Consider the following 144,179-nt stretch of genomic DNA (forward strand, 5'->3'; position numbering starts at 1 on the left):
AAAGTTCTGGCAATGTAATAAAGTTTGCCATGTTTTTGTGACAGGGTTTTCAGGAATGATGGGACACAGGGTTTTCAGGAATGATGGGTGCTTTGAGGAGGCCAAACAAACAAACAAAGAGAGGGCCTTGAACCCAGAAGATTCAGCTATGTAATGTTGCTGCTGCTCCCCAGATGAAAGGAGGGCAGTACAACACCAGCAGAGAGGGTTTTTGGGAATGATGGGACACACAGTGCTTTGAGCAGGACAAAGGCATCAGATTTTTAAAACAAAACAACCCCTTTCCCCTCCCCAAACTTCCAAACCCCCCCCCCCCACTTAATGCTTTTTCTTACATCTTTATTTTAGAAGAAACTGCGTCAGATTTTTTTAAAAGAAACAACCCCTTTTCCATCCCACCCCAAAAATGCTTTCTCTTCTTTGTGAAGAGTTGACTCCTTCTTTTTTCAATGGATGCCAGTGCCTGGTCCCCCTGCAACAACAGGCCAGGAAGGCAGGCAGCCACAAAAACCAACCAACCAACCAATCAACCAACCATCCTCCTTGCTCCAACTTCCAGGTCAGAATGACCTTGAGGCATGCAGCAGATGCTGTTAAAGGAGGATATCCAAACTCCTCTCCTTACATGAACATCCACACTGATTGGCAGGGAGGCAAGCCCAGGCTAGGCTGCTCCTTCCTGCAAAAAAAGTTTGGTTGCTTCAAAAACACTTTCTCAAATATCCAGTCTAAATTACAAGCCCATTAAATGAATGGGTTCCAACACTTCAGAATTTAGAGTTAATTCCGACGCACTAATGCGTGTCAGAACCCTGATCGAAAATCGGAACAGATTTTATTCCGATTTCCGACGATTCTGAGGAATTCGCCCATGTCTAGTGATTACCATACTGGAAGAGCCCTCAATCTACCAAGGAGACTTAGCGCTCTTCCAGACTGGTCTAAAAAAGTGTGAATTCTCTCAGTTTAGGTTCTTGGGCTTTCCCAAGCTTTGCCTGTTTGTAAATTTTATGTTTACATGTTCTATTGTTCTTTTCAAGTGAAGAGAAGAAAGAGGAGACATTTTATAATAATTTCTGGGATTTTTCCCTGTTTCTGATATTTTTAAAAGTTAGAGTGTAATTTGCTATGATGATCCTATGGTTTGAAGGGCAAGTTGCCTCCTCTTTACATTTTTTTAAATCACTTGGATTTGTTTTACAAACCAAAAATTGCTGGGGAAAGCATTTAATTTCATTGTACAATGTAAAATGACAATAAAGTTACTCTATTCTATTCTACAGCAAATTACCAAAACCTAAAGCTGTCTTCTAACTCATTTGCCTCATCCGCTAAACCTCACAGATTCAAGCCTCCATTCAACTATGAAACTTATTTAGGACTTTACCACACCTACCTGTTATTATTCTACAGTCCTATTAGCACACATAATGCATACATACTGCATTGATCACCTTTCATGTTGCATCTCTTTTACAGCACTGAAGAATGTGTGTGAGAGAGAATGCTTGGTTTTCCAACAAAAAGATATATATTGTTGGTTGCTTGACAACCATACCTGCATATCTAATCTAAGTGGCAAAACCAGGAAGCATTTTCAGTTTATAACAAATTACTCTACATTTTTGGTTGGTGCTTTGGGGTTTATGTGTCAACGATTGTGTGTCCTGCTTAAGGGCATACGTCTGAAGTGCTATGAAACATCTTGTGGGTCCAGTTCTGAAGTTGCACATTGCTTCATTGTGAAGGTAATTGCAGCTTGAACAATTGTCAACAACTCCTCAGATTCTTTGTGCCATTCAAAATTGGGATCCTTTATATACACAATATAACCTCATATACTTGATTCTAAGACGTCTTGTCTCATTTTAAATAATGTAACAAACATTTAAATGATGAAACTTAGATTTAAATCACTTTGTTTTCTTCTTCTTTATCATCTTATTATTATTGCACTAAAAATAAGTATTTAGTGGTCTGGAAAAATAGTAGAAATCTATTTCATGATGATGGACCTGTCTGATTTCTCAACAATGTCTAAAAACTGTGGAATTGCAATTATGGATACATTTACATGAAATTTCATGTGCTAACTTGTGAAATAAGAGATTATTTTATAATTTTAATAGGTTGATGGAGAAGATTTTGATGAGATGACTATTGAGTCTATTCTCTAAATACTGTGGATTAACACTCTCAAGTACTCTGATCCCTCTTTTTAAGTTTTTTTTCCAATCACATTTGCACAGGATATCCCTTTCAATAAAGGGATGTCCTTGGAAAACCTTCAAATACAGGATACCCTTCCAAATTTTGGATGTGTATTTATTGTATTTATTATTTGAACTGAAAAAAGACACCTTGGCTAGGGATGAGAAAATGTCAGTTTTACTTTATCTCTCTCATTTTTTTAAAATCTCTGTTGTTATTTCCATTCCAGATCTGACATGTTTTTGTGAAGTTTGGTAGTTTGAAATATTTTTTTATTTGCATGAAGGTTGAGGTTGGTTTGTAATACTTTTACGATGTTTTTATATCCTGCTGTTTTTAATTGTTTAAATTAGCCTGTTATATGTTATTGTGTTTGTAACTGTGTTTTAGCTGGCAAATATTATTGCATGCTCTGGGCTTGGTCCCACATGTAAGCTGCCCTGAGTTCCTTCGGGGAGATGGTGGCGGGGTATAAAAATAAAATTATTATTATAAGTTGAATTCCAAAAGTAGGTGATTTTGACCTTAAATTTCAAGGCTGAAATAATAATAACAATAATAATAAGGAAAACTGAACTATTTGTTGGAAATGAAAGCTATGGACTTGTCAACATCAGAAGAGGAATTTTCCAGGGAGATTCATTGTCCCCTCTGCTTTTCATTATTGCCATGATCCCTCTGTCAACAATCTTACAAAAAACAAATCTTGGCTACCAAACATCTAAGAATTCTCACAAAATTTCACATTTGATGTACATGGATGACCTGAAGCTATATGGGAAAACAGAAACTGAAATCCAATCTCTGACCAATACTGTCCGAATTTTTAGCACTAATATCAACATGGAGTTTGGTTTGGACAAATGTTCGACAGTGGCATTGAAGAAGGGAAAAATCATTGAAAGTGAGGGCATCAATATGCCCAATGGCCAAACAATAAGGTGTCACCAGCCAGAGGCCTATAAATAGCTGGGCATATTACAGCTGGACAACATCAAGCATGAACATGTGAAAACTGTGGTCAGCAAAGAATACACACAAAGGGTCAGAAAAATTCTCAAAAGCAAGCTCAATGGAGGCAACACCATCAAGGCCATAAACAACTGGGCCATATCTGTCATAAGATATACTGCTGGCATTATAAATTGGACACAGGCGGAACTGGACAATTTGGACAGAAAAACAAAAAAACTCATGACCATTCATCATTCACTGCACCCTCGCTGTGATGTTGACCGGCTATATCTGCCTAGAAGATCAGGGGGCAGAGGACTCTTACAAGTCAAACAAGCAGTCAAAGAAGAAGAACATGCCCTGGCAGAATATGTAAAGCAAAGTGAAGAACCTGCTTTGATTGAAGTCAAAAATCAGAAACTCCTCAAAGCACAGCAGACAAAAAACCAGTACAAGAAAACCGCACTACAAACTAGAGCTGACAGCTGGCACAACAAAACACTGCATGGAAAGTTCCTTGACAAAATTGAAGGAAAAGCTGACAAGGAGAAGACCTGGCTCTGGCTCACGAATGGGACCCTGAAGAAGGAGACAGAAGGCCTGATCCTTGCAGCCCAGGAGCAAGCCATCAGAACAAATGCAATCAAGGCCAAGATTGAAAAATCAGCTGATGACCCAAAATGCAGACTGTGCAAGGAAACCGATGAAACCATTGATCATATCCTCAGCTGCTGTAAGAAAATTGCACAGACAGACTACAAACAGAGGCACAACTATGTGGCCCAAATGATTCATTGGAACTTATGCCTCAAGTACCACCTCCCTGCAGTAAAGAACTGGTGGGATCACAAACCTGCAAAGGTTGTGGAAAATGAACACGCAAAGATACTGTGGGACTTCCGAATCCAGACTGACAAAGTTCTGGAACACAACACACCAGACATCACAGTTGTGGAAAAGAACAAGGTTTGGATCATTGATGTTGCCATCCCAGGTGACAGTCGCATTGATGAAAATCAACAGGAAAAACTCAGCTGCTATCAGGACCTCAAGATTGAACTTCAAAGACTCTGGCAGAAACCAGTGCAGGTGATCCCGGTGGTGATGGGCACACTGGGTGCCGTGCCCAAAGATTTCAGCCGGCATTTGGAAACAATAGACATTGACAAAATTACGATCTGCCAACTGCAAAAGGCCACCTTACTGGGATCTGCACGCATCATCCGAAAATACATCACACAGTCCTAGACACTTGGGAAGTGTTCGACTTGTGATTTTGTGAAACGAAATCCAGCATACCTATCTTGTTTGCTGTGTCATACAACGTCGTTGTGTCAATAATAATAATAATAATAATAATAATAATAATAATTCTAGACCACCCTCTCTCCCCATGGGGACTCAGTGCCCTTGAAGCCAATGTGCTATCTTTCCTTGTGGACTGGCACAGCACTAGCAGACCCCGGCACAGGGCACAGACAAAGTGCTGTGTGTCCAAGGACTTGGAATGATACCTGACCGTGTTCCCACACATAGAGTGAACTTGTAGTTGATCTCATAGTTGTGGCACGATTTCATCACAGGGAGCTCCGGGTGAACCATGGCTGCCTTCTTGGCATACAGGCTCCAGAACCTGCCGTTTCCATCCCAAACAATGTGGATGAGCCACATGGCTGCATGGCAGAGTTCATGGATCAACATGTCCCTCAAGCAATCTGCAGAGCCAACGACTTTCTCGGAGAGTATGATCCACGCATAGCATTGCTCCGGGGGTCCCTTCTGCTGGCCAGTAAGACAGCAGTCGGCTATAGACGTGGATGTTCTGTTGTGCTTTTGAGAAGACAATCTTCTAGATAGCTAGCCCCAGATAGAAGGCATAGAGCCTCTGTGATACTTAGATAAATATCAGTTTTGATATTTCCCACATTTATTAGGAAACAACAATCCCTCAATCCCAGAATTTGATTTTTTTTAATGTCAGTATTTTTTTCTTCAATCTGAGCTTAAAGCACATCTGTCATTTATCCTTCATCTTTACTATGCAACATTACTCCACATATTTAATAAGTTTCTATTACCACAATAGTAATTTAATCTACGTTAGAAATTTTCTGCTAACCTGCCTTGGCTAGAGCTTTAAAAAATTACTATTTATCCCACAATTTATAGAATCTTCCCCTGTAGCCGCATTGTATGTGGCCATGCTGGCGGAAGAAGTCTGAAAGATGTAGTTAATAAAGGCAACTTTTCCAAGCTCTTTTACGTTTTCTACCTAAAAATGGATAGCTAAAGCAAACCAAGTTTGCCTTTTGTGAGGTCAAAACGGCAATCATATGTGCTTCAGAATGTGACATTTTAAAAAACAATGAAAGTACAGTAGAGTCTCACTTATCCAAGCTCTGGTTATCCAAGGTTCTGTATTATCCAACGCAGTTTGCCCTTTAGTAGTCAATGTTTTTGTAGTCAATTTTTCAATAAATTGCGAAATTTTGGTGCTAAATTCATAAATACAGTAATTATTACATAACATTATTGTGTACTGAACTGCTTTTTCTATCAATTTGTTGTAAAGCATGATGTTTTGGTGCTTAATTTGTAAAATCATAACAATTTGATGTTTAATAGGCTTTCCCTTAATCCCTCCTTATTATCCAACATTTTCGCTTATCCAATGTTCTGCCGGCCCGTTTATGTTGGATAAGTGGGACTCTACTGTAACAAATTAGGGTCTTGCTTCTAAATATTTTAAAGAGAAACACTTCAGATTGTTTAGGTGCACACCCTTCGAACATAGAAAGAAACATAATATTTTGCATAGGTATATCCATTTCCATATCTATATCAGTTAGTGCATCTGTGTCCTTCCCAATGAACTTCATTTGGGGCTGAAGCCATGACCAAAAATGAAACAACTAAACTAGTACTACCTCCTCTACACACACACATACACAATATTTTGTAGCAATTATAACAAAATGATTCTTTATAATTTGGAAGGAAGGATATGTACAAACTCAGGTTCACAAAGAAACAAAAAAGGAGCATAGAAACAACAAACAAGAGAATATAAAGGCTTCAATATTTTTTTAAACCAAGAAGAAATTGATGTTTCATGTTAATTAGTATCTTTTGTACATAACAGCTATTTCTGCTGTATACTGTTCACACATGAAACATATACAAAGAGAATGATTTCACTTGGTTAATTTATTCTAGTACAGTAGAGTGATTCCCAGAAACAATATCAACTGGTGCTATCTCCAAAAGAAGAACAGCAAAATCTTGATTCTTAAAGGAAAAGGAAACTCTTTTAAAAATACTGATAAGTATAATGAAAATGGGAAATTTGACACACACATAGACACCCAAATTTTAAAATTGACTCCACAGTTGCATTTGTGAGATTCCTATGACCCTTATAAGAGGCACATTCTAACCTTCCCTTTGGATTCCTTAAAAGCGCTTATCAAGATGAATGAGAACAGTAGTATGTAATTTGAAAAATGTAATTGCTTTTCTCTCTAGCTTTCTCTAAGCATTTTCAAGGTCACCCTTATAAGGGCGAAGATAAACCTTTAAGTCCTGCCTTCTCCTGGTATTCCGTGTCAGCATATATTGTTGTTTTTACAGAGACCTTTGCTTCTTCTAGAATGATAAAGTCCACTTTTGCTTCCTTCACTATAAATTCTGGTGTTACTCAGTCTCATGTTCATTTTTTATCATTTTAGTTGCCTTTCATATATTTCATGAGGCTAAAGCAACCTTCACATTAACTGGTAACATTCATTCAAATTGGTATTAAAAATTGTGTTGATAATTGAGATTGGTATATTTGATTCTGGCTTCCCCCTCCTCTGCAATTTGTGTATTGGCAATTAATAACAGTACTGTTATATTTCAACTAACAGACCCTGAAATGCGCTATGGAGCATTTTAGAATTTTCATACTTCTCCTAATGTAATTATTTGTTCAAAACTACTAAATACTTTTATGATTCCCCTTTATAACGGGCTGAATCTAGATTTACCAAATACCCCTATACATGTCTATTGATAAGCTCACTTGTTCCTACAGTGGGGCTTATTTCCAATTAGTTTGGATAGGTTTTCTTCCTTAGGCACCCTTCATATTAGATTCACAAAAATAAATGGAACGTAATGTAAAACATTTATACACTGATAACAAGGAACACATATTACATTATTCTTTGTATATTTGAATACTTTCCAATCTTCTCAAAAGTTACTGAATTTTGTATTTTATATTTATTTCCCACATAAGGTATCAAAATGACAGAGCTTTATCACAAGAGGCAGGCAAACCAGTATTGCAACTGGTTCCTATCACACAATGCCATACACATCCCACTGTTGGTTTGCATTCTCCTGTCTCTAGCTATTGATAAGTAAATAGTTTCCAATCCTGCAACACTCTTATCACCTATCATGGTGCAATGCGTCTCCGTCACTGGCAGCAAAATGATGTCTAAGAGTGATAGTCTCTTCCTTGAACTCTTTCCCCACTTAACCCTATTAGATTTGCACTCCCCCTGCAAACTTGGAATTGCAAAATTACTCTAAAATGAAACTAACAGTAAAATTATGGAATATCAGTAGTGTGCTAAGGTGGGATTACAAGGATATGGAAGAATATGATTGTGTCATCATAAATTGGTGAATCAGCTCAATTGTGCAATTAATTATCAACAATATGTGACTGATGTCGGGCCTTTTAATTACGATTAATTTAGGATCTAAATTAAAATTTCTATTAAATTTATTACATTTTTACTAATACGCTCCTAAAATATTGTTGTATTTGCTTAGTACATTTGGCATATTTCCCTATTTGACATACTTCCCATATCCTTGTTTTGAAAGTTCATAGAAAACTTAAGTCTTTAGTGCAGAGCTTTCCAAACTGTATGTCACAACAAGTTAATGCGTTGGCTGTAAGTATGCAGGTGTGTCGCACAAAACTAATCAGACACCTCTGAGTCTATGTGAAATAAGCAATACCACTGAACAATGGAGGAGGTGGCAGAGAGGGAAGTAGCGCAGCGGCAGAGGCAGCAGCAGAGGCAGCCATGGAAGAGGAAACTCCGGTAGGCCTTTTGAGAAGTGCAGAGTGCGCTGCTAAGTGGCAACACGCCCCGCGCTTTCCTAGGCTGGGGCACCTGCCGAAGGGAGAAGTTTCCTCCCTCCGATAGGAGCCTGGGTCTTTAGAGAAACGTGGAGCATGTTGCTAAACAGCAGCACTCCCCGCGCTTCCCTAAGCCGGGGCGCTTGCCCGCAGATCCGGTTATCCGACAGATCTGGCTATCCGGGATTCGGTCTGCCCATTTAAATCAGAAAACCGGAACTCTACTGTATTACATTCTTGAGTAAGGCTTAACAATTGGAATTAATTGAATTAAAAAATAAATTGAATTTGGGGGGGGGGGGTTACTGTTTTTAGTAATTGTATTTGACTTCCTTAAATTTAAAGGCTCCAGTCTGTTGCAGCTTTTCCACAAGAGACCTGAGGATTCCATCCAGCTTTGCTGTCTCTGGACTACTTGTGAGTAGGCAAAAGCCATTGTTCATAGTCAATGGCAGCGTAGGCAACTCGAACCTCCACAGGTTCCATAAGTTTGTTCTGAAAAAACTTAAGAACTGCTGCTCTTTTGTCACTCTGCCCTGAGTTGCAAGTTGGGATGGGAACCCCAGAGTAATGTAGGTCACCTGGGGGGGAGTTCTAGCGCTACAGAAGGGGCAAGAATGAGGAACTAACGGGAGACTGGCTTGGGAGAGAGGAGGTTTTGTCTGCCATTGAGATCACTATTAAGACCTTTTCATGCCTACCGCATTACATCTAGCGACCAGACTGCCTCTAAGGACCATACTATCGTCCCCATACCTTCCCATATCTTGCTGGGAGATCTTTCTGGGGTCAAGTGTACTATTTGATCTGAGGCCTCCACCTGAGCCCAGGAAGAGATCTTTGCCGGTTGCTGGCTTGCTCCTGACACTGCTGGGATGTGGAGCTGCTGCTCCAGCTGCTGCTTCCCACTGCCAGTCCATTTCTGTTGGGCTGGAGTTGGCGGCGTGAAACCATTGCCTTGGCGGCTGTCTTTTCTGTTGTGATGCTGACCTGGACTTGGACTGAGGTCGTCCTGCCATGGTGGGTAGCAGGAGGGACCCTGTTGCGTCAGCTGACTGCCGCCATGGTCGCCACATTGGAGGGCTGGTTTGGTTGCGGGTCGGCTGCCAGTGACTGCCGTTCTGCTGCTTGTCCACCTTGCCAGGACCTAATGCCGCAGGACACCACGTTGGCTGTGGTGGTAGTGGCAGCACACCTCAAGGCTGAGCAGTGGCATGGAGGGGCCTCCCGGTGGCCGCTGTTGTGCTGGCATGGGCAGTCTGCCATTTTTGGCTGGGGGCTTCCATTACCCACTGCCCACACAAGACTGAAGGCACACTTCCATCTTTTGGTCCCTGCTGCTATGGTGAGTCAGCCCGCTAACCATCTACTGGGCCTTTGAGTTGCCTGCCTCACCCAACCTACCACTAGACTGCTCTGGCATCCTGCTCTGGAAACCAGAGGGGGATTGGCTGAGTGAGTGAAGGTGGTGGTGGTGAATGCCTCCCTTCGGGAAGGCATATTTCAAGTGAACCTGAAATTAGCTGTGATCAAACCGCTGTTGAAGAAGCCATCACTGGACCCCACTCAATTGGACAGCTATCAGCCTATTTCCAATCTCCTCTTTTTGGGCAAGGTCGTGGAATATGTGGTGGCCGCCCAACTCCAGGCATTCTTGGTAGACACTGATTTTCTAGATCCGGTACAGTCTGGCTTCAGGCCAGGGCATGGTACCGAGACAGCTTTAGTCTCCTTGGTAGATGATCTACGCCGGGAACTGGACAGGGGGAGTGTGTCCCTGCTGGTTCTGCTGGACCTCTCTGCGGCCTTTGATACCGTTGACCACAGTATCCTTCTGGGACGCCTCACTGGAATGGGACTCGGGGGTAATGTTTTACAGTGGCTCTGGTCCTTTCTGGAGTGTCGTTCCCAGATGGTGTCATTGGGGACACCAGCTCGACCCCACAAATATTGTCTTGTGGGGTCCTGTAGGATTCAATACTGTCCCTCATGTTGTTTAACATCTACATGAAGCCACTGGGAGAGATCATCCAGTGTTTCGAGGTACGGTGTCATCTGTACACAGATGATGTCCAGCTCTGTCACTCCTTCCCACCTGTTACTAAGGAGGCTGTTCAGGTTCTGAACCGGTGTCTGGCCACTATGTCAGACTGGATGAGGGCGAACAAATTGAAATTAAATCCAGACAAGACAGAGGTCCTCCTGGTCAGTTGTAGGGCCGAACAGGGGTTAGAGTTGCAGCCTGTATTGGACGGGGTTGCACTCCCACTGAAGACACAGGTTCACAGTCTGGGTGTTCTCCTGGACTCATCACTGAACCTGGAACTCCAAGTTTCAGCGGTGGCCAGGGGAACATTTGCACAACTAAAACTTGTGCGCCAGCTGCGCCCATACCTTGGGAAGTCTGACTTGACTACGGTGGTCCACGCTCTGGTTACATCCTTCCTGGATTACTGCAACACACTCTATGTGGGGCTGCCTTTGAAGACGGCCTGGAAGCTTCAATTAGTACAACAAGCAGCAGCTAGGCTTATAACTGGAGCAGCGTACAGGGAGCATACCACTCCTCTGTTGCACCAGCTCCACTGGCTGCCAATATGCTATTGAGCCCAATTCAAAGAGCTGGTCTTGGCCTACAAAGCCCTAAACAGTTCTGGTCCAACTTACCTGTCCAAACGGATCTCCTATGAGCCTATGAGAACTTTAAGATCATCTGGGGAGGCCCTGCTCTCAATCCCACCTGCCTCACAAGTGTGGCTGGTGGGGATGAGAGACAGGGCCTTCTCAGTGGTGGCTCCTCGGCTGTGGAACTCCCTCCCTGGTGACATCTGGTAGGCACCATCCCTTTTGAGTTTTAGAAAGAAAGTGAAGACCTGACTATGTGAGCAAGCGTTCAAAGAATAAGTTTTAAATAAATTAATAAATGAAGCCTACACACTAATACATTAATCATTATTAGAATAATAAATTAATTTTCTAATATTTTTAACACTTCAGCATTAATGTTTTACTAGCAATGTGTTTGCATAAATTGCAATTTTTCAGAGCTTTGAGTTTGAATTTTCTTGAATATTAATCAGGGAAGCAGCTGATTTGGGGAGTTATGAAAAGGTAACAATTTATTTATTATTAATAATAATAATATAAAACATATTAATTATTGCATTCTGACAATCACATGGAGAGATGGTTGTCAGAGAAACGGCTTTGATGTCATTGTTCTGCCTCAGGCAGCAAAATGTCTTGGGTTGAATCTATAGGTAGCAACAATAATGTGTACAAAATTCTACTGACTTGAAACTAATTAAATCCAACTTTTAAATTCATTTTTGGCATATGGGAAGCATTCTAGGCTATTTGTCTCCCTGCTGGGAAGAAGGTTTGTTTTTGTGGATTTCCAGCTGGCTCTTTCAACCTGGTGCTGAAATCAACAGGTAATTGTTTCACAAAGCAGCATTTTTGTGTCATTTCACTATTTGCCATCCTGATCCATGTAACTTCAAAGGTTACATTAATATTTTGTAATATGTGACATTCTAACTGAGTCCTTGAGGATTCCAAATTGCTCTTTCAATATATGAGATCTGAATAGTAATTTAAAGGAGGAGGGGGAACTCAGAGAAATATCTCAATTTAAGAGGGAAGACAAATCACTTTGAAAACTGCAAAAGGAAGATTTCAGATATGTAGGTAATCCCTATTGATTTGTTTAGAAATCAACTATTCTCACTGGAAGGCATGGTTTTTCTTCACCCTCTGAAGTCAATAGACAACTCTGAGGTAGAATCTCACAGTGCAAACAACTTAGTTTTAAAAATTCTCTCAGTATATTGTATGATTGATACTAAACTGATGTCCTGCTGTTTTGGTAGTAAACTGCTGAAATGAAGAGTTCTTTATTTTTAACTCTGATGGCAAACTAGATGCAAGCACAATGGAAAACACTAGAGTTGTGGTTGGAACTGTTCCTCCATTTGATCCGTTCTTTCGTAACTTGCATTACCTTGAGTAGAACGTAACGGGAAGGCTTCCTCTCCCTACAAAAATCAGCTCAACACAAAAGCAAGCGGGAGCACCACACAAATTAGGATTAATGTATAAAAGTACTCAAAATAAATGTTGGAAGTGTGGTGAACAAGAAGGCACGTTCTATCATGCCTGGTGGACATGCAAAAGGGTGGTAAAATATTGGAAAATGGTGCATATAACTTGTCAAGAGATTTTAAAAACTAAACTGCTACTGAAACCAGAGTATTTTTATTAAGTATGACCGATGAAGAAGAGCAATGGGATAGAAATAAAGATATCCTATTCGTCTTTCTGAGTATGGCTGCAAGAATGGCTTGTGCCAAATTATGGAAACAAGGACTAACACCGACAAAAGAGGAGTGGCTAGAAAAACTAACTGAAATTATGGACATGGACAGGCTCACATATCTACTGAAAAAACATACTGGAAGACACATAAAAATACAGACTGGAGACAGGTTATAGAATATATGAAAAAGTAAAAGAGAAAGAAATGATAGAAATCCAAAAACAGGCAGAAAGCAAAGGACAAAGTAAGAAAGCCCCGGAACAAAAAAGAACAAATGGGAAGGACCGAATAGAAGAAATAATAAATAACAAACAATAGAATAGAACTTTTGTAATATTCCAGATTGATTGCAAAGAAGAAGAATGGAAGTACAATCCCTTTCCCTTATCCTTGACTATCCCTCCTTCTATCCCCATTTTTTCCCCTTCCTCCCCACTCTTCTTTTCTTTCTTTCTTTCTTTTTTTTCCTCTTTCTTTCCCCACTACAGTAATCTTTTCGTCCCCTTTACCTATGATTTTATTCAACTGTTTTATTTCAATAAAACTATTTTTTTAAAAAAAGCAAGCAGGAGCCAATCCTGGCTCCTCATCTGCTTTTTGGCATCACAGTTTAATCTTTTTTTTTTTTTATTAATCCACCAAACAAAACAAAAACCCTCACTCCCTGAAAACTACTACCAGTTACCTCTCATCTTCCAGTAGGTAATTGCTCTTCCTAACCTGGAAGTGGGAAGCCTCCTTAAAATGCCTTGGAAGAGTGTGTGGCTGCTGGTGTACACACATATCTTGTAGAGTAACAAACAGCTTTAAGATTAGAACTTGCTTGCCTCCTTTAAATGCCTTGGAATGGAAAGAGTGTGTGGCTGCTGGCATGCCCACGTCTCCTCGAGAGTCAGAAACAGCTTTAAGAACTTGATTGACTCCTTTAAATGCTTTGGAAAGTGTGTGTGTGTGGTGTGCAGGCCCGAGAGAGAAAGCACATGTGCCTGCTTGCAGCCAAGTGCCTCTCCTCTAGAGTAGAACAGCTTAAATGCCTAAAATGATGGGAAGTTGAGCCTGGGAAGTCCTCCCCCTCAATGGGCCTGTTATGAACAACTTTTCAATAACTTTAAAGCATAGGTTCTTTTTATTGCAATTTCAGTCTGAGAGGTATAGCAGAATTTTTACACAAACAACAAAGAACAACATTACACATATAGGCATACAGATTCTATGCAACTGCATTGGATTCACAAACAACTTACAGTTACATTGGCTAACAAACAAAAGGGGGTTACATTTCTACTCAGCATTCACACACATCTACATACATCCATCTTCATGCATACAAAGATTACCATATCCTTTCTCCCTTTTTGGAGAAGAACCTGCTTAGGCAAGACCCAGCTTCCACTGCAGCCTGCCAAGACATACAGTGGAGTCTCACTTATCCAACATAAACGGGCCGGCAGAACGTTGGATAAGCGAATATGTTGGATAATAAGGAGGGATTAAGGAAAAGCCTATTAAACATCAAATTAGGTTATGATTTTACAAATTAAGCACCAAAACATCATGTTATACAACAAATTTGACAGAAAAAGTAGTTCAATATGCAGTAATGCTATGTAGAAGTTGCTGTATTTACGAAGTTGGCACCAAAATATCATGATGTATTGAAAATATTGACTACAATAAAAGTGTTGGATAATCCAGAACGTTGGATAAGCGAGTGTTGGATAAGTGAGACTCTACTGTAGTTCCAAAACTACAAAAAAGAACATCTCCAGACGCACTCCTTTCTCTTCCCATGAGAAAAGGAGGCCCCAAAGTGACCAGAATCCTGCTTTCCCTGCAAATTTGCCACATACACTATTTTTCTCCTTCCCAATGGAGCAGCATAGCGGGTGAACAGTATCACTGTCTGTCACACTTTCTGGATTGTCATAAGGTAACTTATATAGCAATATTTTGCTGATGTTGTCCCCAAAGTTGTAAATGAATGATAGATGTCTTCCATCCTGGAATATCCTGTTTCCTGGACCAGATCTTGATTCTTTTTGATTGGTGTTGGCGAACACAAGCAGCTCTGTGTTGACTTCCTTCTTAACAGTTGTAAAAATTTCCTTAACTTGATGTAAACATTTCTCTTATGACTGTCACAGTTCTTATCACAGTTTCAAGCAGGTCAACTATTTCAGGTCTTATTAGCAGGTTTTAATTACAATTCATCAAGCAGGTAGTTAATGGTTTGCAGGCCTTAACATTAGAATTGTGTCTCCAAAATTATTAGCTCACATTCATTCATCTTCCATTCATATCCACATATATTATATTCATATTTCATTTGATCTTGTTACAGGCCAATAAGAAACAGATCTTTTGGCACACCAGAGTGAAAACAGATATCTGCCCTCCCGATTTCAGGAGGTTCCCAAAAATGGATTGGGGCCTCCACCAAAAGCCGCTACACAAAACGGTTAAGGTTTACCCCGAATGCACAACCCTAAAAAATACTTGGCTCATGTTGGAAATTGTTGTACGTCACCACTGGTTCACTTTGCTCCAACACACAAACTCCACCACAGCAGGCTTAAGTCTTTTCAGTTTATTGAAGAGAAACAGCAAAACTTATTAAAAAGCAGAAAAATAAGTAAAAATCAATTGCAAGTGCAATCCTTAAACATAGTTAAATGATTTCATAGATATTAGTCCAAAAAACCCAAAATAGCACAGTAAATCCAGGGTAACATGAATATATGAGCTTCAAAAGTTATCCAAACACAGATTCTAGGCATGAGACGAGGCAAAAGTTGATTCTCCAAAAGCGAGGTTGGACTGGAATCTTTCCCAAATTACATCTCTTTTAACCCTCTTTACAAAACATAAACACATTCTTGTGCACTCTTGTTTCTCCATGTCTGCCTGCAATTCTAACACTACGATGGAGGACTGACCTCAACTTTAATCTGGAATCTCTATCTAACAAGCATTCATCCCCCTCACTCCCATCCAAGCTCTGTTGACAATTTTCAGACTCCTGTAGAAGGTCATCCTTATCTTTGCTCAACTGAGAACTTTCCACATTCCCTTCAGTCTGTCTTCCCAAGCTATCCTCAGCTCCCGAATCCACCTGAATCAACAACATTCCCTGGGACAAACTGCGGCTCCACATTTCCTGGAAAAAAACTGCTCTTCCCAAAATCTCCTTTCATCATCATCAGACTGAACCACAACAGAAATGGCAGATAGTCACTGAGATCCGATTGTTCCCATGTCAGTCAAGTTGTGAACCATTGCTAATTTGGGTGCAAACATTAAAGGATATATTTAAGGGGCTGTGCCCAAATTTCAGATAATTTCAGTATCTTGGATAGCTCATTTTAAATTTGAGGCATTCACCATCCCATGAACATGGAAATTACCAATCTCTGCTAATGACAACTATACATTTAGCTCCTCTGGCTGCTTTGCAATATATAAATCTTTTCATTTTGTCATGTCTTCAGTGTTTACCCAATTCTATTCAGTCTCAATGCCTGACAGTGCAATATGCTTTACCGATGCTTTAAAATCAAACTCCAGAGGACTTCTAAAAAGAGAAAACTAGTCACATGGCTAAAAGCTGAGAAAGACCCAAGAACTATCTCAATTTTCCCCAAGCCTTTTGCGTATATGGGCTGATATATATCTCAATTAATAAATATTTACCAACAATCTTAACAGGACATGTCTTAATAGCAATTTCCTGATCTAAAATGAGTATTTAGGGAGGGGGAGGGACAGGCAAACAGCTTCTAATGGCAAATGATCAGGACGGTGAGTTACAATAGCATCTGCCACCAAATATAGCTTCACTATAACTTTTATCAGATTTAGTGGTCTGTGATACTATAAAATATTAAAACCACTGGGCTTTTCCAGCCTGTGCAAAGTTAAATACTTTCAATGATCAGGAATTGAATATAAATCACTATGTAGGCATGCATGAAAAAATAACAATTTGCCTATCACAATACAAAACCAAATTTATATTTTTAATTTCTCTCTGACTTTGGGATCTGAATTAATAATCACAGAAAAGAGAGATTAACTCAATGAGTGCCTGAAGTGAACTGTATTAGTATATCCCACATACTAAAAGCCATGCCAGCCTCAGAAGTAACAGTGAGTTATTACCTTATTTTGAAAGGTGCATCTTTGAGTTCCAGTTTACATAGGCTGTTTCTGTGTCATGATAATATGGTCCCTTGCCTCACCTCATCTAGAATAGCAAATCTTGGGGGAAGGCATGTCTATTCTTCCAGAAGTAGAGTGAGAGATAATTAACATTATCAGTGTTTTGCATTGAGGCATGAGATGGGAGAGGGGATGGAGTGAGAGAAGATGTAAATCACTATTCCATCTCACTTCTTCTATCTTTCAATGTTTTTTGTACTTGATTGGCTTTCTCCTTTTTGGGTTGGGACTAAAGGGTTTTAGTTTATCCCCACATTGTGTGTGTGTGTGTGTGTGTGTGACTTTATTCAAATAGACAGCTTGCTGCAGTGGTTTGAGTGTTAGGACTGTGATGCTGGAGACTAGAGTTGTGCACAGATCCGTTTTTAGCCATTTCCTTCAGCCAATCTGGCTCCTTCGGTTCCTTTGGGTGCACGAAACGGCAAGGACCCAGCCGTTATAGATTCCCCTCCATAACAGGACCACCTGGCACCCAATCTTGGCTCTTCCTCCTCTATCCAGCATCACAGTTTAATTTTTTTTATTAATCCCACAGCAAACGAAAAGAAAACCCTAATTCCCTGAAAACTATTACCAGTTACTTCTCATCTAGAGTAGAAAGTGGAAACAGCTGTAAGGAAGTATTAAACCCAAAGCAGAAAGGAGATTGAAGTGTGCCAGGAAAAAAGAGGGTTTTTTTAAAGGAAGCCTAGGGAGGATAGCTCCAGGAAGTCATCACTCTTGCTTACCTGGAAATGGGAAGCCTCCTTAAAATGTTTTGGAAAAAGTATGTTGCAGGTGCAGGAGAGAAAGCATGCATGTGCCTGCCTAAAGCCCTTAGAAACAGCTTTAATAACAAGAAGCCCCCTTAAAGCGCATGCACCTGCCTGCAGTTGAGCACATCTCCTCTAGAGTAGAAACAGGTAAGAAGCCTTCTTAAAGCACATGGGCCTGCCTGCAGCCAAGCATCTCTCCTCTAGAGTAGAAAAAAGCTTTAAGAACAAGAAGCCTCCTTAAAGCGTGCATGCTTGTCTGCAGCCAAATGCCTCTCCTCTAGAGTGGAGACAGCTTAAATGCCAAAAATGATGGGCTGATAGAAAATGGATCTTTTGGCAGTCCAGAGTGAAAACAGATATCTACCCTCCTGAATTCAGGAGGCTCCCAAAAATGAATCGGGGACCCCACCGAAAGCTGGGATACTGAAACAGATTGCGGTTTACCCAGATTGAACACACCTACTGGAGACCAGGTTTCAGATTCTCACTTAGCCTCAGAGGAAAACAAAAGAAACCCTTCTGTTAAGACATCTTACCAAGAAACAAGTGGAGGAAGGCCACCAGCGATATAGAAGTATAGTAAAGGTAAAGGTTTCCCCTGACGTTAAGTCCAGTCATGTCTGACTCTGGGGGTTGGTGCTCATCTCCATTTCTAAGCCGAAGAGTCCGAGTTGTCCATAAACACCTCCAAGGTCATGTGGCCAGCATGACTGCATGGAGCGCCATGTATAGAAGTATACATGGCATATATATGTCCATGCCTTTCAAGCAATAGTGAATGGCTAGAATGGTACCTGACGGTTTGCCAAGTACAAGCTATGCCCATCTCATTGCCTCCAATAGGGTGAGAAGTCAGCAGCTGGGAAATCTGGACGGGAAAAGTCAAGTTTATATCCAATTTTCTTCCCCCTCTATGACGTTTAAAAACTCCAATGCCTTCGGTATCCCCCTTCTTTTTTGTGGAAGAAAAGGAGTGCTAGAGAACAAAATGCGTCTGGCACTAAAATAATAAAATGATAAAGTAGTGGTTCTCAACCTGTGGGTCCCCAGATGTTTTGTCCTTCAACACCCAGAAATCCTAACAGCTGGAAAACTGGCTGGCATTTCTGGAAGTTGTGGGCCAAAACACCTGGGGACCCACAGGTTGAGAACACTGTGATAAAGGCAACACACACACACAATATATATACACACATACTTACACATACATACATACAGTAGAGTCTCACTAATCCAAGCCTCGCTTATCCAAGCCTCTGGATAATCCAAGCCATTTTTGTAGTCAATGTTTTCAATATATCGTGATATTTTGGTGCTAAATTTGTAAATACAGTAATTACAGCATAACATTACTGCGTATTGAACTACTTTTTCTGTCAAATTTGTTGTATAACATGATGTTTTGGTGCTTAATTTGTAAAATCATAACCTATTTTGATGTTTAATAGGCTTTTCCTTAATCCCTCCTTGTTATCCAAGATATTTGCTTATCCAAGCTTCTACCGGCCCATTTAGCTTGGATAAGTGAGACTCTACTGTATATGGAAATGCCATAATGGAGAGATAATGAAAGAGACATCCTGATGATCCCTTTCTTAAAACCATTTATTATATGTTCTATTCTTCTGCTTCAAGACAGGCCACTATTGACCTGTTCATTAGAAGACTGACAACCCTATTCCTATATTCATCCTGATGATTTTATAATTAAACAAATTAGTCCCAGTGAATGTGTTGCATTGACTGGTATGAATTTGTACTGTACACTCTTGCTCACTCCAACACTTTGCGATTTGCACAAACAGGGTATTTCTGGTTAATTTTTCAAAACTGGGCCACCTTATTTTTTCCATTATCAGCTCTGCTGTTCCTGCCTCTTCTTTTGGTTTCACAAATATTGACATACACCTCTTTCCATTTCTCTTTTTATCCCAATGAGTACAAAATAAAATAGGAAGCAATGAACAGGATAAATTTCTATTTTGTTATTTAAACAAACCAGGGTACATTTACTCCCCACCATGCTTGACTAATGCAGAAGCGCAAGCAATTACCAACCTTAAACAGGCAATAATATGGGCAATTTATATACAGTTGATATTATCACCTAGTCAAGGTATGTGTGTTGCTGATTTCTGCTACAGGTGTAACTGCTCTGGGAAATCACTGTGGTTTAATTCTTTTCTGGTGAGGTGTCAGATCCCTTCAACTATCCTTGCCTGAATAAATAATATGCTCCTTTCCTTTTGTCAGAGTTAAAATACCAGGATCTGGAAAATAGACTGAGGAAATCCACTGTTGTCAAAAAGTTAGAGCTACTAAAGGAAGAAAAAACCTAAGCCTGTGAAAGAGGTAAGGAACAGACCTTGATTCTATCCACATTCTCCCACTCCACAGTAGGAAAATAAAGAATCCTGGCTGTCTTTGAACTAGATGCAGAGAAGTAGGCTTTATATAGTGGAGAGCATAGGTGGAATAGGAGACATTGGCCTACATCTAAAGTTGAGCTAGGAGTTTACCTTTTTCTCAGTACTACAGCTCTCACACTATCCCAAAACCAGGTGGGAGCACATGGATGCGGATGAGCTGATATTTCTATGTGGGGTAATGGCATGCCACAACTCTGACATATGTGATCATGGTGATCTTTTCCTTTTGCAGCTTTGATAGCTGGTATCACAGCAAAGCTTAAAGAGTTGGCAAATATATCCCAAATGCAATCTTGTGGCTTCTTGCTGCAGAATTCTTTGGCTTGTAGTTTACTGAGACCCAGGACCTTTCTGTCTGAGCATTTTAAAGACCCCTCTCCTAAAATACAAGCCCCAGCAGGCAGTCACAGAATTTCAGATGGGATGCATACTCTTTCAGCTCTAGTGTGATATGTCCACACACACATATTATACAGTAGAGTCTCGCTTATCCAATCTTCGCTCATCCAACATTCTGGATTATCCAATGCAGAATGCCTTTTAGTAGTCAATGTTTTTGTAGCCAATATTTGTAATACATGGCGATGTTTTGGTGCTAAATTTGTAAATACAGTAATTATTATATAATATTACCATGTATTGATCTGCTTTTTTCTGTTGATTTGTTGTAAAACATGCTATGTTGGTGCTTAATTAGTAAAATCATGACGTAATTTGACATTTAGTAGGCTTTTCCTTAACCCCTCCTTATTATCCAACATTTTCGCTTATCCAACGTTCTGCCAGCCCGTTTATGTTGGATAAGCGAGACTCTACTGTACCTGGTATCTAATTCCAAGTACTGGATAGCCCGCGAGGTCTCTTCCAACTCTACGATTCTATGATTCTGAGCTGACAAATGCTATATGTTAAAAGAATTGCCACTGTATGCTCCAAAAGTATTTTTAAAAGAAAAAGTGTGCAAGGAGAGGGGCCTTTCAAATTTAGCAATTTAAAATGCAAAGCCCCCACCCAAGGTTGAAGCATGGATATTTCAACTGGACCAGCATCCAGTTTGTGGGTGAAGGTTAAAGGTCAGCCAGGAAAGTGTCTAATGGCTGTTGTGGAGCTGAGCACATTTTCTCAGTGACATGGATACAGGAGTACAGGGATTCAAATCTACATAAATGTCATTCTTTCGAGCCGAAGAAACTATCTAACTATTTTCTCCCAGCTGTGAGAAAGTTCTGGAAGAGGTATTTTTTTCATTGACTGTTTATGGTTTGGGATTTATTTCACATGTGGGTCCTCCAGAAAACAATATATTCCCACAGAAAAAGCATCAAACTTTTAAGAATTTCCCACCCCCAGCCTGGGGGCTGGGAAGAGATTTCCTCCTTGATTGTTCACCTGGGAGGCAACGACCTTGGACTTTTGAAGGGAAAGGCACTCAGTGAGTAAGCACTGCCTGATTTCTAGAAATTGAAGGAAGCTTGGCCTCATACAAGGATGATTTGGTCTGCAATCATACCATGCCACACATGGCTTGGGGGTGGTACTAATAAGCAAATGGATGAGGCTCAAAGACAGGTTAACCGTTCAATGCTGAAGGCATTCAGCAACGGTATTGGATTGGTAATTAAACATCCCATGATCACTAGGAGTAGACATGATTTTTACTGAGCAGATGGCATTCACCTGTCAGACGCAGGCAACAATCAGTTTCTGTTTGATCTCCAAGCAGCGATTTGTGAGGTTTTAGAAGCAGAGTGGGAGATAGGGGCTAATCAGACACTTGTTCCTAATCTGTGGCGGTAAGGTGAGCCGCCTTTAAAACGAAGGCTCGCTGGTACACTTGATTGACAAATTGTCTTATCAGGTGCAACAAGTGGGTTGCATTCGAGGAGTGTGGTGTCATGCCATTGTTGGTGTATGAGTGGGCCTTGCAGGGCCAAGGCCTTCAGTTTACTGCTTATCAAAGTCAAGTATAAGTTCAAATTCAAGTTCAAGTTAATGTTCATGCCCTTATTTTGTTTGGTAGATCACACAGATATTGATTGGTAACATATAATAAATTTGCCCTTAGTAAACCCACATGTGTTGTGTTGTCTCTTGATTTCACTGGTAGGAGAGCAATTTCCTTTCCCATCCCCAGCATGGGGGCGGGGAAGAGCTTTGCTCCTTCCGAGTGAAGGGAGAGGCAAATAGTCCTGGCCTAGACTACTTGTGGGCGGGGTGAGCCAGGTGAGGCTCACCCCACCCAGCTCATTCTTTCCAGGACACTGACCCACCCAGCTGCCTCTTAAACAGTGTACTTGTGAGGGGCCCCTATGGGGGCCGGGTAGGAATTTTTTCCCCTCATGATGCTGGTTTTTTTTTTTTGCCTACCCTGCACTGTTCAGCTCATGGCAAATTGGGTGTAGGATGGGTATAATTAGGCATCACGAGTTAAAACAAGGTTGGGTACACAGCCGTGTGCACCATAGGAGGGTGGAGGTTGATGTTGAGGTCTCCACTGGGTCACTGGTACTTGACTTATCAGGCACAACAAGTGGGTTGTGTTCGAGGAGTGTGGTGTCATTCCATTGTTGGTGTATGAGTGGGCCTTGCAGGGCCAAGGCCTTCAGTTTACTGCTTATCAAAGTCAAGTGTAAGTTCAAATTCAAGTTTAAGGGCAAGTTCAAGTTAATGTTCACGCCCTTATTTTGTTTGGTAGATCACACAGATATTGCTTGGTAACATATAATAAAGTTGCCCTTAGTAAACCCACATGTGTTGTGTTGTCTCTTGATTTCATTTTAGGAGAGCAAATCTGTTTTTTTACCTGGGATTTGAATCTTATGTATGTTCTTTCCATTTCTAGCTTGGGCACAGCACTAGCCAGACTGAGGTCTTTCCTTTTCAACCTAGAAGTTTATTTGAGAAATTAAAAGATAGGTTGTTGAGAAAAAAGGGACATTTCTATCTTTTTGCCACAACCAACCTGAATATATCATATCCCTTGTGTAACTATTAGAACTGTGCAAAATTAATGTTAGTCCTCATAAGTCGATCAAATTTGTTAAATTCATACTTATGACATAATTTACATAATTACATAATTTACATAATTTACATTTACAACACATAGGCATGGTCCGTGCCAAAAACATAAGAATCAAAACTTACTCAATATCTTTTCATTTGAATTTTGTAAACCTCTGAAGCCTCCCAAAGTCAGTTTCCTTTTCAGCACAAGCAAGCAAAGCAAAGCCACAAAGGCTGTCATTGTTCTTTAAATTAGTGGCCTTTCACCATTAGGAAAAGGAAGCAGCAGGGAGAAAGCAGAGTTCTCTGGGAAAGAGACCCGAGAAAGCACAGATTTCTGGGAAATATAGTTAGGGAATGTGAGGCACCCTATGCCAGAGAATTTAAAATGCTCTGCTTTAAACTACATTTCTCAGAATTCTGCTCAGTATCAGAAAGCCCCAATCAGGATAGGGGAGAAATTTGTTCCTCTGTAGCAGCAGCCAGTCAGAGTTCCAATAAATTATTGCATCTGCAAAGAAGACTGACTGATACTTTAGTAAGTAAATCTCTGTGCTGGGCTGGGAAGAAATCTCTAAATGGAAGTTCTATTGGTTAATATGAGAGACATTCAATGAGATAGCAGTTGTGGCTTTTTAAAACTGTTTTTGTCAAAACTTTTTTAAAATCCCTAAAATCAGTAGATGTATGAATATTTCTGAAAGTTGGGGAAGAATGGTCCCCGTTATCTTATGTCATTGTGTAGAGAATTCAAGAAGATAGGTTTTGTAGTTTTTTTAAAAAAAATGTTATTTATAAAAACGTTTAAAATTCCCCAATAATCTGTGGATAAATGAAATTTTCTGAAACGTGAAGGGCTAACAGTAGTAAATGTGTTCTACCATTGTATCAAGTTTCACCCTAATAGCTGTAAAAATGAGGGAAAAAGAAGCCCCTGAAGTTTCCCCAGTTGATCAATTAGTATAATGAAAAAGTAAAGAAATTTCGTTAGTCTTGTTATAGTAACAAAATTTTCAATAATGATATTTTAGAAACACTTTAGAAACAAAATGTCAGCACTTCATAATTTTGTAATGAGTTTTGAAACATTTTTTCATTAATTGCACAACCCTAGTAGCCATACTAGGCTAGTAGCCATTCTCTGCAGCTGAGCAGAGAAGGGTGAGTAAGGGTATTTTAGAGAACAGTGGTGGAAGCCTTTCCTTCCTCCTCTTTCATTGACCCCAGGATGAAGGGCTTTTGCTAAGAAAGAAATAAGAGGTTTTTCTTGCATCTACATGTTCTCAAGGACTGTTCTCATCCTTGACTCCCTCACTAGTTTTGAATCCTTTGGGGGCTGTTTTATGTGCTCAGATCTCAAACTTCATGATAATACATCTGCTCTTTTGTATATGATTCTGACCTTGCCTGGCTGCTCCTTTTTTTTTTTTTTTTGCTTTCTTGAAGCCAACAAAATCAAACTTTTTGTAATAATCAGAAATGAGAGCAGCACAACTAAAATCAATTTTTATGCTGATTTTAAATATGTCTTTATTTTTTTCCATCATGTCAACTTTTTGAAATATGACAAATGGTGCATTACAGTGAACTATTGTAAAGTCTGCACATTTTGGATCATATTCGTGTAATACAAGCCTAAAATTATTTCTGATGAAAAATACTTGTTAACTTGTGTTATTTGATAGTTGACTGGGTAGGCTTGTACCATGGAGTTTCCAGTTGGAAAAGTCATAAATCATTTACATATTTGTGGGTGTTTATTAATACAGTAGAGTCTCACTTATCCAACATAAACCGGCCGGCAGAATGTTGGATAAGCGAATATGTTGGATAATAAGGAGGCATTAAGGAAAAGCCTATTAAACATCTATTTAGGTTATGATTTTACAAATTAAGCACCAAAACATCATGTTATACAATAAATTTGACAGAAATAGTTCGATACGCAGTAATGCTATGTAGTAATTACTATATTTACGAATTTAGCACCAAAATATCATGATGTATTGAAAACATTGACTACAAAAATGCGTTGGATAATCCAGAACATTGGATAAGCGAGTGTTGGATAAGTGAGACTCTACTGTACCTTGTTTTTTTTACATTTTGTTCATTTATTTTTTAATTTAAATATTGTCAAGCCACATTTGTTCATCATCACCTCAAATTACATATTTTGAGTGTCTTATTTCTGCCAGGTTTGCTGGGATCTCTGTCCCAAGGATAGAGTTTGCCTCAAGGGAACTCTGCTATTCAAAAGTTCTGATTTCCCCACATGTTCTTTTATTCTCCTTCCGTTTTGTATTTATGTCAATACTTTATTAGTATAAATAAGGAAACAGACTGTCCTCACCACCTTATCTATAATGTAGGATAAGCCACCAACAGCACTCTGAAACTTTCAGGGAAATATCTGCCACTCATTTGACATTCAGGAGCTATCTCCAATCCATCTCTCTGAGTAATATTTTCTTTCTTTTTTTAAAGGCTCAACCTAAGATGTTGATCTAGCATTTTGGGAATTGTCATTTGATTTTTAAATAGAGTCTTTGTGGATCCTTTATTTAGGATTTGTAGCATGGTGATGTAAAATTTATATTTTTATTCTGAGTTCTGTGGAAAATTATGAAGTTACATTTGTTCACTTATGCACAGGAAGATATTTACATAAGCTCAGAAGTGTTTTATTGTTACTTATCATGCTTAAAAATTCTTATCATTATTGCCAAGCCACAGGGTTCCTTATCTGCAATTTTTTTAACAATTTGTGAGTGTCTACAAGTCTTTATAAATTGCTTATATTAAAAGATTTCAAAAATGGCATAGAAAAATAAAAATCCTGAATAATTTAAAACAGCAGATATAATCAATAGGCAACATATTCATTTTTCAATAAAAAATAAGCTGTATGTTAAGACAAACACATAAGACAGAAAATAAACTATTTGTTAAGACTTGCAGCTGTTACTTGATGTACACACTAGAATTTGAAAGAATATCCAAAAATAATGTACAAAACATTCGTAAATACAGTAATTACTACATAGCATTACTGCATATTGAACTACTTTTTCTGTCAAATTTGTTGTATAACATGATGTTTTGGTGCTTAATTTGTAAAATCATAACCTAATTTGATGTTCAATAGGCTTTTTCTTAATCTCTCCTTATTATCCAACATATTCGCTTATCCAACATTCTGCCGGCCCATTTATGTTGGATAAGTGAGACTCTACTGTATCAGAAATTGTGATGAGATGTCTTGGACTGAGGAGAATCTTTATAGTTCAGGACTTATTTGTTGATAAATTGATGTCTGCATTTTCTGTGCAAAAAAGAATAAAATAGGAGTAGTTTTAGTAGCAGCAGCAATAGACCAAAATGTGTGAATAAATTGTGCAATGGGATCCCAATTTTAGTATTTTCTGTGCAGGAAACAGAATTTTCTGCATGATTAATAAAAGTTTATCATTTTAAATGATTGCTGGTACAAGGATTGTTAGCAGGAATGCATTGAGCTGAGTGATATTTAAAAAGACAGGGTGATAAATGTGCACCCACCTAAATGTGGTTTAGGTCCAATTCAAATTAGTAAATAACAACTGTAACTAAGGGGTCTGCCTATCAAAATGGGGGTGGAGAATCTAGCCATTGAAATGGGGCTATTTATGAAACTGTATGTTATCTTTTTAAAAAATTGCAAGTGACTTTATTGTATGCGCCATACCATACTGAGTTGCAATTAAATATGGAAAAGGATTCAGGAACATTACCAGGGAAAACGCTGGAAAGATCCCAGTGCAGAAAGGCATCAGTAGGATTTATTACTATTCTTCTAATATACAAAATGTAGCCATGTAATCCTGGTAGCATTTGTTGTTATTGTTGTTGTTGTTGTTGACTGCTCTCAAGTCAACTTTGATTTATGAAAACACTATTCATGAGAGACCTCCAAGCTACATTATCAACAACACTGCTCAGGTCTTACAAATTCATGGGTGTAGTTTCCCGATTGAAGCTTTCCACCTGTACTGTGGTCTTTTTCTTTTCTGCTGCCTTCTATCTTACCTGATAGCACAGTAGGGATGAAAAAGGCTTTTGAAGTGGAGCCAGGAGAAATGTGAAAAAGCCTCTGGCTGAAATCCTATAGAGAGGCTCACTTGGGAGTAAGTTTAACTGAATCCATTGGGGTTTACTTCTGTAAGGGATCCTCAAGCTTGTAGAAGGCATTGTATAGGAAATATGTGAACAATATTTTGGTTCATCTTTTATTTTTCTCTTTTGCAAGTAAGTATGAGGGATAAATTCTAAGCTAGTGGATGACTAGAGACATTTAATGCCAAAGCTATTTCCAGCTGCCTGTTCAAGAAAACAACTGAGTTCTTATTGCCAGTATTATATTGCACTTTTTTTTACTATTTTAGCTGTGGAACTACCTCTCCCCATTCTGAAATATTCTGCACTTTGGCCCAGATCCATGTATTAGTCTTCTGTTTTTAACATTTTATTCTGTATGTTGATTTTTATGACTGTTTTATTGATGCTGATATTTTTATTGTTGGGATATTTGTTTTATTGCCTTGTTGTTGTTGTTACATTGTTTGTGTTGGGCAAGGCCCCATGTAAGCCGCCCCGAGTCCCTTCAGGGAGATGGGGTGGGGTATAAGTATAAAGTTGTTATTATTATTATTATTATTATTATTATTATTATTATTATTCAGTAGAATTGAGCCAGTCATTTTCACATGCTGAAAAACCTGCATATTGGCAGCATGTGACATGTTTCTAGAGAAAGATAATAGGCCTGTTTCTCCCTGCACAATGATTGCCTCTCAAGGAACATCTACGCTGACACACTAATGCAGCTTCAAGGCGACTCGAAATGGTAGCGTTCACAAAGCACACGCTGCCAATGTGTGTATAGATTATAGGGTATGTAGGAGCCCCCATTGGAGTAGTGGATTAAAGCCTTGTGACTTGAAGGTTGGGTTGCTGATCTGCAAGGTGCCAGGTTCGAATCCCACCCGGGGAGAGCACGGATGAGTTCCCTCTATCAGCTCCAGCTCCATGCGGGGACATGAGAGAAACCTCCCACAAGGATGGTAAAAACATCAAAAACATCCGGGCGTCCCCTGGGCAATGTCCTTGCAGACGGCCAATTTTCTCACACCAGAAGCAACTCAGGTTGCTCCTGACACACACAAAAAAAATAGGGTATGTAGTCCATAAAAGAGAGTTGTTCGAAAGTTCAAGTTCAGTCCTTTAATGTGCTGCAGCAGAGCAAATTTGGCTTCCCAGGGTGAATTTGGCTTCAAAGAGTGCAGAGTGCATTGTAGACACCCACCCTTTCTAAAGCACTTTGTAGAATTTGGAACATGGGTTGAGGAGGCTGCCAAAAATGCCTCAGAGGCATGCCTGGCTACCAGGGGGTTAACTGTTCCTCTGGGAGGGGTAATTGATTCACTCCACCCTTACCTGTTCTTTTTGCTTTTTCCCATCTTTTATGCTTTTGAAGCGCTGGTGCACATTTCTCCCATTTCTCCCTATAGAGCAGTTTGAGATCAGGTTTTGTGGTTAGTGTAATCACTCACCTGGCCTGAAACTAGTTGCAGATCTGTCAATCTTATCACCCACCGAGCAAAACTGATTCCTTCCAAACCATTTCCATGCTGCATTAAAGTCAACGTAGATGAGGCCTCGGTAGCAGAAGCTAATCAATGTCAACTGATGAAACTCAAAGATGTTACAGAATTTACTTAGTTAAAAAATTATGCAGGTAAAATAAGGGTTTGAGATCATCATTTATAGAATCATAGAATCATAGAATAGTAGAGTTGGAAGAGACCTCATGGGCCATCTAGTCCAACCCCCCGCTAAGAAGTAGGAAATCGCATTCAAAGCACCCCCGACAGATGGCCATCCAGCCTCTGCTTAAAAGTCTCCAAAGAAGGAGCCTCCACCACAGCCCTGAGGAGAGAGTTCCATTCTCTTTATTAAATCCTTCTGCACCTATGTAATTTAAAATGTTTTAGCTTGTATTAATTTGTTAGATCATTTAATGTGTTTTAGACATCATATCATATTCAAGTGCTTTGCATTTGAAATTGTTTGAAATTGTTTAATTGTTTCTATGATATGTCATCCAAAGATCTCTGCATACAGAAAGAAATATAAATAAAGAGGTAAATAACGAGAGCAAAATAAAAAAAACAGTCATATAGATTAAAGGAAATCTTAGAAATTGCCCCATAATACTAGAACTGCTGAATGAATCAGCAGATTTTTTCCAGCAGACACAAACAAAGAGGAATCTTTTAGGACAAATATCTGGAAAATTAGGGAACTGTCTTAAAAATAATTCACTAAAGACTATAGCGGACCAGTAGGTGGCAGCATTGTCAAAGGTCTAGCTTTCCTGGCGGTACCAACAATGCTTTCTCCTTTTCACTGACGTTTACATTCTGAGTTACTTGACCTTGCATAAATCTGTCAGTAACCTTTTGCTGAATGCCATTAGCTGAGTAGTCTGGGCCATTGGAATTTTTTCCTGTGACAAAGCCTAGTGTTTGGACGGGCTATGTAGAATATAGTCCCATTTTGATTTTTGATGCCAAAATATCAATCCTAGTAAATAACATTTCCTGGGGGAAAATGTTTTGATTGCGAGAAGTCACATTTTAAAAATCTTGCTTGATGTCATAATTTTACAGCTGTGTTGGCAGTATTTCCCTTTACTACTTCTCTCTTGCTGGCTTAATTACAGAGGCAACCCAGCCAATCATGTGGATAGATACAAAGATAAGGAGCTTTGACTACCTGCTTCAGCTGATACGTCAGCTGTTCCCCTCCCTAGAATTGGAGGACCTAAGATGGTAACCTTCTGTAATCTGCTGTACATTGGGCTACTTCTGTACAGGCCTGTAGCGAAGGGGGGGGGGGTTAGGGGTTCCAAATTTTTCAGGTTAAAAAAAACCTGATTTACTCATGAATTTTAACTGGTTAACCAAATCACCATGCTTTTTTTTTCGTGTCAGGAGCAACCAGAGTTGCTTTTGGAGTAAGAAAATTGGCCGCCTGCAAGGACGTTGCCCAAGGGACGCCCGGATGTTTTGATGTTTTACCATCATTGTGGGAGGCTTCTCTCATGTTCCCGCATGGAGCTGGAGCTGATAGAGGGAGCTCATCTGCACTCTCCCCGGGTGGGATTCTAACCTGGCAGCCTTCAGGTCAGCAACCCAACCTTCAAGTCATGAGGCTTTTATCCCCTAGGCCACCAGAGGCTCCTAATCCCCATGCTAAGTCTATGAGACGCAAAACATTAAGAGTCCCTCCAGGCACTATCTCAAGCAGATATTGACAGGTCTATAGCTGGGGGAGGGGGAGCTGGGGGTTTAACCCCCCCCCCCAAATTTTCAAAACCCCTCCTGAATTTTTTTTCTGGCTACGGCCCTGCTTCTGTACCAAGTTCAGAAACTGCAGTTTGTTCAAAACATGGAAGTCAGATCTGTCATGGGAACATATAGGAATGAGCATAACAAACCTATCATGAATTCTCTCCACTAGTTGTCAATTAGTTTTCGGGTACAGTAAAAGGTGTTGGCTCTGACCTTTAAAGCTCTACATGATTTGGGTCCAAGTTACCTAAAAAATTGCCATCTCCCATACAATCCGCCCCAAACACTGAGGTCCTCTGGAGGACACTTACTCCAACTAGCCAGAACCCAACTGGCAACTGTCACCCAGTGAACCTTTTCATCAGCTGGCCCAAGACTGTGGAATTATCTTCCAAAAGAGTTCTGACAGCTAAATGAGCTGTCAAAAATTAAGACACAACTAAGGACTTATCTCTTCCTGAAGGCCTACTCAGTCAATTTTAAACTCTGAATTTTAAATGTACATTCGATTAGTATTGTGTTTTAATCTTTGTACTATGTCTTTTATTCTATATCCTCTACAGTATTATTTTTATCTGGGTATTTTAACTGTGTTGCACCCCACTTAGAGTCATGAGGAGAGGCAGATAACAAAATAACAACACCACCATGCAACATGATTTTTGTTCCTGGATTATAAATGTGATTTTCTAATTGGTTCAATCATAAAAACATGGAAAAAGCTTAAAAAACTGCAAAAACTTTGTGTTTTTTTGTGGGACATCCTGCAGCACATTTTGCTATAGTTTTTCAATTAATATCTCATAGTCTCAATCATTTCAACATAGTTTGTGGCAGCCACAAAAACAAAGCTTCTGGAGTATAACAGCTACTTTCAAAGTAAGTACCGCACAATTAAATAGGAAATACACATTCAAACCAGGAACAGATTTTTTTTCAAATTTTGTTACATGGTGTAATAAATAACATCCCTTGGGAATGGGTTAGGGTAACCAGTAACCATACAGTTAATCTGGTTCAATAATGTTAAGGTTAAACAAAGCCTATTTAGAGACAGAATACTGTAAATAAGAATTTTTTTTCCCATGCACTTACCTCCACCCTGCTCAAAAATCAAGAGAGAAGACATTTCTGCAGTTTCAGTTTATTCCTAGGCTCAATGTTTGTCATATTTTAGAATCAACTTGCTTGAGTCATTTTCTTCCTTCATTTTTAAATCTTTCCCATCTACTACAACTGATTCTTCTTTTTTACACTTCCAGCTCAAAAACAAAATGTATAAAAATCAGCAAAAAGTTCACTTCAATGTGTCTGAAACTCATAACATGTTATTTACAAATTTTGAAAGCAGATGAAATTGACATATTTCCTATGTCAATTTCTTTTGTAACTGTCTACACAAAATATCTACAGTAAAAAAATGTTGACAGTTTCTAAATAGTAATTTCCAGAGTAAATTTTGCTGCACGTCTATCAGATGCTTTATCTGAATTAAAGTGTTTTTTCCACTCAACTCTACCAGATTAAAAAGAATAACAATGAAGAATTGAATCTATTTGAAAAATCATAGCTAATGTTTTCACACTGATTTACTCCAACTACAGGGCAATTATTGCTTATCACTCTTGATTTTTCTCCCCTACTCCCTTGAATTGTACTGTGGGGATAGCCCATCAACTGCATTTTAATCCCCACACAGAAGTACAGATTTATTCCATCTCCAGTGAAGCATATTCTAGCTGTCACTAATGTGTACTAAGTAGCATTCTTATACCTTTTTCTCCCTGTGTAAATTAATAATAGTTGCTTATTTAGTTAATCCTTCTAGGAAAAGGATGACGTCCCACCACCAGCAAAATGCAGCGCCACAACTGTCATGGCATACTTGTGTATGCAAGTTCTGCTTTAAAAGGTAGCAGAGTGAAGCCCAAGGATTCATTAAACTGAGTGGTGCTTCTCATTAAATTTGTCGATTGACAGAACTGGCTGTCATTTTTCTCCTGCTCTCCACCCCCCCCCCCCGAAACAATTCACTGTTTAGAATAAAACTTTGCCACCTGATACTATAAGAAGCAGTTACCACAGGAAAAAAAAAATCAGAAAATATCTTGCATTATCTTCTTCGTGTTGAACTTGAGTCAATGTGTGCAGTTTAGGTTTCATTTTCAGCACTTGTGTAGAACTGTCCTGAATTTTTGCTCTCAAATGTCTTTGAGGCAAAATAAAGTTTGAGAGCAACTATCTAGAACTGTTCACAGCTCTTGATCTACTTCTCTGCCATTTTTCAGAGTCTGAACTTTTGTCTCCCTCCATAATTCCAGCCAATGACTGTAACAATAAGAATATTACAACCTTATTCCACCATATAGCAAAAATGGATTTCACTATAGCATAATGACTACATCTACACTGCCATATAATGTAGTTTGAAATTGCATTATATTGTCAGTATAGACTCATATAATGCAGTTTAACTGCATTGAACTGCATTATATGAGTCTACACTGACCATATTGTGCAGTTTCAATGTCACTCAGGTCAGATGAATCACATTCTTGACCCTTATTAAACTGGTGTAAGGAGACAAAATGCAACATGGTTTTTATTTGATCCATTTAAGACAATTGCACACCAATCTTCACACAATATTTTCCATAAAAATAGTGTCATAAAAACACTTAAATAAAATATTAAATAATGCACTTTTATTCCTGACTAACTGAAGCAAACAAACTGCTATGGCATCATATGTCCATCGTCTTGCCATAGAATTGCTGGCAAGACAAATCAAGCAGACAAATCACATTTAAATTCAAATCATGTATATGTGAAGCATCACGCCCCCCACAAATTTAGTTACAAAATACTTATCTCTTGAACTAACATTCACCACTTACTGACATTCTACAACCACATACCTAGGAATAAGCCTTATTGCGTTTATGACTGAATAAACATGTGGAAGTACACTCTGAGTTTACTACTGAGCTTCCCTTTTGTGTATACAAAAAAAGTCCAACCACACAGAGAGTTGATTTCAGGTCTGAGGCTTAGAAGGGAAACATCTATGTTAATTTGCAGATTTTTTTTCGTGTCAGGAGCAACCAGAGTTGCTTCTGGAGTGAGAGAATTGGCCGTCTGCAAGGACGTTGCCCAGGGGATGCCCGGATTTTTTTTGATGTTTTACCATCCTTGTGGGAGGTTTCTCTCATGCCCCGCATGGAGCTGGAGCTGATAGAGGGAGCTCATCCGCGCTCTCCCCGGGTGGGATTCGAACTTGGCAACTTTCAGGTCAGCAACCCAACCTTCAAATCACAAGGCTTTTATCCCCTAGGCCATCGGAGGCTCCTAATTTGCAGATCAGTTAAGCACTCTAATGACCTCATCAGATAGGGCTTGGGAAGCATCCTAGGACACTTCCTTGCCAGTCCAGTGATGAATAACTGCCCATCCCACAACATCACTGGACTTCTGGTGGAGGTCTTGCCCACTGGAGTGGAAGTGTCATACAATGCTTCCCTCCCAACACAGGAGCCTACCCAGCATAGATTCTCACTGCTCGGGTGAGGCTTCCCACATGTGATGGGGGAAGTATTGATGCACACGGAGTGACAGATTCATCCTGCTGCCCCTCTGTTTCATGTAAAGTCATAAAACATTTAGGGAGCTGTGATTATGTGTTTTTACCCCTGTGGCAAATAGTGTGTGTTGTGACAGTAGTAAGGTTCTAGGCATGATCCTGATTCAGCACAGATTCCAAAGGCTGATTTTATAGCCCCTAATATCCTGTATTTTCCCTTTTCTGGAAAAAAATATGATGACTTGTTAATCCTGAAAACTTCCATTTGCCATGAACCACCTTACAAATAGACCATTCCTCCACTGTCTACCATTACTTTAAAAAGCAAAAACACTTTTTTTCAAAATCAGAGGTACACTTTATTTCTTCCTTATCTAATCCCTCAACCCCTTTTCCTCTCCCCCTTTAAGGCAGTCTGTATGGTTCCTGGATGATCCCTGAGCAAAGAACTGGGCTCTGAATCTGCTAAAGTTTCAAGCCCTACTATATCTGGGATGGATATAGTGTAGCCCCCCATGATCTCCCTCAAAGCCTTATAACCCTCAAATTAAAAAAGTGGAAAATTGATACTCCTCCAAACAATGAATAAAAACCCCCAATATGTGAAAACATGTTTTTAAAATACAGTAGAGTCTCACTTATCCAACACTTGCTTATCCAACGTTCTGGATTATCCAATGCATTTTTGTAGTCAATGTTTTCAATACATCATGATATTTTGGTGCTAAATTCATAAATACAGTAATTACTACGTAGCATTACTGCATATTGAACTACTTTTTCTGTCAAATTTGTTGTATAACATGATCTTTTGGTGCTTAATTTGTAAAATCATAACCTAATTTGATGTTTAATAGGCTTCTCCTTAATCTCTCCTTATTATCCAACATATTCGCTTATCCAACGTTCTGCCGGCCCGTTTATGTTGGATAAGTGAGACTCTACTGTAGTAACAACCTAGAGCTCCATAGTAAAGGTAAAGGTTTCCTCTGACGTTAAGTCCAGTCATGTCTGACTCTGGAGGTTGGTGCTCATCTCCATTTCTAAGCCAAAGAGCCGGCATTGTCCATAGACACTTCTAAGTTCATGTGGCCAGCATGACTGCATGGAGCACCATTACCTTCCTGCCGGAGCAGTACCTATTGATCTACTCACATTGGCATGTTTTTGAACTGCTAGGTTGGCAGAAGCTGGAGCTAACAGCGGGTGCTCATTCCGCTCCCGGGATTTGAACCTGCGGCCTTTCGGTCTGCAAGTTCAGCATCTCAGTGCTTTAACACACTTCACCATTGGGGCTTCTCAGAGCCCCATACTATTACTAAATAGCTGTACTTTTCTCTCTCAAATTGGTAACAGGAAGTAATATGCCAGCTGGGTTTGATGTATTGTTCATAGGAGCAGTGCAGCCTATGGGACATGGAGTTGGTCTCTATTGTTTACACAGTTGCACACAACTGGATTATACTATCTCCAAAGTACGGAAAAAATGAGGTACATGATAACTCATTTAAAATGGTAGTATCAATCATGACATGTGCTGTTGAAAAACTGGATCCTCCTTCTGTGCAACACCAAACCATAAGTACTATAATGATTTAAAATTAAATGAAATTAAAAGTTGTTGCTACATATGGCTATTCTAATTCAGAAGTTTAATGCTATCTGTTTCTGTGATATTAATGACAATGGAATGTGCATCTGAAAGTATATTCCTGTTGAAATACTACATTGGATTTACAGCTTTTATAGTTGGAAGAGACCAACTGAATTTAGTTATGACTAATAATGACTAATGAAATCTGTCTTTGAGTTAACTCCTCTAGTGTAAGGCTATGTAACTAGGCCTAGAACTAATTCTTTGGCTTAGGGGACATCTACAATGACTATTTAGGTCAGTGAGTGTACGAATCAGCTGAACAGCAATTAAACACTGCTCGGGACTGACCTGGCTTAACGTGGGGCAAATCTGCCTTAACATAGCCTTGCCTTGGGTTAAGCTAGCTTGGATGAAAAACTAAACTCTGGAAGTTTGGGGCAGCCCAGACAGCCAGGCCAGTTCCCATCCCAAACTGGTGCCAGCTGTCTTGACTGCCATCTCATATTAGGTGTAAGTAGCCTGAGGATACAGAGTGGCAGCCCCCTGCCACCCACTCCCCCTGTGTGTGTGTGGGGGGGTGGTATTGCTGCTGTTGCCAGCCATAATACCCCCACCTACTTCTTGTGGGTTCTGGCTGATGTCAACTTGATAAGTGGGATGAGAGAGGGGGGGGGGATTCCAGTGCCAAACTGGTGTGGTTTGGCATTTGGAACTCTCTGCCTCCTCTGAAGCAGTTCAGAGAGCAACAATTGGGTCTCAATGTATGACTGATCCAATGTCTGGGATGCTGAATCAGTCCCACCTTATTGATCATTGTAGACCATGTGTAACTATGTCCACTCAGTTTTGGATAAAAGCTGTGGCCTATATGCTTGTTTGTTTTGGTGATGGTAGGTTCAACATTTGCATATTTCTAAGAGTTGAAATACCTAACTGAGTACTCTTTCACAGGATATTGTGAAGGGGAGAGTGGAATAGTGTGTGGAGGCAGTTTATCTCCATAGACAAGGGGGGATTGAGAAGATGGCACACAAAATCCAAGAATCCTCCCAAACTGTTAGGGACTGTAACAGACCACGGGATAAATTCCATCACTGAATCTGCTACACAAGCTTCTAATCCAGCGAACTCCACTCTCTTTTTTTCAGATATCTTTGAAGCAATCTGAGTTATGGGATACAAAAAAAAATTCAAATCATTGGCTTCAGCAATGCCCTATGTTCTAGTCAGCAAGTGAACTAGGTAGCTGGAGTGTAAAACTGTTGAAGGGTTAATTTAGTCCAGGGTATATGACAAGAAATATAACAGAATCATGAAACATAGCCAGTGCAAAGTCAAGAAAACATCAACATCAAGGAGTACTACTAATTGCCCAGAATGTTGTAGTCCTGTTATATGGGTGTCTTTTTTCTTGAGTAGTAAACATGAGGGAAAAGGTGAGTCCCTAGCATGGGTTGGAGAAGCACTGCCCCAATGGACATATCAGAGAAATGAGTTAGAGACCTAGTTTCTACAAAAGAGTGGGTCTTGATGTTGCAGATTTGGTTCTGATGTGAACAGTTCCTTTAATTTCTCAAAGGTTTGTTAAATAGATACTAGACCTCAGAAGAATGGAATTTTGCCACACAGGAGTTTGGTCAAGGGTGCAGTAAGCTTACCTCCTTCTTGTTGGTCATGTGAGAACCACATCCTGATCTCAGCAAACAATGTGATAATGGTCTTGGCCTAGTTGGACACCCAAGTGACAGTTCATGAGGGTTGGTTTGGTATATCTGACTGTTATAATTTTAAATAAAATTATACATTTTATTTTATAATTTTAAATATAGCTATACATTTTATTTTATAATTTTAAATAAAATTATAAACTGTTATCACAGTTGATCTGGGACCAGTCTAATGCATACTACTCTGGATGGTCCCGTATTAAGTGGCGGATGTAGACAAGTCCTCAGATATAAGATATTACAGCCAGAGTTGTACAGGACCAATTGATTGCACCTCTCAGAGAAGGGGGTATTTTATTTTTGCATGATTTGAAAGCAGGGATAAAGTGCAAGTTGGCCAACCTAGTGTGAAAAGGGGACACTTGCCCCTTTTGATCGCATGGTAAAGATTAAATAGTCCCAGAAGGTACTATGGCACCCTCCTTTTGGGGGTGAAGTCTGGACTTCCATAACATTCTCTAAGTTTTTGTGGATTGGGGTATTGCAAAAGGGGCTAGAATGAGGGTTCTCACTCTTGAAAAACTCAGGTTTGTGAGGGAGCTCATTCAGGATGGACTTCCAGTGAAGATCAGCCAAAAGGTGCAGTCAAAGGTTTTTGGGTGGTTCTCAGGATCTGTGATGCTCACCCAAGTATGTCCTTGGAGATTATCAGAGTAGTGCCACCTTGCCCAGGAACAGTTCTCACTAGGTGGCTAATAACCTAAGATTTATTTATTTATAGGTAATTCCCTTTAACAGTGTTTCTGTTCACAAGTTCTTACAGAAGTTCTAGAAATAAATATGGTCTTTCAGATCAATTTTCCTGTGTTTGGTCTCTTTGTTTCACAGTGAGAGTTCAAGATATTAATATGGAACTCTTAATCTGATTTTGGTTGAAGATAAAGAATTGTGATTCAAGGGACTAGAGATTTCTAGTAAAATGATAATTGATGAATAAACAACTGTTTTCAGAGATAAAGGAAAACATGTATTTTTTTTCCCCTCCAGAACCCTTGGAGCTACAGCTGATACTATAATAGATGGATATCAAATGGGATAATGCGAGAGATTAAACTGATTACTTTAATAGAAGTATGTCCACTTTTTATTTTTTCCTCAACATTTGTTAGCTTGTGTACAGATGTTAATAGTATATTGGATGTTTAGAATATTTATATATTTAAAACAAGCAGTCAAGCAAATTACAGAAAACAAAAATCAACTAACAAAGGAAAAGCAAAGAAGGGATTGACAGTAAACACTGAGCTATGAGGATGGAATGTTTCATAGTAAAAGATCTCTTGCAGAAAATATAAAGAATAGAAAATATATTATAAAAATAGAAAATATAAAGATGCATACTTAAAAGGCAAAGTATTATATTATTTTAGTGTAAGTTAGGGATGGGGAAATAGAAATACAAAGAACTGATAAGATTTATTTAATACATAGCAACAATTGGGACTTTCCATAAGCAGTACAATGAGCTGATCATTATTATTTAGATGTAAAATAGTAACAGTTAGGACTTTCTGAAAGATTATAGCTATAAGGGCATAAGATTTGATTTGATATGTATTTAATATATAAAGGAGGTGAGGGTTCAATAATATGAGAGAGGAATTGATGGATTTTTAGTTGGATCAATTTTAATAAGTGATGGGGAGAAGTTTAGAAGTCATTTCTCCCTTGCTTTTCTTTCTCTTTCTTGTATTTACAACACTTCTACTTTTTCTCTTTCTCCTGTTTCTCTTTGTTTCATTATATTTTATATACATAGACATTTTAAATAAAATTATAAAAAGAAAGTAAAAAGGAAACATTCCCAAATCCTTTTGAGGTTCAACCAGGAAAAAAGGCTTTTTGGGGGAAAACAAATTTAGCAGAAAACCATCCTTCCTTTCAGCTCAGCTGTAGACCAGCTTGACGTGTATTCAGATTTCTAATATAAATCTTTTAAGAGATTTTTTGCAACAGATGGTAAACCTGTTTCTACAAATCTTGTATAGATATTTCTAATTCATGTGAAGTTGAAAACTGTCCCCTCCTTTAAAAAAAACTCCACAACCTCCGTTATTTTTATTTGAGCTGCCAAATGTCTGGATGAATATAGGGATGAAACAAATGTAATGCAAAATCTCTGCCTCGCTGCTCAAGAAATTTGAGTCTCCAGGTGTCACTGTTTTGCATCTTAACATAAAAATCTATACAACTGAACCTTCTGCTATTAACAGATAACACAAGAATATTCTACTCCATGGCGGTTTGCAAAGATGTAAGATATCATTGCCTGGAGAGATACTCAAAAGTTGTTTTTCTTCACTTACACTTCAAGCTCATGGACAGGTCTTTTGGAGGACATATTCCATGAATCAAACTTCAGGTTATTTTGCTCTGTTTTCTCTTGGTGGTATTTTTCAGATGCCTGTAGCAAAATAAAAGAACCTACAGTCATATTGACCAACATTAATTATGCTGGTTTAGGAAGATGTGATGTTAGAAGCCGTATGGAAACAGCAGCCAAGTGGCTGTGGGTGCTGCAGCAATGGGGGAAAGGTAGAGCAGCAAAAACTATCTCTGTAAGAAGTTACTATGCTGGATCCGAAGCAGCTTGGTTGCTGGCAAGGTCTCTTTGTATCCTGATACAGATGCTATTTCTTCTATCTATCACTCTGCTGCTTGAGAAAGCTTAGGATAGCACAATGCAATATCCGTGTAAGTCAATGATGGGGATATAATTCTTTGCTAATTTTGTTTTTGAAGCAACAAGTAACTTTAGCATTTTTCTTCCCACTGTACAAAGATCGTTGCAAGTTGTGCTCACATTCAGGGCTTATGCTGTGAAAAATTCACATGCGGTATTTTTGTGCAGAAAACAGGGCATGCTTCTGCACAACAATAAAACATGCAAATTTTGCACAGAATAAGTGTCAACCACAGAGATTCTCCTCACTCCATGATTCATGCCCTCAGGGTTTCCCAACATGGTGAGCATACATTTTTCAATCATTTTCAGAATATTTTAAAATATTATTTCCTCAACAGAATCTTGGGTGCAATGTCATGAAAAGAATCCTGATTCTAGTGTGCAGATTACTAGTCATGAGAGAAATTTTAAATTAAATATTTGAAAAGAAGTCTTCCCAATTTCCTGAATTGATGCTTAGCCTTTTCCAGAATGCCTGATTACACAACTTGAGTAGGGTTACTTTATCAGAATCTATAGTCAAGGAAAGTAGTATCTTATTTTCTTTTATTTTTATCCTGTATGTCACTTGGCTGTATGGGAGCCAAGGTGGCTAAAACATAATAAAGCAAGAACACCTGGTGACAAACAAATTAAAACACAATTAAACAAGCCATTATATTAAAAATACCTTAATTTTAAAAGTATAAAATCATTTAAAATATCATTAAAGATAAAAATGAACACCATCACATTAAGTTTAAAAACAAAACAAAACACTGTACAACCAGGCAATCCCACTAGTGTCAATTCCTTTTAGAAAATTGCACCACTGTGTCTAAATGTGGGTATCTTTTACTATTAAACCAACAAATGGGAAGACTTTACACTGCTCAGTGCAAACAGTGTGAGGACTTTCCCTGATCCACACCTCTGCTCCATATAAGGTGTACCCCTCCAGTACTCCTTGTGTGATGCCAACTGTGGGTTCCATCCAAGTAGCCTCAGGGTTCCCATGAGGAGTTATATTACCTTTATCCCCACCTGCACTGCACAAAATCACACCACTGCTGGGACCTCAATCTGTGAAGACTGTGTGTTGACTGGCCATGCACCGACCTCCACACATTTAAAAAAAATCATGCACAGGCATCTTCCAAGAAATGGAGGACCATCATCCTCGAACTACGAGGGATCGCCTAAGTAAGCAAGCACAAAACACATTTCTACTTTGAATACTGCAACCTCAGAGCACTTCCAGACAGGTCTCAAAAGTGGGTCCTTCCCAGTTTTTACCAAATGAAGGTTCTGGTAAAAATGAATTAATTAGATATCTGGGCCTTCTTGAAAGGCCTGGGTCTAATGGGGTATTGGGCCTGTGGAGACTCACCCCTTGGAATGCTTCTGTAGCCCTGGGAATGAGTCTCCACAGCTGTCTTACTTCTCTGGGCTTTGAAAAGCCCGGAGGAGCAAAATAGTGCCCACTCCTCCATGCAAGCCCCAAATTTAGCCCCTCAAATTTATCTAAATGTTTTATTTTGTGTCAAAAGCATTGCATGACAAATACATTTTAAAATGATGAAAAAAAAGGAAATCACAAGCAACTAAATAGCTTTAGACCAAAAACGGGCAACAGGGTACCTGACTGCCATAATGGTTCGTCTTGCATCTTTCTAGCACAGGAAAATAATGTGCGAGGAGACGGGGGGGGGGGGGGGGGGAGGAATTTTCATCCTTGCCCCCTCCTGTCTCATCAGGCATCATTTCAATTGGGATGGCATGTAGCATCCTCCAGGAAATAATGTCCGGCTGCTTACTGGAGGGAAGGGTATTAGAGGCAAAGCTGAAGTATTTTGGCCACATCATGAGGAGACAGGAAAACTTGGAAAAGATCACGATGCTGGGGAAAATGGAAGGAAAAGGGAAGAGAGGCCGACCAAGGGCAAGATGGATGGACAGTATCCTTGAAATGACTGGCTTGACCTTGAAGGAACTGGGGGCGGTGACGGCTGACAGGGAGCTCTGGCGTGGACTGGTCCATGAGGTCATGAAGAGTCAGAAATGACCAAACGACTGTGCAGCAGCAGCAGTAGCCCTCTGTCCCCCTGAAAAGCCCAGCTGTGGATGGGTAGACAGAAACCCACTTTGGTAAGGGTTTTGGCTGGAAGTGCCCCCAGATACCTGAATCTCAAAATAATAGCAATTTCAGAGGCCCGTAAGTGTGTCAAAACAAAACAGGGTAAATCAGATCCTTACCAATCACTCAGATTCCTTTCTGTCACTCCAACCTGAGCTTACATCACACTCATAGCCCTCTCAGACACATTTCTTGCTTGCACTTTTAAACCATTATCCTCAAAATTTAACTGTTGTTCTTCATCTCCTGCAAATTCCTCAAATAGTCCATGAATTAGCATCCACTTCAACACCTCATGACATCTATTTACCTCATGCTCGCATAATCAATCAAGCAACATATTATATATACAAACCCATATACATAAGAATAGTCTGGACCAAATGCAGGACTTGCTAAAACCTAAACAATGAGAAAATAACTCTGATGTTATAGGAATAATTCTGTCATTGTTTGGATTTAGCAAGGCTTGAATTTGGTCCAGACTGACAGGAAAAACTCCCCAAAACACAGCAGAGCATTCAAAACTACAAACAGAATACTTAGAGTTGAGCATTCAGCTCACAGCAAGCAGAGCATGAAGTGTTGTGGATGGAAAAGAATTTAGAGCTTAGGAGGCAAAGATGCAGAGTTCAATCATTAAAGTTACTAAAGGTTTATTTACAAAAACAATAACTACACTTCTTAATAGTAAAGAACTGGGTCTGAGCTACTATAAAACTCTATCTCTTCTAAAGTTCAAAAGAGAGGGAAAACTCTCAAAGTACTACATCTCTCCTGACACACACACACAAGCAGAGAGAGGTCTAAATTCACACTAAGATGTAAAAAGCAGAATACTGAAACAAAGGCATGCACCTGAAAAGTATCAATTCTACATAACCAATCAGAATGAGAGCAGAAAGAGAGAGAAGAGAATAAATAGATAAATATCAAATGTCATTCAGGAGTCCGGGGGCGGGGGGTTCCCTCAGTCTTTTCCTAAGGTAAATAACTGTTCCTCATTGAAGACTGCAGACTTGGGCAGTGTGGGGCTGAATTCCAACACAGACTACCTCTCTCTATGAACCTTGTGATGTTATGGATATATATACGTGTTACGTGAAGGGAAGTCATAGGGAGGAGGGAGCAAGCTTGTTTTCTGCTGCCCTGCAGACTAGGACATGGAACAATGGCTTCAAACTACAGGAAAGGAGATTCCACCTGAACATCAGGAAGAACTTCCTCACTGTGAGGGCTGTTCGGCAGTGGAACTCTCTCGCCCGGACTGTGGTGGAGGCTCCTTCTTTGGAAGCTTTTAAGCAGAGGCTGGATGGCCATCTGTCGGGGGTGCTTTGAATGCGATTTCCTGCTTCTTGGCAGGGGGTTGGACTGGATGGCCCATGAGGTCTCTTCCAAGTCTACTATTCTATGATTCTATGATTCTCTCTCTCTCTCTATATATATATATATATTATAAATGCCTTTTCAGAACTTGTTGCTGCTCAGCTTAGCAAGGTTGGAGACTGAAGGGATAGCACTAGCATGAAAAAGAAGGTAAAAATAATCTGACAGAATAAGGCTCTGAGTTGGCTGCAAAACCTTCCAGCATTCTCTCCAAGAGGTTACACAGGGAGCTGGAGTGAGGTAGGCGGAAAGCTGAGATGGGCGTGATTTTGTCAGATCTGCAGAATGGTGCTGCATCATCTTCAACCAAGCAGAACATTTATAACTATTCTGGTAAGCCATTTGGTGGGTGGTAACTGACAGAGGGTTTGAAAGACCACCATGTGTCAATGTTTAGCTGGTGGGCTGTATTCAGATTTGTGAGTATGAAGTTAGTAGGGACATGAAGATTATGAGTATGAAATTTTTCACCTCGTGCCTGAAAGTGAAATGCTAGGTGTGCTCACCAAGGTCTCCACAATTTTTGCACTCAGCCTCTCTGTGAAAGTAGTCTATTTCTTTTTTGTTAAGCAAAGTGTTCATGCATGAACACACAACAAACACAGAATAACAGATTTGCTGATTTAAAAGAAAAAAAAGCCTCCAGTGCCTATATTTTTAGGAGAATACATCATGCAACAAGACAGCAAGATCATATATGGTTGCATACAGTATAAAGACTCTGCATGTAGAACTCCACAATTTTATTAGCTCCAGTTGCATTACAGCACTTTTGTTGTTCTTCCCAATAATGCATTCTTCCTTCATTACTTAGGTTTTAGCAAGTCTTGTAGGAGCCCCCGGTGGCGCAATGGGTTAAACCCTTGTGTGGGCAGGACTGCTGACCTGAAGGTTGGGTTGCTGACCTGAAGGTTGCCGGTTAGAACCCAACCCGGGGAGAGTGCAGATGGGTTCCCTCTGTCAGCTTCTGCTCCATGCAGGGACATGAGAGAAGTCTCCCACAAGGATGGTAAAATATCAAGAAAAATCCAAGAGTCCCCTGGGCAATATTCTTGCAGAAAGCCAATTCTCTCACACTAGAAATGACTTGCAGTTTCTGAATTTGCTCCTGACACGAAAAAAGCAAGTCTTTTACTTAATGTTTACCAGTTCCAAGCTACCTTTGCACTAACTGAGGGTTTAAAATAACTACCAATCATCAGTCCCTTGTATTGGGACTCTTTGCCTCTACAGTGTTCCCTCACTTTTCACGGGGGTTAGGTTCCAGGCCTGCCTGTGAAAAGTGAAAAACCGTGAAGTAGTGGCACTTTATTTATTTCAATAAATATAGCATCCCTCCTTCCCTCTTTTCCTCTTTTAATGTACTGTACTGTCTTCCTTGTTGTTCCTGAGGCGATGAGGCGCAGGCAAGGCCTACTGGCACTGAAGAGGAAGCACGGGCCAGGTCACGTGTCTCAAACTGGGTCCTTTTCTGCCTGCGAGGGGAGGACAGGCCGGATGGGAAAATCCGTGAAACAGCGAATTCGTGGAACGCGAACCGTGAATTAGTAAGGAAACAATGTATTGCTGAAACTAGTAGAATGCTCAAGGCATAGGATCAGGCATGAAGCAGCTTTAAATCAAACAAATCCCTCAGCCATCTACCATAGACAAATGCCAATTCAAGAAGTACAAATAATGTTACTATGGATAGAATAATGTTAAACACATTTTGCTATGCTACTAAAGTGCAGCAGGAGGTGGCATCCGTAACATGGTGGAACAGATGAAATTCCAAGTTAGAATCTTAAGAGCTAAGTACTCAAACACAAGATATATCAGTTTTTGCCTCATTTCATTTGCTTTTTTTTCAAATCAAAATTATAAAGGAGTTTATGAATTCTGGAAATTTTACTAAAAATCATTAAACAAAGCATTCATTCCTCAATAGAATCAAGCTGGCAAATGGAGGCTGTAAGTGTAGCTCAGGATCAGGCTGATATTCAGCATTTGGCAACAATATTCATTGTTCTCATATCCAATGCTACTAATTCTGAAAGTTTTGAAAGAACATATGTTAATCATATTCTGGACTTTAAGAGAGCTGACTTCCAAAAAATGAAGGAAATACTGAGCGGCATTCCATGGATGCCAATCTTAAAAGACAAGGGAGTTAAGGATGGATGGGAATTTTTAAAAAGTGAAATACTCAAGGCGCAAATGCAAACAGTGCCAACAAAGAAGAAAAATATGACAAGTGCAAAGAAGCCAGAATGGATGTCCAAAGAACTTCTAACCGGGCTAAGACTCAAAAGAGACATGCACAAGAAGTGGAAAAGGGGAGAAATCACCAAAGAAGAATTCAAACGTATAGCCAACTCCTGTAGGGAAAAGGTTTGCAAGGCTAAATCGCAAAATGAGCTCAGGCTTGCCAGGGACATAAAAAACAGCAAAAAAGGCTTTATTGCTTACGTTGGTAGAAAAAGGAAGAACAAGGAGGCAATAGGGCCTCTGCAAGGAGAAGATGGGGTGATGGCGACAGGGGACAGGGAAAAGGCAGAACTGCTTAATGCCTTCTTTGCCTCGGTCTTCTCACAAAAAGAAAGCCATCTTCAACCTCAGCAACATGAAATGGACAAAGGATTTGGGGAAATCCAACCCCAAATAGGGAAACAAGTTGTCCAGGAACACCTGGCCGCTCTAAACAAATTCAAGTCCCCAGGGCCAGATCAACTACATCCAAGAGTATTGAAGGAACTAGCTGAGGTTATTTCAGAGCCACTGACAATTATCTTTGAGAGTTCTTCGAGAACAGGAGAAGTCCCAGAAGATTGGAGGAGGGCAAATGTGGTCCCTATCTTCAAGAAGGGAAAAAAGAACGACCCAAACAATTACCGTCCGGTCAGCCTCACATCAATACCAGGCAAGATTCTGGAAAAGATCATTAAGGAAGTGGTCTGCAAACACTTAGAAACAAATGCAGTCATTGCTAATAGTCAACACGGATTTACCAAAAATAAGTCATGCCAGACTAATCTGATCTCTTTTTTCGATAGAGTTACGAGTTGGGTCGATACAGGGAATGCCGTGGATGTAGCGTACCTAGATTTCAGTAAGGTCTTCGACAAAGTCCCCCACGACCTTCTGGCAAACAAACTAGTAAAATGTGGGCTAGACATAACTACAGTTAGGTGGATCTGTAATTGGCTAAGCGAACGAACCCAAAGGGTGCTCACCAATGCGTCGTCTTCATCATGGAAAGAAGTGACAAGTGGGGTGCCGCAGGGTTCCGTCCTGGGCCCGGTTCTGTTTAACATCTTTATTAACGACTTAGACGAAGGGTTAGAAGGCGCGATCATCAAGTTTGCAGATGACACCAAACTGGGAGGGATAGCCAACACTCCAGAAGACAGGAGCAGAATTCAGAACGATCTTAACAGACTAGAGAGATGAGCCGAAACTAACAAAATGAAGTTCAACAGGGATAAATGCAAGATACTTCACTTCGGCAGAAAAAATAGAATGCAAAGATACAGAATGGGGGACGCCTGGCTTGACAGCAGTAAGTGTGAAAAAGATCTTGGAGTCCTTGTGGACAACAAGTTAAACATGAGCCAGCAATGTGATGTGGCTGCTAAGAAAGCCAATGGGATTTTGGCCTGCATCAATAGGGGTATAGCGTCTAGATCCAGGGAAGTCATGCTCCCCCTCTATTCTGCCTTGGTCAGACCACACCTGGAATTCTGTGTCCAATTCTGGGCACCACAGTTGAAGGGAGATGTTGACAAGCTGGAATGTGTCCAGAGGAGGGCAACTAAAATGATCAAAGGTCTGGAGAACAAGCCGTATGAGAAGAGGCTTAAAGAACTGGGCATGTTTAGCCTGCAGAAGAGAAGGCTAAGAGGAGACATGATAGCCATGTACAAATATGTGAGGGGAAGTCACAGGGAGGAGGGAGCAAGCTTGTTTCCTGCTGCCCTGGAGACTAGGACACGGAACAATGGCTTCAAACTACAAGAAAGGAGATTCCACCTGAACATCAGGAAGAACTTCCTCACTGTGAGGGCTGTTCGGCAGTGGAGTCTCCCCCATACTGTGGTGGAGGCTCCTTCTTTGGAAGCTTTTAAGCAGAGGCTGGATGGCCATCTGTCGGGGTGCTTTGAATGCGATTTCCTGCTTCTTGGCAGGGGGTTGGACTGGATGTCCCATGAGGTCTCTTCCAACTCTACTATTCTATGATTCTATGATTCTATGATATTATGAAATGCAATCAAATATCTGTCTATCCTCTCCGATCTGATTTGTCATCAATCCACTCCTTTGGGCTTCACGCAAATCTACCATTTGCTAAAATATACAATCCTATGCTTTTTATTTCAATTTCTGGCTGAATAGCTTACCCATCTATTCGTCCCATCAAATAGGAGTTCTACCCAAGGGTTGCTTGTGGTCTCTTGGTATGCAGTTTATTTGTCATCATGTCCATTGGTTGTCTTTTGTTCATGCTATATGCCCTGCCCGTCTTCTTTTTGCCTCATAGATTTCACTGACCATGTCTCGTACCCTGGTTCTTTGACACAGCTCTTTATTGCTGAATTTATCTCTTATTGTCACATCACACATCCTTCTTTCCATCGCTCTCTGTGTCACTGCTAGTTTTTCCTCCTCTTACTTTGTTGTTGCCCATGTTTCAGATGCAAATAACATTGCCAGTAAAACTGTAGTGTTGAAGATATCTGCTCTTTTCATTTTCTTCAAGTTCATGTACAGTCCTACTGATTTTGAAAGTTGAGCTAGTTATAGGAGATCATGTTGTACATCTTCTGGATTTTTGGTGAAAAGGACACAATCATCTGCAAAGAGGAGATGAGAAAGTTTTTCCTGGTCAATTAAAATCCCACCTTTAAATTTAATTTTTTGGAAGCTTTTCAAAGTCATCAAAAATAGTTTTGGTGATATTGTGGCTCTTTATTCTGATATGACACACTTCTGACAACAGTTTATATCTGTTGTGCACATTGTATTGGTGCTTTTTATGATGTTCACATGTGCTGGATTGACACTGGCTTGGTGCATAGCATTAAGGATAGCATTTATCTCAACTGAGTTGAAAGCCTTTTGAACAAAAGAAAGACAAACGGAAACTTCATATTCTCTGCTTTTTTCCAGTAGTCGTTTGACTGCATGGCTATGATCAAGGGTGGAGTAGCTGCATCTGAAGGCCACTTGTTCTCAGTTGATTTCCACATCTTGAGATATTCTTTGTAGCAGGATCCTTGTGAACTGTTTATACAGTTAAGAGAGAAGAATAATAGGATGAGAGTTGCTATGTTTTTCTATCTGCTTTCTTCATTAGAAGTATGGTTTCAGATGATGTCCAATCTTTAGATAAGATGGCACTTCACAAGTATTGTATAAAATGTTCTGCAGTCGCCTTTTGAAGATTATAATCTCCTGCCTTTAGGTGCAGAATAAGAATAGAGGAATACCTGTCTATATGATGAAGCAAATAATTTTGAAAAGAGTGAAGGAGACAACTGGACTGTCATAAAAACCATATTTATTATGGACTTACCATAATATGATCAGGGTTTTTTTTTACTCTTCAAGGCTTTGATATTTGTAAACCTATGGTGTGATTTTAAAGAAATTCTACAATCCATGTGTGTTTTGCTCCTTAGCACATAATTGCAAGTGATTTCTAAGTGGTCATCTTAAAGATGGTTGTTGTCTTACTTTCATAGAATTGTAATTAATCTGTTTATGGCTTACATTGGTTGAGTTAATTCATCAATAGAAAGTGACATTTAAATTCCAGAGCAAGAGCCATAAAAACCAGTAACTATTCTGTAATAGTACTTGGATATTGTCACATTTTATTGGTAAAGGATATTGAAAAATTGGTATGGGGTGAGATGTATCTTTTAGGTTAAAAAAAGGCAACATTAATCTCCCACCTCCTCCAGCAATAGATATCAAGAGAGTGATATCTGTTTCTGCATTGTCTCTTCAGTTTTCCCCAGTGTTCTCTGTGAGATCTTTGGGTATGTGTAACATAAGACAACGTTGTCACCATATGAAATGAATAATTTAAATTCAAGGTATTAGTGGGACATTTCTCTGGCATGAAAGATTTTCATGTTATTGTGTTGTCAAGAAAGGAATGCAGAAATATAACTTACAAACATGAAGGCAAATGTACCCAATCATCATTTGTACTAGCTTTCTGGAGTCTCTGTCTATTACATACTGTACAATATGATGCTATAAGTGATAAAATGTGTAAATGATAAACAGCTAACCTCTTATATTTGAAATATGTAAACGTTGGTTCTTTCCCTTATATCATTTCCTGTGTGAGGTATCATGACAATGTTTTGCAACAGTCTTGATAATAATTAATAATGACTTCATTTTCTTATGGCTGAACCACTCTTTCCCCCCTTTTTTTGGTTGTTAAAAATATATTGTATATTTAAAATATTCCAGAATTTCAAAAGAATAACAAGCATATTGGAACTGCTACAACTTATTATCCTCTCACAGCTAGAATGCTCATGACAATTTTATTCTACCTGAAACAGAGATTGAAAAAGTTACTTTTTCAGCATTAATTCTCAGTATCAGTCAGATGCCATAGCCACTGTCAATGTGAAGAAAACTGTAAAATATTTATCAGGATGCAAGCAGCCTCATTCGTAGAACAGTTAGCTGAATTACTTATCTTTAAAATACTTGGAATTAAATTGATTATGCCTCGTATATTTTGATTTGGGTGAATTTTAGATCAGATAATACAACAAATTCTTGCCTGTTCTAATATGTATCAGAATGTTTTTTAAACTACATTGGTATTAATACATTTTGAAAAATAAAAAATCTAGTCCATTACTTTCATTCATAATGCTGTCTCTGCAGCATACTGGAGGGTGATACCCCTAATTACCAAGGCAAATCATACTCCCAGCAAACTTGCCAAACAGATCCTAAGCAGAATCAGTCAGTTTTGGCAGCAGCCCAGCAGCATTATTTGTGTGTGTGTGTGTGTGTGTGAGAGAGAGAGAGAGAGAGAGAGAGAGAGACAGACAGACAAACAGACAGACAGACATGGCCATCAAGGATACATGAGAAACAGGATGAGTTTGAACCTTCCTCTACCTTACCATTATTTGCGTCTGCCCTGCTGGGAGTAAAGTGCTGGAAATCACAAGGCAACTTGAAAATAAATGGAGTGGGAGGGGAGCATTGCCCCCTGCTTTATATCCCTCATCTGCCATTATATACATAAATTATCTATGCCAGGGGTCCACAAACTTTTAAAGTGGAGGGCCGATTCATGGTCCCTCAGATTGTTGAGGGGCTGAATGATCATTTGAAAAAAAAAATGAACAAATTCCTATGCTCACTGCACATGTCTTATTTATTTATTTGTTTATTATTTCCAACATTTATATCCTACCCTTCTCACCCAAAGGGACTCAGGGCGGCGTACAGAATTGGCAACAATTCGATACCTGCACATAATTAAAACAATAAAAAATAATATAAAAATATAAAACATATGGTTAAAAATCGGTTCATCCAAAATCCTCATGCTGTAGCTGTAAATCAGTCTGGGTCATCTTTATCACTTAATCTTTGAAAGCCTGGGCACATAGCCATGTTTTCAGGTCAAAAAAACAAAACAAACCAGCAACAATTACTTATTTATTTATTTACTACATTTATACCCCACCCTCTCTCACCCCGAAGGAGACTCAGAGCAGCTTACAAGTTGTATGCACATACAATATATTATATTATTAGCATAACACAATATTAGCATTATATAATACTATATTGTACTATACCATTATACCGTAATATTATTAGTAATATTCCATTTAATATATAATATATAATTAATATTATTATATTATACAATATTATTATATTGTATTATTATTATTAGCCACCCTGAGTCCCTTATTGGGTGAGAAGGGCGGGGTAGAAATACTGTAATGAATAAATAAATATTATATTGTATTACATTATAATATTATTATCAATATTATATGTATACACAATATATTATATTATTACCATATCATTCATTTACACTATTTCATTTACAATATCAGTAAATGAAAGAACAATACAATATTTAAAAATAAAAATAATTTTAACCAACATACTGTAAACTTATCAGGATTGCAGTGGGAAGTGTGGGCCTGCTTCTGGCCAATGAGATAATCAAGTAGGATTGTTGGTGTTGTGCCTTCAAGTCATTTCAGACTTTGGGCGAGCCTAAGTCTAAAACTGAGGGCAGGGGCCAGGTAAATGGCCTTGGAGGGCTGCATCTGGCCCCCGGGCCTTAGTTTGGGGACCCCTGATCTATGCCATTATATATGCATAGATAAAACAGAATGGTGAATAACCAATCATATATTTAGCCCTTAGTATTTTAAATAACATAAGCAGCCTGGAACACATTTTTACCCATGAAATACTGGGAAACTGACTTTAGAGAAGGTGGATTGGTGGAAACAAAGTTCTATCCAAACCCTAATGTTCACTTACTAACCCAAAACTACTCCTTAAATCACAAAGCAATCCATCTAGACATATTTTAAGCCTGAATATAGTGTCAAACTTGTCAACTTGTGGTTTTTTTAACTATCTGCTGAAGAGCCTTGGCAAGCCAACTAGACAAGAGGGCCAAAGTGACCTCTTATGCTTTACTATGTGGACTATATACTTGCTTCCCTCATTCCGTGTGATCACTTCCCTTACCCCTTGACCCCCATATTTCCTCCTAATATCTCCTTCTTCTATGAAAAATTATAATTTTATTTTAAAACACACACAAAATAAAGCTCACAAAGAGGGATGTTGTATACACAACTAACAAATCTGCACAGCTACAAACTATATAGTACAACTAAACTACAAGTCAACAACTATTTTGAAAACCCTACGAACTTCCCACTTTCTATCTGATTGTTACTATCCCTTATTAGTTCATGTAGTTGTTATCCTTTAAACAATAATGTACTCATGCTTCTATTTAACACTAAGCATAACTAATTCTTGAATCCTAAAGTTGATCAATGATCCCGTTCTTGTTGTGAAATTGTAATGAACAGGCCCTGTTCTTTCTAAAAGTTAGCCACAGATTTCTCCATAATCAGCATAGTCAATTTCTGCTGTTTTACGGATCTTTATTAGCCATTCTTTGTGCATTGGGATGACTGGTTCCATCCACCTCTGAGCATGTACAGTTCTTCTGGCAGTTATTAAATATTGTAGTATGTTCCAAAATTTTATTTTTAGCTGATTGTCCAGCATTCCCAAAAAATTAAACTCAGGTCTGATCTTAAATTTAACCTTAACAATAGTTGGTTCTATGCTGACAAATAATGTAAGTGATCAAAATACTGGTTCTGGCCTGATGGGAGCACCCTGAACCACCTCGCTAGTGGAAGAGTGTCCCTACTACCCAGCTGCACCAAAACTAGTTTGGCATCTCTGACCAAGGGCCTAAATGCCAGCCCCTCCCTGTCATTGCCATTTGCAACATTGACAGCACTATGTGAAGAGAAAATTGTGAGTCTATCAGGGCCGGCCCAAGAAAATGTTAAATATTAAGTGGGGGGGAATTGTGCCCCCCCATGCTGCTGGAGGCATGGCCATGCACCGTGGGAGGCGGGGCATGGCCAGACCTGGCCCCGCCTCCCAAGCCCTGGCCCCGCCTCCTGTGCTGCTCGCTCTGACCCCACCTCTCACACAGCGTGGGAGGCGGGGCCAGGGCACGTGGCGCGGGAAGCGGGGCTCTGCCCAGACAGGGCACTGCCTCCCGCCCCGCACGCCTGGGCCCAGCTGGCCAGGAAGCGGTGGGAAAGCCTTGGGCCGAAATGGGCAATCTGCGCTGTGCGTACGCGTACAGCTCAGATCGCCCTTTTCGCCCAAGGCTTCTGGATGCAGGCGCAGATCAGCTGGCGATCTGCGCCTGTATCCAGCAACTTTGGGCGAAATGGGCGATCTGAGCTGTGCGCATGCGTACAGCTAAGATCACCCTTTTCACCCAAGGCTTCTGGACGCAGGCGCAGATCGGCTGGCAATCTGCGCTGCGTCCAGCAACTTCGGGCCAAATGGGCGATCGGAGCTGTGCGTATGCGTACAGCTCAGATCGCCCTTTTCGCCCAAGGCTTCTGGACACAGGCGCAGATCGGCTGGCGATCTGCGCTGCGTCCAGTAACTTCGGGCGAAATGGGCGATCTGAACTGTGCAGATGCGATCCAGCATCTTCAGTGCTGTTCAGTTTGGCGCAGAGCTTCGTTCGCTTGCGCGGGTGCGAGCGATCGAAGCCCCGCGCCAGCAGTGGTGGCGCGGCAGCATTGGCAGCGCTACGGGGGCGATGTCGATGCCTCAACAGCGCCCCTCTCAGCATGCGCCCGAAGCGGCCGCTTCAGCGGCCTCTACGTTCAACCGGCCCTGGTCTCTATTTATTACCTCAGAATGTATTCTCACAAGGAAATTCTTATATCCTTATATTGCCCTACAGCTTATAACAGAAATCTCTTGCTACTTCTTTTTGCTGCCAAAGGATCAGATCCAAACAGATGCCATTTTTCTGCCAGTTCTCACTGTGAATAAGTTCCCAAAATAGAATAATGAGTAATATGATATATAATCTCTGATTCCTTTAAAGGGTTTGTTTCAAAATGTAACTTCTGGGATGCTATACATTGCTGTGCTCTTCGACTAACACAAACCTGCATTGGCCTCTTCTTGACTGGATCATTTCTAGATGCAAATTCAGATGTGCTGTGCAGCAAAGCAATAAATATTTCACATCCATCATAGCCATTTATTTCGCAGTTTGTGGCACAGCTAATATAGCACTAACCCTGTCAATATTCAGTGTGCTATTTATTGTCCTGAGGGGTTTGTATATCTAAGGAGTTGCAATAATTTAACTCTGGCCCTTTTGCGTATTCCAACAAGTACAACTCCAAGATAGGGATTCTTGAGTGAAAATTCATTCTGTGTCCTGCAGTTGAGATGCTAAACTTTTAGTACTTCTAATAACAGCAGTCTCTATTAATCATGATACAAATTAGCCAAATAACATGATCTGAAAAGCCATATTTATTAACAACTCAAGAAAATCTGGATTATTATGACATATTTTTCATTTTGCAAACAACATAAAATTAAGAACAAGCATTTATAAAACACTGTAGTTGATACTGCTGATTGTCCTCAAGTTGACTTTGAGATTTTGTGACTCTTTGAATAAAAGATTTCCCAGTATCTTTATTATCAACAGCCCTCTTAAGGTGTTGCATACACAGGGCTATGACTTCCTAGACTATCTGCCTATAGTATAAACTTCTGTATACATTGCTCAGCTTTGGCTTTATAAGCTGAGCTGCAGTTCTTTTTGCTGTATCTATTTTATAGCTGCAGTCCAATATACAGATGAACTCAGTGGGATGTTCTTATGAGTAGCTATGCACATGATTGTATTCTAAGGACCCATCTATGTAGGCTACATATGACAATGCTGATCTGGAGTGGGAATTCTGGATCAGTGCCACCAAGTTCTATACAGCCGGGTGTCTGCATTAAGCCAGCCGAGTGGCTGCATGAAGTCCACACAGCCCATTTCAGCAGCACTGGACTGTCACCCTTACCTTCTCCCTGTCATCCTCAGCTTAGCAGTGACCACTGGGCATAAAACAGGTAGTAGCAGTTGCTTGTTGCATCCACTGACACTAACCGAAGTGACAAAGAGATGTGAGAGCTGGAGGGCCAGCAACAGTGTGTGTGATGAGCAGCAACCACCACCAGTTTCATGACCATGGTCACTGCTAAGCTGAGGATGGGAGAGGGAAGAAAAGTGCAATTTCTTGTCTCCAGGCTGCCAGAGTTCCAGAAAAGTGGGATGGCCACATGAAAAAATGCCCAACTGTTCACACTACCACAAAGTGATGATGAGTTACAGACCTTCAGAAAAGCTCCTAAGAGTCCCATGACATGTTCCAAACATGGTAAATGACTCCTTTAAGTGGTCTTGTTCCCTATTAGAGCAAATTGATCTCATGGATCATGTGGACACCATAGAATTAATTCATCTCTACCTAACTCGTTTGTCCTATGTAGATGGGCCCTAGGATGCCCAGATCTGTCCATTTTATTTCTTCCTACCCATAGCCATTATACTCTCATAAAAAATTACTTAGTACCATAGTCATCTTCTTTCAAATGCCATAACAAAATTCAGCACTTCCATGAAGGTAAATCTTAGGAGTTCATTAATCTATCAAACAGGGAGGACGTTTAATCTTCTAGTGCAGTTCCATGGTTTACACTGGCAGTTTCCTTTTTACAGCACATCTTTTCACTTTGGAAAGAAACAAGTTGCAGCCATCAGTGTTTGTTCTGTAAGAAACAAGCTGTGTCTTCATTGAAGCAAGCCAATACTTGGCCTTCCTAATCAAATCTGTCTCCTTTGAGCAGAGCAACAAGGATTTTTTTCAATAGGAGGACATTTTATATTACTGCTGGCTAAGAGCATTTTTATCCTCATGAATGTCCTGATATGTCTAGCTTAAATAAATAGATAGATAGATAGATAGATAGATAGATAGATAGATAAAAGGGAAGCCAAAGGCTTCATCAGAAGTACCCTACCAGAAGAGGTAGGTTGCTGATGTAAGTATCTGGTTCTAAATAGGACTGTGGGCTGTATTCCACTCGAACAACATCCATGGAGCCAGATGAAATCACTGGGCCACAGCATTAAGTGGACCTTTTCAACTTGGTACTTTGGGCAACTGGTTTTGTTTGTCCTCACTTTCCCCCTCTCCCAACTCAAGGAATGAGAAGAAGAATGGATGTCCTCAAGTGGTTTTCCTCCTCCTTCACATATGGAAGAAAGAATGAAGTAAAGAAGAAAAGTTCCTTCAGGTTTGTCCCATGACCAAAAGTTCTCTTCTCTATAATAGAAGTATTCAGGAGAGACAACTATTGATTCCACAGAGTCCAAACATCAACCAAGTTGTACATAACCCAGTCAGACTTGATAAAAAGCAAGTTATAGAGCTTTGTAAGGGGTAATTATTCTTGCTTGGACTTATCAACTTAGGTATGATTGTTTAAGTAGCAACGATAAACCTCCCTTTCCAATGGCCTAGACATTTTTTTTTCTCCCACCTTCCCCTAGAATAGCACCATTACAGGACATTTTGGCATGGGGAGATGGTGCCCACACAAAATCCTATATGCTCCATTATAGGAACCCCTTAAGAATCCTTCTTCTTTCAGGGGCGAGTTACTTAACAAAACTTCCTTGAGGGGAAAATGTTCTCCACATTTCTGTACAGTACTAGGGGATAAAGTAAACATAGTTTAATGTCTCTTCTAAAGGATATACTATAAAAATAAAGGTGACACATTTTAAAGTGTTTTGGAATGCCCCATTTTCACACCACAACAGTGTAATTTATTGGAAATAGCACATATACTTTATTCATTAGTACTTGTAAAAAATATAAGTGAATTACTTCTAGCCTGTTTAAGTTTTATAGAAAATGAAGAATGACTTGATTCAAACATTATTAACAAAATTAAGTAAGCCTTTATAAGCACTCATTTCTAGGTTGCCAGAGTCTGTAGGTATAACGAGAGGACAGATTGCTTTTTATTTTCTACATATAAATATACATATACATTGCAGTTAGGTTAAGGCAAATTATAGCTTTGTTTATATAATAGCAAAAACATGTTGAATTACCATGTAATTGAGTAGCCACCCTAGTGTCTGAAAAAGTTACAGGCCATGCTGTCTGAGGGATTCGGGGAGCTAGTTTTTTAAAATGAAGTTTTCCAATCTCTAAATTATTATTATTATTATTATTATTATTATTATTATTATTATTATTATTATTATTATTATTATTATTTCATTTATTTATTTGTTATGCCCTTCTCTTCCCTGCCCACAAAGTTAAAAGATTAAAGGACATTAAAACAGTACAAATGAAGTGTAAGTTTAAAACTCATAGTTTAAGATTGATTGGATAGGCCTGCTAGAATACATCCGTCTTTACTTATTTTTAAAATTATGACAGTTTGTTTAGCTGTCGAATATCTTCCAGCAGGTCATTCAACAGTGGTGGCTGATGCAAAGGTCCTCTGTGTGACAATTGCTAGTTGGGTTCTGGCTGGTTGAAGTAAACTTGGTAGCCCAACATACAATGTATTACAGAAGCCCAACTTTGAGGTTACCAGTGTATGCATTACCTTATTTAGGTTTTCCAGTTCTACGAGGGTGTCCAGCTGGCATATTGACCAAAGCACTCCTGGCTGTCAAATCTACCTAGGCTGACATTTGGAGAGACAGATCCAGGAGCACTCCTAAGCTGTGAATAGAGTCTTTCAGAACTGGCTGACACACTTCTATGCCAGATTTGGACCCTTAATACAACCACCTCTAACTTATTTGGATTCAGTTCAATACATCTTTCTTCATCCTGCCCATTATCCCCTCCAGGAGATAAGGCTGTTCTTAGAGGCATGGAGAAATATATTTGGGCATCATCGGCATCACTGATAGCATCCCACCCGTTGTGCCTTACATACAAATTCAACTTAAGTACAAACTTACAAGTCCTATCTCGTGTGTGTGTGTGTATCCACATACATACACACATATATATACACATACACTTGAATAGCATAGGGAAGAATTAATACTGTTGAGATGTTTGTTTTGCTGTCCGTGCTACTGTTCAGAAGATTTCAATACACGTTCTGTCCTGTGAAATTGGATTTGGAAAAATGTGGCTTGTTGTGGAAACAAGGATTGGTGAGAAAGCTTTAGTGGAGACACCTTTTCTCCATGATAACTCTTTCAGTTGTGAATTTCCCTTCCAAGGGGTAGATTTACCTAATTTCCTGTTGTCTCACCCCTGTTCTTAACTATGAACAGTTTGTAAGTTTGTAAGTTTGTAAGTTGGATGTTTGCAGCTCAAGGATTGCCAGTATATTCTGTTCATTTTCACTTTCAGATTAATTATTTGATTACTATACCATGACTTGAACATCTGAATCAGAGAAACAGTATATGGAACATTTCACATTACTTTGTATGTAAGGCTGTTTAGGAGAATTAGTTTACTTATTCAGCAGTCAGACATCAAGAATGGCTTCACATGTGCAACTATGTGACTTGTTTTCTCAGCAGATGATTATTGGGCATTTGATGATGATGATAATATGATATGATGATAATCATAATCATAATCATAATAATTTATTTCTATTCCGCTATTTCTCCCCAAAGGGACTCAGGATAGATTCCAACATATATTGGCAAGCATTCAATGCCTTCACAAAACCCGACAAATAACAACATAGAATCCCAGAAAAAAACCCACATATGAAAACAGCAATTAAAACATCTAATTAGACCTAACATCAGTGAATTAAATCATAGAATCATAGAATAGTAGAGTTGGAAGAGACCTCATGGGCCATCTAGTCCAACCCCCCGCTAAGAAGCAGGAAATCGCATTCAAAGAACCCCCGACAGATGCCCATCCAGCCTCTGCTTAAAAGCTTCCAAAGAAGGAGCTTCCACCACAGTCTGGGGGAGAGAGTTCCACTGCCGAACAGCTCTCACAGTGAGGAAGTTCTTCCTGATGTTCAGGTGGAATCTCCTTTCCTGTAGTTTGAAGCCATTGTTCCGCGTCCTAGTCTGCAGGGCAGCAGAAAATAAGCTTGCTCCCTCCTCCCTATGACTTCCCCTCACGTATTTGTACATGGCTATCATGTCTCCTCTCAGCCTTCTCTTCTGCAGGCTAAACATGCCCAGCTCTTTAAGCCTCTCCTCATAGGGCTTGTTCTCCAGACCCTTAATCATTTTAGTCACCCTCCTCTGGACGCTTTCCAGCTTGTCAACATCTCCCTTCAACTGCGGTGCCCAAAATTGGACACAGTATTCCAGGTGTGGTCTGACCAAGGCAGAATAGAGGGGGAGCATGACTTCCCTCGATCTAGACGCTATTCCCCTATTGATGCAAGCCAAAATCCCATTGGCTTTTTTAGCAGCCGCATCACATTGTTGGCTCATGTTTAACTAGTTGTCCACAAGGACTCCAAGGTCTTTTTCGCACACACTGCTGTCAAGCCAGGCGTCCCCCATTCTGTATCTTTGATTTCCATTTTTTCTGCCGAAGTGAAGTATCTTGCATTTGTCCCTGTTGAACTTCATTTTGTTAGTTTCGGCCCATTTCTCTAGTCTGTCAAGATCGTTTTGAATTCTGCTCCTGTCTTCTGGAGTGTTAGCTATCCCTCCCAGTTTGGTGTCGTCTGCAAACTTGATGATCGTGCCTTCTAACCCTTCGTCTAAGTCGTTAATAAAGATGTTAAACAGAACCGGACCCAGGACGGAACCCTGTGGCACTCCACTTGTCACTTCTTTCCATGATGAAGACTTTGGGTTCGTTCGCTTAGCCAATTACAGATCCACCTAACCGTAGTTTTGTCTAGCCCACATTTAACTGTTTGCCAGAAGGTCGTGGGGGACTTTGTCGAAGGCCTTACTGAAATCCAGGTACGCTACATCCACAGCATTCCCTGTATCGACCCAACTCGTAATTCTATCGAAAAAAGAGATCAGATTAGTCTGGCATGACTTGTTTTTGGTAAATCCTGACATCAACAAATTAAACCAGCATTGTCAGGCAAAAAAATATATAATGACATAAAATCTGAAAAAACATCCACATCAATTTGCAGAAGCCAACTGGAGTTCACAAAGTTGTTTGGGTTGGTTGTGTGGCCTATGGTAGTAAATTGGGCTAACATAGACTGGCAGAGCCCAGATACAAAATAGTTCACAGCAGAATGTATGAATTGGCAGCTCTGGAAAGGACTTTATTTCAGCTCAGGTGATATCAAAGTTCCATGCTGTTGGATGGTGCATTTATATATGCAAGCAATAACTGAATGTTGCACTTCTCTAATGAAAAAGAAATATGCATGTACGACCTGCTCCCTCATCACAATAATTGTATTAGAGAAATCAAAGAAAAGTTAGTCAGGTGTGAGCCTGACTAGAGTCCAACATTCAAGAGCTAATGTGAATATTTTGTATGATTTTGAAACTGGAAAACTAATTCTGATACTTTATGATCAAACATTTTGATCCTTTCCTTGACAAACCAAAATAATAAAGAGGATCATAGTCATGTGAATACTTTTCTTGGCCAACTGAGTTACAGTGCATACAGGAATCCCATTCAGCACTCCAAGAATGAGAGGGAAAGTGGGTAGGACTGGTTCTTCTTCATTGATCTGGCAGGTAATTGCTGTTTTCTAACCCACAGAACCATCTCTTTCTTAGATAATAGCATCTGGCCTCTAAAATTTGAATACCGTATTTCTTTCTTTCTAATGTCATCTGTATGTGTAATGCCTGTTAAGTGATAGGGACACTTGTAGCTTTGCTGAATGTTCACAACTATAGACTCATCCTTGATAGGCACATCCATTCTGACCTGTTATATTTTTCAAAAAAGGAGGGTAGGGATAAAAAAGACCTCTATTCCCCTTGTTCTCCTCCATATTACAGCTCCACTTTATTAATATAGGAAGCATGGGGCATGGGGTAAGGAGAGAAGAAGTGGAAAATTAATATCATACCATACAGTAAATGAAATGTCCTGACACTGTTGGGATTCGGAAAATCTCAAATAATTTTTATTTCCCTGTCTAATGAGGATAACATTAATTGCTGGTAGTGCGCTGAAACTATACCCTTAGCATTTCCTTAAAGTGAAGAATAGATAGAGGCTGGAAGACTTAGAGTCTGGCATTAACATTTCACTGATAATACTCTTGTAATAAAACGTGGCATCCCTGTTCAATTATTCATACAGTGTCATATGAAAACATGACAATTTTAAAAATGCATCTTCTAGCATCTTGCAGTCAGCCGAAATGCCATTTTGTGGGTTATTACCCCCCACCCCCCTGCGTGCACATCTCACCATCTGAATGCTGTGAATAAATTCAGCTTTATTCAATAAGTTTCACTCTTGTTTCTGTGCATTTCGTTTATGATTTCTACAGCTGCCCTTCTATTGTATTACCTTTCTATTTTATTTTTTCTTCTTGTCTCTATTTCCTTTCATATATCTGCTATGTGCTTTGCTTTACCTCTTTTACGATCTATCTTTCGAGCTTGGTTGTGGTGGGGAGCATGGTTAGATATATTCCCTATTATCTGATATTTTTCTTTCCTGGATATACTTAACTTTGTGACACTCTTTCTTTCTCTGAGTGACCTTTGTGATATAATCCTTCAACTGCTGTATCCTGAAAGCATCTTCTGACAGCAAAAGCTGCCACACATTTAATTCTCAAATGACTGAACTTCAGTTCCTGCCATTCCTGTTTTGTCCCTGTTTCTTCAGGAGAATGGTATGAAAAAAAACTCAATAATCCATAAGATACATACAGTAACATACTTTTTGGAAATGTCTAACTTTAATTCCTTAGTTATTGATTTAAAAGGTGATTTCAATATATTATAAACATCTTGATTGAGGAATATGTTCCTTGGCAAAATTTACAGTCTCTACAATTTTAATGCAATAGCCAGCTGAGCATATTTGAATGGAATTTAGACATTCTAAAAAAGCTACATTAGAAAAGAGGAGTTAATATTTTATTATACTGAAAGTAAATTCAATAGATAAATTCAATATTGCTTCTGTGAAGACAAGATTTTATTTCTCAATTTCTGGGCAAACCTTTGTCCCTGATATATGGACTCCCACCATTTTACTCCCTCCCAGGTAACCTTTCAAATTAAGAAAACAGTCAACTAACTAAGAAATTCATTTAACTGATTTCAGAGTTTCTATATGGACCTGATTACAGCATTTCTATGATAGCCAAGCCATCTCATACACACATACACTATGGGCTAAATCTAATCATCAACCTCAGGCCCCTTCCACATAGCTGAATAAAATCCCACATTATCTGCTTTGAACTGGAATATATGACAGTGTGGACTCAGATAATCCAGTTCAAAGCAGATATTGTGTGATTTTCTGCCTTGATATTCTGGGTTATATGGTTTTGTGGAAGGACCCTCAGTTAGAAAAGCCCAGTTCAGTCAATGGAACTTGGTATGTTAGCATTTATGTTTGTTCCAATGAGCCAAACATAAAGCCAAAAAGGCAGTGGATCTGTTCTATTTGGAGGTAATCATGGATTTAGCCCTATGTGAGTTCATGAGACATTTCTTTCTAAGGTAACATATTTTCTGGATTTTTAAAAAGTATCGATGTTTTCTTGAACGTTATCAGAATTTTGTAGAAGGTGTTCCTGATAAATGATAGAAATTAAAGGTTAAATTCAATGGTTATCCCAACTAAACTCACAGAATCAACAAGAACTTTGTAAATCAACATTTATTTGAATTCCATTGGTTTAATGGGTCTATTCTAGTAAGGAATAACAATGCAATTTTTGGGCTACCTTTACACTCCTTATTTTCATTCCTCTCTTCTTTCCTTTTTTAAAAATCAATACATAAAAAATCTATGAATATTTCAAGGCTTAACTAATCTTAACTTGAAGCTTATGAACAAACAGCTTCCATCTTCTAAGTCCAGATTCTTCATTTTTTTTTTAGTATTTCTGACATTAGGTATCTAGAAATGTCTAGCTAGGTATATGATGGCATGGTAGTGATCACATTCACAGGAACAGCTTCCATATAGGTAACTGTTGACATGAGACTAGCTGCAAGTTTTCACAAGTTGGGGAATTGGCCTTTAGATCCTAAGGCCAGGAGATATTACTTTGAACATCAGCTTTCAATTACTACATATTACAAAACTGTACAAGAAGCTGTAGAAATAAATGCTTTCAGGCTGAGTAACTGGTACCTAAAGTGTGGAATTGCCTTTTTGGCTTTATGTTTGACAGGTCTGACAGCTCATACCGCTGGAAAGGGTACAGAAAAGGGCAACTAAAATGATGAGGAGGTTGGAGGAACACCTCTTCTACAAGAAAAGGCTAAAGTGGAGCTTTTTAGTTCAGAAAAACAAAAGACAAGTAAGGGATAAAAAAAAACTAGAGCACATTGTTTGGTGCTACTGCGATATTTTTTGTCTCACCTTCTCTTATAACAAGAGGATTTATCTCAGAAGTAAGTTAACAAGAGAGAGAATGTACTTCACTGCACAATTAACTGCAACAGATAAAGTGGTCTGTAGTCCATGAAAACAACTGTCACAATGACTTACAGGATTCCTAGCCATAGGGTGTGATGATGGACACAAGATTAGGGGGATTTCAAAAAAAAAAAATAGATCAGTGGGTGATAGATTCAGTGTAATTAAATGAGAATTTTATTTTGAGGGGCATAACTTGATGCCTGGGATGAGAGCTTGGAAAAATTACTTTTAACGTCTGCAATCCTACTGGCTGGCATGACTATCCTTGCACAGGTGGTGACAATATAGTATAAGAACTGAAATAATGGTTTTGATAAATTGGCGGTTGGAAACACATCAATGATGGAAGGGGGCGGCATAGGAAGTCATCTCTGTCAAAGTAGGGAATTGCCCTGCAAGATACCAAACTGTTCAAAAACTAGAAGAGATATTTTTCTCTTCCCTCTCTCACACTGCTGTGCACCACGCCCAAATGTGTTTTACACTGGTGTAATAAAGGTTTGGCATCATTCACCAAGTCTTCCTTAGTACTACAGTTCTCAAAATCCCTAAACCAGCATGGCAGATTGGTTTATGGAAGGTCTTTTACCCTAAAGTAACTATTCCAATCTCTGCTTGTGATATGGTCCAAGAGTTTATGGAGGGGCCTAGCATGTCTTTGTTGACAACAGAATGCTCAACTCAATGACCTTTGGTGTCATTGGGAAAGCAATTCTTACATTCTTTCCTGTTAACAATGGCTTAATTATTACATTGGTGATCTTAACAAAGCATCTGAAGTCGGATGGCTAACTTGGGTTATGGTAATATGACAATGGAATGAGCTGCTGTTCAGTTGTTAACAACATGTGGGAAATACGTTTGACCAATAACTATTATTTCTTATTAGTTAGCACTGCAAGTGCTTATGGATTGGTTTAAGAAAAAGCAGAATATGAAAAGTATTATGCATAGGAAATAATGAATGATGCAGCCACTAGTTTGCGTTATTCCAGTAGGATCTTAAATTCCTTTGTGAGAGAAACTATTTAAAAATTCATACAGGGAGGTGAAAGTAAGGTATAGCCCTCATCATATGCTTCTTTCTGGGAAGAGATGAGATACCTTTGGTTTGTGCTTTAGCAGTGAGAAAAGGAAAGTACTAAATATAACAATAGTTGCTTCTATGTAGAATCTGTACAAAACAGAGCTAATTTGTGCAGTCATTAAATAAAGAATCTCTTTGCTATTGAAAACATCAGCATTATATGAATGTGTTTAAGTATGTACAATACAGAAAGAGTGAGAGCGAAACAGATTGATATAAAAAAGGCTAGATGGGCTAATGGGAACAAATCCTTGAGAAAGAAGTTTGAGAGATCTAGATTCTAGGAGCTATCAGGGAAAGTTCTTAAAAATGGTTGATAAGAATATTATCATACTGAGAGATTATGTTCAAGCCATAGAATCATAGAGTTGGAAGAGACCTTGAGGGCCATCTAGACCCACAAGATCCTGCCAAGAAGCATGAAAATCGGGGTCAGAAAAGCTTTTTGACCTCAAGAGTTATAGATGGAAAATGTATTGATGTAAATACAGAAAGAGAGAATTATGATAATGATAAAATGATAAAACACTAACAATCTAAATGAATCTTCCTTGTAGATGTTAATAATAAATAATTAAGAAAAGTTTCAATGTATCTGCTATGAAAAATTCAGTTTAATTTCCATTGAAGAAGAACTAGAAAAGAAGACCATGAGACAATGTGAGAAGATAGACAACCAATGGACTTAAATTTAAATGGTTAGAATCCTCGATATATTATGTAATTTATGTTAAAAAATAGAGATGAAGACATTGTAACAATGATAATATTGTAAAATAACCCCTTATTACTCAACAAACTTCACTCTTTGTTTTCTCCTCACATCATACTAGACATTTGTAAAGATTTTTAAAAATCATGTCAGAAGGGACTTGAGAACATACTGCACATCTCTTCTGGTGTGAGAGAATTGGCTGTCTGCAGAGATGTTGCCCAGGGGACGCCCGGATGTGTTATCTTCATACTGGGGGGCTTCTCTCATCTCCCCGCAAGCTAGAGTTGACAGGCGGGAGCTCACCCCATCTCATGGATTCAAACTGGCAGCCTTCAAGTCAGCAAGCCAATCTTCAGGTTAACAGTCCAGCCATCACAAAGGTTTAACCATTACATCACCATTGCTCACATTTGTAAAGATGCAACTAACCAATAATTAATCGATCTCCCCCAAATTTCTCCTTTCTCCTTCCCATGCCCCCTATCCCCTACTTTACTAATAAATGTTTAATAAGAATTATTTGGAAAAAAGGAAAGAAAAAAAATATAGACTCTGCATGGAAGTCCCAGCTCATAAATGGCCCCTGTTCAGTCAGAAGCCCACCTATAAGTGGCTAGCAACTCCTATAAGTGACTACTGAAGGACCACAAATACATTGAGATAGGAATGGTAGCTCCACATCTCACAGCAATATTGGCTTTAGTATACATCTAAAACATTGAATATCAGATTAAAGTTTGGGGTATGTGTATTGAAACACCAACCTACATGAAAGTCATGTTTTTTCTTAAAACCATTGATAGCTACAAGATATTTACAGGATTAAAATCTGATAGCAAGTCATGTCTAATTATTACTAGCTAACCTACGAGCTTTCTGTAGCCATCCTAACTTTTCACTTTCTTTTGTGTCTATTGATTGCTGAGTGGTTAGGAAGTCACAAATCCATTTTCTACTTTAAGTGTCAAAAATAGACAGAAAAAAATCATTTGATAATCATAGAATCATAGAATAATAGAGTTGGAAGAGACCTCATGGGCCATCCAGTCCAACACCCTGCCAAGAAGCAGGAAAATCACATTCAAAGCACTCCCGACAGATGGCCATCCACCCTCTGTTTAAAAGCCTCCAAAGAGGGAGCCTCCACCACACCCAGGGGGAGAGAGTTCCACTGCCGAACAGCTCTCATTTTCACAGTATCGAAATCCAGGTACGCTACATCCACGACGTTCCCTGTATCAACCCAGCTTGTAACGCTATTGGAAAAAGAAATCAGATTAGTCTGCCATGACTTGTTTTTGATAAATCTGTGTTGACTATTAGCAATGACTGCATTTGTTTCTAAGTGTTTGCAGACCATTTCCTTAGCGATCTTTTCCAGAATCTTGCCTGGTATCCACATGAGGCTGACCAGACGGTAATTGTTTGAGTCGTCCTTTTTTCCTGTCTTGAAGATCGGGATCACATTTGCCCTCATCCAGTCTGCTGGGACTTCACCTGTTCTCCAAGAACTCTCAAAGATGATTGCCAATGGTTCTGAAATAACTTCTGCTAGTTCTTTCAATACTCTTGGATGTAGTTGATCTGGCCCTGGGGACTTGAATTTGTTTTGAGCAGCCAGGTATTGCTGAATGGCTTGTTTCTGTATTTGGGGTTGGATTTCCCCTAATCCTTCATCCACTCCATGTTGCTGAGGTTGAGGATGGCTTTCTATTTGTGAGAAGACTGAGGCAAAGAAGGCATTAAGCAGTTCTGCCTTTTCCCCGTCCCCTGTCATCATCACCTCATCTTCTCTTCGCAGAGGCCCTATCGCCTCCTTGTTATTCCTTTTTTTACCAACGTAAGCAAAAAAACCCCTTTTTTGTTGTTTTTAATATCTCTGGGAAGCCTGAGCTCATTTTGCGCTTGTCTTGCAAACCTTTTTCCCTATAGAGGTTGGCTATTCGTTTGAAATCTTCTTTGGTGATTTCTCCCCTTTTCCACTTCTTGTGCATGTCTCTTTTGAGTCTTAGCTCAGTTAGAAGTTCTTTGACCACCCTTTCTGGCTTCTTCACACTTGCCTTAATTTTTTTCTTTGTCAGCACTGTTTGCATTTGCGCCTTGAGTATTTCACTTTTGAAAAACTCCCATTCATCCTTGACTCCCTTGTCTTTTAATATTGGCATCCATGGAATGCCGCTCAGTATTTCCTTCATTTTTTGGAAGTCAGCTCTCTTAAAGTCCAGAATGTGTGTTTTACTTGTCTTAGTTTCAGCCTTCCATTGTATGAAGAACTGCAGGAGCACATGGTCACTTGCCCCTAAGGATCTGACCACTTTGACTGCATTGATCAGGTCCTCCGCATTTGTTAGGATGAGATCGAGAGTAGCTGATCCCCTTGTTGCCTCTTCTACCTTCTGGACCATAAAATTGTCGGCAAGGCAAGCATGGAATTTGTTGGACCTTTTACTATTGGCCGAGTTTGTCTTCCAGAGGTCTGTAGTAGACACCCACGAGATCTTTTTGAGTCCTGGTTCTCTTGATTCTTATCCAGATGCTTTCAAGCTGGTTTCCTGGATTGCAGTCTTGCATTTCTTCTGCAGTGTAACTGTTTTTGACATATAAAGCTACTCCCCCTCCTGTCCCCTTTGTTCTATTTCTGTGAAAGAGGTTATAGCCCTCAATGGCTACATTCCAATGATGGGAGTCATCCCACCAGGTTTCAGTGATGCCTATGACATTGTAATTGTGGTGTTGTGCTAAAAGTTGGAGTTCGTCCTGCTTATTTTCCTTGTTGTGTTTGTGCAACCCTCCATTTAGCCTTTTGGTGGTTACCTGTGGTTGTGGGTAAAATACTGTTCACAAGGCTGTTGTTTCCCTCTTCCAGTGGATCTAGTTTAAAGTGTGCCTGATGAGGTTTGTGATTCTCTGCACAAAAAGGTGTTTTCCTACTTGTGTGAGATGCACCCCATCCCTTGCCAGTAGGCCATCCTCCTGGAAAAGTAGGCCATGGTCGAGAAATCCAAAACGCTCCTCCTGACACCATTTTCTGAGCCAGTTATTGACCTGTACTATTTTTCTGGCCCTTGTAGAGCCATGTCCTACAACGGGGAGGAGGGATGAAAATATCACATGTACATTACACAGTTTTAACTTTGTTCCGAGAACTTGAAAATCATTTGTGATCTTTTGAAATGTATGCCTAGAGGTTATCATTGGTTCTTACATGAATCAATATGAGAGGGGAGGGGGATGATGGGGCTTTAGGAGCCTGGTGAGCTTCTGAGAGATATGGTGTATTTTTGCCCCCGGGAGGCAGCATATTTCTCGAGTCATCTCATCTGGTCTGGAAATGATGGGTTCTATTCCTCTAAGGAAGGAGTCGCCTACTACCAAGCCCTGTTTCCTTTGAGGATTGACAGAGTCCCTTTTGTGCAAGTTAGTGTATAGGTCCCCTGAAAAGTTTTCCTGTTGAAGTAAGGTGTAAAGTGTTGTCCTCTTTCTTGAAATCCCCAGTGCATTTGTCAATGACACTCCATTGTGATGCGTCCAGGAGCCCATCACTCTCCCAAGGATGTTCCTGTTGTGCCTGGTCTACGATTGGGGATGGAGTATCTGCATGATTGTGTAAGTGTGAATGTGGTGATGCATCGTCCCTGTCAGGGCTATCCCCCATGCATTGATCAAGGGTGGCCCACTGAGTGGCATCTAAGTAACTGTGGTCCTCCACAAGATGTGTGTCCTGATCAGATGTTAGTGGTGTAAGAATTTGGAATCTGTTGTGTAAGTCAAGCTGAGCAGAAGTATTCTGCGGAGGCTGCCTAGTCCTGTGTCTCTTTCTACAGATGACCTCCTTCAAGCATGAGGGTTGTACACATTTGAATAAAGTTCCTTATTATGGTGGTGTTGGTGTGATGTGGGTTGCGTATCTAGAACAGCGTGTTTTTCAGTGTCCAAGTAGAGCTCGAGTTCCTAAATGTCCTTAAGGGTCTTACTACAGTCCTCGAGTTGTTGGATCCTCTGCTCCATCAGAGAAATCTATTTACACTTGGTGCAGATGTAGTTGACTAGTTGTTGTGTGAAGAAGCTGAACATGCCACAGTTTGTGGGTATGATGGGAAGGTTTTGCTTTCATTGCATCTCTTAGTGAGTAAGGTTACCAGCGGCATGATTGTAGTGTTAGTTAATGCGCATGCATGTTTATGTGCAGACTGCCAACAACCCCTTCTTTGTGTATTTGTTTATGTTGTTTTGTTTTCTGTATGTACTGTAAAGGTATGTTAGCAAAGGTGTGGACACTGGTTTATATAGCTTCAACAATCACTCAATTAACAGGGGGAAATCACTGCTGTCAATCAACTTAAGTACCTGGTTCCCCTTTCAATACAATACTCACATAGCAGTTTGACCACAGGAGCCAAGCCCACACTCAGTTTCCAATGCAATCTTAGACAAGGCTTACCTGAAGCCAGGGAGCAAAGATGTCTTCTTGCTTCCTGAACTTCTGTGAGAACCTACTGCCACTTGAGTTCAGCTTCTGACTTGTAAAGCTTGAACAATCACTCAATTAACAGGAGACAATCCCTGCTGTCAATCAACTTAAGTACCTGGCCTCTCTTTCAATACAACACTTACACAGCAGTTAAACTTTGACTTTGCTTTAAAATGTTGAATCAAAGGTTTGCTGTAAAAGAGTGAGTTAATTTTGTATGTATTCACAAGTATGCCTATTTACAACACTGTAAGGCAGTGGAAGTGTGGGAAATAAATTTTCTGTCAGCCAGGGGTGGAGCCAGACCATAATTTCCATACTCAGACCAGCAAGTTCCAATATGGGCAGCCCCCGAGTTACAAACATCTGACTTACAAACTATTCTTAATTAGGAACAGGGGTGAGACAACAAGAAGTGAGAGAAATCTACCCCTCGGAAGGGAAATTTATACCTGAAAGAGTTATCATGGGGAAAAGGTGTCTCAACTGAAGCTTTGTCACCAATCCTTGTTTCCATGATATGACAATTTTTTTTTCCAAAATCCAATGATCACAGGGAGAGAATGAGGTGGAATCTTCTGAACAGAGGTAAAGACAGCGAAACAATATCCTCACCCTTCCATATGCTACCCAAAGCTATATTTATGGTTGTTACACTTAAAAATGGAGTTACATTTTAAAATGTAACTGTTCTGACTTAGATACAAATTCAGCTGAAGAACAAACCTACAGCACATATTTTTTTTTTTGTAACTTTGGGACTGCCTGTATTTAATCAGGGTTCCTTGCAAATAAGTCTCAGATTGCAACACATATGCCTATACAAAAAAGGGAACACTAGAAACTTCCCAGTACAGGTCCTTCCTGTTTCAAAGTACTTGGAATTTGTTTTTGTCATGTTGCATGGATCACTAACTGGCGTGGGAAATGTTAATAATGATACATTATGCAAAGGTTTTCTTTAACAAGTACAGCAAATAAAAGTGGGAAATGCACACATTGTACCGTCGAAAGGTTGCAAGCAATGGCACTGAAGTCGTAGGTTACAACAACATCTGAACTGAGTCCAAGCCTGGGAATGTAGCCTAGCTTGTTTCAGAGGGATGCAGTTCGCTAAACACTAGCATGATTTAATGCTCCATCAATTATTTCCTGCCTGTCACTTAAGCAGGCTTCACATATGCATGGCAGGTCCAGGAGCTCAAAGACAAGGCAGGAAGGATGATTTACTGGCTGAAGGCACCACCTGTAAGTTAAGCAGCTCAGAAATTAGCCACAAGTAGCATATTAGGGCAGCTAATCAGGCACGGTTGAGTATTTCAGTTTCTTGATTTCCCCATAAATAAGGCTGTATGTGGTTGCCCTGGGGCACGCTGGTGATTAAGTGCCCTGACTTACAGTAAAGTGCTTGGCCTGGACAATTTAGAGGGAGGGGTTGCAGGTGTGCAGTGTAAGCATGTTGCTTATAAAGCTGATCCATGGGGATATGGAAGGTCTTGGAAATTTGGATGTCTTGTTCTCATGTTACCATCATGCTTCTTGAGGAACAGATTGCTTTCATGCGTTCACATGTATCGTGTTAACAAGCTGTAAGAGCTATCAGCCATTTCAAGCCACACTATTGAACTCAGTAGCTCTCAGAATCAGTAGATGTAAGAATGCCAACTGTGTAGAAACTCAGTAGATAAACTAAGATTCACATACAGAGAGAGAGACCACATATGGAGGCATTTCTTCATATTATTCATTCCTGCAGGTGAGAAAGAACCATTTAGACCAGTGGTTCTCAACCTGTGGGTTCCCAGATGTTTTGGCCTTCTGTTCCCAGAATCCTAACAGCTGGTAAACTGGCTGGGATTTCTGGGAGTTATAGGCCAAAACACCTGGGGACCTACAGGTTAAGAACAACTGATTTAGACAATGTTCTCCCTGCTGCGGGAACATCTTTGAAACTGAGTTATTGCTGAAGATGTTTCTGCAGTGGGGAGAAAGTCTTCTACATATTCATCTTTGATCAACTCTTACTGGTTTACATACCCCAATGATATATGAAATTTGCTCAACTCCTCTTTCTCACTGGAAGGGCCATGATGGCTCAAAGGAGGAACTGAGGAGCCTTATCACTAAGGTGAAAGAGAAAGTGCAAAAGCTGGGTTGCAGTTAAACATCAAGAAAACCAAGATTATGGCAACTACACCTATTGATAACTGACAAATAGAGGGAGAAAACATGGAGGCAGTGATAGACTTTATATTTCTAGGTGGATGCAGATGCAGACTGCAGCCAGGAAATCAGAAGATGTATACTTCTTGGGAGGAGAGCAATGGCCAACCTTGACAAAATAGTGAAGAGCAGAGACATCACACTGGCAATGAAGGTCTACATAGTTAAAGCAATGGTATTCCCCATAATAACCTATGGATGCGAGAGCTGGACCATAAGAAAGGTTGAGCGAAGGAAGATAGATGCTTTTGAACTGTGGTGTTGGAGGAAAATTCTGAGAGTCCCTTGGACCGCAAGAAGATCCAACCAGTCCATACTCTAGGAAATAATGCCCGGCTGCTCACTGGAGGGAAGGATATTAGATGCAAAGATGAAGTATTTTGGCCACATAATGAGAAGACTGGAAAGCTTGGAAAAGTTCATGATGCTGGGGAAAATGGAATGAAAAAGAAAGAGGGGCCGACCAAGGGTAAGATGGATGGATGGTATCCTTGAAGTGACTGGCTTGATCTTGAAGGAACTGGGGGCGGCGACAGCTGACAGGAAGCTTTGGCGCGGGCTGGTCCATGAGGTCACACAGAGTCAGAGACGACTAAACGAATAAACAACAACAATAGTACTACTTTAAAAAATCCTCTGATGCTTTTGATCATTCTATTCTCAGGGTGGTTTATATAAAACAAATGAATGCAGGCCTTTTCGAAGAGGAGATGTTAAATCACAAGAACAACAAGCTGAAATAGTTACAACTAGAATCAAGCACAGGTTAAAAATAAACAGGCTTATTGTAAGAACTCTGGAATGATACCAAGATGATCCCCGAGCAGCCCTTTGAGATGTCAAAGATGATAATACAGTAACAACATTTGGGAAGTATTGCGAGTTTTACACTTAGCCTTTGGCAGGGATTTATTAAGATGGAATAAACCTTGTGACTTTTCAATCCCAAGTACAATTTGTTTCTCTAATATATCTGCAGGAGTAATGTGTGATGGAATCCTTTCTTTTCCCAGCTCTTCTCAGTGCTGATGATATGCTATAATTGGTTCTCCCAGGCCATATCTCAACAAGATAAAACACAACACATGTACATCTGTGGCCCAGTGTCAATGCCTTAAATGTACATCAGAAATGCATTACACCTTCTGATTGCTATTTTGTTTGCGCAGCTTGTAGGTTCAGCATTTTCTTCTGTAATGTACTCTGCTGATTGCCTTGAATTATTGGTATGTCCTCTTCAACAGAGTGCCTCATCCAGGGACATGGGACACAGGTATGCTCCATATGTGCCTTGAGCCTTTTTTGTTTATTGGAGGAAGCAGTTCAAATGCCCATGTGCATTACTACAGATCACTAGCATTCAGTGGGAGACCGATGGCGTAGAGAGAAAGAGATATTGCCCATAATGCCTTTAAGATCCTGAATATACAATGACAATTGCTTTGTCATAGGATGCTATAGTATTTGTGGAACTCTGTGTGGGTGCAACTGAGTGGTCTCCATGATGGCACAGATGCCTTTCCCTTATATTTTGTTTTAGTTTATTCATTTAACATATACCCTTCTTTTCTCCTAAAGAACGGCCCTGAGGGCAGGTAACTAATAAAACTGGATAAAACAAACTGAGTTACAACCTTAACAATGAAAAACATAATCAAGACTCATTAATAAAAGTAGGAGAAGCCCAGCACCCATCTGGTTAAAAGAAACTCCCTTTCCAAAACAGCCAAGTTTAATTAGCAAATGCCTACTTAAATATAAATACTAGGTCTGTGCGGTCGATGAAAAAAAAGTTTCAATAGTCATTACAAAATTAGAGGGTGCTGGTGAGTCATTTCTAAAGTGTTTCTAAAATATCGTAAGTGTCCGTTTCATTACTATAATGAGAATAATGAATTTTTTGTTACTATTTCATCAAGTAATTGTGTGGGGGGAGGGCTTCCGGGGCTCCTTTCTCACTCATTTTAAAGCTATTGGGGTGAAACTTGCTACAATGGTAGAAAATATTTACCACTATAACTCCCCCCCCCCCCCCACCACCAACATTAAGACTGTTTCATTCATCTATTGATTTTTGGTTTCTTTTAAGGTTTTTACAAAAAAAACAACCTACAAGAGCTATGTCCTTGAATTTCTCTACAATTACATAACATAACTGGGGCATCATTTTCCCTAAGTTTCAGAAAGATTAGCACAGCTCCTGTTTTTTGGGAAATCTTTATTTTTTTTCAAAAAATTAAATTATTTTTTTTTTAGTTTCTATGGCTGGCTGGAGTGGAGTGGGGTCCACAATTGGAGGATAAGACACATTTTCCACTGCAAGCAAGCCCATCAAGTGTCAGAACATTTGGGTCATCCACAGATTTTAAGGAAATTCTTAATGTTTCTAGAAATAAAATCTCATTTAAAAGAAACCTAAAGGTATCTCCACAGAACCCCTGTGAAAGTGGGAAAATACATGTTTTATCTGAGAACAACAAATGTGGTCCATAGAGTTATGCCAAAAGAGATTCTAGAGAGGTATTTCTTAGGAATCTCCAGGTCCACTAGCAGAACTATGGCCATAACTCCTTTTCTCTGCCTACAACTTGAGATAACACAACAGTACTACATAATATCATGTGATTTCTGGGACTTCATGACCACTTCAGGACCCACAAGACAGATACAGAAGAGCCTGTAGAACTAGAACTCCACTCACCAACGCACACAAAAATAGGCACAGCAGTAGCCCTAGAACAGTGATTCTCAACCTATGGGTCCCCAGATATTTTGGCCTTCAACTTCCAGACATCCTAACAGTTAGCAAACTTGCTTGGATTTCTGGGAGTTGTAGGCCAAAATACCTGGGGACCTACAGGTGAGAACCACTACCCTAAAAGATAATGATACCCTCAAAATGAACCAAAAATAATTGTGCCTTGAAAAATAGGCTTGTAGTCCCTAGAAGTGATGGAAACTAAAGACACCCACCCACCCCAAAAAGAAGCAAGCAGTAAAACCCTGACTTTAAGCTATCATCAATTCCTTCTCTTTCTCTCCCAGTGCCTGCCTTCCTGCCTGCAAAGTTAACACTAAAAAGTAAAAGTCCAACACTGAGCTCCATCCAGGCCTGTAGCGAGGGGGGGGGGGGTTTAGGGGTTCAACCCCCCCCCCCCCCCCGAAATTTTTCAAGTTATAAAAAAATCTCGTTTACTCATGAATTTTAACTGGTTAACCAAATCCCCATGCTAAGTCTATGAGATGCAAAACATTAAGAGTCCCTCCAGGCACTATCTCAAGCAGATATTGACAGGTTTGTAGCGGGGAGGGGTATGTGCTAGGGGTTCAACCCCCCCCCCCCCCGAAATTTTCAAAACCCCTCCCGAAATTTTTTTCTGGCTACGGCCCTGGCTCCATCCATTCCCTTTCCCTCCCCGATCACTAATGAGGCTAATAAGAAGCAAGCAGCAGTAAAGCCAAGGCTTTAAATGATTGTCAACTCCTCTCTCTCTCTCTCCCCCTCTCTCCCTTTCTCTCTCTCTCTCTCATAGTGCCTTCCTTCCTGCAAAGCTAACACTAAAAAGGAACCCAGCGCTGAGCTCCTTCAATTTCCTTTCCCTGCCTGATCACTAATGGAAACTTTCTCACTTTCATATGGCAGATAGCAGGGCCTCCCTGAAAGCAGATATTTGCCCCTGTGGTTTTATGAGGATTGTTAAAGCGAACTTACCACCTTATCAAATGGAGCCCACAGGATGCCATCACACAACGTAAGGCTACTTCTGGCAGGGATCTAAGGAGTAAGCACCCTATCAGCATGCTAGGATGCTTCCCTGGGAACATGGGAGACTCCCTGTGTTCCACAGAGAAAAACGGGGAAGCCAGTCGGCGAAGCTTCCACCCGTGGGATAAGGTAAGGGGTGCAGCGGACAATGCGAGGTTTCCCCTTGCTGCCCCACAGATTCAGACCTCAGTGTGATGAGATCCTTAGAAAAGCATTGCTACTAGATGGTGTGACAAAATTGTCCCTTTTAATTCCTCTATGATCCTGTATTGGACTGTGGTGAATTGGAGTGCCACAAGTGGATTCAAGAACAGCTGTTAGTGATCAATCATTTCTCCTTAATTTTTTCAAAATCATACAATATTCAAGATGGGAAACATCACATAACATAAACACTCACACATTCACCACACACTGCTAACCCAATGTGGAATGATCAGTTCCAAAAAAAGGGCTATTAGGCAGAGAGTAGCAATCTGCAGTTTATTGTTAATTGGAAAGACTCTCACTTACCCTGTTTCCCCTAAAATAAGACATCCCCAGAAAATAAGACCTAGTAGAGGTTTTGCTGAATTGCTAAATATAAGGCCTCCCCCGAAAGTAAGACCTAGCAAAGTTTTTGTTTGGAAGCATGCCCAACAAACAGAATGCCAGAGCATGCAGGATTGGTAAATGTACGTACCATAGAGTGTTGTACATGGAAATATTGGTAGTAACAAGAAATTCTTGATAGGATTCAGTTTGTCTGGTTATGCTGGTTTGTGATGAAAACCACTGTACAGTATATAATAAATGTTCATTTTTTTGTTCAACAATAAATGTGAATTCTTCTTCATGGAAAAATAAGACATCCCCTAAAAATAAGACCTAGCACATCTTTGGGAGCAAAAATTAATATAAGACACTGTCTTATTTTCGGGGAAACATGGTATATAAGGTACTTGTTTACAGCATTCCTTCTTGTTTTTGTCACCTTTGTCCAACAGTGCAGTATTCATAACATTTCTTCTTGTTTATATCATTCCTTGTTGTTTTCAACATTCCTCTTCTATCTCAGCTCATCTTTGCCCAACATTCCTGTGTTTATGCCAAAAGGGTTCAACTTAGCCATTTTCCTTGCTTCACTGATTCCATAATGTATTTTGTTCAACATCATCTTCTATGGGTTTCTTCACCCTTTCCAGGTGAATTCATACTAAACCCATCCAACACTATGGAAACCACATTAAAACATTTCTCTGCTCTAACATTATCAAGGTTCAGCATTCAATATTTTTAAATCTAGAACCTACTCTTAACCTAAAATCATTTTGTGTGTTCTTCCTTCTTGTAATTTTTACCATATACTTTTGTAAACATATTTCTGCTGTTGAAATGAACTTAAAAGACAACCTAGTCACCAAAATTATGAGAGCAAGGGAGGAATTCACCTATAAAGGAGGGGTCATTTGGATGTTTAGTCCAAGTAAGGGGACAATGATTTTTTTTTACAACTATGCTTCCTCCCTCCCTCCCTCATAATTCTTGATCATTCAATATATGACTGAAAAATATGGAACAGGAAAAAAGGAAATGTCTCTTCACACTGCATATATGGTAATGAAACTATGGAATGTTTTCCCACAAAATGTGGTATGACTAATGAAAGAAATTTTTAAAGACATCTGACAAATTTCCTTTTTGGATGAATGTGCCTACTTTTCACATTTGTACAGGGAGATGGTACGGTGTGTTTTTACACACTGTAAAATGAGCAGGGTGAGGAAAATTATTGCATTATTATTATTAGTAGTAGTAGTATTATTATGTTTATACTCCACTTTTTCTCTCCACAAAGGAGACTCAAAGCAGCTATATGGTTATGTTTAGCCTGTCTTTCTCCCAAAATGAGACCAAAATTTTCAAATAATGATGAACAATTCAAGTAATTTAAAATATAATATATTTTTCAGTGAAAACATTAAGCCACTTGTAAACACACTTCTATGTATCTTCCCATTGTATGCATTTTCTGTGTATTTTCCTTTCAGACAAAATGTGTTTATACACATTGTTCATTATGCACACTTTTCAAGTAGACATATTGCTTTTTGTGTATTTTCTATTTGGTTTATCCCAGCTTGAATGTGGACACATGTCCAATCAAGATATGATATATATTTCCTTGTCTGTGTTTATGTTCTTTCAGAATGCTTGTTGACTTAGACATATGGTGATCCCATGAATTTCATAGGGTTTTCTTAGTCAAAAAATACTCAGAGGTAGACTTGCAAGTTCATTCCTCTTGAATATAATTTGTAACACCTACTATTTGTCAGAATTCTCCCCATCCAAAGACTAACCAGGGATACCCTGCTTAGCTTCCAAGATCAGATTGGATAACATCCCTTTTAGGTACTTGAGCCTGAGTCATGGATGCATGAAATGAAATCTGTTTTGTGTGTGTGTGTGTGTGTGCCAGGAGCAACCGGAGTTGCTTCTGGAGTGAGAGAATTGGCCGTCTGCAAGGACATTGCCCAGGGGACGCCCAGATGTTTTGATGTTTTACCATCCTTGTGGGAGGCTTCTCTCATGTCCCCGCATGGAGCTGGAGCTGATAGAGGGAGCTCGTCCACGCTCTCCCCGGGTGGGATTCGAACCTGGCAGCCTTCAGGTCAGCAACCCAACTTTCAAGTCACAAGGCTTTTATCCCCTAGGCCAGGGGTCCCCAAACTTTTTAAACAGGGGGCCAGTTCACGATCCTTCGGACTGTTGGAGGGTCGGACTATAGTTGGCCACAGAGCAATAACAACAACAACAACAACAACAACAACAACAACAAAAGAGAGTTGAAAGAGACCCTTTGGGTCATTGAGTCCAACCCCCTTCTGCCTTTGTGCACCAAAAGCACAAGCAAAGCACCCCTGACAGATGGCCACCCAACCTCAATGTTAATAATAATAATAATAATAATAATAATAATAATAATAATAATAATAATGAGGGTTGGAAGAGATCCCTTGGGCCATTGAGTCCAACCCCCTTCTGCCTTTGTGCACCAAAAGCACGAGCAAAGCACCCCTGACAGATGGCCACCCAGCCTCAATGTTAATAATAATAATAAGGGTTGTAATAATAATAAGGGTTGGTCATTTAGCCCAACCCCCTTCTGCCCTTGTGCCGTGGGGGCCAGATAGATGGCTTTGATGGGCCTTAGTTTGGGGACCCCTGCCCTAGGCCATCGGAGGCTCCATGAAATCTGATGCAAAATGCAAATTAAATTATTTTCCAGTCCTACATGAAACAATGGCTACACAATAAAATCAACAGGATCGAATGGGGAAGAGCTGCCCATAGCATCAGTGTTGCTATTCACACACAAAACCTACTGATTCATAGGTATAAATGTTTGTCACCACTGCCGATATCTCAGGCCCGCCTCATGGGAACAAGGGAGAGGGCCTTCTCTGCTGTGCCCCCCCCCCCCGATTGTGGAACTCACTGCCCGGTGAGATTAGGCAAGCCCCCACATTAGCAGCCTTTAAGAAGGCTCTTCCGTTGTGCCTTTGGAGAGTAATCACTACATACATCCCTTTTGCTGCTTTCCTTCAATGTTTGTCCTCCAGATTGCACCGCCACTTTATGACCCTGTCCTCTGTGGTTTTTACTCCTACTTCCTTTCTCACCCCGAGTTTTAACCTAGTGTTCATGTGGCCCGCCCTTGGTTTTATTGTTCTTTTGATCTTGTTTAATGTAGTGTATATTTTCTTTTATTGTGTTGTTTAATGTGCTATGATTTGTTGTTCTATTATATTTTGTTATATTGTATTGTTCTGGGCATGGCCCCATGTAAGCCGCCCCGAGTCCCTGTTGGGGAGATGGTGGTGGGGTATAAATAAAGATGATTATTATTATTATTATTATTATTATTATTATTATTATTATTTGTCCATAAGCACTTCATTCCATGCATCTCATGATGTAGATTAGGTTTATGAAAGCTAAAGCAACCAACTTCTTTCTCTTAAGTTATTATTAAAGATAGTTTTGCATCTAAGAAGGGTCTTAATATGGGGTATGTTCAAGCCCTTAAAGTATATATGGCTATTATAAGTAGTGCAGTGAATTGTTTTAGCTGAAACTTTAATGAATCTATCCATAGATTCAGCACATTTGATAGCTATTTAAATGTTCAGACTAAAGCATTCACTACCCTACCAACACTAGAGCTACATCTTTTCTACTTTAAACCATAATGTTAATCTCTTGCCCCATCTCTCCCACCCTCCAATTGAAACATTATATGGCACCCCCTGGTTCTGAAAAGTGGAAGGGAGCATAGCTTCCCAGACACACTTACAGTTCTTATAGCTGAAAATAGTGCATTGAACAAATCCAAACTGGCCACATCTTTCACTTACAGCTGAAGGCAAATAATGTGTAACACTATCATCAATAAGAGAGCCCGTGTAATGTTTCTGATATGTCTTGGCATTTAAGATCTAGGGTCATTGAAAGAGCTGCCAATATTTTTCCCTTCATTTGAAGTATGATTGTCAGAAAACCACGATGGAATTGATTTCACAATTGGACTAACTGAAATGTCACTTTGGGGATGCCTATCCTGTCCTTCAGGAGAAGCTAGTCATTCTCCCTGTTGGGTGTATTTCTAGTGATGCATGAGAAGTAGGAGAGGATGGGTTTCCAGCAATCCATATTCCTAAGAGTAATGAAGATATAATGCTAGCCAATATCGGCACTACAATGACTCAATTTTAGAGAATGAATAAGACAGAAAGCAACCCTTCATCACTGACCAAAAATGCCCTGTGCAGTATATAAATAACCTGAAAAATTGATAGCAGCAATGCATCGTCCTAGGTGAATACATTTCATGGACTGTCTCAAGCCTTCTCATGAGCAAATAAAATAAAATAAAATAAAAACAATATTAAAAAGGTTTTTTTCCAAGAAAAGATTTTGATTTATAACCCCTGATAAAAGGTTATAATGATTTTTGGGGAGAAGATCAATATAAAAGAATTAATTCAGATAGCACTGAATGATATTTAATGAAGAGAGGAAATTCTGAACAGTTAGACAGTGGAAACTACTATTTGTTCCCACCTTTTGGGCAGCCATGCTGTGCAAAAATAGAAGACAATGGCAAATATTTTTGAATAATCTCCATTTGTACTTTTACAATTCTTTGCAAATTAGGGATACAATCTTACCAAAGGGAAGCTTGTTAAAAACATGTTGGTTGCAATGAGAGGCGATCTGAGCACATACAATTCTCCTATTGAAGGAGAAGCTAAAAGCAGAATGGAAGTGCTGTAACAGATTGAAGGCTTTATCTAGCATGAATATTGGTATAAACAATTGAAATGTTGAAAATATGCACTTCAATTGTATTTTAGTTTTCACTCTTTAAATTAATTGGCTAAGATTCTGATTAACAATAGCAGAATATAGAACTCTGCAATAGAGGTAGGGGGCTAATAGCCACCCAGCCAGTCAATTCCAGAGATATATTAGGACCTCAAAACATGCGGGGTGTCTCCTCCCCTTCAAATTTGCCATGACCTGTGGCAATTCTGGGGCTGCCAGGCAGGGATAACACCCCACATCACCCCAGCTTCCCCCTTACACCATCCCACGGGGGAAGCATCCACTGCTCAACTTCCTCCCGTTGATCCTAATGCAACACGGGAAGCCTCCTGTATTGCTGCAGTGGTGACGTACGGTGGTTCCTCTTAAATTTTTGTAATGGAGCCCCACCAGAAGTATATTTACATCGTGGAATGGAAACCAGCAGGCTCTGTGGCAAAACTGAAGCGAAATTGGTGAACACCACTGAATTTGGCCCATCTCATGAGAATCATTAAGGGACAGAGCCATACTTATATGTTATTAATTTGTGGGCTGGAGGCTTTAGCAGGGAGTCCAGATTAGGAACAAAGAATTGTGTGTTTGTTGTTGTTGTTCATTCAGTTGCTCTTTGTGACCTCATGGACCAGCCCATGCCAGAGCTTCCTGTTGGCCATAGCCACTCCCAGCTCCTTCAAGGTCAAGCCAGTCACTTCAAGGATACCATCCATCCATCTTGCCCTTGGTCGGCCTCTCTTCCTTTTTCCTTCAATTTTCCCCAGCATCATTATCTTCTCCAAGCTTTCCTGTCTTCTCATTATGTGGCCAAAGTACTTCATCTTTGTCTCTAATAGACTTCCCTCCAGTGAGCAGTTGGGAATTATTTCCTGGAGTATAGGCTGGTTTGAACTTCTTGCGGTCCAAGGGATTCTCAGAATTTTCCTCCAACACCACAGTTCAAATGCGTCTATCTTCCTTCACTCAGCCTTCCTTATGGTCCAGCTCTCGCATTCATAGGATACTACGGGGAATACTATTGCTTTAATTATGCGGACCTTCGTTGTCAGTGTGATGTCTCTACTCTTCTCTATTTTATCAAGATTGGTCATTGCTCCCCTCCCAAGAAGTATACATCTTCTGATTTCCTGGCTGCAGTCTGCATCTGCAATAATCATATAGTCACGGTAGCCAGATACGTTCATTCTGGACTATTCTTAATAAAAAGAGCAAGAGAAAATGATTTGTAGGAGATGGAGATTTCCAGACAGCCAACCCCTGAACTGAACATCCTTAGAAGTACAGAGAGGAGCGGACCAAGAGAGAGTTTAGCTGCACCTTAGGGGAGATAGGTCACTGCTTCCTTTTCCCCATTTGGCTCTGGCAGACAGGAGTTCTGAACACTGCATCGGGTACTTGTTTGTTTAAAAATGTGATCACATGACACAAAGATCCCAATACAATATGCTGAAAGGATTTTCCTGAGTATGAGCTTTATTTGAAGATGGAGGAAGAGACAGCCTTATTTAAGAATAATGTGCACAGACAATGTTCATGTCCCAGACCTTTATATTACCATATTTACTTGGGTGTAATGCACCATTGGATGTAATGTGTATCTCAATTTTGAAGGTGCATGTTACAAGAATGGATTTGCCCTCAAATGTAATGCACCCAACAGTGCAGCCATAGCACATCAAGGAGACAGGCAGCATGAATGAGATCATGTGAGAAGCCATGCTGCTCCATCAGGCCAAGGCTGTGCATAATTCCCAGCTGGCCTCATTCTCAAGGCCTTCAAAACTGATTGGAGCATGTGTGTTGAGGGCCTTGTGAATGAGGCCAGTTGTTGTGGTTCAGTCTGATGATGATGAAAGGGGATTTGGGGAACAGCAGTTTGTTCCAGGAAATGTGGAGCCGCAGTTTGTCCCAGGGAATGTTGTTGACTCAGAAAGGCAGGTGGATCTGGGAGCTGAGGATGGTTTCGGAAAACAGTTGGAAGGGAATGTGGAAAGTTCTCAGTTGAGCAAAGATAAGGATGATCTACAGGAGTCTGAGAATTGTCAACAGAGCTCAGATGGTAGTGAGGGGGATTAATGCTTGTTAGACAGGGATTCCAGATTAAAGTTGAGATTAGGCCTTCATCGCTCTGTGAGAATTGCAGGCAGACACAGAGAAACAAGAGTGCACAGGAATGTGTTTATGTCTTGCAAGGAGGGTTTAAAAAGATGTAATTTGGGAAAGATTCCAGTCAGAGCAACCTTGCCTTTGGAGAATCATCTCTTGCCATGCTTTCAGTTCAAGCCTCGTTTCATGCCTAGAATCTGTGTTTGGATTACTTTTGAAGCTTGTGCATTCATGTTATCTTGGATCTATTGTGTTATTTTTGGGACTTTGGATTAATAACTACGAAATCATTGATCTGCATTTAAGGATTGCACTTGCAATTGGATTTTACTTTCCTTACTGATTTTTATTATGTTTTGCTATCTTTCTTCAATAAGCTAAAAAAACCCAAGCCTGCTCTGGTGGAGTTTGTGTGTTGGAGCAAGGTGAACCAGTGCCGAGGTGCGACACCAATGGGAAAATGCATGGGAGTGAGACAGGGGCGGGGTGGGGGAGCTCAAGGGTTTCCCAGGAGTCAGAATCCACAGCTAAGCAGCAGGAATGACTGGGTCATCAGCTGGACTTTCTTCATCTTTATCCAGGTGCCACTGAGTCCTGAAACTGGAACTGTTACCAGGAAGAGTATCATCGCACCCCCTCCCCCAAGTCTGGCCTCCAGGGTTCCAGGTTCCTCTTGGCCTTTTCACACATATGGGTTTATGTGTGTTATTCTAATGTGCCATCAAATCTAATGTGCATTTCAATTTGGGCAATGTAGTTTAGCCAAAAACTACATTAGACTTGAGTAAATATGGTATATTAATGCTGGTCTTGGTGCTGTTTTATTCGCATGGAAATTTTTGGCATTGATATGTCAATTTTACAAGTGAATTAATTAAATATTGACAATAAATAAAAGTTTGTCTAATTCAGTGGTTCCCAACCTTTTTTTGACCAGGGCCCATTTGACTAGGGACCACTATGACTGGAGACCACTTTGACCAGGGACCACTCTCCAACATTATTACCGAAAGGGTTTCATATCAGTTTTTGGTCAACTTTAGATTTAGTTTGGTTATTTGGGATGCTGATTCAGAAAATTACATTGGATACAGTTTCTGATACAGAACATATGCCATCCAGTAGTTGCCATCTGCTTGCTCACAGAAAACCATATTTAATAATCTAGAGCTGATGTGGTCTATCCAATGCAATGGTCAGTTTTGCGAAAAAGAACAGAAATAAAATTAATAAAATAAATAAATAAAGAGGAAAGAGTTTTGCGGACCAGATTTTTGTTTTCGTGGTCCACTGCTGGGCCATGGCCCACAGACTGGGAACCACTGGTCTAATTCATATCTCTCCTGTCTTGAGGTGAAGGCACACACTTATATTGAGACCCACTAGACGCAGACTAACGCTCCTGTTTTTGCAGTTCCAGGCAGACAGGAAGCATATCAAACTCTTGATGGCTTGCCATGCCTAACTGGTGGATTCTATTTGGCTATATAGGTCAAAAGTTATACAGCCTGGAAATTTAAATAGTCTGTATTTTAAATCACTTATAAACTGATTCCCCCCCCCCCCCGAAACTGCAAAATCAGATTTACTCAGGAAATAAAATTTAATTACTACTTAGCAATACTTTTGTACTAATAGTGGCTTCAGGGTCTACACTTCTGTTACTTGGCATTGATTGGTCAGAGGCTGGATGGATAGCTACATTTAACAAACTAGCCATAGCCCAGAACCAGGAACTTAAGGAAAGTTTTAAGAAAACTTCTGAGAAGAGACTTCAAATAGGCTTGAAAAATGTAATATTTTAAAATGCTGAAACAAAATCATCTGATCTGTAGAGTTATTCTTCATGATTAAAATGTCTTCAGATTTTGTACTACCAAAATGTATTTTCAAATGTACATTATTGAAGTAGCTATACTGCACTTCTTGTTAGTCAAATATTGTATTTTCATGGTGATCACAGGAGGCAGTCCCCACTGCCTCCATACCTGCAAAGGTCCAGATCTTCCAGTAAGATCTGTATCTTGTTAGGTATTTTTGAAACCAGTAATAAACCCGGTTAAAAATGCCTCAGGCTAATACTTGGGTAGATGGGGCCTGAATTGAGCATACTGGCTGGCTTCTGAGTTGACACTGGTTGGATTGTTTCTATTTCTAAGTAAAAATAAATTGAGGGTCATGAAGTCTTTTTAAAAACATATACTGATTTTATAGGAATTTGGCATTTTAAATCAAAAAATGACTTCAATTTTTTTCATCATGTATGGTTTTTTGACAACTTGATTTGACATTTCTATTTTATGATATGTGACTGAGTAAGATTTCTTTGGGAAGTAAATTGTAAACAGTAATAAAAGAGTTAAGGTCTTCTAATAGACTTTCCAAATATTATAATTGACTGATATAAGACACAAAAATCTATCCAAAACTAATAAAAGAGATCACAGTTGAACATAAGCATCTGCACTTCATCACAACTGACTAACAATGGAATTAATAAAAATTATTTATGAAATAACAGTATACAGTATGACATTTTTGGCTGTATGTGTTTTAAAAAATAAGGACCACAAAATGCATTAAAAACAGCTAAAATATTGAAAAAGAGGTTTTTCCCATTGAAAGTCTGTGAATCTAGTCTCGTGCAGAAATTATGTGTTGCCTTATTTCCAACTCCCAACATGCTTACCTGAATCATTCAGCATCAAACCCACACAGCCTCAGCACTGAAGAGCTGTGAGTCTCTGCCTCTTTCCCTCTTTGGTCTACTAGGGCTTGCTATGGTTTCATAACTGACTTATAGCAGTCATACACATATTAGATTCCAGGCTGAGCCATGGCAAGACTAAGTAATAGATTGAAAAATACAATTATTGCTTACCTACAGAGTTATTTTGCTTGGGAGGTAAAACACATATATCAGAAATGTTGGTAGTTTCTTTTCTCCCCAGGCCTATTCAATAAATGAACGTTACACCAGGATTCTTACACAGAATATCTTTGAAATGGGGTTTGTATTGATTTTTGTAACTACTCTGTTAGATGACGTTATCCCTTAGTGTGTCATGTGTAGATGGTTCAGCCCGGAGCAGGTCATTGAGGTGATAACTGTCATTTGGAGAGACAGAAAAGCAATCATAGCTTTTTCATTACTTACTGTTTTCCCCCTGCAACTGTGGGATCATTTGACATATTATGGGCTTCTTGTGATTTAAGCTGCATTCTGAAATTAAGTGCTAGAATATCAAGCTGAGGGTTTAGAAAAATAAGCTTCATGTCAGAGAAACCACATGCCCTCTAGGTCATAAACACAGCCCCAGTGTACTAGCACTCATTGGAGTATGTAATAATAATAATAATAATAATAATAATAATAATAATAATGTAGCGATAACAACGGCAACAAAAAGATGTTAAAAGCATTTCTGTTAAGTTCTCTATTTACCTTAAGAAATCACTATATATATAAAATTAAGTAAGTAAATCACGATGACTTCTGCTAATGGGTGAAGAAGAAAATTGACATCACCACTAGAATTACAAAAAAAGTGACAAAGAATGAGTCACGAAGGTATGATGAATGAAAACATATCTGAATATAGAACCCCTGATATATGTTGCCTTCTGATGAGTGTTTCATGCATGAACATATTCACCCATGCACCTCATATGCAATACTGCTTTTTCAGTTCCAGTAAGACCATCATAATGGGGCCGCTGGTGGCAGTGTGGTAAAGCGCTGAGCTGCTGAACTTGCAGACCAAAAGGTCCCAAGTTCAAATCCCGGGAGCGGAATGAGCGCCCGCTGTTAGCCCCAGCTCCTGCCAACCTAGTAGTTCAAAAACATGCAAATGTGAGTAGATCAATAGGTACCGATCCGGCGGGAAGATAACGACGCTCCAGGCAGTCATGCTGGCCACATGAACTTGGAAGTGTCTATGGACAACACCAGCTCTTTGTCTTAGAAATTGAGATGAGCACCAACCCCCAGAGTCGGTCACGACTGGACTTAACATCAGAGGAAACCTTTACCTTTAAAAACCTTCATAAGGTTTACAGAGCCTCTTGTGTCATTCATGTTTGGGAGACACTATTAGACATAGAGACCATGCGATTAAGGGGTTTCCGCATTGGAGAAGTGGGTTATAATCCTTGCTTGGGGCTTGCCTATATGAACTAAAAAAATTGTATGCAACCTGCTAAACACTGTGATCCAGACACATAGTGTTCTTGACAACTCACTGGAAATACAGTTCTTTGGGCTTTAATCCAGTTCAAAAACCTTTGCTTTTTACCTAGCAGTTTTCCAGAAAATGTGGATTTTTCAGCATGTGGCTGGCTATCTGATGTGGCATTGCATCATTGTGCTGCTGAGGTGAGGGGTTGGTGGTGGGTGGAACAGATTGGTGGGAGGTGAATGGGTTGGAAATGTGTTTATTTATTTATTGCTTCTCGGGCTTTGAATAGGACCAAATAATATTACTTAGCTCTGAAGAGTTTCTGTACATTTTGTCATCCTTAACAAGAAAGACATCAACATTGTTTAAAAATTGCCAGATGCCAGATAACCTGGAATGAACAGATCCTGGGATAAAGGGGCAGCATGGAAGGGCCCTTAGTAAAAAAGAAGGGTTTCTCTACATAACTCAAGATTGCCAAAGGCTTATTTTTTTAAATTGAAATTAATGTATTTGTTAAATTGTTTTAACAAGTCTTTTAAAAATTTCTGCAAGGATCTGACAAAGAGCAGGACACGGAACATGGGAAAATAAGAACAGTGCAGAAATGGCCTTGATACAGGTGCCCATTCCTACTGCAAGGTTTAGAGGGAATGCCAAGATCTCCAGTGGCTTCAGGATGACCAACCAGCATGGTGTGAATCAGCCATTCAATCCCTGGCCTTTTCTTTGCAGAAGGTGAGGGACTATCCTACATTAGTTTACATTGTGTTTCACATCAAGACAGATTTTGGACCTCAAAGTGAAGACATGTTGAGCTTCAAAAGATCTTAAAAGTCCAGGAAATAACTCACTGGCAAGAGAAACTAGACAAAAAAGGAACAGGAACCAGATGCCCAGAAATTCAAGTGGTTTGAGGTGGTCTTTGGCCCAGGTTCTCCATTATGGGAACATCCTGAGAGATTTTCCAACTATTAAAATACCATCTGGTTTACATTTATACAATGCAGATTGGGACTAATTTAACTTCTAGCTGTATATGTGCACTTTTGCCCTTATTAGTAAAAATTAGGTACTACATTATATTGCATGTTATGAAAACTTATGAAAACAATTAGTATGCCAGTATGCTCCCCTCACTCTAAAACGAGCTTGCAACATGGAAAGATAAAATAGATTGACAGATTTTTTTACCTTGAACATTTTTGAGATTTAATATGTGATTTGCTCTACATATGTTGGCCTTCAGTTATCTAAGGAGAGAATCTATCTATCTATCTATCTATCTATCTATCTATCTATCTATCTATCTATCTATCTATCTATCTATCTACATACCGTGTTTCCCCGAAAATAAAAGTGTTTTACATTAATTTTTGCTCCCAAAGATGCTCTAGGTCTTATTTTCAGGGGATGTCTTATTTTTCCATGAAGAAAAAAATTCACATTTATTGTTGAACAAAAAAATGAACATTTATTCTATACTGTAGAGTAGCTGTCATCACAAACCAGCTGTCAGACAAACTGTGAATCCTATCAAGAATTTCTTGTTACTGTACTACCATTATTTCCATGTACAACAATCTATGGTATGTACATTTACCAGCCCTACATGCTCTGGTGTTCTGTTTGGCAGGAATGCTTCCAAACAAAAACTTTGCTAGGTCTTACTTTCGGGGGAGGCCTTATATTTAGCAATTCAGCAAAACCTCTACTAGGTCTTATTTTCAGGGGATGTCTTATTTTCAGGGAAACAGGGTATATGTCTATGCAGATATGTCTCACTGAGTTCCTAGGTAAATGGAACATCGTTATGTCCTTAAAGAGATAGCTTTCTCTGAATGGGAAACTGATTCCATATAGGAGAATGTTATACTTGTATCATGGCTCAGGAAATGGGAAATGGGCTTAGGCATCTGTTCTTTGTTGGAAGAAGGATCTTAGGTCACCAAAAGCCCCAATACTGTGGTATCCCCATTCATATCCTGTTCTTGTGCATGTTTCCTTACCAGGTTTTTCAGAAACCCAGACTGTTTCCACAAAAAGTCCCTCAGATCTAGTCCCAGAGGTAGGAGACATCCAAGCCTCACTGGAGAAGACACTTCACAAACAGAGCCCTGTGTTTTTAAATGAGAGCTGGTTTGCTCCAGAACGTCAGGGTTGTGCCAAAGTTACATTTTTCCTCACTATTGCCTGTTTGACTGTCTGCCTCAGCAGCCCATTTGTGGTTGACACTATAGATATTAACACCTTGCCTCTTTGGCACTTGACAATGGCTCCTGAGGGCTTGAGTCATTAATAAGAGGAAGACATTGTCCAAACTTGGCTCTCCTAAGAATGAGGCTCAGGTTATGGTGTTAAAAATGTCTGAATTGTAAATAAAATCCAATCAATATCAACCCAAATTTTTCACAAGACACTACCACTCATTCTGTATTAGCATCTCATGGATTATTTATGAAAACGATGTTGCTTGTCTGACAACCTAGGTGACATTACCTCTGGAGAATGTTCATCACCATGGCAGAAAAGATGTGTCACCATCAGACATTAGTCTACTGTAACTAATTCATAAGGCTGTCCCACAATTTGTTTTGATCAGGCAGACTACTGGATCTGGTGGAAGAGGATGAAAAGAAGTGTGTGCGGGTTGGGGAAAGAATCCAATATTATTAATAATAACCAAATTTAGAATTTAAAAAAATAAAAATAGAAGCAAGGAGAACATGTTTTAACATTGTTGTTAGCAAGCCCCACCCTTGCAAACTGACAGCTTTATAATCTCTAATATGATTTCTCTCAACTGCCTGAGAAGACTGGTATGAAAGCACCTTCCATCCTGTAGAAATTGCTCTTAACTGCCAGGTCTTAAACTGTAATGTGCCTTGAAGTTACTTGAGTAGGAAACAATGATGACACACCATTGTTTCAGGTGTAAGAAGAAAAGCAGATTTTTAAAAACTCCCAAAAAGGGAGCATTAAAATGGCAAGTAAGATTATATATAGACAAGCATAATATACAGGCATTGAGGGAAAATAAAATAAAAACAGTCAGTATCATATTGTCATTATAGAAATCCATGGGGTTTGAGAACACATGAGCACTACTTGTGCCAAGAACTGGTGATCGCACCTAGAAACACTGGAAAAGATGCAGAAAAATTCAGCCCAAATGATCAAGAAACTATAGCAGCTGCGTTATGAAGAGAGGTTAAAGCATTTGGAGCTGATGAGCTTAGGGAAAAGTCACTAAGGGGAGACTTGATAAAGGTGTTTAAACTTTGGGATGGCATAACAAAAGCAGAAAGAGAGCAACTGTTTTGCCTTGCTCAGAATACTAGAAGCTAGACTTGTGCACAGATCTGTTTTAACCATTTTAATTTGGCCAAATCAGCTTCTTTGGCTCTACCGGGTAGCCGTAACAGCAAGGACCCAGCCATCACATTTTCCCATCTGTAATGGGACCATGTGGTAGCCGATCACGGCTCCTCCTCCCCTATTTGGCATCACAGTTGTGCCCTGACTTTAGTGTATTTAGTTACCTATCCTCTAAAGTAGAAAGTAGAAAAAGCTTTAAGGAAGCATTACAACGGAAGTAGAAAGGGGGGGGGAGGCAGGCAGGACCTACACTGCCAAAGCAAATGAAGAGAAAAGAAAGGGCTTTTTAAAGGAAGCCCAGAGGATAGCTCCAGGTCCTTCCCAATGGGAAGTGTGAAGCCTCCTTAAAATGTCTCAGTGGAAAGCTGTGTGCAGGGAGAGCAGGGACAGAGAGCGCGTGCTGCTGCCTATCTCCTCTAGAGTAGAAAGTATAATGAGCTTTAAGGAAGCATAAAACCCAGGTGTCCTCTACCAACCGAAGGGAAAGGATTGCAGAAAGAGTAGTATGATGCTTTTAATGCAGGTCTTAATGAAGGATAGAAGGACAAACAATGCAATTGCCTAAAATGACAGGAAGGGGAGTCTGGGGAGCCCCCCCCCCCTCCATTGCTGCCAATGGGCTCGATCTAGCCATATTTATTGGCTGTGGTCTGAAAACTCTATCTGGCTGCGTGCCTATTTTCAGGAGACATGCAAAAACGGATTGAGGCTCAGCTGAAATGCATAAGCCTACTAGAAACATTGGGCATCTACTGCAGCTGAATGCTAGAAGACTCAGGAAGGATAAAGGTAAAAGGTAAAGGTTTCCCCTGACATTAAATCCAATCGTGACCGACTCTGGGGGTTGGTGCTCATCTCCATTTCTAAGCCGAAGAGCTGGTGTTGTCCATAGACATCTCCAAGTTCATGTGGCCGGCATGACTGCATGGAGCGCCATTACCTTTCCGCCGGAGTGGTATCTATTGATCTACTCACATTGGCATGTTTTCGAACTGCTAGGTTGGCAGGAGCTGGAGCTAACAGCGGCCGCTCCCGGGGTTTGAACCTGGGACCTTTCGGTCTCCAGCTCAGTGCTTTAACACACCTCGCCACCGGGCTAAAAGGAGGTATCAATTTGAGACATTTTAAAAGGGAGCTAATCAAATATGTGGAAGAGGGTGACATGGATGGTAACTTGTTAAGTTAGTTATTAATTGCCTCCAGTGCCCTCCACTAATGCCACCAGGAAATAGAATTCCAATAGTTCGGTGTGAGGTTAAATAAATGAACTGGCTCATTTCTCAGAGGGGCCTAGGTTTGCTCAGCATCAGACAGTGAGGACACAGGCCTCGCCTTTATGGTTCCTTTTACATTTTCCCTTGGCTAAATCTGCAGTTTGCCTAACTGCCATCATAGCAAAGTGGACCTGAGCTTTAAAACAAGAACTGTTTTTTTAACTCTTCCACACTCTCCAGTAATAATATTCTGCAGCTATTAATTGACTTAAACAAATCTGTAGATTTACTAGCCAAAGCAAACAGGACAAAATCCTGCTCACTCTTGTATTGCTGTGTTGGCAGTGAATGCTCCTTCAAGACTATCAAGAGAAAACTCATACTTTTGGCAATAAATGGGTCACATGTGGCTGAATACTCACAGGAAGTAGCTTTGGCAATACAGTTCCATGTGGTGTGCACATAAACAAGCTCAGGAAATCTGGACTAGGGTGTACTATTATTTGGTCAGTCCACAATCCTTTGATAAGACATAAGCAATGGGTAGGGAATGATTAGCCATCACACTGAGAAAATAAAATAAATAGTATTCTCAAGGGATTTGTCCTAGTTACAGTATTGCTCAAGAGTGATGTCACTAACTTGGAATTAAAGACTGGCATGTCCCATTGGTAGCTGGAACAAGTCTGAAAAGAAGTGCAAATATTTTTGGAACTCAAATCAGAGGGGTGCACTTGATAAATGGGGAGAACATGGATGAAAATAGAGATATGGCATGTAATCTAGTGCAGACTGAGATATTTTATCTCTTTCTCTTGTCAGGATAATTACAGTGTCCTAGAAAACTGCAGGACATGAATGTTTGTCATCTTCCCCCTACTCTACCAAAAGAGTCTTTCATTTTAAGAAGAAATGTGATTATAAAAACGAATTTATTTTTGGTACAGTATTACGTGGGAGTATCAGATGTTTGGTTTTATGTGGTTTAAAGTGATATTTTCCAGTGTTCTCAACTTCCTTTCAATCTGTTTTTAAAACAAAACATAGGTTGAATGTCTGCTTAGCGACCAGCCTCTAACCCCATTTTATTGAGAGAAGAATCTAATGCTCAAGCAAGCTGATTCTTTATTTTAGAAGGCACCGTCTTTTCTGTTCCCCATGTGTTTCTTCAGATATAATTTCCTCATGTTCTCCTCTTCCCCCACCACTAAGGAGGCAGTTAGGATCTATTTCCCTCCTCAAAGTTATCTGAGCTAAATTAAGTAGCTAGAATTATAATGTTGGAGTAACACTCAGAGGACATTGAATACCCATTTTCCTATGAAGCCTCTATGTTAAGAAAATATTTTGCCTTTGTCAAAATTCTGCTACACTAGACATCTTCTTTCACTGCCTAAAAGATACTGCATTCACAGCCCACCCTGAATGACAAGGTTTGTACAGCTTATTCCCTATTCAGTTAAAAAAATGACCTCCAATCATGACTTGAAGGTTATTTAGTAATTGCACTTATTTGTGCTTAGTGTATGCATTACATGTGAAGGAATTGTGATATTTTGTGTATGTTACTGCATAGAGCAGGGGTCCCCAAACTACGGCCCACAGGCCACAGGCAGCCCATAAAAGCCATTTATCTGGCCCCTGCGGCAGCAGCTCCCTCTTCCTCTACTGAGGAAGGTGCGTGCGGCACGAAGGAGAAGAAGGGAAACGTGCTCACCTTTCCCTCCTCCCTTGCTCCGCACGCACCTTTTCTACTGCTGCCGAGAACGGCGTGTGTGTTCCTTGCCCCACACTCACCTTTCCTGCCACTGTCGCCGAGGAAGTCTGGCCCTCCAAGGTCTGAGGGACAGTTAACTGGGCCCCTGTTGAAAAAGTTTGGGGACCCCTGGCATAGAGTAAACAACTAAATCAATGGCTGTATGGTAAATCAACAGTGTGTCCCTCCTAAGGTAAAGGTTTCCCATGACGTTAAGTCCAGTCATGTCTGACTCTGGGGGTTGGTGCTCATCTCCATTTCTAAGCCGAAGAGCCGGCGTTGTCCGTAGACACCTCCAAGGTCATGTGGCCGGTATGACTGTATGGAGCGCCGTTACCTTCCTGCTGGAGCGGTACCTATTGATCTACTCACATTGGCATGTTTTCGAACTGCTAGGTTGGCAGGAGCTGGAGTTAACAGCGGCCGCTCCCGCCGCTCCCGGGGTTTGAACCTGGGACCTTTCGGTCTCCAGCTCAGTGCTTTAACGCACTTTGCCACCGGGGCTCTGTGTCCCTCCTAGTTGAGATTAAAAGTGGAATTCAGATTATAATCTTCATGCTCAAAGGAAGATCCTAAAGGCAAAGATTTCAGCATGGTCTGGAACTTTTAACATGCAGGAGTGGAAGAGACATTTGACTTCATCATAAAGGCCCATGGATTTACTCCGTATTATGGCAAATCCATGGTGAGGTGTGTGGAGAACATGGCACTCCACCTCCTGCATCACCTGCCTTACCATTCCCCTCATCCCATGGGGGAAGCATCATCGCCCAGCTTCCCCTCATTACTGGGAAGGCAACATGGGAAGGCTCCTGTGTTGCTCGGGTGGTGGCATTCACTACTTCATCTCCCTTTTCAGCACAAAGTCTGGCTGGAAGTGTCTGTTTGTCGTGGGAAAAGCTCCATACTGGAAGTGAAAGGGGAAAAGCATATGATTGGCAAATCAACCTGTGTGATTAGATCATTTAACCTTTTGTCTCCAGAACAATACCAGTTCAAATCAGTCTTTCTCCTTCCTTGTGTTTGCCATTTTCAATGGCAGAAACTTAATCTTGCATTGAGTTTGGCCTCAAGTGGCTGACACTGAGTTGGGGGGCAGCATAAGAATTGATTTATGCTCATATATTTTGCCATAAAACTTCTAAAGTGAAACTCTAGAAAGGTTCTAGAACAGACCTGTACAACCCGTGGCCCTCCAGATGTTTAGGACTCCAACTCCTAGAAGCCCTTGCCAGCTTGTCCAATGGTCAGGAATTCTGGAGCTGAAGTCCAGGACACTTGGAGGGTCATGGATTGTGCAGGCCTGTTCTAGAAAACACCTGGGGGCATTTCAATGGAATTGACTGTATTTTTGAAAAGATTTTCAATGCTGAGCTGTTAAGGAGGAGTCGCTTTATCAAAACAAGCCTTTGTATCAGAGGTCAAGCTCCTGCGCTTTTACTTGGGGCATCGAAATGACGCCTCAGGTAAAAGTGAATTATTTCAGCACAAAGTAGAAAAACCCTGTTTTGTGCTGAAATAATTAAGTATTGGCTTAGATACAGGTCTTTCTGAAAGGCTCGGGTCTAATCTGTTAATGTGGGATTTGTGTATAGATAGTGTTTAAATGAAATTTGTGTCTTGCCTGTATTGCATACTGATTGCATCATCCAGAGTGTACTATAGTCTGGAAAGAGTTAATTGCTAAGAAGCTGTGATATCCTTGATGTGTGGCTGGAGCTGGGGAGTGTCCAGACACAAGTGTTTGTACATTGCTGATTGCATCAGATTTGATCTGTTCTATTCTGTGTTGAGTGCTGTCTGCCTAGGTGTTAAGTCCTGTGTCTATTGTCTGCAAGTCTGTTTGTCTTGTACAGTAAAACTTTGTATATAGTTTTACCAAAGTCTCTGGATGTCACTTCATTCTGTGTTCCACTGACTCCATCTACTGCTGCGCTGCAAATTACTCTGACATAATCCAGTATGGCCACTGTCTGGACTGCCCCCTAAGAAGTCCTGGGACTTCTGAGGGGGCAGTCCACACAGCTTTCCTGTATTTTCTGGGTTCCATGAGCCCAAAAAACTCAGAGAGCTGAAAACTCCTCACCCATTTTCCTCCGGGTCCCCCTTCTCCTGATGCATCATTTCTATGCACCAGGAAATGGCGGGCAGCAGGATAATGCTGGCCGAGTAAGTAATTCTTAGTTTTTGAGGCTTTTCGGGGGGGGGGGGGTGTTCTTCCTGTCTGGGTGCCTTGCCAGAAGGTCCAGCAGGGCATCTGGACACCCCCCCCCCCAGGAAAACACGTGTTTTCTACTGGTGTGGGAACAGAAGTCCGACTTGACCCGGGTTTTTTAAACCTAGGTCGGGCTTGACTTTTCTCCAGTGTTGAAACGGCCTGAGCTTGAAAAACTATGATGCCAGGCAAGAAATTCTGGAAGTTGTAGCACACAAAATAACTTGTTCAGCTTCTGATTTAAATAGGGTATGTGGTCATTGCTCCAACCTCGTCTTCAGGAAACATATGCTTGTCCTCAGGAGAAAGTGTAAATGTGTTGTTGAAGGCTTTCATGGCTGGGATCACAGGGTTGTTGTATGTTTTCCGGGCTGTATGGCCATGTTCTAGAAGTATTCTCTCCTGATGTTTCGCCCACATCTATGGCAGGCATCCTCAGAGGTTGTGAGGATGTGTAAATCTTTGAGTGTATCAAAGTACGGCTTTACAGACTTACAGGAATTTTAAGTGACATCACTGGAAGTGAAGACTGGTTGTTATTTGGAACTGAAGCTGAAAAAAGAACCAAATCAAACCCATCAAAAGAGATTGGTAAAAAAAAATCTCTTTATCAAACAATTTGAAATGCATCTTTTCCCTTTGTAACTGAAATACAGCTTGATTCAATCTTTGTGGAATTAACAAAGGGACCCAAAGAAGATTAATTGTTCAAATGTAAATGTCTGTCAGCCAGGCCTTAGGCTGAATCCCAGAAGTTCTCAAAAAAAAAAAAAAAACCAACAACCTCAGCCTCTCTTTAAATCTTTTTCTTTATACATATGCCTTTCTGTCCCTCCACCATGTTTTAATAGCTTCCATTCTACAGCTGACATCAAGATCCTGATAATAAATCTCTTTTATTAAGGTAAATGTTTTCGACTCTGGGGGTTGGTGCAAATCTCCATTTCTAAGCTGAAGAGCTGGCGTTGTCCATAGACACCTCCAAGGTCATGTGGCCAGCATGAGGCAGGGAGTGCCATTATCCTCTCCCCGGAGTGGTGCCTATTGATCTATTCACATTTGCATGTTTTCCAACTGCTAGGTTGGCAGAAGCTGGGGCTAACAGCAGAAGCTCACTCTGCTCACCGACCTTTCAGACAGCAAGTTCAGCAGCTCAGCAATTTAATCCGCTGCGCCATTGAGGGCTCTTATGTTAGCAACATCTAAAAAAGAGAGCATGAAGTTAGGTGTATCTATTCTGGCATATCAAAGCACAGGAGAAATTGGGAATGGGGTGGAGTGGGGGGGCAATAAAATACATCCAGACTGGCAGACTGGATTGACTTGTCTAGCATGTTTAATCTTTATGAAATAAATATATGACCAGTAGGAGCGTTATTTCTTAAATGGAGGTCTGATACAGAAGACTGGATTTAGATTATGTTTATTCACTTACTGGGGGATTTATTGGTCTGATAACTATATTTTGTACTTTACAGATCTTTGTGCTGCTTTATGTAGAGCACCATTCCCTCTTTATCTGGTTATTTCTATCAAACGGTTTGGCAGGCTTCCGCAGTGACTCACCCCTCCTCCCTGTTTTCAGTTGGCTGCTATAACTTGGCAACTTGCAAATTAGAACAGTGTGTAATTTTTAATAAAAGAACTCAAATGTGTTTCTCATAAGTCTGCTCCAGAGGTTTAGCTGAATACATAAACTTTATGTGAACTTATTAATCGTGGCAGGGGAGGAAGGGAGCTAGCTACTTCACATACAGGGCAGAATGGCATGCCCTTTAAGCACTGTTCAGTGGCAGCTTTCAAAAATAAGAACCACTAGCTGGCTCATATGAATCTGTAAAGCTTGCAATAGATACAAAACAATTTGCTTTAAGCAATGCATACTATATATAATACAAACATCTCTAACTTGATTCCTCCAGATGCATTGGACTACATGTAAGGTCATCCCCAGATACGTTTCCTTATTCTCCAGTCTAAGGTATAACAATCTGATGCATCTCAAGAAATTCAGAAAGTCCCTGTATCTGACCACATAGATCAGTGGTTCTCAATCTGTGGGTCCCCAGGTGTTTTGGCCTACAACTCCCAGAAATTCCAGCCAGATTACCATCTGTTAGGATTTCTGGAAGTTGATTGGATTTTAATGTATTGTCCATTATTTTATTTTGTGTATCGTTGAAATGTTTTAAGTTTTGTCAAATATGCTGTGTTGTTGTTTCGGGCATGTCCCTGTTGTGAGCCGCCACGAGTCCCTTCGGGGAGATGGGGCGGGATATAAAAATAAAGTTGTTTTTTATTATTATTATTATTATTATTATTATTATTATTATTATTATTATTATTATTATTATTATTATTGAAGGCCAAAACATCTGTGGACTCACAGGTTGAGAACCACTAACATAGATGGTTCATTCTCTAATTGTTTTTCTGGGAAGCCTTGTGTTAGCTTAATGAAAAGCTCATTTACCAATCACCACTAGTTTCTTCCTGAAATGTACAAGTGAGCAAGAAACTAGTTTTGTTCTCTAGAATGTATCTTAAGTTCACATGAGATGGCAACAAGGCTTGACATGCTCAACAGTGGGATAAACTGCCTCAAAGGGTGGTGGAGTCTCCTTTTCTAGGGTTTTTTTAAACACAGACTGAATGGCTATCTGTCAGGAATGCTTTGACTGAGTATTCCTTGCACAGTGGAGTGTTGGACTGGGTGAGCCTTGTGATCTCTTCCAACTCTACAAATCTATGATTCAGTAATTAGTTATTGCACTTTCATGGATGGAGGTGCATGCTAAAGTCCATCCTAGACTCTTTTGCAATGCTAAGGGTCCCAATGATACACATGATTCCTCAACAGATGAGTCAATGTAGAATAAGTTTTCTATTCGGATACTTTCCTGTTTCCTCTGCAAATTCAGGAACATATTCCTTTCAGATTCATGGGTTTGACTGTAAAATCTTGTGACAAGGTTCACCATAAGACAGAAATTACTTGAACCTATACAACATTAGAGAGACCGAGACACACTGCCTGAATGAACAAGGACACAACCTTGAACTTGTTCTTATGTACGCATCCATAAGTAATGATAATAATAAAAAAATAAACAAACTGGACAATTGAGTAAAAAAAAAAAAACCAGTGAATGGCAAAATGAGGGGACATGTGAAAGGCCATGAGACTTTCACTTCTCTCTTCTTTTTAAAGAGATCCTCCTCCTGAATACTTGAAAAAATGAGGTTAAACCCATGACATTTTTACTCAAAGCTGAGTTGAGATTATCCTAACTTTGAAATACACATCCCCTAAACAAGGTTAATTTAAAAAATGGATGTAGGTAAAACTGTAAGATCCACTCATCCAAAGCAGAAAATATTAATTGCACAGCTATTTGAACTCCAGATTTGACTCCCTATGTATTTAAACATGTTTGTGACATTGAATGAGTATTGTCATCTCAACTGCCCCCCAATCAGTACTTTTAACAGAGTTGTGTACATATCCTTTCCCCCCTAAAATAAGACATCCCCAGAAAATAAGACCTAGTAGAGGTTTTGCTGAATTGCTAAATATAAAGCCTCCCCTGAAAATAAGACCTAGCAAAGTTTTTGTTTGGAAGCATGCCCGCCGAACAGAACACCAGAGCATGCAGGATCGGTAAATGTATGTACTATAAAGTGTTGTACATGGAAATAATGGTAGTAACAAGACATTCTTGATAGGATTCACAGTTTGTCTGGTCATGCTGGTTTATGATGACAACTACTGTACAGTATATAATAAATGTTCATTTTTTTGTTCAACAATAAATGTGAATTCTTCTTCATGGAAAAATAAGACATCCCCTGAAAATAAGACCTAGAGCATCTTTGGGAGAAAAAATTAATATAAGCCAGTGTCTTAATTTCGGAGAAATACGGTAGGAACCGCATGGTTGTTTCTTATTTCGGAATAACTTCACCCACTGAATTTGGCCAGTGTAGACTGATAAGAATTTGATTTGATTTATTTTTGAAAAGAACATACTAAAAATTGCAGCTGCTTTTCAAAAATACGATTGAATAAAATTTAAGAATCATTTTTTAAATGTAGGAGAAAGCAAATTTGACAGATTTGTCCAACCCTGATGAAAAGGCAGCACTCTCAATACATACATCTGTTGTGGCAAAGTTTTTAGATCTTAATTTCACCAAGGCAATAAGAAGATGCTGAAATCAGTGCCGTGGAGGTTAAATTACACCACCATTGCTCAAGAGTTCATTAGCACTCTGAAAGGGGGTGTTTGCGTTAGCGGGGGCAGACTGGGGAATGTTTTAAAACAGTGAAACAAATTACAGTTTATATTAGTGAACAATGTATTATCATAAACCATTCCCATAAATTTCATGATACTTTTACCATTACATAATCTATTTTATATTTATAACACACATCTGGCATTCTGCACCCCCGTTCAGATCACTTTAATTAAAGCAGCCTCAGAGCTCCTGTATGAAACAATGGAAGTTCTGATGTGCTGCAAAACAGCAGCAAGAACAACTTTATGAATAGCCCAGTATGTAGAGCAGCCGTTCCACTGATTACCAAAGCAATTTCCTCTCGTTAACACCGCAAACAGGAAGCATGCCATTGATTATGTCCTCTTAAGGAGAGGCCAGCTCATCTAAAACATGGACAGATGATTGATCAAGGATTAAATCTACTGTTTTAAAGGCACATGTTAGCTTGCTCACTAGTCTGCAAAAGGATTATTGCTGGATCAGAGGCTGCTAATTTGGCATCCTATGATGGCCACCAGGAACAACTCGACAGAGATGTGTCTAGATGACGCATGACCAGAAATGAAACTATGTGGGCTGGATTGATAAGTAGACTTATATGTGCAGTAGTTTGATAATGGCCATATTTCCATGATGTTGCAATTTATGGGCATCTATTGTGCAATGGTAGTCACTGGAGTTTCTGATACACCATGGTCCTGATGAGCATTGGGACATCTCTGGTGCCCATTTGACTAGGAAGAACCCAATACCCATTAGCATTCCTAAATGTGCATCAAAAGTGCCCATGTGTCTCGAAAGTATACACTGTATCAGAAGCAGCTGATACGCAGCAGAGCATTCTTGCCAGTTTTTCAGAAGTGCTCCTATGGAGCCTCCGGTGGCCTAGGGGATAAAAGCCTTGTGACTTGAAGGTTGGGTTGCTGACCTGAAGGCTGCCAGGTTCGAATCCCACCCGGGGAGAGTGCGGATGAGCTCCCTCTATCAGCTTCAGCTCCATGTGGGGACATGAGAGAAGCCTCCCACAAGGATGGTAAAAAATCAAAAAACATCCGGGCGTCCCCTGGGCAATGTCCTTGCAGACGGCCAATTCTCTCACTCCAGAAGCAACTCCAGTTGCTCCTGACACGAAAAAAAAGTGCTCCTTTGCCATTAACTATTTGGGTTATTAGGCATTTGTGCAATTTAGCTATGGATTCATAAAGTTACAAAACTTGGACCATGATGTAGAGTTTTGACTCTGGTGTTCTAGAAACATGGCCTTCCCATCAGTTATCTACTATTGCTTCTGATCTGAACTAGAAGTGAAAATGTTAATGTCACATGCACCTGGAAATATCAAGGCATTCTGCTAAGAATTATGTGTACTTTTAGAAGAATTTTGCCTTTTTTCTACTTGCTTTCTGGAAAAAATATAATAAAAAATAAAATAATCACTGGAATAACATAGCAGATGGCAATCAGATAATGAGGTCTGCAAACTATGAATGGAATAGGTACAGTGATTCTGACTCAATGCCTAGTGTGAATTCATTGCCATTGGAGTGATGAATCCACTCACGGTCTATGGCCACTTCTCTTGTGGGTGGTGTGGAGATTGGGGGCCCATCCAGACAGGCCCAAAATGTAGGACTTTCCTCAGTTTTACTGGAGGCATCCAAGTAACGCCGCCAATGAAACTGAATGAATGCAGAATAAACTCAGGTTTCCCAGATCTAAACACCTCATTAGATCTGGATCTTTGTGAAAGATACGGGTCTAATGAGGTTCTGGGCTTGTGGGGATTGACTCCTGGGATGCATCACATATTTCCCAGGGGGTCAGTCTTCACAGCCATTCCACACCTTTGGGTTCCTGGAGCCCAAAGGTGCAGGAGGGCATCCACCACCTCCCCCCAGCTCTCGATTTACCCCCTGAAACTTACTGAAAATGTACCTGGCCATCATTAAGCCTCTCCTCGTGTCCTTGTGGCACAAAAAAATGATGTATGAGCAGGCTGGGGAGGGGAGAAGGATTTTCCTCCTCACCCCTCCCATCTCCCCAGGTGTCATTTTCTCATGCCATGAGGATGTGAGGAGAGGCTCTATGTCAGCCATGGACCTTTTCAGTACGTTTCAGGGGGTAAATCAAGGGCTTCAGGGTGGCTTCATACTATCCCTCTTTCAATTGGGATAGCATGTAACCACCCTGAGAAGGAAATCCCAGAGTTGTGGGACGAGGTGGGAACTAGAACCCATGCCGAAGTGGGTTACTTTTACCTGCATCAGCGTGAGTTTTAGGTATGTGTGGCAGCACCTTGGGTTTGTCCTTCAGCCTCTCTCACTGAAGTAGAAGTTGTGTTTTTCATCACCATTTCTCTAATAAAATAAACCCACTAGAAAGAATGAAGGTAGACTCAACTTGCAAGACTGCACAACAACAAAAATCAGAATTATGATGTCAGAGTTCATGCTTCTTTATACCAGTCTGAAAGAGCTCTATGTTTCCCATAAGTGAACAACTGCAGAAATTCAGGTAACCATTCAATAGCTTGGGTGCTTTATTCTCTGAGGAGTCCTCTAAAAAGGTAAAGGTTTTCCCCTAACACTAAGTCCAGTCGTGACCGACTCTGGGGGTTGGTGCTCATCTCCATTTCTAAGCCGAAGAGCTGGCGTTATCCGTAGACTCCTCCAAGGTCATGTGGCCGGCATGACTGCATGGAGCGCCGTTACCTTCCCGCCGGAGCGGTACCTATTGATCTACTTACATTTGCATGTTTTCGAACTGCTAGGTTGGCAGGAGCTGGGGCTAACAGCGTGCGTTCATTTCGCTACCGGGATTTGAACCCGGGACCTTTTGGCCTGCAAGTTCAGCAGATCAGCGCTTTAACACACTGTGCCACCACCAGGGGTCCTCTACACAGTCATATATTGTACTTTAATAATTGTACTTTCGTAATGCAGTTTAACTTCATTATGTGGCAGTGTAGACTCATATAATGCAGTTCAATGCAGTTAAACTATATTATGAAACTATATTATATGGCAGTATAGATGAGGGCTGAGTAGTAAGTCAGGGGTCCTGGAACCAGTTTTCAGGATATACCCTGGAACACTAAACTCCTATAGCTTTAAAAGAATTTCAACTTGTCCTTGGGCAACCAAATCATTTGGCAGGGAAAAACAATCTTATGAAAAGTTTGAGATAGTTTTAAAGACTATACTTTAAAAACTTAAAGATCCAATTTAGCAAGTGACACTTTTCTAAGAATAATTTCTGAATAACCAATTGAAGCTCCTGCCAAGGCTGAGCAGTTTATCATTGCTACTTCTCATGGTGTTCAGGATGATTTTAGTGCTATCGATATTATGAAGATTATCCAAAATAGCATTAGTCTAGTCACAAATGGAAGAGAAATCCTTCTTAGTTGCGCAAATTAATTCTCACTATTAAAATGAATACAAAAGAGACTGAGGCTCTTAGAAGGTTGTTGAAATCTCACAGATCACTGAACAAATAAAAATGTATAAATGTGATTTAGATCTGGGAAATCATTGCACTTTTACTTCTCAATGGCTTATTTCATAGACATGAAAGTTTATTTCATACCCATGCTGGCTAGGGATGTTGAGAATTTTAATTCTCCACATTTGGAGGATACTAGACTAGTAGAGATTGATATGGACACAAGAGGTGTTTATCTCTGTGTATATATGTGTGTGTGTGTGTTTCCAAGACTATTAGAATTATTTTTCTTCAAAAATGATACATTAGTCTCTTCTATTCTTGTACCATTCAAGTGCCTAATATAAATTCCAATGGGGATAGAGTAAATTTGAATATACTATTGCACTCTGACAAATAAGGACCCCTGAAGAAAATTTTAATAATAGAGGAAAAACAGAAAATCTTACATTTATTTTGGTATCTCCTTCCCTTTTTTACATGTCCCCTAGTACCTCGCTCTTCAAATATACTTTTTCATATGGAAACTACCTGTTTCTCATACAGTTTCCAGGCTGTCTAGGAAAGTGTAACACAGACATACACTTTGATGTTGCCACTGCCTGTCTAGTTGGTCTGGGACTCCACTGACTGAACAGATGGAGCATAGTATCCCTTTTATCAATTTGGTTGTTTTCTTACAGCCACACTGCTAGCAGCACCTAGGCTACATTGATTGTTTTTCACAAGAGTTTGAGATCACACAACAATTGCACTGTTTAAGCAAATGGAAACATGCCAGTATGGCAACAATCACTTTCACGCTTGGACTAGATCTACACTTCCATATAATCCAGTTTCATAATGCAGATTAAAGGTAAAGATTTTCCCCTGATGTTAAGTCCAGTCATGTCTGACTCTGCTCATCTCCATTTCTAAGCCAAAGAGCCGGCGTTGTCCATAAACACCTCCAAGGTCATGTGGCTGGCATGACTGCATGGAGCGCCGTTACCTTCCTGTAGGAGCAGTACCTATTGATCTACTCACATTGGCATGTTTTCGAACTGCTAGGTTGGCAGAAGCTGGAGCTAACAGTGGGCGCTCACTCCGCTCCCGGGATTTGAACCTGGGACCTTTCCGTCTGCAATTTCAGCAGCTCAGTGCTTTAACACACTTCGCCACCGAGGCTCCATAATGCAGATTAACTGCGTTGAATTGGATAATATGGTGGTATGGATCCAGTCTTCCTTTCTAATAATGTAATGGCAGTACTTTGTTGATGCATGTTCCTGAAATAAGTCTCCCATACAGTATTGCTTGACCCTACCTTCCTACACAGGTTTGCCCTACATAGTGTAGGTAAAGGTAAAGGTAAAGGTTTTCCCCTGATGATAAGTACAGTTGTGACCGACTCTGGGGGTTGGTACTCATCTCCATTTCTAAGCTGAAGAGCCGGCATTGTCCGTAGACACCTCCACGGTCATGTGGCTGGCATGACTGCATAAAGCGCCATTACCTTCCTGCCGGAGCGGTACCTATTGATCTACTCACATTTTCATGTTTTCGAACTGCTAGGTTGGCAGGAGCTGGGGCTAGCAGCGGGCGCTCATTCCGCTCCCGGGATTTGAACCTGGGACCTTTTGGTCTGCAAGTTCAGCAGCTCAGTGCTTTAACACATAGTATATGTGCACTATTTAATTTTTTGATGTAATTGATTCATTATTTTTGTTTTAAATTCATTTTGCTCTATTACTATAGTAGTACAGCAGCAAGGGAGGCCATTTGAGTGTTTTCAGGAATGCTACATTAATGCAATTGCAACAGTTTAAAAATAAATAATAAAAAAGAATTGTTATTTTGAAGGAGAAGTCCCAGAAAATAAAAAATAAGGATGAAGGGTAACTGTGGTATCTGACAGAAGTCATTCATTTCAATTACTATTCACTATCATCCATGGTTTCTTGTTTCTATGGTAAATTCAGGAATATATCACCTGTGTCTATGGAGGTCATACAGTACAGTAATTCTCAAAGGTCTATGAATAACTACTATATATATTTAGAATCATAGAATAGTAGAGTTGGAAGAGACCTCATGGGCCATCCAGTCCAACCCCCTGCCAAGAAGCAGGAAATCACATTCAAAGCTCCCCCGACAGATGGCCATCCAGCCTCTGTTTAAAAGCCTCCAAAGAAGGAGCCTCCACCACAGTCCGGGGGAGAGAGTTCCACTGCCGAACAGCCCTCACTGTGAGGAAGTTCTTCCTGATGTTCAGGTGGAATCTCCTTTCCTGTAGTTCAAAGCCATTGTTCTGCGTCCTAGTCTGCAGGGCAGCAGAAAACAAGCTTGCTCCCTCATCCCTATGACTTCCCCTCACATATTTTTACATGGCTATCAAGTCTCCTCTCAGCCTTCTCTTCTGCAGGCTAAACATGCCCAGCTCTTTAAGCCTTTCCTCATAGGGCTTGTTCTCCAGACCTTTGATCATTTTAGTTGCCCTCCTCTGGACGCTTTCCAGCTTGTCAACATCTCCCTTCAACTGTGGTGCCCAGAATTGGACGCAGTATTCCAGGTGTGGCCTGACCAAGGCAGAATAGAGGGGTAGCATGACTTCCCTGGATCTAGACCAGGGGTCCCCAAACTTTTTAAACACGGGGCCAGTTCACGATCCTTTGGACTGTTGGAGGGCCGGATTATAGTTGGCCACTGAGCAATAATAATAATAATAATAATTATTATTATTATTGACAATAATAATAATAAAAAAGAGTGTTGGAAGAGACCCCTTGGGCCATTGAGTCCAACCCCCTTCTGCCTTTGTGCACCGAAAGCACAAGCAAAGCATCCCTGACAGACGGCCACCCAGCCTCAATGTTAATAATAATAATAATAATAATAATAATAATAATAATAATAATAATAATAATAAAGATTACAAGAGACCCCTTGGGCCATTTAGTCCAATCCCCTTCTGCCTTTGTGCACTGAAAGCACAAGCAAAGCATCCCTGACAGATGGCCACCCAGCCTCAATGTTAATAATAATAATAATAATAATAATAATAATAATAATAATAATAATAAATAATGTGATTTTGTGATACGAAACCCAGCATATCTATCTTATTTGCTGTATCATACAATATAATAATAATAATAATAATAATAATAATAATAATAATAATAATAATAATAATAAATAAGGGTTGTAAGAGAAGAAGAGACCCCTTGGGTCATTTAGCCCAACCCCTTTCTGCCTTTGTGCCGTGGGGGCCGGATAAATGGCTTCGATGGGCCGCATCTGGCCCCCGGGCCTTAGTTTGGGGATCCCTGATCTATACGCTATTCCCCTATTGATGCAGGCCAGAATCTCGTTGGCTTTCTTAGCAGCCACATAACATTGCTGGCTCATGTTTAACTTGTTGTCCACAAGGACTCCAAGATCTTTTTCACATGTACTGCTATCCAGCCAGGTGTCCCCCATTCTGTATCTTTGCATTCCATTTTTTCTGCCGAAGTGAAGTATCTTGCATTTGTCCCTGTTGAACTTCATTTTGTTAGTTTTGGCCCATCTCTCTAGTCTGTCAAGATTGTTTTGAATTCTGCTCCTTTCTTCTGGAGTGTTGGCTATCCCTCCCAGTTTGGTGTCAAGTAATACTTGTGTATTATTTGACCTGATGTATAATTTGAAGGCAAGTTTGGGGTCCAGATTTATTGTTGTTCACATGGACCATGGATAAGTTGAAAGTACAAGTTTAAAGACCTGCTGCAGCCTGAGAGGCATGCTGCTTTTTACACAAGGCTTTGTCTGGAAGGACTGTTTATTCCATCCAAGCATCACCTCCTGTAACAGAAATGCTTCCTTCACCTCGGTGCGAGATTTGAAGAGCCCTGTTGAGGCACAGAAGATGCTTGAATGTGTTTGTATCGCCATTTATTTTGCAGGAGGCTGTGCAACCTATAACAGAAACACACACACTCCATGGATACTCTGCTCCTGGGCAGTTTTAAAGATCCCTGTTAAGGAGAGGATGATGCTTGCTTTCTTGTATGCGTGCATCACACACACATGCACACACATTGCTCAACAATTTTAGAGAACTCTGTGGAGCTGGAAAAAGTGCTTGCTTATTTCATTTGCCAGAGTTTGTGTTGTTTTTAACAGAAATGCCCCTTCTGCACGCTGTACCTTTCAGCAGGAGATTTAAGCAGGCCCGTTGAGGCATGGCAAATACACCTGAGTATTGGGTGAAAGTGGATTTTTTTTTCTTTTATACTAGAAGGGACAGCTTTCAGAATACTATAACCATATAGATCTGTGTATCAGTCAACCCAGGTTTTTCAGGTCAATTATTTGGCATATTTTCTGACATATACACAAGTATTTACAGTACATTGATTGAGGATGGAGAAAGACAGGGCGATATGCAATTAGTAAGGACTTCAGCACATGCAAATAAAATCAGCATTTTTACACATTTAAGAAACAACAACCGACAGAGCTCATCACATGATGCAAGCTCATAGAGTGAATTCCAGGTACAGTAGAATCTCACTTATCCAACATAAATGGGCTGGCAGAACATTGGATAAGTGAAAATGTTGGATAATAAGGAGGGATTAAGGAAAACTATTAAACATCAAATTGCATTATGATTTTACAAATTAAGCACCAAAACATGTTTTACAACAAATTAACAGAAAAAGCAGTTCAATACACGGTAACGTAATGTAGTAATTACTGTATTTATGAAATTTGGCACCAAAATATTGCAATGTGTTGAAAACATTGACTACAAAAACATTGATTACTAAAAGACCGACTGCGTTGGATAATACAGAACGTTGGATAAGTGGAGGTTGGATAAGCAAGACTCTACTGTATTACACTGTTTCTAAAGTGTGCCCCCCCCCCACATCCCCTATGTCAATTGGCAATCAACTTCTTTTTCAATTCTCTGAGTAGACATGTAAAAATGCCCAATTTACCATGTGATGGTAATTCCCCCTTGGCCGCTTGTAAACATAACAATGATTTCATCATGGAAAGACAATGGGCAGTATTGATTTCTTTCTTCCGCCATTATTGTTTTGGGACTGAGGATGAAGGAACAGTAGGTTATATCTGTTTGTAAACATGAAATAAATAGACCGACCTTTTGAATTGAGAGCTTTTTGTAATTATAAAGAGAAATTTTAATATCCAAAGAAAACAGGGGAGGAAACAGTGGGAGGAGAAATGTGTCTCCTGTGTGTTGGGAAGAAAAACGGATAATTAGAAAAGAAAGTGGAAAGAGGGAAACCATGTGATGGGGGTAGGAAAATCATCAATTTAATTACAAAACGGGGCTTTGCAGAGCTTAAAGAAAAAACAACAACCCCAAACACTTTACTCATTCCATGGGATGAAGTTCAAAGAGCTCACTTTTCTGTTGATGGTAAATTGAGAAAGTGAAAGTAGTGGCAAACTGAAAATATGGAATTTTTTGACGATGGAGTCCAATGGCTTGAATCAGACTTAGGCTGCATCAACACTGCCATCAAATCCAGTTTCAGATTGCAGATTAGCTGAATTGAACTGAATTATATGAATCTATACTACCATGATGCAGTCTTGAAGCATATAGTTTGCTAAATATTCGTACAATTTTTGTATATCCCATTTTTTAATGTTCTTTCCATCCCAGGGCAACTGTGGCTTGGGCTGCTCTTGGTTTTACTGAATTTGTTGTAAGTATGGCAATATCTGGATCCAATCCAATGCTTGCCAAAATTTGAGCACTGTTTGAGTTCAGTACTAGTGTGGAAAATACTGTAATAGTGTGAGAATGATAGACTTTCCCCTAAATATGAAATATATTACTTACCTCATTTTACTTCTAAAGTCATTTGAGTTTTTTGAAATTAACAAATGTCTTCCCAGATGCTAAGAATCCAAACTAAAACACACCACTAATTACATAGCTGAAGCAACAAATTCATTGAGCAACCTTAGATGTATTCACAGTTGTTTCCGTTGTCTTTTAACATTTGTCAACCATAAGTGTTCCAGACTCAAAGAGTCTAATACTTGTGGTTAGGCATCATCTGTTACCCATTGTTTGCAAGTCCTCTGTGAACCACATGCTTTTGGGCTCAGTGGCAGGTTTTAAGAGAGCCAGGAAGGTTTTAAGACAGCCAACATACAACAACATGTTGTCCCCAAAACAATCAGCAATATTGTTTACTACAGAACTCAATTACACAGTGTATACAGCTACATTGTGTGGCAATTCTGAGAGAAGCAGCACTAAACTTGTGGGGGACACCAATTGAATCCATCAGCCATCTGAAATGTACTGTGTTTTCTTCTTATATTCACAATGGCGTCTCACTGAAGATTATATTCAATGGTCTACAAATTGAGTTGGCCAGGGTTGTCAGATACATTACTCTGAGCAGCTCCTGTGGGCATAACTACAGCACAGGGCATCTGAACTTAAATCTGCTATACTGTTATTTGACATTGCCTTCACACCAGACAAGACACTTGGAGCTTTTCTTCTGAGCCAAGTAGCAGTTAGGGAATGGGCAAGAAATTTTCATCACAAGAAATCCTTCCCACGCACCACATTCTTGGTCCTAATTGGTACAGAATTTCCAGTACACTCAGTGCCAAAAATATATTAGCGAACTGCAACCTGTATAGTTTGAACATTATTTGTGAGGAACTCACACTTTCAGTTTACCACAATTCTTAAGGGAGCTTGAAAAGCTGGTTTTTTTAAAGGAATTTGTTACAGTTATAGATCTAAGATCCCATGGTAGCTTCTCTCATAGTTACTATAGGATGTCACGCTCACTTCAAACGATCAGCATGAACGCAGATCAAAGACAGCTGCTATCAAAACCAATCTTTATTGAAGAATACACGACTTGGGAAAAGTCGAGAATGACATAATGTTTACATACAATCAATTTTATTACCTTTGCTACTACGTCACATCACACGTAAATATCATCTCCAAACCCCACCCCCTGTATCACATTTCTACCATTTCCACACAAACTACTCATTATAATTGTTTTGATTTTCACTCCACAAGTTCCCATGCTCTGCTGCCAGGTGTTTTCATGAGCCGTCGAGGAGTGCTCTTTGTTATGGCTCCAATTCCAGAGCTTGCAGACTCAGCTCTGGGAATTGGCCCCATGACAATAGGAGGTATTAATCTGATTTCCAATTAGAGTAGAGTCTCACTTATCCAACATAAACAGGCCGGCAGAATGTTGGATAAGTGTATATGTTGGATAATAAGGAGAGATTAAGGAGAAGCCTATTAAACATCAAATTAGGTTATGATTTTACAAATTAAGCACCAAAACATCATGTTATACAACAAATTTGACAGAAAAAGTAGTTCAATACGCAGTAATGCTACGTAGTAATTATTGTATTTATGAATTTAGCACCAAAATATCACGATGTATTGAAAACATTGACTACAAAAATGCGTTGGATAATCCAGAACGTTGGATAAGCGAGTGTTGGATAAGTGAGACTCTACTGTACTTAAAAGTAAATTTTGAATAATCACTTTTATTCAGGCAGTTACTGCCCTTCCACTTGTACTTAGGTACTTACTATCATAATTGCTATTAGTCATGAGCACTTTGCTTTTCCGTTTCCCCAAAATAAACTGAAATTGCTCCTTTTATTTGTCCCCCCCCCCCCCCGCAAAAAAGAAGAAGAAGAAAAGACTGAATACAGCAATCCAGACCAGCATTTGAACCATGTGATATTGCTCCTCCTTTGTTTACTGGTACCACACTTCATCATTATAATAGTAACTAAAATTTACAGTTATGTATGCAAAAAGAGAGAATCTGTTTGTCATCAATGGAATGACAGCTTAGCTATACAGTAGCTTTCTTATTGGGAGAAATAAAAACTTATAAGCAATGGCTTATGTGCATCTAATTTGTTTCAAGATATTTGAATCCAGTTACTTTAAAACTTCTCATTATGCTGATAAGACCCATAGATGAGAGATCTGTCAAAAGAGATCCTTCTAGCCCATACCTATTTTTCCTCAAACCAGGTATAGCTAAGGATAAGTATAATATGTGGGGCAGCTGATATAGGTCACCTCTCCTAACAAATCACTTTGTCCTGCAAAAATAGCTAGCTTAATATGTTAATAATAATAATAATAATAATAATAATAAGAAGAAGAAGAAGAAGAAGAAGAAGAAGAAGAAGAAGAAGAAGAAGAAGTTATTTCTTATCCACCTCTCCTTATGGCTCGAAGTGGTGAACAACACAGTTAAAACACATCATCATTAAAAATTAGGTTTTGGGACCAAAGTTATGAATTTTGATACGGCCTGCCGTGGAGGGAGTAGAGGAGGTTGGTGCTTCCTTAAGGTTCTCAACTTTCATGACTCTACTCAAAGATGGTTCCTTTTTTGTAACAATTACATTGACCTGTAATCAATCCAGGTTCTTAAGGTCTACGTTTTGACCCAAAGTTCTAGATTTATACATGATTATATATAGTATGCATGGTCAGTGAGAGCAAAGCAGTTTCAGCAGAAATTCCTTCTTGCTTCGAAGTCCTTCTAGACTCTTCGGGGCTTTTGAGTGCAGGAACGAGAAGGAAGAAACCATCTAAGAACGTGTCATCCATCCTCTTTGAGTTCTGGGATAGCTGTTTTGAAGGCAATCAATTCCTTAAAATACAGGTATCCCTTTGGGGGTCTTGAGATGCTGCCTTCTTCCTTAACTGATCCCAGGCCCAACAAAGATATCCTGTTTTGGCCTCTGTTTGTAAAGCCTGGGTTGTGTCCTTAGTTAGGAAATGAATATTTATTGTCTGATCCTCTGACTATAGCCTGCTTTCACCTCTTTTGCTGAGATTTCAGTTGCATTTCTACTGATGTTAAGCCGATAATAATGATCTACTAACATGGCCTTTTCTCTGTATATCTGTCATATTAAAGTCTATGCTGTTTGTTTATCATGCAGTGATCTATAACCCTCTATTAATTTAATTATACTAAAAGATCTTAAAAGCCTGAGGCTAAGTAATCTGTCAATTACAAATGAGTTTAACTTTGAATAAATATAAATTTAATACTTGTAATTTATTGCTTCAAATATGAACAAAGCCTTCACTATGACATAAGCTATTATTAATTGCTCTGGTGCCCCAAGTCCTATTAAGGCAAATCCATTTACATCTTCTTTAGAGGAAGTCAATATTCATTTCTCACAGGAAGTGTAAGAGCCTACCTGGCTACTTTCTATAAACCGACTATTGCAACAAAGCACTTCTGTGTTTAATGAAGCATATCATGTTGATGGGAGCAGGGTGAAGGTTGTTGCTGGTCCAGGAGGTAAAACCATGTGGCAGGGTTCCTATTTTTCATAGCAAAGTTCATTCAGTCACATGTCTCACTAATTAAAAGAAATATTTAATGAAAGGTATGAGAGGGCTGTGTATTCTGATTAAATACCCCCCACCCCCGACCTCTGTTTAAATTGAAACTGAGTCCCTTTTGGAGAGGTATGAACTTATATAGTGTAAGACCTTGGAATACTGCAACACGGGCATCTGTACATGTTAAAAATATAAACAATTATCCATATAAAACTTTCTTTAGTATGTGAAAATGTATACATAAAAACGGCAGCCTTTGTGCTTGGAGCTGGCATTTTATCCCCGAGGTACAATTTTATTGCCAGCTTATTAAAAAAAACACAGTTTACAGTGAAACTCATAACATAACATTAACTTACAGGCACTCTATCAAAGAAGTGTAATAACTAAAAAATTCAGAGCTGCTCTCTCCCTCCCCCCCCCCATTCCATTCCCCTCCCTCTTTCCCCCCTCCCTGCCCCCCCCCATGTATTCAGGCATGTTTCAGAAACTGTCTACTGCCTTACATAGAAAATATGGGTGCTTTGATCCAGCAAGCATTCATGAGCAACACCGTTCTTTCATGATATCAGAGTCCACATCCCCTCCATGTTATTCATATATGTGCCAATGAATTCTTTAGGTGTATATTTTGGTATAAAAGGTCAAGAAAAAAGACTATTGGGGGACGGGGCATCTAGACCAGTGGTTCTTGACCTGTGGGTCCCTAGGTGTTTTGGCCTACAACTCCCAGAAATCCCAGCCAGTTTACCAGCTGTTAAGATTTCTGGGAGTTGAAAGTCAAAAACATCTGGGGACACACAGGTTGAGAACCACTGATCTAGACTATAGTTTAATACCACTTTAACTATCATTGTTCAATGCTATGGAATCATAGGACTTATAGCTTTACAAGATCTTTAGCCTTCTCTGCCAAAGAGTGTTAATGCCTCACCCAACTACAGCTCCCAAGATTCCATAGCATTGAGCCATGACAATAAAAAGTGGTGTCAAACTGGATTATCTAGAGCAGGGGTTCCCAAACTAACACCTGGGGGCCGGATGCGGCCCTCCAAGATCATTTACCTGGCCCCTGTCCTAAACTTTAGACTTAGGGTTGACCTAAGTCTACCTGGTCTTTGGAGGTATCTTTGCTTACCTATGGCCTTATGAGATCATCTAGATGGTCTTTGAAGTTCTCTTTGCTTAGCTACGGCCTTATGAGACCATCTAGATGGCTTTTGGAGGTCATTTTCCTTACCTATGGTCCCAGGAGACCATCTAGATGGCCTTTTGAGGGTCCCTTTCCTTACCTATGGTCTTATGAAACCATCTAGATGGTCTTTGGGGCCCCTTTCCTTATCTATTGCCTTATGAGACCATCTAGATGGTCTTTGGAGGTCTCTTTGCTTACCTATGGTCTTATGAGATCATCTAGATCAGGGGTCCCCAAACTAAGGCCCATGGGCCGGATGCAGCCCTCCAAGGTCATTTACCTGGCCCCTGTCCTAAACTTTAGACTTAGGGTTGACCTAAGTCTGAAATAACTTGAAGGCACACAACAACAATCTTAATTTTGGTCTATTTCATCATAGTCCGGCCCCCTAACAGTCTGAGGGACTGTGAATAGGCCCACCCACTTTAAAAGTTTGAGGACCTCTGATCTAGAGTGTCGATCAGTGGTTCTCAACCTGGGGTCCCCATATATTTTTGGCCTACATCTCCCAGAAATCCCAGCCAGTTTACCAGCTGTTAGGATTTCTGGGAGTTGAAGGCCAAAAACATCTGGGGACCCCAGGTTGAGAACCACTGGTGTAGATGCTCCTTAATTACATTCTCTGGCCTCATCTTCCTCACAATGAGTTTAAAGGCAAAATAGGGGTGTGGACGGAATGGTGTCCATATTAGTCAGACCTGGCAATGGGGCCTTTGACGGAGGAAAGGATCAAGCCTGGGACCTTACTTATCCCATGCCAAGGAAAATAGTAGCTCATAGAAATTTATATTGTGTTCCATTAAAAATACAAATTTGCTATTTCATTTTGTTCATTACATCATGATACATTAATATGTATATAAACATGATGGAAATGATTTTTGTGCATTGAGGTTAACACCAAATGAGATCTCTCTTGGAAAATATGAAGTTAAATATGAGCTGATGCAAAGGCCAAATTGAGCAATAAAGTATTTGTAAAATAAATGTTACAACCACATAACCAAAAAGTGATAGGGCAGATACAGGGCACTATTATTACAATTTTTCTTTAAAATGGTATTTCTCACTTTATTTTTTTGTTATAGCATTATTTTACTTCAAAGTATTTGGTTGGGTATTAGACTGGATATTTTGGATAATTTTCATCCAGTATGACAACTGATCCAAAGAAAACCTTATTTTCTTTTTTAAAGTTTAATTTTTTATCAGAGTTATAGACTAAATTTTTCAAATGTAGTTATTTACCATCTAGGTTCACATGTTGGAACAGACTGGGAATCTGATTATATTGGATATTTGAGAGCTGGAAACAAAACTCAATTTTACATTTTAAAAAAAGATTTAAAGGTTTCATAGATCTTTGAAAGTTTTCTAGAGGCACAAATTAAAAGGAAGCCTACTGTGTGATCTAATTCTGAATTGATATATTTAGCTTTCACTTTGGCAATAATACAGGAATTTATAACAAACTACTTGTGTTAAAACAGGTCAGTAACAGAGATAATTAAATCTGCCTTAGCTATTCAATAACAATTATGAGTAAAAATTTGGTGTGGCCGGTTTTCCAACATCAATTCGGTTGGAGTTGAAGCTATCTGTGCCATATTTTTACTGATATAAGTCAAAGTTATTATTTTGTAGCAAGGATATAAATTTTTTAAATCTATGTTGTAAGAGAGGAAAAGATGACACAAAAGTAGAAGGAGATAAGGCAACTGATCATTATGTGTATGTAATTGGTTATATTTGATCCCACCCAATTGAATAATATTATCTATGATTATTTTTTTTTTCTGGGACTATCCCTCCCCTAGTATAACAGCTTCTATGCAGCTAATTGTAAAGTACAACTCTCCTGCCTACAGACTTTTATTGACACTTATTTACTTTTGCTCTGTCAATGTGCATGTTTCTTTTACAAGTGGTTTGCTTAATTTACAGCAATCTGTGAGTTGTCCTTTCTTCCTTTCAATATGATGCATTAAACTATTTACTTTACATTATTTCTCTTACTCACTGCTGACATATTGAGATAACTGTCCAATTCATTGTTGTTATATAAAAATAATGGAACATAGATTAAAATATGTTCATTTCTCACAATTTTATTAACAGTTTAGTCACATCATTTCAAGATTATTCATTTTCACTCATGAAGACAAACTCCATGAGTGTAAGAATGCAAAATACCATATGTAAAAGTGAAAACAAGAATAAAACTACAATGTGTAACCAAAAAAAAAAAAAAGAAAAAAGCCTGCAGATCATTCTCTATTCTGGAGTGAATTCAGGGGAAGGAACTAAGGATTCTGTACATGTCCATGTTATTGGTGAAAATTAATAATAAATAACATTATTTTAGGCTTGGCTCAGAGTTCAGGTTAACAAAACTGTTTCTACCCAGTTAAACAACAGCTTAGCTCATTCTCAAGTGAGTTCAGAATTATGGTTTGTGGGGCATAGTGAATAGGGAAATGTATACAGTTTTTAATTGTATTGATATGTTTTATTTTTAATTTTTATGTTCAATGCATTGTACTTTTATGCTTTGTATTGCAATGTGGCATTGAATGAGTGTCAAAATTGTAAGCCACTCTGAATCCCCTTCAGGGTGACATAGAACAGGGTAGAAATATAGTAAATAAATAAATAAATAAAAAGAAGAAAAATAGGCATTTCCCCCCTCGGAAATCTTGGCTTTATGTATTTATTAAATTATATTGAGGTAGATGGATTCAACCTACTTTGTTTCCAAACTGGTACAATTTTGCAACTGTTTTGGCTCCCAAATGTAGAAAAATAGAATATGTATGAATTGTTGTTGTTGTTGTTATTCCTTCTTCCCTGGCTGCAGGAGCAGAGGCGGCCAGAGGAACATGCCAGGCACAAAGCAAGGGGGCAGCCCTGAGGAAAATCAGCAATGGAGTAAATAATTAAATATTAAATATTAAAATAATAATAGCGCCCCTACTTTGGGGATTTACACTTATCACAGGTGATCTTAGAACATAACCCCCACAATAACTGAGGGAACACTATTTGGATGCTATTTGTTAACACGTCTCAGTTTTCTTTATTGGAAGGTCGGTGAATTAGTCAATATATAATAATAACTAAACACAGCTGTCTATTCTATACAATATCTGAAAAATATGCACCAAGATAAAGTTTCAAAGCATAGAACACAATATGTATATTAGAGCATTATATACATAATCATGTTAACAATAATACAAATAATAATACAACTGATGACCAAATTCAGTCAGCTGTAATGGCACACAATCGTAACTTACAGAGTAGTAACTTACTACTGTTTTTAATCAAGGCACTTTATACTAACACCACGGCTAGAATAAGAGTTGGTATCTCTCATTAACTGACCCCATCCATTAACTGACCCCATCCATACAAATAAAAGAGTAAAACAAGGATGTCTACTGGCACCAGCACTCTTTAATCTTTATGTGAATGACATAATACCAGCATTCTCAGGGCCAGAATTTTTTCCACCCACATTAAGATCCAAGAAAATTTCCATTCTATTGTATGCTGATGACATGGTTCTAATCTCACTTACCCAAATTGGGCTGAGGAGATTGCTTTCTAAGCTTGGCACTTACTGTTCTGAAGAAAAGCTGAATATCAACTATAATAAAACAAAAGTAATGGTGTTTGGAAGAAGACACTCTCAACACAGATGGACCATCAGGGGTCACCAAATTGAACAATGCCAGGAATTTAAGTACCTTGGAATCCATTTCACAGAAAAACTATCTTGGAAATCCCATATAGAACATACTAAAACAATGGCTTTGAAAACTATTGGAGCAATCCTCAGATTTTACAACACTGCAGGGGGTCATCTTGTTGTCCCAGCACTCAAAATATTCCAGAGTAAAGTCATAGCCAAGATTTTGTATGGTGCTGCTCTTTGGGGATGGGATGAGGTGTGGTTGTTCTCAATTTGTGATTTTTTGCTTTAGAGAAGTTACATACTACTGACAATGCTGACATCAGAACTGGTCTCCTCAGAAGGGAAACTTTTTGGATTCACAAATTGAGAACAACCACACCTCATGGTTTGAATGATAGACTTGACCTCAGCTGTTTCCTGTAATCATATATTTAAACTGTCAGAAGACCACTAATGGCTACTCACACTATAGAATCCACAATCAGCATGTAGACACTGCGAACATGTGAGTAGACAATTGTGACTATTATTTGTTAACATTATTATGTATATGATGCTTTAATATACATATTGTGTTCTATGCTTTAAACCTTTATCATGGTGCCTATTTTTCAGATACGGTGAATTAGTCAGCCAATACCTTGTCTACCTGATAAGCTGTCTCTTTTGCTAGCTTTTCAGGGGGAAGAGAAACTGGTTGAGATTGGAAAATGCTAAAATATAACTGCTCTCCTCTTGAAAATAATGTAGTATTGCTTCCCTTGTTATTGAGATAAAATGTTTGTTTTTTCTCAGTACAAAAAACATCTTACAATGTGGAATATTCTCCAGCATATACCTAAGAACTGCAAAAGTAAATCAAGTAATTAAGCAACTGCAAGTAGTGTGTAGACTGATATATTGTTATGATTGAGCCTCATGGCTCTGCTTCTGGCAGACGTGGACGTAAGAGCGAGAAAGAAAGAGGCTGCGAGATATCTTTGCAGAACCATCTGACGAAGAGTCTTTTAAGGGGTTCACAGAGAGAATGGAGGAAGAGCTGGTTAGCTCGGAAGAGGATGAGATGGATTGGACTCGGGTAAGGGAGGAGTTGGGTGCCACTGGCAATAATGGGATGGAAGATGAATGGGGACCTTCAGGATTAGACCCATGGACAAGCTGGAGGGATGGGACGGGATCCACAGCTGGGGATGCTGTGGGGCGTAGTCAGAGGTGTTCCAGCTCTGATGAGGAAAGTGATGAGGAAACGCCCGGGTTAAGGAGGGCAGCTGATAGTGATGAGGATTTGTAACTGGCATAAAATGAGGCTTGGGAGCAATTGCAAATTGTGTTGGGCAAGGTAATCTGGACGAACGCTTGGGATCTGTGTGGGACGCTTTCCTGAAGACTGGTGTGTTTTCGTGTGCTGATACGTAAGTTGTTTTGGAATTTGGGTTCAGACGGCGGGAGGAATTGTGTGGGCTTTTGTTTGTGCAAAACCTCTGCTTAATCTCAATAGCTTTGACCTTCCGTCGTCTTCTTGACGGACGCCATCTGCTACTCTGGATTTACGGACTGAAAACTGACTACGGGCTCGCTTTCTCCTATTGGACTTGGAAAACTGCAAACGTCTGATTCTGCCTCTCGACCTTCGGAACGAATTGGGACTACGCTACTGCTTCAATCCTTGGCTGTTGAGTTTGTATTGGAAATTTGCCTTGCTGTGTGAAGGAGTGACTCCTAGTTACTCAAAACATAGTGCTGGCAGCAGAGAGTTATTTGCTGCCAATTAGTTGCATTCTTTTGAACTCTTTATTTCCCAGCTTCTGTTTGTTTTTCCCCAGGCTGAAGCAAGCTGTTTTGATTTTACCCGGATTAAACTCCGGTTTAATCCGGTTTATCTTTTGAACGTTTTTTCTTGCCCCTTTTTTGTTTTTAAAGGTTAAGTTGCCTTGCCCTTGTCTTTTACGGGCATTTTGAGTTCTGTAAATCCAATAAACTCTGTTATCTTTGATCTTGTGGCGTTCTGTCCTTGACAGATTGCCCAACGCCCATAAAAAAGTTTACTGCAGTAATAAATCTCGTCAGGAAGACGATGGATGAGTTAAAGGCTAAGTTTGACCAATTACAGGCGGCCTTTAACGTCAGTCAAGCAGCCCATGCTGTTAAAGGACATGTTTTGACCCCTGAACGCTTTGACGGATCCAGGTGCAAACTGCCAACTTTTTTGGCACAAGTTGAGCTTTATTTTTCTCAGCTCAGTGCTCATGCTTACCCTACGGACACTAGCAAGGTGGCATTTATTTTGAGTTTGTTGACTGGTCCCGCAGGACAATGGGCCACCAATTTGATTTTGGGAAATGACCCAGTCAAGGACAATTTGAATAATTTCAAGAAGCTTCTAACTGACACTTTTGGGGATCCCCTCCGTACGGAGAATGCTGGGTGGGCTCTGTATCGGTTGAAACAGGGAAAGGGGACTGTTTTGGATTACTTAAATAAGTTTAATTTGTACCGTCACCAGCTGGACTGGGGGGAAAATGCATTCATGCTTTTGTTTACTGCTGGTTTAAGTGATTACCTCCAGGACGAATTGGCACGCTTGGAGCCGGCCGAAAATTGGGATGCCTTAGTAGCTAAAGTGCTGCGTTTGGACGCCAGGTTCGAGTCCCGTAAGCACTCAAAAGCAATGTGTGCGCCACCTATGCATGTAACCAAGGCACCTGTGGTGATGGGGGAAGAGCCTATGGAGCTTGGGGTCTTTAAAAAGCTGTCTACTGAAGAAAAGAACCGTAGGAGGCAGCTGGGGTTGTGTTTGTACTGTGGGAATGCTGGGCATTTTGCCAAAAACTGTAATGTGAAACCTTCCCAGCTGTCGGGAAAAGGCCAGCCCTAGTGCGACGTGAGTCCAACGCATTAGGACTTCTAAAGCAGTCAGCTGAGGGGAAGAAGCATGTTTTCGTACCCATTACGTTATCTGTTGGGGGAAAGGAACTTGTTTCTACTTTGGCACTGCTGGACTCAGGGGCTACGGTCTCTTACGTAGATATTGAGTTTGATAGGAAGCATGGCATTCCTATAGTGCGCAAGGCATGCGACGTGTGGGTGGAAGGTGCGGATGGGAGACTATTGGAGACTGGGGTGGTTAACCATGAGACCTCAGCAGTAATGTGGGAAGTGCAGGGAGTAACGGGAACGTTTGTGTGGGATATTACGAGCTTGCCCAGATACGATGTGATCTTAGGGATGGATTGGCTAGCCGTAGTAAATCCACAAGTAGATTGGGTGGCACGTAAGCTGACCTTAAAGAGGCAGGGTTGTTGTACTCTGAATACTACTCAGCCTGATATGGAGGGAGTGCCTGATGAGTATGGGGAGTTCGCTGATGTATTCTGTAAAAAGGAAGCGGACAAGTTACCGCCGCATAGGCCGTATGATTGCGCCATTAAACTAGCGGAAGGTGCAAGATTGCCAGCGGGAAGGCTGTACGCCTTGACTGTACCGGAAAGGCAAGCTTTACGAGAGTTCCTAGATGAGAATTTAGCCAAGGGGTTTATTCGCCCATCTAGCTCTCCAACTGCGGCGCCGGTATTCTTTGTGGCCAAGAAGACTGGGGACCTTAGGTTGGTTTGCGACTATCGTATCCTTAACAAATACACCATTAGGGATAGGTACCCGCTACCTTTAATCTCAGAACTGCTATCAAGGGTGCAAGGGGCTAAGGTCTTTACCAAGCTTGACCTGCGGGGGGCATATAACTTAATCAGAATACGGGAAGGTGATGAATGGAAGACGGCATTTAACACGTGTTTCGGATGCCACGAGTTCTGAGTCATGCCTTTCGGACTTTGCAATGCGCCCGCGGTCTTCCAGAGGTTCATAAACGATGTGTTTAGGGACCTAATTGATCAATTTGTGGTGGTTTATTTGGATGATATCTTGATTTTTTCTAAGGACGAGAAAGAACATCGTCAGCATGTCAAGCAGGTTCTGCACCGCCTGCGGGCTAGTGGGCTCTTCGCCAAGGCTTCCAAGTGCGTCTTTCATGTGCCTGAAGTGGAGTTCCTAGGTCATGTTGTGTCAGGTAGGGAACTTAAAATGGACCCACATAAGGTTGACGCCGTCAACTCATGGCAGGAGCTCAAGACCAAGAAGGATGTGCAAAGGTTCTTAGGGTTCGCTAATTACTACTGGGAGTTTATCCCGAATTTTGCCAAGCTCACGGTGCCTTTGACGCAGCTCCTGTGTAAGAAACAGCCATTTGTGTGGGGGCGGGAAGCTCACGACGCGTTTTTGCAACTAAAGTCTAGCTTTCAGTCAGACAACATACTAACACACCCTGATGTGGACAAACCGTTCGTGGTAGAAGCGGACGCTTCTAGCTACGCGTTGGGGGCTGTATTGTCTCAGAGAGATTCCTCAGGGACCTTGCGTCCCTGTGGATTTTATTCGCGGCAACTAACACCATTTGAGCAGAACTATACCATATGGGAGAAGGAGTTGTTGGCGATTAAGGTGGCGTTTGAGGTGTGGCGGCACTGGCTAGAAGGGGCGCGGCACCAAATCGTGGTCAGGTCTGATCACAAGAATTTGGAGCACTTGCAAACAGCTAAAAAGTTAAACCAGCGTCAAATCCGATGGGCTTTGTTTTTCTCCAGGTTTAACTTCAAGGTGCAATTTGTGGAAGGGAAGGCAAACTTGCGGGCCGATGCCTTGTCCCGCAAGCCGGAGTTTAAGACCAATGAGCAGGTAGTATGTCAAACCATCTTGCCTACTGCCTCTCTATGTGTTGTAGATAATGAGCCCGGGTTACATGACCAGATCATTGAGGCCCAAAGAGAAGATGTGTGGACTCAGGAACAACTCATGCTGTTGTCAGCAGGTAACCGTACAATACTGCCTCACCTACAAGACCAAGACGGAGTATTGGTACGCAGGGGGCAGGTCTATGTACCAGTGGGGGCCCTCAGGTTAGAGGTAATTAGAGCCCACCATGATGAACCCATGGCTGGGCACTTTGGCAGATTCAAGACCGTGCAGCTCATTACCAGGAGCTACTGGTGGCCAAAGATGCGGCAAGACATTCTGCGCTTTTGTGACAGCTGCGCTGTTTGCCAGCAGAGTAAGACGCCTGTGGGGCGCCCTAGAGGGTTGTTGTCGTCTCTACCTGTTCCTGAGAGGCCATGGCAAATCATTTCCATGGATTTCATTTCAGATTTGCCTAAGTCTGGGGGTTATACTTGTATTTGGGTGGTGGTGGATTTATTTAGTAAGCTGGCTCATTTTATTCCCTGTTCGACCATTCCGGCGGCCCCTACGTTGGCCTTATTGTTTACTAAGCACATCTACCGTTTGCACGGAGCTCCTGAGGTGATTATTTCGGATAGGGCTCCACAATTTGTGTCACGCTTTTGGAAACACTTCCATGAGTGCTTAGGTACTAAGTTAAACGTCTCTTCAGCGTTTCATCCGCAAACGGATGGTCAGTCGGAACGGGTTAATGGGCTCTTAGAGCAATATTTACGTTGTTTTTGTTTAGATCAACCCACTGCTTGGGTGAAGTGGCTACCGGTGGCGGAGTTTGCTTACAACAATGCGGTGCACACGTCTAGTCAGCATACGCCATTTGAACTGACTTATGGTTTTCACCCACGGGGAGGTGTGGCGCCGTCGACCAATGTGGTCTCTTCTGACCCTGTGTACCGCTCCTCGGAAATGGCTGCGTTGCATGATGTTGCCCGTCGCTTACTGTTGGAAGCTAAGGCAACGCAAAAGACTCAGGCCGATCGCCGCAGGCAGGCAGGGGAGGAGTTGGAAGAAGGGGATTTGGTGTGGTTGTCTTCCAAGCATATTAAACAGGCTGGGGGAAAGTTTGCGCCTCGGTATTTGGGTCCCTTTCCTATAGTTAAAAAGATCTCTTCCGTTGCGTTTCGTTTGCGTTTACCGTCTAGTTTAAAGGTCCATCCAGTGTTCCATCGTTCGCTGTTGAAATTGGATACCTCCAGTCGTCGTAATGCTATAGCGGAGGATATCACTGCTACCTCTCCGCCTTCGGGGGAGGAGGCCTTTGTGAGAGGGGATAGTGTTATGATTGAGCCTCATGGCTCTGCTTCTGGCAGACGTGGACGTAAGACTCCTCGAGAGTCAGATACTCTCGAGGAGCGAGAAAGAAAGAGGCTGCGAGATATCTTTGCAGAACCATCTGACGAAGAGTCTTTTAAGGGGTTCACGGAGAGAATGGAGGAAGAGCTGGTTAGCTCGGAAGAGGATGAGATGGATTGGACTCGGGTAAGGGAGGAGTTGGGTGCCACTGGCAATAATGGGATGGAAGATGAATGGGGACCTTCAGGATTAGACCCATGGACAAGCTGGAGGGATGGGACGGGATCCACAGCTGGGGATGCTGTGGGGCGTAGTCAGAGGTGTTCCAGCTCTGATGAGGAAAGTGATGAGGAAACGCCCGGGTTAAGGAGGGCAGCTGATAGTGATGAGGATTTGTAACTGGCATAAAATGAGGCTTGGGAGCAATTGCAAATTGCGTTGGGCAAGGTAATCTGGACGAACGCTTGGGATCTGTGTGGGACGCTTTCCTGAAGACTGGTGTGTTTTCGTGTGCTGATACGTAAGTTGTTTTGGAATTTGGGTTCAGACGGCGGGAGGAATTGTGTGGGCTTTTGTTTGTGCAAAACCTCTGCTTAATCTCAATAGCTTTGACCTTCCATCGTCTTCTTGACGGACGCCATCTGCTACTCTGGATTTACGGACTGAAAACTGACTACGGGCTCGCTTTCTCCTATTGGACTTGGAAAACTGCAAACGTCTGATTCTGCCTCTCGACCTTCGGAACGAATTGGGACTACGCTACTGCTTCAATCCTTGGCTGTTGAGTTTGTATTGGAAATTTGCCTTGCTGTGTGAAGGAGTGACTCCTAGTTACTCAAAACATAGTGCTGGCAGCAGAGAGTTATTTGCTGCCAATTAGTTGCATTCTTTTGAACTCTTTATTTCCCAGCTTCTGTTTGTTTTTCCCCAGGCTGAAGCAAGCTGTTTTGATTTTACCCGGATTAAACTCCGGTTTAATCCGGTTTATCTTTTGAACGTTTTTTCTTGCCCCTTTTTTGTTTTTAAAGGCTAAGTTGCCTTGCCCTTGTCTTTTACGGGCATTTTGAGTTCTGTAAATCCAATAAACTCTGTTATCTTTGATCTTGTGGCGTTCTGTCCTTGACATATATGCTGAGTGGCCTAAAGCTAGTAATATGGTATTTTAAACTGACTGACAGCTCCAATATATAATGTAAATAAATATATGTCACTATGGAATAAATATTTTTAAATGGTTGACAGCCAACCTGAAGCACAAGCAGAAGGGCAAGACTAGGGAATGAAACACCATTGTTGCTGCTGCTGTTGCATGCCTTCAAAGCCTTTCCAATTTATGGTGAAACTATGGGTTACCTTGACATGATTTGTTCAGAGGATATTTGACCAAAGATGACTTGATCAAAGTCACCCAGGGGACTGAACCTTGATCTTCAGAATCCTACTGGTTCTTGGTGTAACACTAATTCTAAATTTCACTTTTGTGTGTTTTTGGGTGTCAGTGTTAGGTAAATTGCAAAAGAGTGAAGAAGGCATTGCACAGGACTGAATCGGGGTTTGGGACAAGTGAAGATGGCCCCTTGATTTCAGGGCTCCCCCCCCCCCCCCGGAACTAATGAGCATGAGAATATTTATTGTTCATGATCCAAAGTGGATTTCTTATTACTTCTAGGCTTTGACTAAGAAGAAAAGAGAAGACACAGCTCACATGACCACAAAGAAGTATTTGGAATGATGAAGGATTTTGGACTCAGTCCCTTTCCTTCTTCCCTAGCAAATTGCAGGGAATTCATCTGCTTAAAAATGAGCCACTAATGCTTGCTCTGCTGGATCAGAACCTCTGGATTTATATTTGGCATCTAACAGATGGGAGCAGAGCAGATGGCCATTGTGATAAGAGTACACCAGTTTGGGACCTAGCCAACTGACTTCAGGCAATACTGTAACCCCCTTTTATGCTGTGCTTGCATTTCAAAGAAAGCATTGATACTAGCAAGATCACACCTGTGCAAACATAGGGCACAACACTACTCAGCCTTATTTATAGTTACGGGTCATTATTCCCTTAAATTACATAACCTACTGTGTGGCATCTCAGTTTTGGCAGTTATTGAAGATATCTCTTGCTTAATTATATATTGGCTTTTGTGGCACATTTGGCATATTTCTCAATCAAACCCCTAACAAAGAATTGCATCAGTTCTCTCATCTTCATTAGTTATGCCAATGTGACTATTCTGTCTTCTGCTATGAAAAAAACAAGTCTTTTCCCTCAGAGCAGTTTCACTCCAGGCAGACTGAAATCATGCGGCTTTTAAAATCCAAAAAACTAATATTATTTCAAAACTCTCACACTTCCGATTGCACAAGGCTATTAAACAATTGTTTCATATAAATTGCAATGGAAAGGCTTTATGTTAACAAGTTATTGTTCTATTTTGGCACACAGAACATTGTCTTTCATATTAATGGGAAGTTAACTGAAAAGCTTTTCAGGTTTTTTTTTTCTTTTCAAAAGAAACCCAGTCGTTGCCACAATCATTTCTTCAGTAGGCCAATTAAATATTTAAATACATGTAGAACTGCACCAAATGTTATAATTTTTGAGTTTTCAATTGAAAAAATGACTTTGGGTTTTTTTTATTTCCCCAAATAAATGATATTAGGAAGAACTACACATGATGATAGTAACCCTGTCTTCAAATGCAGATCATTGTCATACTTGTGCAAAACTATGGGGGAAAGAAATATCTGGCCCCTCCACCATGTGCCACTTTTCTACTGAAATCACATCCTAAATCCAACCTATTGTGTTATTATTGAACTCATGATTGCACAGTGCTTTCGCCAACAGTAGGAAGTATGATAGTTTTATAAAGCACTTCCATTAAAAGTCTGAGGAGCCCAGCAATAAGCTATATTGTTATCTACAAGTTTGTGGGTGGTTTTTTTTACCAATTCATTTATGCTACATTCACTAAAATCTGTTCATTTCTGCTTTGTTCATAAGATTTTGGGTACGTCTACATTGTAGTATTAATGTTGTTTGACACCACTTTAACCACCATGGCTCAATGCTATGGAATCCTGGGATTTGTAGTTGGATGAGATACTAGCACTCTTAGGCAGAGAAGGCTAAACACCTTGTAAAGCTACCTTGGGCAAGTCACACACTCTCATCCTCAGTTGAAGGCAAAGGCAAATCTCCACTGAATAAATCTTGCCAAGAAAATGTTATGATAGATTTGTCTCAGTGTCACCATAAATCAGAGATGACTTGAAGGCACATAATTTAACAAGTGCATAAATGTGCACCTCCAAACCTACACTAACAGCTCTCAGCCAGATTTGTTCAGTTGCCAATTGGGGTGTAAAGAAGATGGCACTTTGACTTTCCTAATTCTACATTGACTACTTAGTTTGGTTTGGAACCGGTTTGGCAGAAATTGGATTCACTGTGTGGATGATTAGATTGCCATTTCTGGAACAGGTTTGAAGCGAGGATGGTGTTTACCTGAACCAAGTAAGAGACCATGTAGTATAGCATTACAAAGTGCAAATGAGTCCTAAGTGGCTATTGTAGTATATGTGCCTCTGTTTTTAAGGAAATACAATATTTTTTAGTAAAGCAATACAAGAAGAAGAAAAAATGGCCTTGAAATATGTGTGAAGCAATTGAACTTACTGAGTTTAAAAGTTTATATTGGGTTGTTATGACACCATTATTGTTGCTGTTGACTTGAATGATGATTTGAAATGGTTAGGGATTAGGCAATGACCATAGATGTGTATATTCTAATAAGACCTGTGGTTCATCTTCTCTAACTCATGCTTCCTATGGCTGATTCATATTCAACAATAACTAAAATGTTCACTCGAGTCCAAAGTGTAGATGAGGTAGAAGAACTGGAATGAGCTTAAACTGCAGTGAGTCTGTTCCATTAGCAAGACAAAGGCAGAAAACTAGGTTTCTTATAGCTATATTAGGCCTGACCAATCCAAGATCTTTATACAGGACTGTTTGTCAGTAAAATGGGTGAATGTTGTAGACTCTTACAGCTTTCTGTGGCTAAAGAAAGTTTTGAAATCCTAACTCTCTGTTCTTAAACTTGGTATAGATCCTCACTTCAGCTCATCAAAAACTCACTATGTGATTCAGTCAGAAGTTGAAAGAAATAGCTTCCCCAGTTTTTTCACCATACTAAACAGATCACTGTCTTCCCAGCTGCACACGTGGCAAACAAATCAGCTTTTACAAATCACTTCTGTAAACAACATCTGGAGTGCATAAGAGCTGCTCAGTTTGCCAGTGGTCTTTAAAAGGAAGCAGTGCTGCTTTTGTCAACATGAAAAATTACAAAGTTTCCCAATTTTATTATATCCTAATGCATGAAATATATACATATGTAAAAATATTTGTTCCATGTCACACATTTATGTGTGCCCAGGAAGAGATTTTTCAATCAGTCCTTTGAAAACTCTCCTTCAAAAGAGATTGAGTTTTGAGGAACATCAGTTGAGTGGGAGAAGATGAAAGATGTAATTCTTCACTAGTTTCATTTTTAGGTTGACTTATCCACAGGTCAATATAACTACTGTACCTTAACTCTTATCCAAAAGTGGAACCATGCACTTCTCTGAGTAGTGAAAGGTGAGAGCTTAGTGTTAGATAGAAATAGCATAGCATTTCTAATCACATAAAAATACTGATGAACACGTGGAATATTGATAGCACCTGGGTAATGACTCTGAATGGCATGATGTAATACCTAAAGGGATGTGGTAATGGCTGAGTCATAACCATGTGAGATGTATTGCAAAGGGGTTATATCAGCCAATGCCCCTTACCCATGACCTAGCAGCAGGTGAATAGGGGGTTGAAAGTTTCCATCTTTCTCTCTCCTGCTTGACTCAGTGTGAGTATCTGTATATTGTGTTTATGACACTCTGAGGTTCTGTTTGTTTACGAGGACAAGCCTGAAAGTGGATCTGCATATCCTAATTGTACATTTGTATATATATGCAACAATGAAGTTCAAAGCCCCCGGATAGTTTGGATGAAAAAACCTAGTGTCATTCTGAAAGAAAGAGGTGAATAATTTAAGCGATTTTTGAAGACTATTCGCAATTCAGGATTTACTATGTACACTAGGGTTAAGCAAATTTTTCGTTAGTCCATTAAATTCGTTTCAAATTTGGTTCGAAAGCACTTTTGAAGCAATTTTTGAAACATCTTCTCACTGCCTTCCTAATATTGCGAATTTGAATCAAAAAGCACTTTTTTTCGTCTGTCTCTGATGTTGATGTAGCTGTAGCCCCTCTGAGATGAGAAGCCATGTTGGCCCTCCTCTCAGCCAATCAGGGCGGAAGGAAGAGGGAGGGAGAGGTGTGGCCATCATTCTGCTAGCATTTTTTTTAAAAAATGTTGTTTCAAAATTCCCCCAAAATCAGTGGATGGGTCAAACATTATGAAACTTGACAGGCAAAGAGTGGTTAATTTTTGCTTCGACTGTGGCAAATTTCATCCCAATAGCTTTCAAAAAGCAGGAGAACGAAGCCTCTGCATTTTCAAAATTTATTTAAGTGGAAATGAAGCAAGCAGCCATTGCCTGGAAAAAACTCAATTTCCCAGAAGCCTTGTGCTAAGCCAATCAGAGTGGAAGGAAGAGGTAGGGAGAGGCGTGGCCATCATTCTGCTAGCATTTTAAAAAATGTTGTTTCAAAATTCCCTAAAAATCAGTGGATGGATCAAACATTATGAAACTTAATAGGCAAAGAATGGTTAATTTTTGCTTTGATTGTGGCAAATTTCATTCCAATAGCTTTCAAAAAGCAGGAGAATGAAGCCTCTGAATTTTCACCATTTATAAAAGCATTGGGCTGAAGCAGACATTTCTCCAATAGTACTATGCCCGCTTTAAAACTACAATTCCCAGATGTCCCAGGTCCTCACTCCTCTTAACATTCCCCACCCCCTTTTGTCCTCACTTAGAATCATAGAGTCATTGAATAGTAGAGTTGGAAGAGACCTCGTGGGCCATCCAGTCCAACCCCATTCTGCCAAGAAGCAGGAAATCACCTTCAAGGCACCCCCAACAGATGTTCATCCAGCCTCTGCTTAAAAGCCTCCAAAGAAGGAGCCTTCACCACACTCCGGAGGAGAGAGTTCCACTGCTAAACAGCTCTCACAGTGAGGAATTTCTTCCTAAAGTTCAGGTGAAATCTCCTTTCCTGTAGTTTGAAGCCATTGTTCCATTGTGTCCTAGGCAGCAGAAAACAAGCTTGCTCCCTCCTCCCTATGACTTCCCCTCACGTATGTATACATCATGTCTCCTCTCAGTTTTCTCTTCTTCAGGCTAAACATGTCCAGTTCTTTAAGCCGCTCCTCATAGGGCTTGTTTTCCAGACCCTAGATCATTTTAGTTGCCCTCCTCTGACCATCTTGAACAAACTTTCATACGGTATGTGAATTCTTGGAAGGTATGAGAAGTTTAGAGAGAGAGAGGGAGAGGGAGGGAGAGGTTTGAGTTTTGGACTCCTATTGTGGCTTGATTCCCCACTCAGCCACCCACTTGGGCAAGTCACATACTCTCAGCCCCAGAAAAGCCAATGAAACAGGAAATAGCACTTTCAAACCAGGAACTGATTTCCTTATTCAGAGGCTGATGGCCATCTGTGAGGAATGATTTGATGGTGTACTATTATTTCTTTTCCTGGGTGATATATGTCATTTCCTAATTGGTTCTGTCATAGAAACATGGCAAAATTTATGACACTGCCTGAACTTTATCTTTGCACAAGGGACATGGAGCACATTATGGTTTCCTGGGACACTGTCCACCAATTTAACAAAGTTTCAGCCACAAAAAAAAAAGTTTCTGAAGTAGAAAAATGACTTTCAAAGTAAAAACAACCCAATGAAACAGGAAATAAGACAGGGTTGTTGTATGTCTTTCAGGCTGTGTGGCCATGTTCCAGAAGTATTCTCTCCTGACGTTTCACCCACATCTATGGCAGGCATCCTCAGAGGTTGTTAGGTATACCTCACAACCTCTGAGGATGCCTGCCATAGGTGTGGGCGAAACGTTAGGAGAGAATACTTCTGGAACATGGCCACACAGCCCGATAGACATACAACAACCCTGTGATCCCGGCCATGAAAGCCTTCGACAACACAGGAAATAAGACTTTCAAACCAGGAACAGATTTCTGTAATTATTAAAAAATTGTTTATTATAAATGTTATGAAAATTCACCAAAAATCAGAGGATAAGGGAAATGTTCTGAATTTTGGTGAGCTAGCAGTGTTAAATGTGTTCTACCACTGTACCAAATTTGAAGAAGATAGCTAAAAAACGAGGGCAGGAGATTCCTGTAAATCCCCTGGTTCTGTTTTTGGCCACTGCGCATGCGCCTCCGCCATTAACGAATTAATTTTGAATATTCTGAATATTCTTAAGTTTTGAAACTTTTTTGGGCCAAATTTCAGAAGTACTTTCAGAAATGAAGCGCCAGCGCCCCCTACTTTTGAAGCGAGTTTAGAAACATTTTTTTTCATGGATCGCTCAAGCCTAATGTACACACATTCTCATGTGTGCTCTTCCTATGCATGTTCCTTCTGTAAAGCGGAAAGACTGTCTTTTCTTCCAACACTGAAATTTGATATACTTTTTAAAACAATTTGCACAATTGGCAGAACATTGACAAAATGTCCCCAATATTGTCAAAAATGCATTTCTGTGTATTTTTCCAGTTATGGGCATTAGCCTTCCACACATTAAAAAGCATGCATTATTGTATGTGCACCTTTTTTCAGAAACATCTTTGCAAATAAGGTGATTAAGCAGGTCTAAGGACTCACTGAGAAAATTCTACCTTTTTGAAAATGTCAACCTGAATGAAATTTCTTTCAATTTCTATTCAGAATCCTGATTTAACCAGGGTATCCCTGGTGCTGCCTCCTACCCAGGAAAGGGCCAAGACTAAAAAAAAATACCTAATGCACATTAGCAGCCTTTTTTAATACTGTGATGCTTAGCTTATATACCAAATTAATCATCTTGTCAATGCATGCAATAAACCTGCATCCAGGATCAACAATTTTGCTTATGATTGCCTGAACTATTTCAAAGGATATTTCAAAGATGTTTGAAACATAAGTGTCGTAGTTAAAGCTATTTTAATTTTTTTGTGGAGAATGATTAGCTATCAACATTTTCCTTCTGCTGGTAAGGCTCAATTACAGTGTTGCCTTCAGATACATTAAATATGCTTGAGACCCAGCTGTCAATATGACTTGCGAAGAAAATTTAATTTTCAGAGTCAATACTGAGAGCAGCTGCATTAGGCGTAGGATAATTCTGGCACATTATTAATTTGAATGACCATGTAAGGCATTGTCTAGACAAGAGATAAACCAGAGGTTTCATAGGCAATCTGTACATAAAATGAGGTATGTCAAGCTTGTAAAGAATACTAATAACACAGATCTGCCCTATTAGCCAGTATTGATTGTGCTGCACTGTGACATGATCTAGTAACTTTAGAGGTGAAATGGCATGATGTTCACTCAGTACTACCACTGCTGTAGTAAAACAATGTTATTTATTTTGACCTAGATTATTTTGAAAAATGTTTCCTACACTTTTAGAATTTGTTCCTCCATCCTTACCCTATGTTTTGTTTTTACTTTGTATGTTTATCTTCCAATCTGATGCCAATTGTTCATTTCACAAATGATTATGAAGAGTTTCCCTGTATGCAGTCAGATGACATATGTGAAAGATCTCTGGTAAAGGATTCTAATCCAACTCTAGCACTTACAAAATAATATAATTGAATGGCTTTCTATCTCCATCTTTAAACTATCACACATGGTTAAAATGAAAGGATATCACAACATTAGAACAGTAGAGTACCAGTATAAACCATCTAATGTGTTGGTCTTTTATGTATCATTACTGCATTTCAGAGTATATAATTTTCTCTTAGATATGTCTTCTCCATAAGGTGAATATAAATCTCCTAAATAAACACATAGACTAATAACTAGAACATAAAAACTAGGGCTGTGAAACTTACTCCAGCCAAGTTCTGAATAATAATGCACAGTTGACTTGCACAGTCTGAAATGTAGATAGCTAGATGTTAAAATAAATTGAAAAAAGCCAGACCATGTGTCTCCCACATGACTATAAAAGGAAAATAATAAGGTGGTATGATGTGGAAGGAGAAGAGAATAGCAGTACAGTATAGTGCAATCTGCGGCATAAAATATCACCACACTTTCCAATCACAGTGTTTATAGGGAGAAATTATATGAAATCTTTGATGTTATAGCTCATCTGGTATGTCTTTGTGTATTTGTTTGATTTTACTCTGCTCTATCATATCAGTAAAAGCTGTGGTGAAAGAGGAGGACTTGCTGGTGGTCACTCAACTTATTTTTTTTCTGAACTTTATTCTTAATTTCTTCTGTCTTGTTGATTAGTCTTGGCTTTCTTGCTAATTCATCTCTTTATGGGCTTCTGTGTAATTTAGGTAGTGAGATTGATTCTTCCCTCTCCAGCTCATCAGGGTAGTGGAATCTCCTTCTCTTGAAGTTTTGGATGGCCATCTGTCAGGAGTGTTTTGACTGTGTGTTCCTGCACAGAAGGGGGTTGGATTGGATGGCCCTTGAAGTCTCTTCCAACTCCATGATTCTGTGATTTTAAGTTGTTAAATGGAAGGCAGGCAAACATGGAAGAGCTATAGGGCAGGAAGTAGTCTCTCCTCCTGCAGTCTCCTGGATTAGATAGGAAACTCTGTAAGAAATTCGATGAAGGGACAGGGTGGGCATAACAGGGACGTCATCTCCTATATCATTAGGACCCACCTTGAGTCCCCCTCAGGGTAGAGAAAGGCGGGATTTAAATATGATATATAAATAAATAATTACAGGTCAGTAAATATTTGAGGGGAAGAAGGAAGATTTCTCAGATAGATTTGAACAATTTAACTGTTGGCAAAATAAAGCATTATGACCTCAAATTGTTGCTACAATTATTAAACCTGATTTTAGTTAAATTTCAGCTGATGCTCAGTGCATTTCCCTCTATGAACCACCATGAAGATTAAGATCTGGGGAGACCCTGCTTTCGGTCCTGCCACAGTCACAGAAGCGATTGGTGGGGAGGAGAGACAGGGCCTTCTCAGTGATTGCCCCTCGGCTATGGAACTCCCTCCCTGGTTAGATTAGATCAGCCCCCTCCCTCCTGTCCTTCAGAAAGATGGTAAAGACTTGGTTATGGAGCCAAGCCTTTGGGGCAGCGCAATGAGGCAATAAGAGGAAACCTATTCCACTGACCGGAGCCAGCATGGTGTCCTGAGTTGGTTTAAAGAGCTGATTTTAAAGAAGATATAACTGATTTTAATGTTAAATGTTTTAATGTTTTTAATGTTTTAATGTTTGTGCATATTTATAATTATTTAATGTCCTGAAATGGAGTGCTTGTTGTATCTATGTTGTGCTCCACCCTGAGTCTTCTTCAGGGTGAGAAGGGCGGAATATAAATGTTATAAATAAATAAATAACTAGAGGAACCGTGTGTCAGGGATTCCTCTTCTTCAGAAGAGGAAGGGGATCAGGAAAGTGCTCATGAATCTGAGGGTGAGTTGGAGTCTGAGGAGGAGACTTTGCTAGTACCCTCATTCCAGGAGAGGTGAAAGGAAACAGACGTCGTTCAGCTAGATTAGCTGCCAGATATGCATCTGAGTAATTAGGAACTGCCCTAGCATCTGTGTGGGGACCCAGGGTTATGAAAGCAGAAGCAGGTGCAGACCGCTCTTGCTGGTAACAAACTGACTCTAATGCCTTCACTCTCTGTCTGCCTGCTCCAAGTCTGCATCTGGATTTATGCCTGTTTCTTTGTCTGAAGTAAGACTTCCTGGCTTTCTTTTGCATTATTTCACTGAGTGTACTGTACTTTATATTTCGCTGAAGTAAAGCAGTTTTCATTTACTTACCACAGTGTCTTAAGGCTGTTCTTGAAAGACTAAACAGGACACCGGGGCATTTAAAAACAGCATGTTTTACTGATTTCCTGGGTGAAATTACTAACTTTTTTGTACTTTGGTGATGATTTTTCACATTTGAGGCACTTTTATGAAAACTTAATTTCCACATGCAAGCAGTCCCCGAGTTATAAACATCCATCTTACAAATGACTCATAGTTAAGAATGGGAGTGAGACAGTAGGAATTGAGAGAAATCTACCCCTCGGAAGGGAAATTCACTCCTGAAAGAGTTATCATGAGGAAAAGGTGTCTCCACTGAACCTTTATCACCAGACTTGTGCTTTCAGGGAAAATCTTGCCCTGTTTTGTGTCCTTTTCGTTGGGGGCTCCAATCCATTTTTTTGGGAGTCTTCTGAAATGAGAAGGGTAGCTATTTGTTTTCGGTTTTGGTCCCTGAAAATCAGACCATTATGGGGGGTGGGGACTTCCCACCCACTGGTTCCCCTTTCCCATGCGGTTTAAGTTCTTCTTACCTTGCACTTGCTGTTTCTGTTCTAGAGTGAGAGGTGCTCGACTGCAAGCACTGGCAAGCAGCATGTTTTCTGGGCCTAACACCATGCCATGCCACACATGCACTCTCCTTGGAAAGAGTGAGTGTGTGTGGTATGGCAGCAGGCCCAGAAGGCATGTGTGCCTGGCAGTGCCTGCAGCTGAGCACCTCTTACTCTAGAGTAAGAGGTGCTTGGCTTCAGGAATGCTTTGGGCCTGCCTGCACACCCCGCCACACATGCACTCTCCGAGAGCATGTGTGTGGTGGACACAGGCAGGACCGGAGATTGGGTGCAGGCGTGCTCTGGGCCTGCCTGAATACCCCACCTCACACACACTCTCTTCCCAAGACAAGGAGGCAAGTTCGGCCGCAGACGAAAGCAGGCTTTTGTGTCAAGCAGATTTTAGAGGAAACAGAAGACACAAAAGAAACTGTAGAAATGGTAGGAACAAATTCTGTACACATGTCTATTTATCACCAATCCTTGTTTCCATAACAAGCAATTTTCAAAATCCAACTATCACAGGAACAGAACGTGAAATGAAATCTTCTGAGCAGGGACACACACAGCAAAACAAACACCACAGGGGTGATATCCAAATGTAAACAATATATATTTTAGCTGTACGTGTAAATTCAACATAAGAACAAACTAACATAACTTATCTTGTTCGTAACATGGGGACTGCTTGTATATTGTTCTTGGGTCCAAAAACAGGAGCCAATTCCCACCTGCAGCAAGTTTTACAACTGACTGCCTAATAGGAGCCACAGCCATGCTTCAAACATGGAGTGGTTGTGTTAAGTAGGTTGTGTTAAGATGGTTGTGTTAACTGGGGACCCCATGTAAGCAACCTTTGAGAAAGTACATAATCTACAAAATTACTGTGCAACCCCAAATGGATAAACTTTACATGCAGCCATTGATTTGTGGTGTCCTACCAGTTAGCTGAAGGGTGCATACATACAGGTAAACATTTCACAAATAAAAGTATAATTGCAATGAAGATTGTGGTATAAAATTAGATCCTAGGAAGTAGAATAGTTGCAGGATGCTTGCATGTGAGGTTTCCATTAGCAGCTAACCACTGCTGGAAACAAAATGCTAGATTATATACGGTCTCTGGTCTCATGCAGGCAAGACACTTCTGATCTTATCAGTAGCTTCCAGATAAGGTGTGTGTGTGTGTGTGTGTGTGTGTGTGTAGTGCATGTGCATATGACATTTAAATGTGTCATTATTGGCTTGGTTGTATGGAAGGATATTCAAATATTCAGAAGATGATTTGATCCCCTCCAAATCAAGGGTTTCTGTGTGTGACATAAGCCATTTGGCCAGATATTTGCTTCTTCTGTAAAGCCAGTGGATCTGGATTTCCCAAGACAATGTGATTTATTACAGTGTATCAACCAGACACCACAATCTTCATTATTGCAGCTGTTTTTCTTTGATGTGGAAAACTGAGGCAAGATGTCCGGGTGACACATCTGATTTAATTGCTCACAGCTGAGAATCTGCACTTTTGTAAGTAACTTATTTTGTCCCAGAAAAGTTGAACCTTTAGAAAAGACTAAGACTGTTATCATTATCTACCTATTGGATTCATTTATTTCCTATTACTATTCCAGCAGAGAAACTGGTGATGTACAAGTAGAGTTATTAGGTCTTTGATAATCTAAAGACCAAACAGCTGGAGGTGAAGCTTGAATGTCCAGTGGTCTGATGATGTATATGATTGTCAGAACCCTGCTACTAGAGCCTGGATGTGGCTCTGAGTTTCAGGGTCACTGACATTGATAAGACACCTGCGTCCCAGGACTCGGAGGAGAAACGGCTGATGGACTTGGCGGGGAATTTGCGCGGGGTTTTACTGAGCGGGAAGAGACTGTTCAAATGAGGGGGAGGGTATATAAAGGAGGGTTGGCCGGAGCCTCCCATTCTTGGCTTTTCTGATGTTCATGTTTCCTACAGTAAAAGTTCCTGGTGATACCACAGAGAGTCTCGTGTGTTCATTCAGGAGCGGCTGTGGTGAGCTGACACTAAGCCAAGAATACGGACACCATCCCGCTGTAGCGGTGAGGTGTAACATGCAAGTGGAGGATGAAGAGCTCTTGGGCGCCGGAGGAGGAAGGTCGGAAAGGGCCACTCCCGAGACGGACGCTGAGTTCCACCAGCTGGCGGCCCTGGCGTCATCCACCGCTTATGCCCAGCCAAATGGGGTAACCCAGAGGCGCGGAGTGGTGCGGGGAGATAGCACCGGAGGAGAGGAAGGTTCACCTTCCCCAGGCCCGCAAAAGATGGTGTTTCTGGAGGAGAGGATGTCGGCGATGGAGACCACCCTGGCAGTGATGTCGAGGGCGATGGAGCGCCTGGCGGTTTTGGCGGAGCCGGAGCGAGGAAGGGAACTCCGGGCTAGCTCAATGTGGGACGTGAGCATGGGAAGCAGCCAGGGCTTTGCAGACCTCCCAGCACCGAAGGGAAGGGAAATGCGAAAGGAGCCCGGTGCCCGGCCCAAGATCCAAACGAGCCTGACGCGGGTGGAGGAGAGTGACGACGAAGGGGAAAAGCCTCCGAGAATCCCGGCTACGCTCCCAACTGAGACCCTGGTGCCCCTGGCGAATGCCGGGCGTGGCACAGGACAAAGGGAAGCAGCAGCGGGGCCCACTGGCCCGCAAGGGGGCTTGCGACGGGCGGAGAATTGGGGATTGCCACCACAGGGACCCCTACCGAGACGAGAGGAACTAAGGATCGAGTTTGGGGGAGAGTCCTCTGAACTGGATTTTTTCCTGACCACGGTGAGGGGCTATATGGAGGACAATGCCCACACTTTTAGAACGGAATCCAGCCGGGTACGGGCCATTGGTGCAGTGTTGAAGAGGGGAGCGGCCAGCTGGTACGTTCAACTACACGCGCGGCGCGACCCATGTCTGGGGTCACTCCGACGCTTTATGGGGGCCCTGGAGACCCGTTTCCGAGATCCACTGGAGCAGATCCGGGCGAGGGAGGAGTTGAAGACCGTCTCCCAGGGGCAGAGGTCGGTATCTGAGTATGCGGAGGAGTTCCAATGCCTCGCTGAAAAGGTGCCGGAATGGTCTGCAGTGACAAAGATAGAACTCTTCAAAGAGGGGCTCAGGCGGGAGATCCTCTCCTGGGCGGTGCATCGTGATGAGCCTGACACACTGCGCGGATGGATTCAGCTGGCGGGGCGCATCGAGACATCGCTGGCCCAGGCGAGGAGGCACCGAGGAGGGCTACAGCAGCGGCCGCAGATGAAAGAGGGGAGCCGGAAGGAGGGATCAACCCCAGCCGGGAGGAGAACGGAGCCGACAGGGAACGTGAGCACCAGCAGGAGGGGCTGCTTCGTGTGCGGCCGTTTGGGCCACAGGGCTGCCGAGTGCTGGCAGAGAAAAGGGGAAGGCGGAGGCCCGCCCAAACCAAGAGCCGTGGCAGGGAAACGCGCCGAGGAAGAACCACCGATGAGGCACCACTCGGGGGGGTTGGTAAGTCAGGACAAAGCCATGATAGTGGTCCCCATTCAGCTGGAAAGTGGCAGCAAACAAGCAACCTGCAAAGCATTTGTGGATTGTGGATGTTCCAGGAACATCATCTCCCCTGAATTAGCCGAGGGATTGGGATGCGAAAGAACGAACCTAGAATCCCCAATAGCTTTTTCGCAGTTGGACGGATCCACAGCATCGGGATCATTAGCTAAGCACAGTGCCGAAGATGTAAAGTGTAAGATAGGGAGTTGGGAAGGAAAGGTGTCATTTGTGATATCACAAATAGCCAGCTATAATGTTATACTAGGCATGCCATGGCTGGGGCAGGCCAACCCGCAAATCAACTGGGAGGATAAGAGCATGATCTTCAGGATGAAGTTGGAAGGAGGGAGCCAGGAAGTGGAAAGGGAGCCGGGGAAAAGGGGGGAGGAAGACTCTATCAGGATAGCAGAACTGGCAGATAAATTACCCCCAGAGTATCGGGATTTTGTGGACGTATTTGATGAGAAGGAAGCAGACAGTTTCCCACCGAAGCGGAGAGTTGAAGTGAAGATAGAGCTAGTCCCAGGAGCAGAGCTTCCTAAGGCAAAAATATACCCAATGTCGGCTAGGGAAAAGGAGGAACTGAGAAAATACATTGATAAAAACCTAGCGAGGGGTTTCATAGAGCCTTCAAATTCCCCTCTAGGGGCGCCTGTGTTGTTCAGGCGCAAAAAGGACCAAACGCTGAGGCTCTGCATTGACTACAGGGGCCTGAATGCAATCAGTTCTGGAAATAAATACCCCCTACCTTTAGTGAAGGACTTGATCGCCCAGTTATCGGAGGGACAGATATTCACTAAATTGGACTTAATTGAAGCGTACCATAAATTGCAGATTAAACCAGAGGACAGGTGGAAGACGGCCTTCTCCTGTGCATTCGGATTATTCAATTATCGTGTGCTCCCTTTCGGTTTGTGCGGCGGAGGCGCCGCGTTCATGCAATTAATCAACGAAGTGTTGCATCCATTGTTGTACAAGGGAGTCTTTGTTTTTTTAGATGACATATTGTTAGTATCTCGGACTAAGGAGCAACACATAGAACTAGTCAGGGAAGTCCTGCAAAAGTTGAGAGAAGCAAAACTGTATGCGAAGCTTGCCAAGTGCGAGTTCAATAAAGACCAGATAGACTTTCTGGGGTATAGGATTTCCTCCCAGGGAGTGGCGATGGACCCTGCGAAGGTAGAAGACGTGAGGGGGTGGGAAGCCCCCAAAACACGGAAGCAGCTGCAATCCTTCCTAGGGTTCGCAAACTTCTATAGAACATTTATCAAGGACTTTGCGCGCCTCACTTTGCCATTAACGGATTTGTTAAAGACTAAAGGTAGGGGAGAAACAGCCAAAGTGAAGGCCCCAGGGGCCAAACTGACCTGGACAATAGAATGCCAGGAAGCTTTCGAAGCCCTTAAAAAGCGTTTTACTGAGGAGCCTGTCCTACAGCACCCTGATATGTCTAAAGCCTTTGTATTACATTGCGATGCGTCAGACCGGGCATATGGGGCAGTTCTGCTACAGAAAGACGAGGGGGGGAACCTGAAGCCATGTGGCTATCTGTCAAAAAAGTTTAGCGATACAGAAAAAAACTGGCCGATTTGGGAGAGAGAAGCCTTAGCGATTCTAAAAGCACTAGAGTGCTGGAGACACTTTCTGGAAGGAAGTGGAACACCGTTTGAGGTGTGGACTGACCATAGAAATTTACAGTATCTAAGATCCCCTCGTAAACTATCAGCGAAGCAAATTAGATGGGCCCAATATTTCAGCCGTTTTGATTTCAGACTCAGATTCTTCCAGGGGAAACATAATATACTCGCTGACGCTCTCTCTCGGATGCCTCAGCACGGGGGAGGAATTCAGGAATCTGAAGGGAGTATTTTTCTTGATAAGCAATGGGGCCTGGCAGTACTAACTCGAGCACAAGCGGCCAAAGAAAACAAACGTACTGCCATTTCCACGGGGGGAGGAGAAATATGGGAGGAAGAGTTGAAGCGAGCGTATGGAATGGACAAATGGTTACAAACAAACAAAGAAAAGGGAGAATTGTGTGGGGATTTGGTGTTTGTAAATAAGAAATTGTATATTCCTGAATGTTTAAGACGAGAAATGTTAAGGAAGTACCATGATAACAAGGGTGCGGGTCATCTAGGCCCCACCAGGACTATTAAACTGTTGGCCAAACAATGCTGGTGGCCCGGAATGAGGAAAGACGCCAGGGGATACGTCACGCAGTGTGAATTATGTGCAGAGGGAAAAACACCACCGGGGAAGCCCCAGGGGCTATTGCAGAAGGTGGTGGAGCCCATGAGGCCATGGGAATGCGTAGCCATGGATTTTGTAGGCGAACTACCCCCCAGCAGAGGCCACAGATACATTTGGACAATATTGGACCTATTCTCAAAACAGGCACACTTTGTGGCTCTGCCAAAACTCCCTTCAGCTGAAAAACTTGCTGATTTGTATGTGAAGCATGTATATCGCCTACATGGGTGTCCCGACAAGATAATTAGTGACCGGGGAGTCCAATTTACTGCAAAATTTTGGGGAAAATTCTTACAGCTGTTAGGAGCAGAAAGGAACCTGAGCTCGGCCTTTCATCCCGCGACCAACGGGGGGGTCGAACGTACCCAACAGACACTGTGCCAATTCTTAAGGATGTACACCAATTATAGACAGGATGATTGGGCGGACCTTCTTCCGTTTGCTGAGATGGCTTTTAACGGGGCCGTACATTCGGCCACAGGTCGTGCCCCATTCGAAATAGTATACGGACAGGAGGTGGCACCTTTCCCCAGGCTACCCGAGTGGAAGGAAGGGGAGGGCCAGACCGACGAGGAATGGCCGGCCAAAATCAAGCAAGGGTGGCAAACCGTGGTAGAGGCATTGCGGGAAACACAAAAGAAGTACAAGCTCTTTGCGGATCGTAGGCGCCGAGAGGGGGACAAATTGGGCGAAGGAGATCTGGTTTGGCTGAGCACAAAAAACCTGAAATTGGGGTTCCCATCCAAGAAATTGGCTCCACGCTATATAGGGCCATTCAGGGTAGCAAAAAGAATAAACGAAGTGACCTATGAGCTGAGGCTACCAAAGGACCTAGGAAAGGTACACCCGGTATTCCATTGCAGCCTGTTAAAAAAGTATAAAGGAACCCTGGACAGCGGAGAACAATAGTTGTGTTTAATCTTTTCCTTCCAGGACGAAGGGGAGGAGGACGCCATGTCAGAACCCTGCTACTAGAGCCTGGATGTGGCTCTGAGTTTCAGGGTCACTGACATTGATAAGACACCTGCGTCCCAGGACTCGGAGGAGAAACGGCTGATGGACTTGGCGGGGAATTTGCGCGGGGTTTTACTGAGCGGGAAGAGACTGTTCAAATGAGGGGGAGGGTATATAAAGGAGGGTTGGCCGGAGCCTCCCATTCTTGGCTTTTCTGATGTTCATGTTTCCTACAGTAAAAGTTCCTGGTGATACCACAGAGAGTCTCGTGTGTTCATTCAGGAGCGGCTGTGGTGAGCTGACATATGATTATTTGTTTATCTTGGGCTAAACAATAAAAGGGATGTAGCCAAAAGGAACAGAGTTAGAGAAATCAGATTCCCCCTTTTTAAACAGTTTATTATGTCTGTTTTCAAATGATTTTTCTTATTATTTTTATAATTAATTAATTAATTAATTAATTAATTAATTATATCCTGTATTGTCGAAGGCTTTCATGACTGGAATCACTCGGTTGCTGTGAGTATTTCGGGCTATAGGTCCATGTTCCAGTAGCATTCTCTCCTAATGTTTCACCTGCATCTGTGGCTGGCATCTTCAGAGACTCTGTTGGCAGTGATGCAAGTGGAGTATAAATATTAGGCTTGTCCGATCGATGGAAAAAATGTTTCAATTCTCGTTTCTAAAGTAGGGGGTGCCGGCTCTTCGATATAGAAATTATTTCTTAATGTTTCACCCAAAATTTTCAGATATTTCAGAAAATTCGTAATGTTTCTAAAATGGCGGACGCGCATGCGCAATCGCCAAAAAACAGGAAACCGGGGGGGACTTTTCTGGGGGTCTCCCTCCCTCATTTCTTGAGCTATTCTCATCAAATTTGGTACAGTGGGAGAACACATTCCACACTCTTTGCTCAACAAATTGCAGAATGTTTCCTGTCTCCTATGATTTTTGGTGAATTTTCATAACTTTTTATAATACACTATTTTTCAATATTTGAAGAAACCTGTTCCTGGTTTGAAAGTCTTATTTCCTGTTCAATTGGGTTCTTATCACTGTAAAAGTCCCTCTTCTACTTGTGTAGACTTTGGATTAGAAACGCAGAACACGCCAAGCAATGCCTTGACAGGATTGACAACGTCCTTTGGAAACTATAAGTTGCCTTTGAACCTTTTGATCAATGGTGCCACTGGCTGACCTTGTGATTGCAAAAATGAAACTCTGGCTGAGGACTTTGGATTAGAAATGCAGCACATGCCAAGCAATGCCTTGGCAGGAGTGCCACTGTCCTTTGGAAACTATAAATTGCTGTGGACCCTCTATTGAATCAAATCAATGCCTGACTTTGTGATTGCAGAAATAAAACTCAGCCCAAGGCTTGGGAATAGAAATGGAGTGTGAGGGAAGCAATGCCTTGGCGGGTGCCCCACGTCCTTTGGAAACTATTTCTTCCAATGTACCCTTTAGGTTTGAAAATAATGTGTGTCTTTGTGATTGCTGTAATAACACTCAGCCCGGGGGCTTGGGATTACAAACGGAGCGGGAGGGAAGCAATGCACTTGCAG

The sequence above is a fragment of the Anolis carolinensis genome, chromosome 4 (genome assembly GCF_035594765.1).
Source record: "Anolis carolinensis isolate JA03-04 chromosome 4, rAnoCar3.1.pri, whole genome shotgun sequence".
NCBI classification, from domain to species: domain Eukaryota; kingdom Metazoa; phylum Chordata; class Lepidosauria; order Squamata; family Dactyloidae; genus Anolis; species Anolis carolinensis.